This window comes from Capricornis sumatraensis, chromosome 15, assembly GCF_032405125.1.
Source record: "Capricornis sumatraensis isolate serow.1 chromosome 15, serow.2, whole genome shotgun sequence".
Taxonomy (NCBI): Eukaryota; Metazoa; Chordata; class Mammalia; order Artiodactyla; family Bovidae; genus Capricornis; species Capricornis sumatraensis.
The window spans coordinates 57,608,972-57,728,985 of NC_091083.1; the positions used below are offsets into that span (position 1 = coordinate 57,608,972).

Here is a 120,014-nt window from a genome sequence, read left to right on the forward strand (position 1 = left end):
GCAGCGTGCCCCCCAACGGGACAGAGTTGCCCGCAGAGCATCGCTGCTGGACTGCATTTTCCGGGTGGGTGGCAGGTGTTTTCTCAAAAATACACGATGTGAGTCTTGAAGAAAGCAACCGACAGTATTTGTTACTGATGAAAAAACGCCAGCTTAAGTGAAAATTAGAATTTTGAAAAGATTTTATCTGTCACCATGAGCTTGATTTCCTAGTAAGGAGAAATATTTCAAGAGATGGACGCTGGCATTAGCAGATGTGTCTCATACTGGCTAATGAGATACGCCAGTCTGTGGACTCTGCATGTGTGCACATGGGCACAAGATGCACTCTGAGTGCGTTACAGTTGCATATAGCTAGGCTGTAAGCCTAGGAAGGTGTGCAGAGTTCACGGATGTGGCTTCAGGTTCCTGTCACAACTGCTTTTTGGGGAAGTGCAGTTTGTCAAGGTTTACTGTGGTATGAGGGAATGTCCGCAATTCTGAAAGTCTTTCTCAGGTTTAATTTTGGAAATACACATCCCACATGAGCAAATGCTCTTTGGGGTCCTCAAGTTTTAGGGATATCACCAGGCCTTGACAACAAAAAGTCCGAGTGGAGAGCTGCCTGGGAGGTGGGCTTCCGCCTGTCTTCGAGTGCTGGTGGCTGCCTTCAGCACCCCCAGGGGGGTCTGGAGAACCCATGGTTTCTTGCTGGTATTTGCACATCTACTTAGTAGGAAGTGGAGCCGTTTTCAGTTGAGAGGACGTTTGCAGTTAGAAACTTTCAGGCTGTGCATTCCAGTGTATCCCGTGCTGGCCTGTGGGTCTCTCTCCCCCAGTCTAGGAGTGCCTGCCGTGCTTGGGGATCTGCTGCTGTATGTGGGTCTACTTTAAGCTGTGTTAGGAGCGTAACAATTTTTTTTTAACTTGCCTGGATCTTAGAGGTTTTGTTTTTCTTTTATCTTGATAGACTTTTTTGTTTCATGACCTGAAATTTTATGTTTGAATTTGTGAAGAAATCATGAAATTGATTTTGCAAGTATAAAATCAAGAAAAATGAATCAAATTGTCTAAAATTATAATATGTTTTCTGAGTTAAGTATTTCACTCCACTTAACAGAAATAACTGGATTTCCCTTTTTCGATTTTTCAGAACTCAAATCCAAAGGCATGATTTTTTTAGATTAGCATAAACTTTAAAAACATTTTTTCCTAAGAACATCCTAATTTCTTTACTTTTTTCATTGATGTGAAATATAAAAGTAAGAATTATTTCCAGTATCTTCTGAGAAGCTTCTTATTTTGAAATGGGTTTCCCACTTGGAAGAGTTGCAGTGGCCATGGTGCTGGGGGTGGGGGTGGCCAGAGTGCAATGGACTCTGTCCCTTTAAGAGGAGGCGGGATGGAATGTTTGTCCTGAGGTCACTAAGGAGACCACAGTTAACAGGGGAGGCAGTTGGAGTGAGGCGAGGAAGAGGTGAGGTGAGGCGCAGGCAGGGGTCTTGGGTATAGAATGTGAAATGTGTTAAAATGTTAATACTGAGAATTTACCTAGAATCAGAAACATGTTTGTGGACCATTTAGGTATGATGATTGAATGAGGAGACAGGAGGAGAAATGTTCTTTAAATGCATAAATACACAAGGATAAGCTGTACCACAGGGATGTCCAGTAATTATTAATCTTCTGAAATCTTTATTAGGTTTTTTAACTAAAATGACGACATAGCTACAGTGTTAAGAATTTCTAAATAATTGCTTTCATGTATAATTTTCTTGTTCATCTTTTCATGTTTTGTTCCTGATTCTCCCTCTGGTTTTTATTGGCCTGGGTCCATCAGAAGTAGGGTTGTAATTAGGAAGCAGCTGATGCCAAAGACTGATTTTGGAATCCTCCCACCCACTGAGCCCTCTGCACTCGACCACCAGCTCCCTCTCCACCAGGGTACCAACCATGGCCTGTCCCAGCCCCTGGTTTCATCCTGTAGTCAAAAGTATACATCTTCCCTTTTTAAAAAAAAGTCCTTGTGGGGGGGCCGTATTTGTGGACTGGGCGAATGTTTCTGTAGGTCGCATAATGTAGACTTAAGAGATTGCTTGGAAAGTTTTGTGCCTTTTTTTCCCTTAAATGTGATTTTCGTTCTGGTTGCTTTAGATCTTTAAACTGTTTTTTTTGTTTGTTTGTTTGTTTGTTTTAGGAGTTAACTCCGTGGACACAGTCTCAAGATAATTTACCTTGTGATCTGTGAACAGTGGCTGACGACAGCAGCACTGGGGGCCTGGCGCTTTCCTTGTGCCGTGAGGTTGTAACGGTCCTGTTTGTGCTGGGTTTAGGAAGTCGGGAGAAGTGCCCATGCTTCTGTGTGGGGCAGGTAACAATGGCAGTAGTGTTGACATCTTACTGACCAGAGATGTACTGATGCATCTTTTGTTATCCAAATGTTATTTACCAGAGACATTTCAGTATTCACTTACATAACAAATTATTAGCCACAGTTTTGTTTTTGCAAAACTCCTACAGTTGATAATATGTTAAATGCCAACAACACAATTTTAAGTTTTGATGTCATGTTTTTATTTCAAAAGTGGCATAATATATATATAAAAACTGGTGTACCATTAATATTTGTTTGAGATATTCTAAACTTTAGCTCAAGAGTGTCTAATCAATCATTAAATTGCGTGTTCCTTTAATTTACAATGACGTGTATTCTTGCTGGTGAAGGCTGTATCTTGTAGAGGAGAGTCCTTCCTGCAGAAAGCCTTGGGTGACCAGGACAGTAGTGTGGCCCTTGAGAGCACGATGTCACAGAGTGGGTGCTGATGTCACAGAGCGTGGGCCAAGGGCCAGAGTGGGGAGCTGCTGGTCCGGATGGTGGTTGGGAGGTGACACCACTTGGTGGGGACCTAACAGAGAGTTCCATGGTGTGTGACTTTGAATTTTGTGTATTTTCTGTTTGAAGGTTTTCATTTTGTACGAGTCCTTCCCCTGGGATGGAACGTGGCATAAAATCTGAGTTATCATTAGCATTTAAATGTAATTGAAGCCTGTACAGCTTGGGGAAAAAATTCTTAAGGTATATACTGTATTTTTTCAGGCTTTTTTCATTTGAAATAAGGACAAAGTTTTCACATACCGGAGCCTTTAATAATCTCTTAGAAGAGAGAAGAAATAGACACACGAGGTGCCATCTGGCTCAGTTGACACAGTCTCGGCTCTAGGATCCGGGTGGGTTCAGTGGGGCTGGGTGTTCAGGGTGCAAACGAGCCCGTCTCCACCCTTCCCCTGCTGGGTGGTGGACATCTCACACTGCCTGGGGCTCCAGAGTTCTGGGCCTAGAGCAAGCCAGGTGGGAGGTGGGCCCATGTCTCCCTGTGGGGAGCCAGAAAGCCCCTGCTGCCCTATCCTGCCCTGGCCTGGCAGCACCACTGCCCAATTCCTCATTCTCCTTGACTTCCGGTATACATGCTTGTCCTCAGCAGTCAGGGGACATGTTCATAGAGGTAGTTTGCTTGCTGGGTTTTCCTCCTGAGCATGGGGTTCATAACTGAATCCTCCCGCACTGTAGAAGCATTTTTGCTTTCTGTAGGTCGGGTTCTCCCGTGTGTGAGGGAGTGCCCCCTTTGCTTGCTCGTAGCTGATGAGTGTCAGGCCCGGACCGTAGCCCTGGCTGATGACTGACATGGCCTGCTTGTGTTTCCTTGTCAGGTATGGACGGCAAGGGTGACCCGAGCAGTGAGGAGGCACCCAAAGCCATCAAGCCCACCAGCAAGGAGTTCCGGAAGACATGGGGCTTCCGGAGGACCACCATTGCTAAGCGTGAGGGTGCCGGGGATGCGGAGGCGGACACCTTGGAGCCGTCGCCCCGGCAGCAGCAGAGCCCATCCCTGCGGCGCAGTGGGCGGCAGCCGAAGCGCACTGAGCGGGTGGAGGAGTTTCTGACCACCGTGCGGCGCCGTGGCCGTCGGAGTGCCCCCGTGTCCCTGGAGGACTCTGGGGAGCCAGCATCCTGTCCAGCGACAGACGCGGAGACCGCCTCTGAAGGTAGTGTGGAGAGCGCCTCGGACGGAAAGAGTGGGCCCAGGTCCAGCTCCACGGGTGCTAAGCAGCGGCCGGCCTCCTCGGCAAAGGCTGGAGAGGGCGAAGACGAGGACGACACGTCCGACAGCGATAGCGATGGACTGACCTTGAAGGAACTCCAGAACCGCCTGCGGAAGAAGCGTGAGCAGGAGCCCGCGGACCGGCCCGCAAGGGGCATCCAGAACCGCCTGCGGAGGAAGCGGCGGGAGGAGGACCCGGCTGAGACCGTGGACGTCCAGGCGGGTGATGCGATGGAGGGCTCGCTGCCCACCTCACGGGAGCCTGAGGGCGACCTGGGGGCTGCTGCCCAGGCAGTGAAAGAGGACAGAGAGGGCCGGCCGGATGGGAGAGTGGCCCTGGGAGGGAGAGCCGAGGAAGCCGCAGACTTGGTCCGGCACAAGCCGGAGTGTGAGGTGTACGACCCCAGCGCCCTGTACTGCCTGTGCCGCCAGCCTCACAACAACAGGTGGGTCATGGGGGAGGGGTGGGGGCAGAGCCAGGGAAACTGCCAGAGACTTCACTGTTCTCTTAAGAGAGTCTTAAGCTGGCTTGAATGAGTGACTTGTTCGTTGGGAAAGACAAGCAAGTCATTGTCAGAAAGAAACCAGTGGAGTGAGCGGGCACTACCCAGAACCATGCCCTTGCCAGGTGGTGGCTGGTGTGGAATGTTGGCTGCCTGGCCACACCAGCCATGGCAGTGAATGGGTGCGATGGCTTGCACCAGAGTGGGTCTGCTGCCCAAGAGAGCCCTCGGGACGCTGCTCGGACTGGCTGTGACTGGAGCAAAGTGTGGATATTGGGTAGTTGCAGGGGTAAAGGCGTGGCTGCCATTCTGTGGACAGGCATTTGCGGTCCAGGGCAGGATGCCCTCGAAGAAAAGGATGATGTACATTTTGTAATGTACAATGGTAATAGAGCTGAGAGAAGGGCACACTGACATTCTTATGCTCTATGTATCTGTAATTTTTTTAAAAAACAGAGTGTTGGAATATGACTTATTGATATTTTTTAAATTGAGTTTGTCTCTCCCTTTTCATTCCTGATACCATTGGCTTCCCTGGTGGCTCAGGCAGTAAAGAATTAGCCTGCAATGTGGGAAACCTGGGTTCAATCCCTGGGTTGGGAAGATCCCATGGAGGAGAGAATGGCAACTCACTCCAGTATCCTTGCCTAGGCAATCCCTTGGACAGAGGAGCTTGGCAGAGTACAGTCCATGGGGTCGCAAAGAGTTGGACACAGCTGAGTGACTAACACTTTGACCGTTGTTTTATTTCAGGTTTATGATTTGCTGTGACCGATGTGAAGAATGGTTTCATGGTGACTGTGTGGGCATTTCTGAGGCTCGAGGGCGGCTCTTGGAGAGGAATGGGGAAGACTACATCTGCCCCAACTGCACGATCCTGCAGGTGCAAGATGAGGCCAGCTCAGAAGCCACAGACATGCAGGACACGAGGTCAGGACCCCTGGGTGCCGACAGCACGGACTTCACCAGTATAGGAACCGTGGAGCAGAAGTCAAGTGAAGACCAGGGAATTAAGGGTAGAATTGAAAAAGCTGCAAACCCAAGTGGCAAGAAGAAACTCAAGATATTCCAGCCCGTAAGTACTTAATTCCTAAGGCCGACGGTAGAGGTGACTTTAAGCCCTCAGCTGCCTTTGGCAGAAACATCAAGATCGGAAGAGTCTGTCTTCTGAGATAAGTTAGGTTTTCCCTGTAGTGATTGGCGTAGGGCTGGGCTCTGCGGGCTCTTGGGTCCATGCACCTGTTCAGGGCCAGCATGGCCTGTCCTGTTTTTTTGATGTTGTTGTTAACTGTGTCTGTCTCCTGTGCTGTCATTACTGATTTAATGTGTTTCATAATTTTTTAAAAAAGTCTTTAGTATTCTCACGGCCAGCATCCTGAGCTTAAAGTTTAAGTGCATGTATTAAGAAAACTACTTTCGAGTCACAGAAGCACATGTGCACCTGTATCGCCTTCCCTGTCTTAAGAAAACCAGTAGTCTTAACTCCACCTCAAGGCAAGATGCCGAGCCAGCCATGGTGGCTGCACAGCTCCTCAAAGTGACAAGATGACTGTGCCTGATACACCCTCTGTGATGGTGTTCCCCAGTCAACAGTGTTTGTGCATTTCTTTTTTTCTCCTTTCCCAGCTCTTTTCACACGTGTCTCGTCCAGGGGTCGTGGTTTTGTGCATCTTGAGAACTGTCTTAGGTGCTCACAAGTGTACTCAGAGTGTGTTTTCACCCCAAGCCTTCCTTGAGTTGGGGGCCCACCCCACCACCATGGCCCATCTCTTGTAGGTGTTGTACACGCAGGGGTCCTGTGGTGGCCGTGTCAGCACCCTTGCCATCACCCCCTTGCAGTGAGTTAGCTTTGAGGGCTGGCCCTGTCCTGGGGGTGTGAGGAGGCACTGAGTGGAAATATGAGAATAACTGGTAATTAAGGAAAACATAACAGAAATGGAAATCAGCAGGAAGCATCATCTTACTGCTATGTTTAAGACTGCACATAAGCTTAAGTGTTTTTTCTGGGTAAAACTTGGATTCTATGGAGGAAAGTCAGTTAAGTACATTCTTAGAGGAAAAAGATTTTGCTCAAGTACATTTCATGTATATGTCACATACATTATTAGTCTCCACCATTCAAATGTGCTTTAGTAATCATGGCCACAAGCAGCTGTGTTCAGCCCTTGTCGTATTCCAGATTCCTGCTGCATAACAGATGACCAAAACTTAGTGACTTAGACAATACACGTCTGTTAACCCAGAAACCCAGGCCCAACTGAGCCGGGTCCTTGGTTCCAGGTCTCACAAGACTGCTCTCCATGTGTCAATGGGGCTGGGGTCTCATCAGTCTCGGCTGGGGTAAAACCCACTTCCGAAAGCTTTCACATAACTTAGCATATGAAGTATGTTCCAATTTCTGTGGCAAGCTTATACTGGACCTGTTGTTTCTGAGATCCATGTGTAATTGGGTGTTCTGGCTATTGCCTGAGGTCCTTGACTGCAGAGCCCAGGCCTGGGCACCCTCCCAGCAGAGCCAGCAATGGAGTGTTCACTCTTTTGGAGGCTCAGTTCCTCTTTAGAGGGTTTTTACCTGATAAGTCAAACCTTTGGACTAACTCAGAAGCCTCTTACCTGGTATCTTAATTAAATTTCAAAATTTCCATGCCCATTCGCTCAATGACAGAACCTAATTCTGGTGTGAAATCCCGCTGTGTTGAGAAGTCCTGTCAGAGTTCTGCCCACTGTGCGGGGCATGAAAGGTACTTGAAAACATGATGCCTTACTCAGGGGAGGTGGGTTTATGTGTTTTGAATAAACATACATTTTTATGCGTAATTATTAATAAATGATTAAAGGTGTTAATCTCGGTACCATAAATAGTGACCTTACAGAGCATGGTGCCTGCCTCAGCGGGTGAGTACATTGAACCCATGTCTGGTCTTGCAGGTCGTGGAAGCACCTGGTGCTGCCAAGTGCATCGGCCCTGGGTGCTCGAGCGTGGCACAGCCCGACTCGGTCTACTGCAGCAATGACTGCATCCTGAAGCACGCCGCAGCCACCATGCGCTTCCTGAGTGCAGGGAAGGAGCAGAAACCCAAAGCAAAAGAAAAGCTCAAGACAAAGCCAGAAAAAATCGTTCTTCAAAAATGTAGCGTTCAAGTAAGTTGACCAAGACCAGCCATTTGCATAGTTGAAGCCAAAAGCGCCTGGAGGTGCCAGGCTTGGTGGGTTGATTCAGAGAGAGGAAGGTACACAGGTCCAGAGGTGCCCAGATGCCTGCACACTGCCCTCTGCCTTCCTCACCAGTGTTCTGGTCAGAATTACGAAGAGGCACATGTTCTCATGTTTTCTTCTCCTGCCTCTAGCTGAGGGACTAACAGAAACACGGAAGCCAGTGGCTGCATGGAGTAGCTCCCCCTGCAGATCAGCCCTCCTGGGAGCGAGTGGTCCCTGTTGGAGTCTGTAGGCAGTGGGGTTGGGAAGCGGGCCCTGAGGGTGCCCACATTTTGAGTGTCTGGGGTGGGGTGCAGGGGTACGCCTGTCTTCTCCACGTGCTGCTGTGTCCACAGCCCCTGTCTGGGCAGTGTTGCTTGGGTGCATTTTCACACGGGGGCGCTGCCTGCTGTGCTTGCACTTCGTTTCACTGCTTCACTCCAAAGCCCCTCGTTATCCTGTCAGCCTGGCCCCTCAGCAGGATGCTAGGGCGGTGACCGATGCAGCTCATGGGCTGGGGTGACCCAGGAGCTGAGTGTGTCCTGACCCACACCGCCGAGTAAAATGAGCACAGGCTAACTTCTGATCTCCCTAGTGATTGGGGCTTTACTGATTATCCAGGCAGGCATTAAAATCTCTTCTGTGCACAAGAGACTGGCTTCAGACAAGAAGGAAAACGCGGTGAAGAAGGCAGCAGTGGCCCCTCCCAGGAATGAGGTCCTCAGTAAGGAGCCAGTCTGTGAGAGCAGCACGCCGTCCTGGGCCAGCGACCACAATTACAATGCAGTAAAGCCAGAACAGACTGCTGCCCCCTGGCCGCCACTGTTGTATAAATGTATGTATCACCCAGGGGGAGCTCTGGACCCTTCCTGGTTTTTCTGGACGGCCGTGCACTCGGGCCTGTTCAGAGCTAGGAGTTCTAGCCATGTGTGGTGCTGCACCTGCAGAGATCGGAGCCCTTGCCCGAGGCCAGGAGGCCTCCTGAGCCTGGCGCACCCTTCCTTAGTCTGTCGGGACTTCCTGTCAGTGTTTCCAAAAAGCTGTACCAGCTCATGGCTGAATGTTCACCTCTGACCATTGATGTCTTTAATTGCTTTCTTTATTATTAGGCTCTGGTAAGTATGTGTAGTGTCTTCAGCAGAACCTGATGGTGGGGCACTCAGCCCACCCCCAAGGTCCGCCGGAGTCTGCCATGGTGCCACCACCGCTGGGAGCTCTCCACATGGGGCTGTGCCATACAGCCTGCTCCCCACACACATGACCCTCTCTTCTCTGTATGTTGTGGGAAAATCTTACTGCACAGTAGTGTTGTAGCTGATTTTCAGCTGAAGTATGATTTTTGGGAGTTAAATTATTTTTGACCAAACTGGGATTTTTTTCACATCCAATTCACATACTACACACGACATAAATACACATGCCAGTCCTGAAGGCCGTTGGCCCGCTTCCTGTGCTGGAAGGTAAGTGAGCACGACGTCTCTGCGCTGAGCAGCACCCAGACCAGGAATCCCACCCTGCCCTCCTCCCCTGCTTCCTGGGAACGGGGTTGGATGGGTCAGACAGACTCATGCAGTCCCAGAGGAGACTCTGCAGCTTGACTCTCCTCTGTTCTTATTTCTCAGCTTCATTCTCCAAAATTAAATTTTGGACGCTTAAATTGCTCCAGGGCACATTGTATTCTGTGATTGAGATTATTTTGTGCTCAGTTTTAATTTATGCTCTTAAACTCTTGCAATTTCTTTGAAAGTACCAAAAGGTTAAATGGTCCTAAGTTTCCAGATTACAGGCTAGTGCTGCCTTCCTTCAACCCAATCTTAAGCCAGTCCCCCAAAGGAGGACCTCCTGGCTATAATGTGGCTGGAAAACTGCATAACTAGATGCATTTTGAGAGTGTAAATAACCCAAGACCTAAGAAATGAAGTTGCAAGTAAACTGCAAAGTGATACTGTGTGTATGTATGTATATTTATATATATATATTTATTTTTGGATATTAGGAGTGAGTGGTTAAATATTAACCAGTTGCTGTATTAAAATGAGTTTCAATACACCTCAGGTTGTTTGAACTAAGAACTTCATGCTAACAACATGTCAAATTTCCATCAAATTTAGCACCTCAACACAGTAGAGGTACACCTCTACACAGTAGCACTTTACCGGGCTTATGATTGGACCTAACCCTAACCATCGCCCAGCTGTGAGCGGGTGGGGAACAGCCTCTCTGGGATCCTGTGCTAACTGCTCTCGGTTGGTTGTAGGCATGTGGCAGAATAAAAGGAAGACCGGGGTGTAGCCACAAACTTGGGTGATTGATTTCTCTCCAGTTTCCTTCTCTGTCAACCACAATCCCCCAGGCTTTGAGCTAGGAGTCAGCTGTAGGGTGCTCCACAATTTAGGAAAGTTGACAGGAGGGGTGGGCACTTGTCCCCCAACTCTTTATCCTGGGTTTTTGGTGGAAGACTGGGGTGGAGGGGTGGGGAGGTGGGGAGACCAGCCCACAAGGAGGCAGTGACTGCCCACAAGCAGGGTTTTCTCTTCCCTCTGCCCTGCCTTTTCTTTCTGCACATCAGCTCCTCACTGACTTTCTCAGCACATTAACGGCTCAGAACCACGTGGACGGATAGCCACGACTTCAAGCCTGCATAAGGCTAGTTTTTGAGCTAGTTGCTTCTGATATTTTTTGTTATCCCAGAAATGTCATCTTCCCAAAAGATGATTGGGAGGAGCGTAAAAGGGCGCTGGTAAACACCCGACTTCGCCTCGGTGAGTAGCAGCTATGCCTCTGCCTCTTCCCCAAACCACCACCTGACAGGGCGGGGGCTGCGGACCTTCCCCAGGGCCCTGCACACACACTCAGCAGGACCCTTACCTGCCACCCAAGCCTCAGGTGTGACTTTTCTCTGGGTGCAGGTGATGCCAGGACAGTCGTCAGGAGGGGCCGTTGTCCACATGGCCCTGGGTCCAGGTCAAGTCTGGGGTAGACGTTGGGTGGTCAGCGTGCTGCCCTGGCGGTGCTCTGGACCTTCCTCTCTCAGGCTGGCACCGGCCTGGGGTTGTGGGTGAGGGGCAGCCCTTGGCATTAGGGCTCTGACCTACTGCCCCCGCAGACGTAGAGCCCTTCACATCCTTGGGGTGATGGGAGTAATACGTACTTGCTCTCTGATTTATTTATATTGTTTTTCAGAATTCCTGTACAGTTTAGCTTAGGGAAACAATTGCTGCTTTATTTCTCCCCCAAATTATGTGTGTTCCTGTTTTCATAATTTTGCAGCTCATTTTTCCTCTCCATTTCCTCCTCTTCACTTCTCAGTACTATCCAGGCAAAAAGAGGGCTGAAGTGTTTTTTCTGAAGTGTCCCTGGTTTGTTAGAGTTTGAAAGTGGGACTCTGACAGACTCAACATTTCCCCATGTTTTAGGCTCCCTCCATGGCTCCGAGGTGATTTGAACAAACATGGGATTTTAACAAAATTTTGAATGAAAAATGAAATTTCTGCAGTTTCCTTTAGCTTTGAGAATTAAAATGGGAACCCCTGGCAGAACCTGTGTGCCAGGTCCAGTGATGCTGAGCAGCCTGCTGGGACACAAGCGTGGCCTCTGTGAGCCACGTGTCCAGTCTCCAAGTTGCGGCTCCAGGACTCAGGGACAATGGTTTCACAGGGGTGACACCTGTCACAGGCTGTGAGAGGAGAAGAGCTTCCCAAAGCAGAGCAGTCAGTAGCGATGGCCCCCTCGGAGAGACATGTTTTATCAGCTGCATGAGGCATTTTTATCCATCTCTTCCAGGATAGTGGCAAAAAAAAAAATTTGGTGACAAACTAGCTTTGCACATCTGCATCTGTCCCCCCACTTGGAGAGTCAGAACCTGTTCTCATACAGGGTTCACCAAGATGGCTGTTTTTTGTTACCCCTACAGCTGGAATGTTTTTGGATGTCATTGACATCTGGTATTTCTAAGTATTCTACTTCTCACAAGTGTTGGATTTTTTAATAGCCAGCTGTTCAGAAAGTTAGTGCAGGGAAGGTTTCGCATGCACAGGTGTTTTTCTGACAGACCCTCAGGTGTGCCCAGGCTGTTCCCCGTAGTTGTGGTGTTTCACCGGGGGGATGGGGTAGAAGCTTCCAGCAGGACTGGTCTTGCTCACCACGCCTGCTCTTCTGTGGCCTGCGTGTGGCCTGTGGGGCTCTGCGTCCCCTGTGACACATGCAGACAAGCCCTGAGGCAGAGTCCAGAGGTGGCATCAAGTCCACAGGCCTCTCTGAAGATGGAGCTGTAAATCCTCCCCTGTGGTACACGAGGCTCAGGTGTACTTGAACAGTTAACATCCTCGATGTTTGTTGCACATCACTGTGCACAGTTATAGTCTTTCTTCTGAAAGTTAAAGAAGTTAACCTAAGAAGATCGATAAGAAAGTTTTCCATTTTAAATTTATGTAAACGAAGCTTGGGGCGTTGCCGTGCGCCGGGAGGCATCAAAGGACAAACACCAAGGTAACTGCCGCTTAACCCTCGGGGTCAGCAGGTGCCTTGGGCCACAGGCTCCACTGAGCGCCACCCTTGGGGACTAGGGGCCTGCGGGGTGGGGGCAGTAAGCGTCCAACCTGCCCCTGGCCCCATAATGATTCTTAGAGTTGTAGATGATTTAGTCACAGATGAGTGAAAACTGAACCTCATTAAAGTGGTAGGAGTGCCTGTTGGCAGGGTCAGAGCTCAGGATATGCATCAGCTCTGCTCCTGGTGGGGTCTTGGGGCGGAGGTCACCCCCACCACTAGCCATGCAGACAGGACACGGGAACACTGCCTCCCATGGCCTCCGTCCCATGTCATCCTAGTGATTCCTGTTGAAGGGGTGACTGACTGTTTTTCATACATTACCAACCTATTGTGAATCATTCAGTATTTTATTTTCAAAATACTGTATGTGAAACTATTAAAACAGGAAGGGTTGTTTGCCTCTGAAAGTGTACTTGGTTTTTTGCAAATTTATTACGGATCGTTCTATGCACCTCTCTAGGTGTAAGTTGCTCAAATACTGGATATCAGTAAGAAAAAAGTCCATCTGGACAAGCTTTGGCCCCAAAGCAGGGCAGTTAAGGCTATGCACGCACATACAGACCCCTGCTGTGAGAGTGCAGGGCCAGAGCTCAGGCCTCCTGAGTTTTCTCTGTACCACCCCCCCCCCCCATGTAAGCATTACTACTACTGCAGGAGAGATTCACTGAAGAATGCTTAATTAAGCAAAGGTACAAAAGCAAAATGGTGTTTTTCACACCAGGAGGAGTCAAAAAGTTAAAATGAGAGGCATCCTGATACATGGCCAGGCTGAGCTGAAAATACAGCTGCTGCTAACTGCGGAGTCCATCCCCCAGATGCACTATGGCCTCTGAGCCCTGGCTGGTCCCCTTACCCGATCCTTGGGCAGTAGCTGCCTTGTCTGGGCAGGTTTGTAGCCACGTGGGAATGGGCAAGGGGGGGAAGGGAGGGGGTCCTCTACTCACACCATGTGGTGAGTCTTACTTGGCGCCTGGTCACACCAGAAGCTCTAATTCCTTTGACATTTACAGCCCGTGCTTCCTGGGAAGTGTCCCCCAGTCAATGCTTCCCCTGTACTCCACTTTCATTGTGACTCTAAGCCTCGTATCTAGGGGCTTTTCCGGGTAAATTGGTACCTCATTTGGGCAGGACGAGAGGCATAAAGCCATGGCCGACTCTCAGGGTTTCTCGCCGGGCCCTGTGGGAGCCACCCTGCAACAGCCTTGACTGGGTGCGAGCAGCGCGGCGCTGCTGCCTCGTCCTGCTGCAGCTGCACAGCACTGTCTGCCCGAGGAGGGCGGCCCTCCGCGCCTCTGTCCTCCCGTCCCCACCGAGGCCCACCAGTGCCACCCAGTGGCCAGCGAAGCTGTAGTGCCACAGCTGCCTCACCGAGTGACAAGGCCTCTGGTTTCATGCTGATTGGGAAATTAGCCAATTAGAATGTTGCTGGTCCCTGAACGCACCGGCCTGCCTGGTTCCTACCGGGCTTCACCACAAACAACTCATTTCCAGTACAAACCAATGGCCGGACCCACCAGAAACGACGTCATCTGGGGCAGTGACCAGGCCACCGGGCAGCTTTTCCTTCTCTAGCTGCTCCCCAAGAAAACACCTAGCCTGGAACTCAGGCCACTCTGCCGCAGGCAGGACCCCAGGATGACCCAGACTGGGCACACACTCCTGCGGGGGGGGGGGGGGGGGTGGGGTGGGGGGGAGCTGTGTTCTTCCAACTTGCAGGCTGGTAGTCTTCCCTGCTTCCTGACAGCACTGGGGGGTCTGCCGTCTCTGGAGCCACGATGCCTTGGGGGTGCTGCTTTCCTTCCCTTCTGTGAAGGCGCACACGGTAACAGGAGTTTGGGTGAAGAGTTGGCTGGTGCAGTTTAAGCTCTACGCAAATGAGTGTGTCACTGTCGCACTCCAGTGCTGTGTGGTGTCCTGCCATCCCAGCAGCAACCAGCCCACCTGTGACAAGGGGAACAGAGACAACTAGCTGTTAAGGTCCACTACTGTCCACATTTTTACCAATTTCTTAATTTATACTAGTTACACCTACTTACATACTCTGAGATACAGGGAAGGCAGGATGAAAGGTGACTTTAAAAAGCCAGAAGCAACTACTTTTCCAAGAGAGCAGAAGGGTGGTTCGGGAAAGCTGTCCCCTAATTCTCAGGTGATGTTCACTTACTGCACCTGCTCCTGGACGGCAGGTTGCTCACTTCAGTCACCTGGACTGGGAATGGCCCAGAAATAAGCTTCTGGCTTCTGTTTCCAAGTGAGAGCACACCGGTGAGACAGCACAAGCGTGGGTCTTAGGGAGTGAAGGATGTGAAGTTAACAGGAATTGTCATCTGAAACAATGCAGATGCCATGTGGCAGGATTTGAGACCCCACCACAGGTGCCTCATTGAGGATTCTGGAAGCACTTTAGGCTACCATTTTGGAGTTAAAAATGCTGTTAAAAATAATCTCAGTGAAGTTTGTAGAAAAGCTGGCTGGGCTGGTTTTAGGTCTGGGTTTTAATGCTGACAGGCTGGTTCCTTCATCCCCTGCTGGTGGTCACATCTGGGACCGCATCCTGCTGCACTCTGCTCCGTCCCTTCCCCCGAGAAGAGGGCCTCCACCAGTCCCATTTAACCTAAACTCTAGCAGTCCGCACATTAGATGCTGCAGACCCTCTTAGCCAAGTCTGAGCTGGTGAAGAAAAGTTTCCGCGTACTGAGGTGTGGCAACTCCCTTAGGGACGTGAACTTGAGCAGACGAAATAATATGCACAGAAATGTTATTTTTCATTTTATTAACTGTGAGGTCCCCAGTTTTACTGTATTAACTGATTTGCTGATGGGATGTGGGTATTGGCCAGCGGGGCAGATGTAGAGCATGAGTGGGCCCTCCACAGGGAGTGGGTGGTCTTGGGAAAGCCTAGACAGCATCACATGGGGATGCCAGCAGACACAGGACTAGTGGTTGGGACACCGTGGATGAGGGGCATGAATCAGGCTCTGTGAGATGAAAATGAGAGACTGGAAGTCAAGATTGTTGCTTGATGACAATGAACTGCCTCTAACCCGATTCTTAATTAAAAGTGTTGGGTGTGCATAGTAGCCCTGTTTCAAACTTGGTTAAAAAGTAATTTCCCTCAAACTATAAAGTGGAAAAAACTGCAGCCCCTGGGCTTTTAGCACCCTGTCTGCCCTGGCATTGCCAGTGTTGGAGGCAGGGCATTTCTGGAGGGCAGTGCTCTGACCCTGTGCCATGATGGCCCTGCGGGATGTTGGCTGTGAATGCCTTGGGGCTGTTGTGGGGTCAAGCCTTAGCTGCAGATAGGGTCTCACTTTCCTCACTGGACTTTCCCTGGGTCTCCCTAGGACAGTTGTAAGAAGCACCAGCAGGTGACAAATTGGTGGCTCTAATCTCTGGGTCAAGTGGGAAGGTTGCTGGAACATCTTGAAGTCTCCCATTTATGTGCTGGGGGCTCACCATGCTGGGGGTGTTTGAGAAGTCTGCACCTGGGCAGGCAGCCTGTCCATCGGTCTCATGTGAGATGACCACCTGGCCCAGGTGGTGTCCCCATGCTGTCCCAGCTCGCACCCTGGACCCGCCTGTCCCCCCATCCTGCCCATTTGGGTCCAACCATTCTGGGCAGTGGACTGGAGTGGGGCTGTCTGGGAGTGGGCCACAGAACCCAGTATCAAGAGACTAAAAAAAAAAGGTCAGTGACGGCTGGTTTTAGGTCTGGACTTTAATCTTGACAGGCTGGTTCTGAGAATGACCTGCCTTGCTTACCTGCAGGTGCAGCTCTCTTGGCCTGATACAGGGTTAGGTATACTCCATGAGCATGAAGTACTGACATAAAGATTTCCGTTTTTGCTTTTGACCACATACCTGTCTGGGTTAAAAGCTCGAACCTACTGTCTTAGCTAACAAGCTGCAGCTGGAGGCATGTGAATGGAAATGTTTTGTGGACCTGCCACCCGGCTCCTGGTATAAAAGTAGCTGGCCTCCCCCATGTTGCGGTCTTCTCCCAGAATCCTATCTTTCATTAATCTTACCATGTCCAATTGACTTTCTGAAAGAATGATGAACACCTGTGAGCCCCTTACCCCTGGGATGGACTTACTAGTACTTCCAGAGCCTTGCGGTGTTGATGGCGGTGGTGGTGGTGGGGGCAATGAATATGCATTTAAAGAGTGTGTCTGCTGCATTCTAGAAAGGTTTTCTAAGTTCATGTTTACCAAAAATTGCACTGGATTTCTCCATGAGAGTGGTCTTCGAAATTATACCTTTTCTTGATAAGGTGAAATTTGCCCTTCAATTTTCAAGTTATGTTAGCAGCTTAAATTTAGCCTTTAACAGCTTACTGGCTTACTGGTTTTTTAATTAATAATAAAGCATTTGTCCTCAAAGTATACAGTCACTATCAGAACTGTTGCTAGTAGTCCTTTTCACACTCCATTTGTGAATTCAACAGTTACTTTAAAAGTTCTCTTTAAAAGTTCTCTTTTAAAAGTCCGTCTCACGGAGTGATGCCTGGTTATCTCTGCTGGTTTCTGGTGCACATGCTACGTGGGCCCCCCACACCCCCACCTCACTAAGTGGGTCTCTCTCCTTTGCAGCCATGAAGGAGGACAGACGCATGGAGGACAAGATGGCTGTGGTGGTGGCGAAGAAGTTGGCTCCTCCAGGCTCCTCGGGGGCTGGCAGACAACCCCCGGGCAGAAATCTCCTTCCAAAGAAGTCCCCTTCTTTTGCAAACACAGCAGTGGCCAAGCCCACTGTCAGAAAGTCGCCCTCAGGCTTCAAGGGCACCATCCCCAAGAGGCCATGGCTCTCGGCCACCACCTCCCCCTCGGGTAGTGCACCTCCTGCCAAGCAGGCAGGGCTGGTGACTGCTGCTGCCGCATCTGCTTCCAGAAAGTTCCCCAGCTCTGCTGCTTCTGTGGGAGCTGTCAGGAAGCCTGGGAGCACCTCGGTTTCCCTGGCCTCTCCAGCGCCAGGACGCCTGGGCCCCGTGAGCCCCGCCTCATCACAGCCAAATTCACAAATTCGGCAGAACATAAGACGCTCTTTGAAGGAGATCTTGTGGAAAAGGTGTGCTGTTTCACTATTTCTTATCTGTTAAAGCGGATGGCTTTCCCCATAAAAGGTGGCAGTTTCATGGTGGCCCCACTGTTCAAAGGAAAAAGTCACATGTGGGATTTACCTGGTTGTCCAGTGCTTAAGACTCCACTTCCTCAGAGGAGTTTGGGTTCAATCCCCGGTCAGTAAACTAGGATCCCGCATGGCACATGGTGCAGCCCAGAAAATAAAGTCACTTGTAAGTGCAGCAGTTAATGTGGGGCTTTTTTAATTACTTCTAGAGTCAATGACAGTGACGACTTAATCATGACAGAAAATGAAGTAGGGAAAATTGCACTGCTCATCGAGAAGGAGATGTTTAACTTGTTCCGAGTCACGGACAATCGGTACAAGAGCAAGTACCGCAGCCTCATGTTCAACCTCAAGGACCCCAAAAACCAGGTGTGTGCCTTACCCTTAAGAGTGGGACAGCCCTGGCCAGGTGCTGCCCAGGCCTGCAGTCAGGGCACTCGGTCTCCACAGTGGCTGTGGGTGAGTGGTGTGCACTGTCCTCATGGGGCCAGGCACTTGCCTGGCCAGGCTCCTGCCTGCCTGCACTACCTCTTAACTCCGTACCTTCTTCAGTCGACTGTTTCCTGTGAGGTGATCTCTAGCAGGGTTGGTGCAGCAGGCCATCAAATCAGCTGCCCACCTCGGGGCCCCTGTTGTCTGGGCCCTCAGCTGGACTTGGGGAAGGAACTCACCTTGCTGTGGTCTCCACATCCTTTCTAGTGTCTTAGAATCAGACCTGCAGAGGTTTTGAAGGCATGAATGAGACCTGTTTGTTTATAGGGACTTTTCCATCGAGTTCTGCGTGAAGAAATCTCATTGGCAAAACTGGTGAGAATGAAGCCAGAAGAACTGGTCTCCAAAGAGCTCTCTGTGTGGAGAGAGCGAACGACAAAGCCCGTGAGTACTGGCAGGAGCGGTGGCTGAAGGCCCAGGAGCCTGCACCCACTTCCACCCTCCCACCCCCCAGAAGTGAACTAATAGCCTGTTGGTGCAGGTGAGTCCTTTTGGGGAAGACGGGCTAAGGCTTTACGTCTTTTTTATTTTAGGTGATGGAGTCCAGAACGAAATTGCACAATGAGACTAAGAAGCCTGCCATTAAACAGGAAGCTGTTCCCGACATGGAAGACTCTCCACCAGTGTCAGACTCTGACGTAAGCACCCGCGCCTTTGGGATTTCCAGATATCGCTGGGTGTTTTGAGTTATTGGGAGGACACTGACCTTAAGCAAGTGTGTGAAGTCCTACAGCTCCTCAAGTTCTTGTGTCCAGTGGTCCTGTTTTTTTTCTTCAGTGATCCTTAGTCATGTGGGGTGCTTTCTTATGGGTGCTGTTCATTTGGGGATGGGTTGGAAAAGAAGTGACCCCTCTGCCACTTGGTGTGTGTTAGGAACAGCAAGAGTCGGTGCGGGCGGCCCCCGAGCGGAGTGCAGCGCCGCTGCCGGGCGTCTTCAGCAGCATGCTGCAGGACACAACCAGCCAGCACCGGGCGCACCTCTTTGACCTGAACTGCAAGATCTGCACGGGTGAGCAGGCCTGGGGACACTGGAGGCCTCTTCCTGACCTTGGGCTCAAGCCAACTCAAATAGGGGGTACAGTGCGCCCTGCCTTCAGAGTGCCACTTCTTAAAGCTGGGGTCGTCCATCTGCTCATGGGCAGGCTTCACCCTCCACCATGTGGGATTTCTCATGCAGGCCTTCCTCTTGTTCTCCAGGTCAGGTTCCATCCTCGGAAGATGAACCAGCTCCGAAAAAACAGAAGTTATCAGCTTCTGTCAAGAAGGAGGAGTCCAAGTCCAAGCGAGACAGCCCCCCACCTGAACCAGTTCTCAGCGAGGCAGATGACGCAGCACCCGAAACCCCACCTGAAAATGCCTCGGAGCCAGACCTGGAAAGTGCAGCTCGCACCCACTTGGAGGGGAAGTACCTCCCAGTGCCTCTGGAGGACAGCCAGCCTGAGCCCCCCGCCCTGGAAGGTCTGCCCTGCCTCACCCCTGGTGGTGGCAGCGTGCTCACCACGGTCACAGTGTCCGGCCGGGACCCCAGGACTGCACTGGGCGGGCTGAGCACGGCCACAGCTCCCGCAGCAACCCACCCGGAGGGCACTGCCCTGGCAGAGCCCCGACAAGATGTGCCGAAGCCAGTGCCACCCTCCGTGACAGTGCCCAAGTCCATCCTGGCCAAGCCTTCTGCATCCCCCGAGCCCAGATACCTCCTGTCCGTGCCGCCGTCCCCAAGCATCAGGTGCGGTCTCTGCGTCCTTCCTTTCCGATGAACAGGGGGAGCAGTGATGAGTGACCCAGAAGTGCAGCTCTCTTCAGTTTTCTGTTTCATAAAAAGGCATTTTTTAAACCTTCGGTTTTAGGGTGACTGGTTATCCTCTTAGACATATAGATCTTAAAAACTAAATTTAGAGCCATCTGCTTTTGTTGCCTATACAGTATATATTTCTTTGACCAGAATGTATTTGGTGTCTCAGATGGTAAAGAGTCTGGCTTCCCTGGTGGCTCAGACAGTAAAGAGTCTGCTGCAGTGTGGGAGACTTGGGTTCGATGCCTGGGTGGGAAGATCCCCTGGAGAAGGAAATGGCAAACCACTCCAGTATTCTTACCTGGAAAATCCCATGGACAGAGGAGCCTGACAGGTTACAGTCCGTGGGGGTTGCAAAGAGTCAGACATGACTTTCACACAATTTAAGTAAATACTGGCAATTCTTTGGGCAGAGAGAGAAGGTTCACTTACTTTCTGTGGTTTTGTTTTGCAGCATCTCAGAGTCCCGGTCCCCTCCTGAAGGAGACACAACCCTCTTCTTGTCTCGACTCAGCACCATTTGGAAAGGATTTATTAACATGCAAAGCGTAGCCAAGTTTGTCACTAAGGCATATCCTGTCTCTGGATGTTTTGATTATCTCAGTGAGGTTAGAACCGAGAGAGAGAAGTGTGAGAGTGTGTGTGTGCATGCGTGCGTGCATGTACACACCTGTTTTCCAGGGAACTCTGATCCTGCATTGGAGTCAGATATGAACCAAGAGAAAAGAGTGTGTGTGTGTGCATGCATGTGTGTGTGCACACGGGCGTGAGCGTAGTTTTCCAAGGAATTCTGATCCTGCACTGGAGTCAGAAGTGTGACCGTCTTCCTCTTGAGTGTCTGGATGCACAAGCTCCTCTAAAGGCAAAATAGGGGTGGTTTGTGCTGGGCTAAGTCTGAGATTATGCAGTTCACACAGTGGTGAGAATTCAGACCCTTCATCTTCCCTGAAATAGCTGAAGCTCCTCTTCTTCCTCCCTCTGCTCCACTAGAGCTTGTGCAGGACCTGGGTGGGTGTATGTGTGCCCAGCCACATGTGTGCAGGGGCACACACACAGCACCGTTGTTTTTCAAAATTAATGAAACAGCACTAGCATTTTAGACTCAGCCAAGAGTGTTCAGGCACTTGTGAATCATACCTGATTGTTACTCTCTGTTTGTTCTTAAAAGAGAATGTTAAAATGCTTTGCTGTCACCCTAGTTAGTAGACGATTGTCCTCGTACCATCCTTGAGGTTGGTCATTCATGATCCTGGATGTTAGTTAACTGAGCAGTGTTTGACTGCGTAATCGCTACTTTGTTTGGAATAGTTGTGGTTTTCTTGTGAATCTGGTGTCTGGGCTCTCTCTGTGACCACCAGGGTTTTACTGGCCACTTACTCAGAGTCTATTCCGTTTAGGACCTGCCCGACACGATTCACATTGGCGGGAGGATTGCTCCAAAGACCGTTTGGGATTACATCGGCAAGCTCAAATCCTCAGTGTCCAAGGTACCTGCCTGCAGCCTGGTCGCTGTGCCCGAGAAAGGAGGGGTTTGTTAGTACTTGAAATATCTCAGTTTGTGAGATGTTTCCAGGTGAATGTTTCAAATCCAGCTGACAGCTGGCCGCCCTGTGAGGGTGTGTTTGGGGAGCATGGTGGTGGAAGCTTTGTGATGTGTGTGCAGCTGAATCGGTCAGAAACACGGGTGCTTTGCTTCCTTACTGCTGAGCTGCTGGAGTAGAGTGGGCAGTGGTAGGGGGCCAGCGGAGATGTGGACTCAGCTATGTATCTGCATGTGTGCTGCTCTTTGGTGGAGGGGCTCTGGTGTTTGTTGAGGTCACAGAGGGTGATGACCCTGGTCCAGTTCAGCCCTTGGGTTTCAGAGCTGCAGAAAGCTCATCACACGCTTCGTGGTTTCTTAGCTCTGTGTGAGATACTGGCCCTACACGCAGATGAACCCTTTGGTTCAAAAACCCCATGAGGTGGGATCTGTGTCGATATCCCCCTGGGACTATAAATAGAAATAATTTTAAAGAGGCTCCTCCGAGACTAAGATGGAACCCAGCAGTCTTGAGTCTCGGGCCTGTGCTCCTTCACTGCCCTGTTTTTCTCACATGTTGGGCAGCAGGACTGGGTGCTGCTTCCCTCGCAGCTGCCCCTGAGGCTCAGCAGCTTTTCCGAGCAGCCACAGACCCATGCTCCCGTCCTGTCTGTCCAGGAGCTCTGTCTGATCCGCTTCCACCCCGCGACCGAGGAGGAGGAGGTGGCCTACATCTCACTCTACTCCTACTTCAGCAGCCGCGACCGCTTCGGCGTTGTGGCCAACAACAGCCGGCATGTCAAGGACCTCTACCTGATCCCACTCAGCGCCGCCGACCCCATCCCCTCCAAACTGCTGCCCTTTGAGGGGCCAGGTAAGCACCAGCCTTCAGACCCCAAACATCCCCTCCCACCGACACTAAGCCTCCCCTAGACCTGCCTTGGCAGAGGAACTTGGAGCAGAGCTGAAGCAGCTTGGGCTGCAGAACTTCCAGGGTACAGGAGGGGGCACTGGAGGTACCCTGTCAAAGCATAAATTGTCTTAAAAGAGTTTTGTGCAGAGGGCCAACCCTGCAGTGTCCACCTAGAGCCTGCCTGGCCCCAGGTAAGCAGGTGTTGACGTGCAGGAGCTGAGGCAGTGCAGGGTGGGCCAAGGTCTGGCCTTTCAGTCCTGCCTCCCTCTGGACATCAGCCGGGCTGTTTCTCCTCGTCTTGGGGATTCATTTCAAGGAGTTGCAGGAAATGGCAGTGAGATAGGAAATGGCTCTAGAAATAGGCGCTTTGAAACCTGCTGCTTGAGTTTTACCTTCAGTGGGCCTCTTTCTGCTTGCTCCTTCCTTATAAAGTTCTGCATGAAAGTGTGACTTACACACTGATCTCTTGTGGAGGGACCAAGGTGGTTCCAAGGGGGACGTGGTCTCTGAGGGCCCTCTAAACCCTGAGAGGTTGATGTGACTTAAATTTCACAGAGAGATAACCCACGTGGGAGCATCCCCTTGGCCATGAAGCCCCCAAGACTGATAGCCCCTCAGAGATGCCGAGTCCACCACATGTTCAGGGCTCTTGAATTACTTTACTTCAGGGGTGGTGGCTGCACCTGGCATCTTTAGGGGCCCCCTGCACCTGGCATCTCCGTGTCCATGGCCATGGTTCTGCCACAGCCACATGCACACATGCGTCCACCTGTGCTGGCTGGACCCCTGCAGGGCCACTTGCCCCTGGTGGGCTCTACAGCTGTGCTGCCAGTCTTGTCAGTCCCCACAACCACAGGTTTGTGCTCCTAGAACCACACACAGACTGTCTCAATGCCAAACACGTGTCAGAAGCCAAGTGCTTCGCGGGGCCGTTGGCCTTGCTCGTGCTAAAGTGGTGCTGCCTGATGGGTGGCAGGAAGGGCTATGGCCAAAGTTCTTGGCAGGCAGCTCCTGAGGCTCTGGCCAGTCCCCAGACACCGTGTTCCTGATGCTGCAGTAACGGTCGTGAAACCAGCTATCCAACAGCGTGAGAAGCCCCTGGTCAGTCCTGAGGGCGGTAGCCTTTATGGGGCCTAGTGCAAGCATAAATGGAGATAGGCACGTGCTGAGTGCTTGTCCAGTGGGGCAGGGAGACCGTTCCAGCCTTGTCGGAGCCCCTCTTATAGCTCTACCTGCAGGCTCCATGACTCCGTTCCAGAGCATCTTGTCACATGAGCCAGGGACTAGCCAGGCTTGGGGCCACGGGACAGTCCCCGGGAGAGCAGAGGTGGATGAGTCAGGCATGGGGATGAAGTAGGGAGGAAGTGGCCAGGGGGCCACCAAGGAGACTTCTCCAGTGAAGCCCAGACAGGAGCTGACACACTGTGCCATGCTGGGTGGGGGCCGCACTGGGCATTCCGGGTGACACGGCCACGAGGAGGGCTGGGTGAGAGTGCTTGCCTCAACCGCCAAGTGACCACGTTGGGTGACTAACAGGGTGGACATCACTCCTACCCCCACATTCCCGAGGCTGAGACTCCTGAAGGGGCGCCCCACAGCTCCTGTGGCAGATTTTCACCCACAGTAGAGAGAAGACGTTTCAAGACTTTTTGATTGAAGGGCTTCTAAGTCTCAGCTTGTTTAACTTGGTATATGTGTTTTTAATTCTCCTGGGATGTTCATCTGACAGTGGTATCTGTGTGTCTTCTGTCCACTTGCACACTGGCCAGACGCCCTGACCCGGGGCCACACTCCTCCCTGGGCCACTTCACGCACTTAAATCATGATGCGGTGCAAGTGCTCGTGGGCAGGTCCCAGGCTCGTGGCGTGTGCAGTGTCTGCCAGGTGGGTAGGGTGCTCTGCTGTCTCTGTACCGTTTTGATGGCACAGGCCTAGCCTGAGGGGCGTCATGTCCCTCAAAGCAGCCAGCCCAGCTGAGCACTCGCACTGCCTGGGGGTGTTGCTGCCTGAGGCCACCAGACCAGGGTGTGTGGAGCCAGGGTCTGCCCCGGCCCTGGCTCCGTCCTGAGGCCTCACTGGGGCACAGGGCTTTGAGCAGCCCGCAGGCCGGCTGCCGGAGCTGGAGGTGGAGAGCGATCCACTCAGCACGACTCAGTGTCTGGAAGAATTACTGGTTACCCTCACCACTGAACTTAGGAGCCAGTGGGTTTCACTGTGTGGCTCACACCCAAGAAGCAGGTGGAGACAAGGCTTTGAACCCGTGTCCAGAGCTGGGGAGGCCTGCACCCTCTGCCTGCTCTCCACCCCGCACTGTGGATGGTGGACCTGGAGGGGTCTTCACACAGAGCCCATAGCCCAGCCCCCTGCGTGGCGTCCAAGCACACCCTGAGCCTGCTCCACCTCCAGGACCTTCTGTCCTGTGTGCTCTCAGACTTGTCCCAGAGAGGCCAGGTCATCGTCATGTCACATGCCACCCTGCATGTTATTTCGGGGTACAGCTGTGAGGCCTGCGTCCCTCTGACCCAGCTGACAGTACTCTTTACGGTGGAACGTAGCCCAGCTCGCTGCCCCTCATGCTGGGACAAGGCTCCACTCCTGGGACGCAGGGTCTCGGCCAGGGCTCCCCAACCACACTGAGCAAAGGACAGGGTCATACCTTCTAAGGTGTGGCAAGGAAAAGGCCATTTTCTTAGCAGATGGGGTCAATCCGTGGTGTCTTCTGTCTTCACTCCTTATTGTCTCCTGAATTAGCTGAAAATGTCCATGACTTACAATGTTGTCAGGTAAGCATGTCTTGAGTGTCTGCGTGTGTGTGTGCATGCGTGCCTAGTTGCGCGCTTCCGTAGCTGTGCAGAGATACTGTTATCAGAATCACAGTCATGCCATGAGGAATGTGTTTCTCTCTCCTTTGAAATCAATAAAAAATATTTCATGGAAACTGGTCATTGTTTGTCTGAGTTTGAACCGTCTGGTAGGTCTTGGTACCTGTCTAGGTGCACCGTGACCGAGGACTATCTGCCTGCTTTGCCTACGCCAACTCCATGAGCTTCTGGCTGTGCGGGCGACACTGCACGGGCCCCCGGTCGTGGACGGACGGCACTCTGCTCACTGGGACCACAGGTCTTAGGGACCCAGTGTGGGAGGTCTGCTGGGGAGTGAGTGTGCAGGGTCAGGCAGGGCTTCTCCACCCAACACTGATGGCGGTACCTGTTAACACCAACACAATTTCTGTTCCCGCAGGTGCGAACATTTTGTCTTGTCAGACTCAGGCCATAAGAAGGTTTTCACTTTACATAATGAATAGTGGAGCATGCCAGGTAGACTTAGGGGTAGCAGCATCATGATGATGGGGCTAAGGAGGCTGCTCTCAGCTAGTTTATTGATTAAAGCTAAACCTCACCTTCCAAGTGGCACATCTGAGGTATCTGGGGGCACCCCCCACCCCGGGGAGGGGGTTGCTACTTCTCATCACTTTCCCTGGTCACCCTGTTGCTGACCCCCAGACACAGGCCCCTGTTTGGACCTTGGCTCAGGAAATAATCACACATCTTTTCAGTGAGTCCACTTCTGTCTATATGAGCAGTCTGGGACTGGCCCTCCCACTGTGAGCCTGGGGCTACGTGCAGCTGAAAGACTTGTTTCACCCCCTTGGAACATTGTGGACCGTTTGCTCTCACAGTTTGGAGAGTTGAGTAGGGGTGCCAACATCCTGGTGCTCAGTCTGGTCAACACCCCTTGTCTGGAATCAGTAGTTCAGTGTCCCCCGCACCTACTTCTCATCTACTTTCTCATAAGCTTCACAACCACCCTCAAAGGAAGGTGGGTACATCAGCACCCTGGCTGGTCACTGCTGCTGGGGCTAGGTGTGCCCCATGCCCTCTCTGAAGCCCCTGTCTCTGCACACTCTTCTCAGGGTGCCTCTCCTCCAGGGCTCACACTCAGCAGTGGTCATGGCCACATTGGCCCCAGTGGACGTCTTTGGGGACAACTGTCTCACCACTCCCCCAGTGGCGGCCTTGCCAGACGCCCACATGTGAGAGTGCAGAGTGGGTGCAGTGGACATGTCCTCATCTCCATGAGGGTCACTGCCAAGGCCCCGTGTAGTGCAGGGAGATGTAGTTCTCCCGTGAGCAAGTCCTTTCCGAGGTGCTGGTGACATTTCAGGTCTTCATGCTCCATAAGCTGATCGTGAGAGTTGGATGAGATCTGACTGCTTCCAGATAGGGGCGTGCATTGTGAGACGACCCAGTGTAGCTGTAAGATCCTGGAGATTAGTAGGGAGGTTCAAAACTAACACTCCTCCAACTCCGGAGCTTGATGAGGCGTGTGCAGATGGGGTAGCTGAGAGCGGAAAGCATTTAACCATAGTCCTGCTCAGGAGATGCCAGGGAGCTTAGTGTTTTCAGAACAAACATAATTGTGAAGCAGTTCCATCATAACCTTATGTGTGATGGCCGTGACCACAAAGGCAGAGTCTGAAGTGTCTTGCTGAGTCTGAGGTACACTTTGTTGGTTAGGAAGCATCTGGAGCTGGTGAGAGCCATGGTGGGAGCAGTGCTGACTGAGGACAGGATGCTGACCCCAGAGCTAACGTGGTGACTACAGTCCACACACGGCCACTCTGGCCCGAGCTTGGTTCACACCCCAGGCAGGCCCTAGTGTTGGCCCTTCAGAGGTCTAGCTCTTCAGAGGTGGCACAGCCTGTCTCCAGTGAAAACCGTCATGGGCCCTGCCCTGAAAGGATGGCCCTGGCCAGGGCTCCTGCCTGCCATCGCCAAGCACGTGAATCTGCTGCTCACAGGGCTGCCGAGGCTCCAGCTTGTGCACAGCACGGGGACCTGTTCTGCCAGCTCTGGGGCCGAGTTGGCGACAGTCAGCCCAGAAGGGCCTTGAGAGCCAGCTGAGCAACTGACTACCCTAGTCTGGGTTTTCGTGAGCTATAAATACTCAGTAGAAGGCTGTTATAGTGAGAGGCATACCAAGTTAAAATAATTCATTTTGATTAGAAAGTGAACTTGATGGGTTACCTTTGACATCTGAGCAGAGCTATTTGGATACGATGCTGGGTGCAGTGGGCCTGGCCCTCCTGTGCCCATGAACCCGTGACCCACTGTGTCCAGCTCCTTCCCCCATTCACAGCTGTGTCAGGTCAGTCAGAAGACATTCTGGAAGCCCCTCCTCTCACTAGTGCGGTTCTTCATGGGCCCTCGGCCACTGAACATCAACCTGTGAACAGGAGGCCCAGAAGCCATGTGGGGAGGAGCTGGAGGCGCTTCATGTGGAGGTTACCCGTGTGGATGCTGGCCTGGCCCAGCTCACTCTGGCGGGCCTGGCCCTCCTCGTCAGCACCTCTCTGCTGGCATTTAGGAAGGGCGACAGAAATGCTTGGAACCACGTGACGGTGTCCAGAGACAACTGATTTGTGAGCAACTTAAAATCACAGAAAGGACAGGAAAAGCAATCCCAATTTGCTTCTTAGTGAATAAATAGGAAATCTGTAGTGTGAATATCTATAAACAGTGGTGATTTATCCATAAGTTGAAATTATACAATTTGATTAATTTTAACTATCTTCTGCTGTGGAAACAGAATTTTTCTCCTGTGTTTATCATTTCTTCCTAAATCACTGATTTGTGACTTGGGTTTTTCTGTTCCCCTGTCAGTATTCTGGATTTATTATGAGTGTTGGGGTGGGGGGGCCTTACTGAAACAGTAGCGTTTCTGATATAGAGTACTACAGTTCGGCCTTATTGAAGAAATAGTCATTGTTAAGAACTGTGCTCTTTATGAAATTCTCAGCATGTTTTCCATGTGAACACCTGTGCACTTTGAGGCCCATGTCCTCTGTTGACAAAGTCCTGAGCATTAGGTAGCTCTTGATAAGTTACTAGTCATTGAGTTGCTTATTAAACCTGAAAGAATGTTTATTTTAGCCCTTATGGTCAGCATCATTTTTCCTGTTAATTGTAATTTTTTTCACAAGTGAGTGATGAACTTAATGGAATGCTGTGTGCTATATTAATCATTGTAATTGAGTTGTAGAATTGGTCCCTAATTGAATCTTTAACATTAGTATAAAATAATTTATATATTGCAGCTCATAAGTTAGAGTCGAAAGAGGGTGCTACTCTCCTGATTTGTAGCAAGAGACAAATGAAAGAACAGAGCTCAGTATTTTAGAAAACATTGTGGGCCATACAGGCTTCATTTCCAATATGTTAACGGTCTGGGGCGGGTGCTTCTGTCTCAGCATTGTGTGTAATCAGACACCTGTAGAATTCCAGCCACTGGGATGAATGTGTCTGTGAATCAGGGGCCCGGTTCATGGGTTGTGGAGCGTCAGGCCGGGCAAGTGTGCAGTGCGGTCCTGGTGCAGTCTGCGTCTGTCACAGTACCTCTCCAAACACTTGATTTTATCTTGGCCACAGAATCTCCTCCCCCTCCCTGCCCATAGTAAAGCTTACCTCTCAAGGACAAAGGCTGATTGCGATTCTCACATTCTCACAACTCTTGTTTTTTAGGTCTCGAGTCACCGCGTCCAAACATAATCCTCGGGTTAGTAATCTGTCAGAAAACAAAACGGCCCTCAGGTGCTGGCGAGCTAGACAAGACGGAGGAGAAGCGGGCTCGCCTGCTGACACAGGATGAGGTGGAGCCTGTCCACCCCAAAGTGCCTGCTGCCCTGCCACCGGAGAAGAGGCCCCCCAAGTACCAGCTCTGCCCAGGGGACACGGCTGTCAGCACCACGCCCCCAGGCTCTCCCCCACCCCCACCCCCTCCTCCAGAAGCAACTGGGGCGCCAGGCTCGTCTTCCGTGTTGAAAATACTGTCGACCCTCAAACCAGGAGCCACAGCACCGTCCGGGACGGCGGCAACAGCTCCAGTGGCTGCTTCCTCTGTCTCTTCTACTTCAAAGACCGCCTCGCCCCTGGAACACATCCTGCAGACTCTCTTTGGGAAGAAGAAGTCCTTTGACCCCCTCTCCAAAGAGCCTGTGGAGTCGGCCCCAGCCCCCCACCAGGACTCCAAAGCCAAGACCGATGGGGGGCTGACGGCAGCACCCTTGCTGGACCCCATCGTCCAGCAGTTCGGTCAGCTCTCCAAAGACAGAGCCCTGGAGGAGGAGGAGGACGATAGGCCGTATGACCCCGAGGAAGAGTACGGTCCTGAGAGAGCCCTGGACACTCCGCCCAGTGACCAGGCCAGGCACCAGGACGCGGAAGAGGCCCCTGAGGCAGCTGAGCGGGAGGAGGTGGCCTATGACCCCGAGGATGAGACGATCTTAGAGGAAGCCAAAGTGACCATCGATGACCTGCCCAACAGAATGTGTGTAGACACACGTGGCGGGCCTGGCCTCTCTGCCCCCTCCTTGGTGGAGCAGCAGAAGATGATTGAGGAGCTCAACAAGCAGATCGAGGAGCAGAAGCGGCAGGTGGAGGAGCAGGAAGAGGCGCTCAGGCAGCAGCGGGCCGCCGTTGGGGCCTCCATGGCCCACTTCTCCGTGTCGGACGCACTCATGTCACCGCCTCCAAAGGCCACACTGCCCAAGGCCGAGCTATTCTCACAGGAACCGCAGGCTGCGGTCAAGCCGGCTCCGGGGCCCACCACCAGCCAGGCCCCCGGCCCAAGCGCCGAGGCGCGGCTGAGCCGGGACCCCCGGCAAGCCCGGCGGTTGGCCGTGGAGAGCAATGAGAGCGAGGCTGCCCTGAGGGCCCCGCCAGCCAGAGAAGCACCCGGAGGGGCCTCCGCCGGTCCGGGGCTGCTGCCGGCCCAGGAGGAACCTGAGTCGGCCCCTCCGCCGTGGACTCCGGGTGAAGAGGCCCCACCGCCGGCCAAACAGGATGGTCCCCCACGTGAGCCCTCAGAATGCCTCGGGCCAGAGAGCATGGCCGGCCTGGATGCCGTGGCCAGACCTGCCCGGAAGGTACTACTGCCCACACCGCCGGGCGCCTCCTTCCAGCCTCTCTACGCTCCACAGAGCGAGGGCCAGGCCTTCCCCCCTCCTGGCTTCTCAGGGCCCATGTATGCGCCTCAGGAGAACCCGATGGGCTCCTCCCAGTACGATGACCCGAGAAATGCTCAGTTTGCCGAGAAAAGTGACACCCTGGCCACTGACACTGAAGGAGACAGAGAGCCCCAGGCCAGGCCAGGAGAGGGGGCTGGTGTGTTCCCCTCCTTGGCACAGAAAGGGGGACCTCCACCCCAGTTTCAGGGCCAGAGGGAGCCTACGCCGCGTGCTTTCGGGATGTCGGGCCTTCACGGCCCCAGTTTCCCAGCTCCTCGGGGGCCAGTCCCTCCATTTTCAGAAGAGAACACTAATAACGATGGGCCAAGAGGAGGGCCTCCACCGGCCAGATTCGGGCCTCAGAAGGGGCCCATCCCTTCCCTGTTCTCAGGGCCACATGGGCCACCTCCCTATGGGGACGGCAGGGGCCCCGCCCCGTCCCACCTGGGCGGACCCAGGGGAGCAGGGCCGCCTCCGTTGGAAGAGCGCAAGGACGCACACGGGGAGAAGAGAGAGTACCCGGACGCCCTGTACGGCGAGGCCTCGGGTGGCCCTGCCCAGTGCGAGGGACCTGAGCAGGCCCCATTCCCAGGAGGCCGGGGTGCCACGCCGTTCCAGTTTGGGGGCCAGAGGAGGCCTCTGCTGTCGCAGTTTAAGGGACCCCGAGGCGGCCCTCCTCCCTCTCAGTTCGGAGGTCAGCGAGGACCCCCACCAGGCCATTTCGTGGGCCCAAGGGGGCCGCACCCTGGGCAGTTTGAGGGCCCCAGAGGCCAAGCGCCTGGCTTCGTGCCTGGACCCAGGGGGATGCAGCCTCAGCAGTTTGAAGAGCAGCGGGTCCACTCACCGCCCCGGTTCTCCGGCCAGAGGGCACCTGCACCCTTGCCCTTTGGGGGGCCCCGGGGGGGTGCCCCATTCCCAGAGAAGAGTGAGCCTGTGCCTCCTCGCTTCCACTTCCAGGGCCCAGCTCCTCCCGGCCCCAAGCCAACACCCAGGCCACTGCTGGAGCTGCCCAGCCACCCTCCTGCACCGTCTGCTGCGCCGGCCCAGGGCCCAGAGACCGACTTCCGCGAGGGGGGCCGGGGCCACGAGTACAGAGGCCCAACCTTCGAGGGGCGGCCCCGTGACAAGGCCTCAGAGGAGCCCGAGGCCCCGCCACCTGACAGCCGCTCAGGCCGGGCCCTGGATGACCGGCGGCGTGAGAGGGAGCGTGGGAAGCCCTGGGAGCGGGAGCGCGGCCGGACCTGGAGCCGCGAGCGGGACTGGGACCGCGGCCGAGACTGGGACCGCCACCGTGACAAGGACGCTGGCCGCGACTGGGACAGGAGCCGCGAGCGGAACGGGGGCAGGGACAAGGGACGTGAGTGGGACCGGGGCCGAGAGCGGAGCCGCAACCGGGACCGGGACCGCAGGCGCGACCGGGAGAGGTCCCGCAGCAGGGACCGCGACCGTGACAAGGCCCGTGAGCGGGAACGCCGGAGGGACCGCAGCCGGAGCCCGGAGCGGCCCCGGGACCCCAAGACCGAGACCCCTCGGGCTGCTGCCCCCACTGCCCAGACCTAGGGCCCTGCAGGAGCTGCATTCCCTGCTGAGCAGATGGTCTTGCAAAGAACTGGGGGCTCATGCGCAAATAGAACTTTATGGACTTGAAATGTTACTGTAATTTTGTGTATAATGGTTTCTTACAAAATTTCACACCTTTACAATTCTGATGCTTTTTTTAGAAATAAAAAACTAAGAACTCTTAACATTTCCATTTAAATGTCCTGAAATGGGAACGTACCTACAAAAGCATATTGCTTTTTCAGATTATAAAGTTATCTTTTCTAATAACTTGACTGTTGTAAATTCTGAGGGAGTTTAGTGGCTGTTAGAGCCATACCTTTCCTGACATCTCACCTGTGTGTCTGTTTCCAGAGTCTGTTTTCACAGGGTTCGGACCTGGTGGCCATGGGTTTCTGTGCATGGCTGTCAGCTAACCTCTGGATGGTTGAGAAATGCCAAACTTAACAGATGCATCTTTCTCTTGTCACAAAGAAATTTGAATTACAAATTTCAACCAGGAAACAAAACATTTCTTAGTTTTGCTCAGTTTTTATGTATTGCCTTACATTTTTTCTTTCCCAAAAAACATGATTAAAAGCAACATCTGAATAGAAACTGTTGAATTTTAAATAACATTTAGTTTAAAAGATTTAAATTTTACCAGTCTAAAGAAAGGAAATAAATCAATTAAGTGTAATTTAAAAGGTGAGGGTGGGGTGGGGGGGCGTTCTTTGACTTGAATAATCAGGAACAGAGTTTGGTTGGACTTTACTGCCTGAGCAGCTCTTTCTTGTCCCAGGAAAAGTGCACTAGCTCCACACTGCTGTCCTTGTCAGGTGATAAATCTCAGCATTTGTCGTTGAAATGGAACAATATTTGTATAAAGCCTGAGGTGAAAATAGCGCAATTAGCTCAAAAACTGCAAATTAGAATGTTTTTCACTGTGAAGCACAGTAAGCTGCTTCTCGTCGTGTTTCCAAGTATTTCTGAAGTGGAAAGTAGAGGAAAACTTGCTAATTTATTTGACTGTATAAATATACTTTGATAAATTTTTTATATTTTCATAAACTTAATTTTGCAAATGTAAAGTTAGAGAATTTCCTTTGTTCTTTGGAGTCTATTCCATTGTACATCACTACAGATTCTTCCCTTTCTAGCACAAATGTTTAAGCTGCGAGAACGTTAAGAACTTAGCAGTTTGGGTGATTTGTGGGTGTTACAGACCCTGTCAGTAGGTTAAGTTACATTAAGGTGGTGACGAGTTCCAACATCTAATGTGATGTGAAGGTTTTTTTTTTTTTACATGTAGAACAAAAATTTTCTAATTTAAATACAACCAAATGTAAAAAATCAAGTGTGTTTCTTTAGGTTTACTTGATAGAAATTTCTGTAAATTGTATTTTATATTGCAAAGTATTATATCACTGTACATTTAAACATGGAACTTCATAGCTTTGTTACATGAAGTAGAATAAACATCTACAGAAAGTTTTTCTGTCTTGTGTGGCATTGCATTGGAAAGTCGGGTCTGAACAGGACATCTTGGCTCCCTACTTCCTGTGGGTCAGCATGTTGTGGGCAGGGGTTGCCCTTGGCCTGAAGACCCCTCCCAGATGCACCCCCTTTAGGGGACAGTTCCAATGTGGGTCCCCACATCCAGCAGGAAGTCCGAGGCCACAAAGAGAAAAGCACAATCAGGGATGACAGGGACGTGGGGTCTGGGGACAGGCAGTCGACGCAGGTCCCTTGCAGGATTGGCAGGCACCCAGAGTCCCAGTTGCTGACTCGGGGCTTAAAGGTGCATCGGGCTAGCTGGCAGGTTGGTAGGGAGCATGTGGTGAGGCAGAGCAGGTGGGCCATGTGCCATGCAGGGTGGAGTAAATGGCCGGGGGTGATGGAGTGGGAGGAGGGGGCCCATGCGGTGCTTTCAGGTCAGGAGAACAGCCTCCACTGGGAGGAGAGGACGAAGCTGTGGGTCTTGCCCTTGAACTTGAGCTGCATGACTGGCTCCAACCTGGTGACCCTGGCACCAGCATTTGGCTTCTTAACAAAGCTTGTGCAGCCATCATCCTGCCGTGAGCCAAGACACCCAGAAAACGTCCCTTGGGCAGGACAGACTCCACCCTGCGGGCTGAAGAGTCAGTAACTGACCATCTAACCAGCTGAACACACGGGAAACCAGGGGTGAGTGCAGGGACCCCAGCCTGGGGCCACTGCCACCACTGCCATCTTGGAAACACATCAGGCCTGCTGACCCACAATGGCCCAGGAAGGAGGCTGCTCATCTGTGGAGAACCCATGGTGCTAGCCTGACCTTGGCGAGTCCTGCCAGAGAGAAGAGCCCAAGTGCTGCAGGACAGACGCTGGGCAGGGCTGGGGGAAGCAGATGCCCTGGGGTACGAGCCCCAGCCGCAACCCAGGTCCCTTGAGGTGAGGCTCGAGCTCCAGGTTTTGAATGATTGTGAAGCCTGCTTCCCATCAGACACTTAAGAAAGGGGAGACCCACTGAGACCACCCACACCTTCCTACCCAACAGGTCATCGGCTGTGTGCCTTTTCCCTTAATCTCTTTTCCCTCCATTTTCCTTTTACACAATTGGGATTCTGTACATTCTTGTATCTTTTTTCACTTATAACCTGGGTGATTCCCAAAGACATCAAGTATTCATCGAAAGCCTCATTTTCATTTTTTCACATTGTTCAAAAGACTTCAAGCTTCTCCTTCCCAGAGAATGTGTGCTCCCTGGAGATATGTGGGGTCCCACATGTTCACAAAATGGGAGCAATGAGAGGTGTCCCAGGGCAACCAAGATTCCCCAGGTGCCACCGTCCAGAGGTACGTGTTCCTTGCAGTGTTTCTGGCCTCCTTTTCCTGTACCCGTGTTGCTGGTGTTCAGGCAGGGATCACCAAGGAGGTACAGAGATTTTTGCATCTTTGAGCAACACATGAAGGTGGGGGACAGGCAGCCCCGGCAGGTTGACTGACTTATGATGTCACTGAGGGTCCCCCACGCTGCCATCCACTGCTCATGACTCTTGTCCTCCTGTTTGCAAGAAGGCTGCCTTTGGAACCATCACATCATCCCTTCACTATTGTAGGAGGAAGCCAGCGTCACCCCTTTAAAATGTCTGGTTTGATCTCATTGGCTAGGTGGGCACACAGCCACCCCTGGCTGCAACAGAGCAATCAGGGTATCAGTAAAAAGAAGAGGAATTCAGCTGCCATGGACACCGCCCCAGGAAAGTTACACAGCGTGAGCCAGAAAGCTGATAGTGGCAAGTGCTGGCGAGGATGCAGGACAGTGTAGAGGGAAGGCAGCACCCCCAGAGAAGAGCTGCCAGTTTCCAATCAGTGACTTGTCACCGAAGTCCATGCAAACCAGCCATGCCCCTCTACAGTCACCCCAAAGCATGTGCTCCCAGGGGCGCAATGTCACCCCAAGGGTGCGAGAACCTGAATATTTTTAGTGCTACATATTCATGGTCGCCCAAACCAGAAAACCACCCAGGTGCCCTTTAGCCAACGTAAGGGTGGATTGAGGCCCAACTGCCAGGGGGAGCCATGTGCATCCAGTGAGAGAGTGGCCCCAGGCCAAGGCCATCAGCTGCAGGACTCTGCTCAGGACACGCCAGAGGGGACAGGAGGCAGACAGGGCAGGGTGGTGGGCATGACAGCAGGGCGGAGGCATTCAGGGGACAAGGGGTCCTGTCCCATGGCAGCTCTGGAGGCTGTTTGCTCTCATGACCTTGACTGTGAGTGACACCCAGACACACAGGGAGACTGTGCTGGGCTGGCAACTGCTGGGTGAGACCCAGCTCCTGCCTGTACACACATGCACATGGACACACACACACACACACACATTGCATGTCAGGCACAAAAAGAAAGCAGCTCAAGCCTGAAAGGCAGCTCAGCCGAGGTCATACCTCTCCCCTGGACCATGTGCATCCTTTCATCTGTGATGATGGACTGGCTACCCATAGACATCTGTCATCATGTAAGTAGTAAAGGAACACTTTCCTTTTGTTTAAAGAACACAGAGTGGGAAGGAGGAGGGGGTGGGAGCGAGGGAGAGAAGGCTTGGGTCCCTTTGCGGCTTCCTTCTCTTCACCACGAGGTCAACCGGGTCAGGACACCCCAGCATGGCCACGGCTCTGGCATCCTGCTCCACTGAACCTTTTCCAGACCATTCTGAAATCTCTCCACCGAGCCCTGGACATCCAGGGCCAATTCTCTCCAGCGCGGGTCCACCTCAGGCTGCTTTTAATGTGTTGTGATTTGGCAGTTTTTAACTATAGCCTCCCTGGTGGCTTCCCTCTTGACTTTGCTGGTGGCTCAGACAGTAAAGCGTCTACCTGCAATGCAGGAGACCTGGGTTCAATCCCTGGGTTGGGACGATCCCCTGGAGAAGGAAATGGCAACCCACTCCAGTGCTCTTGCCTGGAAAATCCCATGGACAGAGGAACCTGGTAGGCTACAGTCCATGGGGTCACAGAGTCAGACATGACTGAGTGACTTCACTTTACTTTTTAACTATAGCCTCAGCCCTCTCCCTGCCTCTGCTGGTCTGACTCCTGCAGGCTACCTGCCCATTGTCATGGAACTGTTGGTCTCTTGACCTGGCAGGCTGACACTTTCATTTCCTTCGAAGTCCAAGTTAGTGGCTTTAAATTTTCCTTTGGTTTGTCTTTCCTTGTGTGTGTAATTTATTGATACTTTAACAGATGAGGAACCTTTGAGAAAGCAGAGGGCAACTTGTATTTTGTTCTGTGTCCTATTTCTTACTCCTATCAATCTATTAAACAGTATTTTTAGAAATATTTAAAGATAGTATCAAACACTTAAACACAAAATTAAATACTTAACAATTAATTTTTGCAAATATTTAGTAATTGGTCACAAAAATAATCAATTTCTCCCAAGTTGCTTCAAGGAACACACATCACAGGGCCAGGTCATGTGACAACAAATATTACTCAGGGCTCTGTACTGTGCTAGTTGCTCAGTCCTGTCAGACTCTGCAAATTCTCCTAAGCAGCTGATTAAAATCACGTCTCTAACAAAGATTTCTCCGATCATCTTACTCCTCAAGGAGTAAATGAAACCCACAAGTCACAGCAACAAGACGCACAGCACACATCATGCAGACTTGGAGCTGTGGATTTCACTGTCGCTTCGTTATCTGGGTCAGGGGGAGACAGGGAGGGAGAGAGGGAAAGACAGACAAGACAGGGACAGGGCGACACATCTGGGCTTGGTCTGCAGGCTTAGCTTGGCTGTGGGAGCTGGATAGATGACCGGCTGAGGGAAGGGTGTGGAGAACGAGTGAGGACAGGTCAGGTTCCCTGAGGAAGGACAGGCCCCTCTCCTACGTTTCTCTGCACACCCAGCCTTGATGGTCCGTCCTGAGAAGCTGGGCACTGTGTTGTAAGCCTTAGAGGCACACTGGGCTCGAGAGAGGCTGCGTGGGCCCCTAGGAGGTGGAACAGAGGGTAGAGCTGCTGTCCCCAAGAGGGATCGCCACACGTGTGGTCCCTCTGAGTAGAAAAATCTGAGGCTGTAGCTCCTCTTCCAGCCTCCAGATCTCGTGCAGAACTGTCTCTGCTGATCCCCTGACCATGAGCACACAGGAGAGGGGCTGCTAGGAACATGGCCCAGCTGGCCGCGCAGGTCTCCCCTATAGGACAGCCTGGCCACAGGGCGGCCTCTCCTGGCCTCAAAAGGCAGCCTTTTGCACCGCTCCATGATGCTGTTTACTTTTTTTTTTTTTTGGCATGTTTGGGACAGGGGCCTACTTTTGGCTCAAGGGAGCCAAGTGTTGAGGGTGGGCTTTGTCCTACCCTGACCTGCTTCCCCAGGCTCCTGCCTGACTCCTTAGCTAAGGAGGGATGCCCCGGAGAAGGGCTAGACCAGAACTGTTGGGAGCCACATTTAGAGTCTGAAGAAAGCATGTTTGATATTTTCTTCACATTTGATTTATAAAATAAGCTTCACTAAAGCCAGATCATTCTCATGTTTCATATCTAAATAAAAGGAGGCTCAGAAACTATTTGCAAGGAATCCATGCAAATCAAGAAACACAAAAAACACTGTAGGTGCCAGTGATCTTTATTTCTGGTAAATGAAAAGCCAAGTTGAATATAATCTTTATTTTCTCTTTTAAACACTGTAAATTTCCGTGTACTCTGTGATTCTGCTACTCAGAGTGGGGTCCACTGATCAGAAGCACACACATCAGCTGGGGGCTCCCCAGAAAGGGGGCATTCTGGGACCTACCCAGGCCTGCTGAATTAGAATCTGCTTTTAAACAAGATCGCCAGGGCAAGTCTGTGCACATTATGGTCTGTGTTGGTGTCATGCTTAGAATAGTCTCAAATATTTTATTGATATCATCCTGTATACTTATTGGTTATATAATTATGTATTTCAATGATCTGAAACTAATTATTATGCTGGTGTGGGGGAAAGCACTCTTAATTTTTTTCTCTATATGATTAATCAGATGTCCTGATATCTTTTATTGAGCAAGTGGTTCATCATTTCCCTACTGGGGACATACTAAGTGGGGGGAAAAAAAGGCAAACTATCAAAGCACATGCATAGGACAATCTTATATTGTCGGAAGAAGAGATACTACAGAAGAAATGAATGGCACTCCAAAGAGAGCCATCTGAGCTCTGATGGAATGAGCACAACATTGACAGCCTGGTGGAAGAAAACTGCCTTCAGGCACAGGCTGGGTGAGGTGGCGGCATGGCTGAGAGGTGGACACAGTACCTACACCTTAGAGGACAGCCCCAGGGTTAGCAAACCCACAAGGACAGAAAGGAGGTTAGTGGGTAGGGAGTGCTAATGGGTATGGGGTTCTTTGGGGTGAAAATGTTCTGAACCTGACTGTGGTGATGGGATGTGAATACACTCCCCCCGAAGGGCACACTTTAAAAGGATGAACCTATGTGGCATGTGCACCACACTTACACTGGCCAGTATTTGCGGCGTGCATTGATTACAGGAGCGCTGCCTGTTCTAGGACGAAACCGGGCACCGCGTGTATTTATCTACCTGACTGAGTTTTCACCTAGGCACAGACTGCCTCGTCACATCTGTACTTTGGGTTGCTGTCTCACCTGTTTGCTGTTCGGTCGCACGGAACCCTCGTGTCCCGAGAAGGGGCTACCCGCACAGCACCCCGTGGATCCGTGAACTCGAGGAGGTGCGTTGCTTGGAGAGGGACCTGCGCCCCGATACCCGGCAACGCCCCGGGTAGTCTGCTCCTGCGACACTGGACTACAGTGGTCTCGACTCGCGGACTCGCGGACGCGCGGACCCCGGCGGCTCCGCCCCGCCCCCTTCGCGCCCTCTACCTGCGCGCGCAGCCCAGGAGGTGGAGCCGTGGCAGGGGCGGGGCGGGGCGGGCGGTTGGCCCGGCCGGGCAGCGGGGTGGGGCCGCGGGGCCGGGGCGGGGCCGCGCCCGGGAGGGGCTGCCGTTGCTGGCGGGCGGCGCAGGCGCGCTGCGGCCGGCGGTTTCCGTGCCCCCGCCCGCCCGGCCTGGCCCCGCCGGCCCGCCCGCGCGCCCCCCGCCGTTGGCGCCGGCATGTCGGGCCCCGGGCCGCGGGAGCCGCCGCAGGCGGGCGGGCCGGCGGGCCCCGAGGGCGCGGACGCGGCTCTGGGCGAGGCGGGGCTGAGCTTCACGACCACCGACCTGAGCCTGGTGGAGATGACGGAGATCGAGTACACGCAACTTCAGCACATCCTCTACTCGCACATGGAGGCGGCGGCGGCTGACGGCGAGCTCGAGACGCGCCTCAACTCGGCCTTTCTGGCGGCGGCAGCGCCCGGCGCGGCGGCGGGAAGCTTCGCAGCGGCGGGGGGCGCGGCAGCGGCGGGGAGCGCGGCAGCCGCGGCGGCGGGGGGCGCGCCGCCTGTGTACCCGGTGCTGTGCCCGCCCACGCTGACCGACGGCGGCTTCGCAGGCGCCAACCAGTGCCTGGGCCACATCGACTTCCAGGAGCTGCGCATGATGCTGCTGAGCGAGGCGGGCGCGGCTCCCGCCGCCGAGAAGACTCCGGGCGCCGACGGCCCGGGCCCGGGCGCACCCCGGCCCAAGGCGCCCGACGGCGCCGGCAAGGAGAACGCGGAGGGCGCGCCGGAGGCGCGGGCCAAGTCGGCGGTGCGCGTCCGCCTGGAGGACCGCTTCAACAGCATCCCTGCCGAAACCCCGCCCGCCGCGCGCGGCGCGGAGGCCGCGGAGCCCGGCGTGGCGCTCAACAAGTGGGTGCATCCCCCGGGGAGCGGGCCCTGCCGGGTGCGGGTGTAGACCAGGGCCCGGTGCAGAGAAGCACCAGCCTCGGTCTGGGTGTAGACCAGGGTCACATGCAGAGGCCAGCGGCCTCCGTGCAGCTTGCATCATAACAGGGAGCAGGCCACAGAGGGCCTGGGCCCGACCTGAGACATTGTGTGCTCTGTGCAGGCAGAGTGAGCAGGTCTTGCGTACACACCCCATAGCATTTCCTTTATGGTGTGCACTCTGCGTCTGCACGTGGAAGAGAGATGAGTTAAGTGCACAGATGCTCCTGAGGATCAAGGCTTTTTCCCCAGATCGCCTACCTAAATGTCAGGAGAGGCCTCCGCTTCCTCTTGCATTGACTCAGGCTTAGGCTGACCTCACGCTGTGCCGGTGGAAGGAGAGAGGTCATGTTGTGAGGCTTTGCGTGAAAAGCAGCTTCCTCCTGCAGCCAGACTGCCAGCTCACAGGCACTCTCCCAGCCACTACTGGAGGGGAGTAGCCTGTCTGCTGGGGTGTCTCCTCAGTTTTCTGACTGTCCCCACCCTGTAGTTTTCCCCCTATTTTGCCCATAGTCGTCAGATTTTGGAGGATGGCAAAAACAAACAAACAAACAAAAACCCACCAGAGATTGGTGTCAGAAGTGGGATGGGAAGGGAGTTGTAACTGAAAGATGACACACAGCTTCACCTTGCATTGTGAAGAAGATAGTTTGAACTTGTCCCCTACAACACTAGTGGATAATTGTTTTATAGAGATTTCCATGATGAGGGGCCTTTCATGGTAACAGAATCTGTTATCTAGAAAATCTAATGTTAACCACGGGAGTGTGATAGTAAGTGATTGTGGTGTTTCAGGAAACTTACCTGCCACACACACTTCACGTGTTTCTGGGTTTCTTTTGTCTTGGCAGTTTGGTTACTCTTATTCGCCATCCATCCGAACTAATGAATGTTCCTCTTCATCAACAACAAAACAAATGTACAACATTAGTGAAAAATAAAACTACTGCTGCAACTACTGCTTTGCAATTTACATACCCTCTGTTTACTACAAATGCTTGCTCTACTAGTGGAAATTCTAATATTTCACAAACACAGGTAGGGAAAATAATTTGTAAAGCTTTGCTCTTTTGTATTAAAAGGATAAGTTGTATTTTAGTTAGGTCCCAAGGATTTTTTTTTCCCTTTCATTAAGCTCAATAACATTTTAAAATTGAGAGTATTTATGTGGTTCAGGGATACTTAAAAATGCTTAAAAGTTCTTCAAGTTCATATGAATCGTTTTGGTGTTATTTCTGTTAAAGTGCATTTTATTTGTGCATAGAGAGGAGATTGTCGCATGTTGATAAAGTTCTTATTGCTTCATTTTCTCCAGACTTCTAGTAACTCATGTTCTATACTCGAAACTGCCAAGCATCAGGATATTGGATTGCCAAGAGCATTTTCTTTCTGTTATCAGCAAGAAATTGAATCCACTAAGCAGACTTTGGGTAGTAGAAACAAAGCTTTGCCTGAGCAGGTTTGGATTAAAGTAGGAGGTAAGTGATAAGGCAGAAGCTGGCAGATGCTTTCTCTTCCTGCCTGAGTTTTGCCCTTGATGTTGGGCGGGTTTGTTTGGCCATGGGTGGGAGAAGGGGGAGGTGGTTTATAAATGAAATAATCTTGGAAGTCTGCTTGCATTTTAGGAACCCTTTCCTCCCTCTGCTTTAGTCACCTCACTTTGAACATTCATACCAATTTTGAACATTGAGTTTATACTTGGCCTGGAAATATTCAGTTTAGAGGCTGGTTTTTCTTAACAGTAACCTCTTTAAACAGAAAAATGATAGACTTATGTACATTTTTCGTTACCTTCAAGTTGCTGACAGATGTAAAGTTTTTTTTTTTTTAATTTCATACTTCATGAATGAGGCATGAGTCTGAAATCTGCTCAGATTTTAGGGGAAGAGGAACTAAAAAGCTTCTTGATGAAAGTGAAAGAGGAGAGTGAAAAAGTTGGCTTAAAGCTCAACATTCAGAAAATTAAGATCATGGGATCCAGTCCCATCACTTCATGGGAAATAGATGGGGAAACAGTGGAAACAGTGTCAGACTTTATTTTTGGGGGGCTCCAAAATCACCAAAGTTGGTGATTGCAGCCATGAAATTAAAAGATGCTTACTCTTTGGAAGGAAACTTATGACCAACCTAGATAGCATATTAAAAAGCAGAGATATTACTTTGCCAACAAGGTCTGTCTAGTCAAGGCTATGGTTTTTCCAGTAGACATGTATGGATGTGAGAGTTGGACTGTGAAGAAAGCTGAGTGCTGAAGAATTGATGCTATTGAACTGTGGTGTTGGAGAAGACTCGTGAGAGTCCCTTGGACTGCAAGGAGATCCAACCAGTCCATTCTAAATGAGATCAGTCCTGGGTGTTCTTTGGAGGGAATGATGCTAAAGCTGAAACTCCAATACTTTGGCCACCTCACGCGAAGAGTTGACTCATTGGAAAAGACTGATGCTGGGAGGGATTGAGGGCAGGAGGAAAAGGGGACAACAGAGGATGAGATGGCTGGATGGCATCACCGACTCGATGGACGTGAGTTTGAGTGAACTCCGGGAGTTGGTGAAGGACAGGGAGGCCTGGCGTGCTGCAATTCATGGGGTTGCGAAGAGCCGGAGTGACTAAGCAACTGAACTGAGTGGTGGTGGTTTAGTCGCTCAGTCGTGTCCGACTCTTTGCGACTCCATGGACTGTAGTCCATCAGGCTCCTCTGTCCATGGGATTTCCCAGACAAGAATACTGGAGCAGGTTGCCATTTCCTTCTCTAGGGTATCTTCCTGACCCAGGGATTGAACCCACGTCTCCTGCATTGCAGGCGGATACTTTACCAGTAGCACCACCTGGGAAGCCCTGGTGGGGACAGTCTGCAGATGGGCAAAGGATTGAGTTGGGAGCAAGAGGCCATAAGGTGATTCAGAAAATTTTAGACATAAAGAAACTGCTGAAGACAAACTTTGCTTACCTCTGATGTTAACTCTCAATCCATTTTTCCTGGGAAGCATTCTTTTTCAAGTTATCCAAAAATAACACAGCTCACACAGTGTGCTTTCTGAGAGCTGATGGAGACAGGATAGTGACTGAGTGCTCCTGCTTTCTCCCACACCAGTGATTAATTTTTCCTGGTCATTGTGACGTTGTATGTGAAAGTATACGTTATTTGTAAGGTACAAAGGTTAATATTAAAATAGTTCCTGTACTGACTATTCAGCTTAAGAAATAAAGCATCACCAATACTTGTGAATTCCCCTGTATGTCTTTTTAAAAGTTATCCCCATTCTGAAATTTGTGTTCAGCAATTCTGTCACTGTAGAAGATTTGGCTTTGTATGGCACCTTGGGAATGCTCATCACCACTTATATTAGTTAGACCCCTGTTTGATGGGAAATTGACAGGTTTCTGTAGCACAAGTCACAGCTGTGATGTGATTACTGGTTTTGTAGGGAGAAGGAATCTCATTTGTAAGGTAAGGGCATGTTTAACCCTAAACCACTTAGGTTTTGTCCTCTTCTGAACATTGCAGCTATAGTATCAGTTGTCATTTTAGAATAATTGCATATCAAGAAAATCTTCTGGAGAAAATATTTCTGGGTTAAAAAGAAACCCCAGATTCCATCCTGAATATCAGGAAAATCAAACAGCTTCTTGGTTTCTTTATTCAGAGATGACAGTTAAAATGCCTCTTGATTTAAAGGAGAGACCTTTAACAAGCTCTGTTGATCACATAATACTCAGTGTATTTTAATTTGGTTTATGTTCAGTTTTATAGTTTGAAACCTGGAGCTCTGTGCCAGCTGCCCCTGTGGAATTTCTGAGGCTTCCTGTTCGGTTCTGTGTGCTCCTTACCCATTCATGTTTACATCTTGGATTGAAAATACTGAAAAATATATTCAGCATTTACGAGGGTAAGTTAAGAAGAACTGAAAAATTAAAATACCACTTTTTCCTTCTTTTGCAAAGAAGAAGCGCTATGTAAACAAGCCATAAATAAGAGGAATCGGAGTAGGATACGTCAGTTGGACACAAATGTAGAACGAAGAGCCCTTGGAGAGATTCAGAACGTGGGCGAAGGCCCCACGGTGGCACAGGGGGCTTGGCAGTCAGCAGAGCCATCGCAGGCCGCCCTTGGTGAGCAGACCCAGAGCGGGCCGCAGGGGGGCCGGTCCCAACGCAGGGAGAGACACAACCGCATGGAAAGAGACCGGAGGTAAGGCCCGAGCGCCGGTAACATAGGGCTGTCCCGGATGCCAAGCAGGTGGCGGACAGTGCTGGTGGCAGGCAGCCTGTTGTAGAGAATGGGGGTGTAGCCATTTCTGTGTTCAAAGGGAGAGAGAGCCGGCAGGAGTCAGCGGCCACTGTGTTTTGTGAGGTGGGAGTACTGACGACGACCCCCAGGCTTGATGATTCACTGGGAACACTCGTGGCTCTGGTCTATTTTGGACAAAGAACCCAGCAGAGCCAGCACAGGTGTGTGGGGAGACGGCCAGGGGACCAGGCACCAGCTCCCAGGAACCCCTCCCAGTGGAGCCATTCAGGATGCCTGTCAGCCCCAAGCCATGGGAGTGTGTCCCCAGCCAGGAGAGTGGTTGAGAGACTCGGGGCCCTGGGATCCTACTGTAGGGAGCTGACTGTGGGGGCCTTCCTTATCGGCCGCAGCCAGATCCCAGACCGCCGGAAGGAAAGCTGGTATTTGACATAAGCCGTGTTGTTTGCACCCACGGCTTAGTCACGGGGTGGTGACTGGTGGTGGTGGGATCCCCCAAATCTGAGTTTCAAGGTGCCGGCCAGGGTCACTGGTCACTGAGTCACTCAGTTTTGTTGGGTTCTTCTAAGAATGTTGGAGAAGGAGGAGGTTACAGCTTATGTGAGTTGTTTTTATCTGTTGATTTTATTTGTGCTGTTTTGCATAGATCCAAAGGTGATTACATTTTCCATTGCAGCTGGGGTTTTACGTGATGATTCCCTCACATATAATTACCTTAGTCATTTGTTGAGTTCTATACCAGTTTCTGTTTTAGGCTCAAGAACTAGAGCACTGAGCAAGACATATATTCATCTCTGTACCTACAGTGTTGGACTAAGGCAATTTATTTCTTTTTAAAGGGAAATATTAAAGCTAGGCAGCTAGACACCTTCCCTAAATATGCGTCCACACATAACTGAACTCACCGTGAATTATAATGGGCATTGTTCCCACTCTGACATGTATTTAATAAACATATACTGAGTACCTACCATCTGACAAAAAGCCTTTTACTTACTACTACCTGTTGACAGTGAAGGTTTGAATTCTTCCTCTGCCATTTCCTAGTTTAACAACCTTCTTCTTGTTCTTCTCATCTCCTCCTAAGTTCCTCGTGTATGAAATAGGTGTTTGAAATGGGACGCCAGCATCAAACAAGCTGAGATGTTGGGCCTGGTGCCTGCGGTTACAGAGCATCTAGTGAATTCCCACTGTTACTACCTTACAAAGTTTCTCTTACATTCTGAGTGTACACATGGGAAGATGAGCAGTAAGGGCCATATTGTATAAGGTGTTCCACGTCAGCTCGTGTAGCACTGAATGTAATTCATGAAAGTTAAAAATAGTCTAAGAGTGAGGCTCCAGTAATGTAAATCATCTCTAAAAAGACCAGGTTTGGGGACATTAACAGGCTGGTAGTCTGTGTCCTAAATGAACTGGGACCCCTTGAAGAATGAGTGCTGTGAAACCTAGCTTGTGTGAGCTCCTTGGCACCTAGCGGGCAGGTGAAGGCGTGTTGAGTGAAAGAACATTCTGCCCAGAAGAAGCACATACACAGTTTTGCTTCTGGTTTTGGGGCTTTGGGTCCATCCTTGCTCTAGAGGCTTGGAGCTGGCCCTTGGCATGTACCCCAGGAGAAGTAAAGAGGAGAGACTCTCCAGGGAGCATGACAAGGCTGAGTTGGCCCCCAAGGGGGCCTGGTGCTGCAGAGGGGATCCTAGTGGGGGAGGAGCTGCTCGTAGTTCTCAGTGGCTGAGCTGGGAGCTAATTCCTTGAGGAAGTTAGGTATTCATTTTATTCCCTTGTTCTGCGTCAGCTTTTCGATGTTATTAATTTGGGTTTTGACCATAGGCGCAGAATCCGCATTTGCTGTGACGAGTTGAACCTTTTAGTCCCGTTCTGCAATGCTGAGACCGATAAGGCCACGACTCTGCAATGGACCACAGCATTCCTGAAATATATTCAGGAAAGGCATGGAGATTCTCTTAAAAAGGTTAGTATCTAGGCCAGGAGACTTTCAATCCTGTAAATGGATCAGTATTGCTATTTATCCTTTTCCTCGAAGATGTCCCAAACTGTCCTTTGTTTCCTGGACTGTAACATCAGATACTGAGCCCAGTGTGAGTAACGCCCTGCTTGTTAATGATGGAATTATCTATTATCAAAGTACAAAGCACAGCCTGGGTTTGTCCACTAACCGCAGAGCGTAAGCCTGCATTGTCAGTTGTCAGCTAGCAAGGAGACACCCGCTCTGTACAGTGAATTGTTTGAGGGCTCAATGGGGTTTCAGAGACAGGCCTGTAGGGTGTGAATTTTTGCCCTCAGAAATTGTTGTGAAAGAGATAAAGCACAAATAGAAACAAAAAGAGGCAATTCAGTGTCAAAAATAATCAAACAGTCTGGTTATCAAACGTGTTGAGAAGGCAGAGCAGAGAGACCCTTGGGCCTGGGTGATGGAGGACTATGCGGGGGCCTGCGGCAAGCATCTCAGTTTCTTGGTACAGCGAGTGCCTCAACCTTGACCCTGTCTGTTGGGGCTGAGGAGCCATTGATACCTTGCGAGCCAGCGTGGCTCCTGGTGGGACCTAATGCTGGATGTTAGTGAGGGTCCCACCCACCCCCTTCCTTGGGGTTTCAAATGAGAGAATGTGCCTGGCAGTGGCTCCTGTGCTCTGCCTCAGGGGACCTTGGGTCCAGGTGCCTGCCTCAGAACTTGAGGTAGGGGCAAGTGGTTAGTGGAGAGCACCCTGGTTTTGCTGCTGGTCCCAGCTGTCGTGCTGCTGTTGACCAAGCATAAGTCTAATAAGAGAACTGAGCTGACATTGGTGTAATAAACGGGGAACCATTTCTAGATCATGGGGCCTGAGCATGCCCCCCCCACAGCCAGCCTTTCAGGCTGAGTGCTGAGAGTTTGTCTTCTCCATTTCCTCTCCTGCGCCCATGTGCATTTCCATCTTGTGAGTTTTGTAATTTCATCAAGTTCCTTATTTTCATTGTATATTTCTAATTGCCTTTTAGATTTGTGCTAATTGGATTATTTATGGTTATTTATAATGTGGTTATTCTGGTTATTTTTTTAACATTATTTTTTAGCAATATACTTGGTTTATTGTAATAAAATAAAGCTTTTATGTTTAAAAAATGAATTTAATGGTTGGCTCTGTGTACCTTGTAAATGGTGAATTATTATTCATATGATTGATTCAGATATGATGATAGTGTTTACAACAACCAAAAGAACTTAACTGTCTCTATATTCAAAGATTAAATAGTTTAAAGCATATTAATGTTTGTGTGTATTAGGTTTCCTGAACATTTCTGAAATTTAATTACATTGAGTTTGTAAATTATTTCTGTGTCGGATTACAGGACCCATCAAAAAACAGGCTGAAGTAATATCAGTAGCAATTTTGGGGAGAATTAGACTGGAAAATCCTAAACCTTTGTGTCGTTACTGTTTCCTTAGTGACATCCCCCCTCACACTTACATGAACATTTTTGTTCTTTAAGGTAAAATACATAAAAGTCTTAAGTAATTTGCCAAGATTATTTCAGTATACATCTCATCCTACAGCCCTTTCTGGATCACCAGGGAAGTCCAAGACTCTGCTTTTTAAGAATAGTATTTTGTCTGTTTTATCTATCCTATTTCTCACATTCTGATCTGTAAAGATGGCAGTTTTTAACAGCTTGCAGAGACTTCCATTGTGACCGCTTATGTAGTCAAATTTTTAAAAATTCTGTGTTTATTTGGAAAGTACATGCATTCTCTGTTTGGTGAATTCCGTATGTTTATTAGGTCAAGGTTACGAAATATGGTTCAGGTCTTTCTTAAACTATTTAAGGTCCTCTCTTGTCTGTCACACCTGTTGTTCCGAGAGCCCTCGTGGCATTTCCCACTGTGATTCACCTGTCCTGTCTCCTTGGGTCTCTCACGCAGCTGAGTGTTGGGGCACCTCCTCCCACTTGGGCCCTGAGGTTTGTCACCCCTCTTGATTTCATTAACCTTTTGCCTTTAATTCTCTCCTCTCTGTCTATGGATGACACCAGTTTTCTTCCTCTTCCTAACTTCCTGATATAATTTCTTGACATGTAACTGTAACAATCTTTCTTTTTCTTACTAAAAATACAGAATTTATCATTGGCATTCTCCTACTTACAAATGTAATGTGAATATCAAGTTTGACTAGGTGTCATTTCAAGGTGTCTGATGAGTTGTAAAAATCCCTTAGAACTCAATTGTTTCAATCAGGTTTTGTTGAAATAGATGCTAGCTGAGCCAGCCAGAGTGCTGGTTTACCTTTGGTGCACTCGAGGGCAGAAGAGGTCCACTTGTCTCCTCTCTCACTGTCCCTCCAAGTCCCCATGAGTCAAGACCCAGGGGCTGTGTGAGAGTCTGGATTGAGCTATACCCGAACTCTGCTTCCGGCAGAACTATTGAGAATAAAGATGGCTACCCAGAGGTAGTCTGCTCATTGTGTGAAGGTTGTTTAGAAAATCTCTTGAAGAACTTTCTTACATCTGAGAAATGATGACTTCTGGTTAGTTATTCTCAAAGGTAAACTCTACCTTCTCAAATATAGACAAATATTTTATATTTCGGCTTGGGGTGTCAGAATACAGAAAATGATTAAACCATGGTTCATTTTATATTAAGATCCACTGAAAATATTTTAAATATTGGGGGGAAAGTTAGAGTATATTTATGTACAGCTATAGCCTCTGAGCGTAGGTGGTTGTTGCAAATGGCAGGTGGCCTTGGTCAGGCTGGCCACCTTGGTCACCGCTTGGTCAGGTGGAGTACTCCAGCAGCTCCAGATGACTCGGAAGGTAGAGCAGTGGCAGCAGACCCAGTGCTTACACTTCCCTTCGTGGTCATGAATTAAGTGTAAATCTACTATAGTCCAGCAGCAAAAAGACGACACGATTCAAAAATGGGCAGAGGACTTGAATAGACATTTCTCCAAGGAAGATGAGCAAATGGCCAATAAATACATGAAAAGATGCTCAACATCACTAATGATCAGGGAAATGCAGATCAAAAACACTTTAATGGATATGAGATACTAGTTCACACCCATTAAGTGGTGGTGGTGGTGTTCAGCCTCTCAGTCGTGTCCAACTCTTTGCAACCCTGTGGACTTCAGCACACCAGGCTTCCCTGTCCATCACCACCTCCCAGAGCTTACTCAAACTCATGTCCATTGAGTCGGTGATGCCATCCAACCGTCTTGTCCTCTGTCGTCCCCTTCTCCTCCTGCCCTCAATCTTTCCCAGCATCTGGGTCTTTGCCACCCATAGGTGTGGCTATTACAAAACAAAATAACAAGTGTTTGTGAGGATGTGGAGAAATAGAAAACTTTGGGATTGCTGGTGAGAATGTAAAATGGTACAGCTGGTGGTTCTTCAAAAAGTTAAACATAGAATTACCATATAATCCAGCAATACCACTTCTGGGTATTGTAAATACCCATGAGAGTAGAAAATCAGGGACTTGAACAGGTACTTGTATACCAGTGTTCATAACCACATTATTCACGGTCACCAGAAGATGGAAACAATCCGAGTGGTGGAGATAATCCAATCAACAGGAGAATGGATAAGCAGAATGTTTCTACAGCCAATAGAATACTATTCAGCCACAAAAAGGATGAAGTTCTGACACATGCCTCACAACATGAATGGACCTCAGAAATAGGATGCTGAATGAGAAAAGATGGACAAAAATACAAATACTGTATGAGTCCACTTATATGAAGTCATCTGATTCATATAGTCAAAAAGTAGAATGGTACTAGAGGCTGGGGTAGGTGGATGGGGAGTTAGTATTTAATGGGGACAGAGTTTCAGTTTGGAAAGATGAGAAAGTTCTGGAAATGATGATGATTACATAACTTTGTGAGTGTACTTAAGCCACTGGATTTTACACTTATGAATGGTAAAAATGGCAAGTTTTATGTTATATATATTTTACCACAATAAAAATATATAAACCTAGACTTAATTGTGTAAGAATACTGTTCTTTAAAAAACAAAAACAAAAAATGGAAATGCATACACGCACAAAAATGGAGAGACTGGAATAACGAACTTCTGTGTCCCATAGCTCAGCCTCAGGCATAACTTCATCCCCATCCTCCCACCCTCACCAAATTATTTTAAAGTGTTTCCAGATGTCACAGCACTTCATTAGCAAATGTGTCTCTAAAAAAGGAAAGTGCTGGTTAAAAGCACGACTGCATCATCATCATCTTCCTTAATCTCAATCCCTGTCCAGATTTTTCTGGCTCACAACTGTTGTTTTACAGTTGACTTATTTGAGTCAGTATCCAAACATTGTATTTGGTTCATAGCTGTTAAATATCTTTTAATATGCAATGGCTCCCTTTCCTATTTTCCTTACTGTGTTTTAATTGATGAGGTTGAAAGTCACTGAATGAAATTTGGGTCCACTCGCCCACACGCAGTGAAGCCAGTCTACTGACACCAGGCTGTGGTGAAAGAAAGGGGCAACATTTATTGCAGGTGCCAAACAAGGAGTCTGAGTGGCTTATGCTCAAATGACCCGAACTTGTTTTGGTGCCTGCAATAAATGCTGCACTTTCGTTCACCGCAGCCCGGTGTCAGTAGATTGGCTTTACTGTGTGCAGGGGAGGGGACCCAAATTCTGTTCAGTAACAGATTTTGGCACCCAGATGCAATGGAAATCCCATCTGGGTCACCAAAAATTGTTAAACCAAACTTGGGTCTGCTCACCCATGCGCAGTACTACATGTCATGATTAGTTACACTCTGTGACAACATCAGAGAATTTTTTTCCGTATAATGTTTTTCATGTAATTTAACATACTAAATAATGTCAATAAGTTTAATATTTCCTCCCTGAGATACCTCAGGAGTCTTCTGGAAAACTCAGAGTCAGCTAGGGAAGGAAACTTATTACAACCTGTTCTCAAAAGCAGCTCAATATTCCAGGAAAACTTTGCTCCCTTAACAGAGAGGGAAAATCACATTGAGTCTTGCACCAGCTTACTTTTAATAGCAAACTTCATTTACTTAATTCATTTCAGTCTAATCTGAGCCCATCTTGACCACATGCAAAACTCTTTCCTTAAGATTCTTTTTCCACAAACCTTCCATCACTTTCTGTATCCATGTTAGTTTGTCCTTTATTTTTTTCCCATCCAGAGACCAGAAGCTCTGGGACAAAACTGTTCTCCCTTTACCCCCTGAACAAAGATATTTCCATTTTTTTATATCTTCTCTCACCGACAGTGTATATCCTACTTGCTTTACGCATTGAAATCCTTCCCTTACTACTTTTAGAAGCTTAATTACATATGTATTACAATTTTAACCCTTAAAAACTTTAATCTCTAGTGAAAACCAAGAAGCAAGTAATCGAACTGTTTCTTTACATCAGCATGGGCTTCCCTGATAGCTCAGTTGGTAAAGAATCTGCCTGCAACACAGGAGACCCCAGTTCAATTCCTGGGTTGGGGAGATCTGCTGGAGAAGGGATAGGCTACCCATTTCAGGATTCCTGGGCTTCCCTCGTGGCTCAGCTGGTAAAGAATCCGCCTGCAATGCAGGAGACCTGGGTTTGATCCCTGGGTTGGGAAAATCCCCTGGAAAAGGGAAAGGCTACCCACTCCAGTATTCTGGCCTGGAGAATTCCATGGACAGTATAGTTCATGAGGATCACAAAGAGTCAGACATGACTGAGCGACTTGCACTTCACTTACAGCAGCCTGTTTTGATTGGCCAACATACAAACATTCTGTAACCTCTAAAAGCATACGTTTTCCTACAACTTTTCAATTTAATGTGGTACAGGACGTGTGTCTAATAAGCCCGAGCATCTTTAGTTTTTTTTCTCAAAGAAGATGAAAGAAGGTGAACTTAGGCTTGTCCAGTGATCAGTGTTAATGCTCAGAAGATCTGAACTGCTTGTCTGGTACCTGCAACAAACACTGTACTCTCCTTCACCACACCCTGGTGTCAGTAAATTGGCTTTACTGTGCGTGGGCAAGTGGGCCCAGATTTGGTTCAGTGACAGTTTCAGTGACCCAGGTGGATCCTGTCCAGCAGATGCCTGAGCACCTTTTCTCAGGGGCAGGCCCTTGCCACCGACTGGGCGTCCTTGGCCCATGGCACTTCTGGGAAAGGAAAACAAGGTGCTCACATTGGCGGGTTGAGTCGTCTTTGGTAAGTAATGGAACTGATATGTGGTGACACCAGAATATTCTTCCCTATCACGTTGACTTCAGCTGCAGAGGAGCATTCATTAGGATTTTCCCTTTTGGACTAAGTAAGGCTTGGTCATGTGACTTTGTCTCTGATGGCCATTAGTTAGGAACTCCCTCTTTTGAGACTAGGGAATGAGCCTTGAGAGTCAGGTTTGCTTTGACTTGTTGATTTGCTTGGTATTTGACAACACTAGCCATGAATAATTAAGTGTGAGTGATCAGTGCTCTGTTCTATCTTGTAGTCTAAGGTGTATTTTACAAAACTGGTAAATGTTCAACTATGCGTCTATAAAAGAAAAGTGTTTTTTTTTTTAAACACCACATGGCCACAACATTCTTCATTCAAACTCTAAGGAAAATTGGTTAAGATGAAACTGCTGAAATTCTGAAACTGGTTCTTTTTTGCCTATCAGAGAAAACTGGCTTAGATATTTTCTCAATATCATGACCCTCAGAGATCAAAATATTCCTAGGAGAAACCCTGAAGTTATACCTCTTAGCATGTTCTTGAAATGCAGACACAACTCACATTGCCTGTGACTTTAGTTGTGGGTTAATTAGTAGAACTACAAATCAGAGGGGGAAGAGAGAAAGAGCCTTTTTAAAATCAAGTAAATTCAGCTTATCCCAACTGTTATGAAGTTTTATGTTTGCTGGGTGAGTTACCATGACACTGGTGGTCACGATTTCCTATCTTTTCATTTGCATTTTGTTTGTTGTTAAAACAGGAAGCCTTTGGGACCTTTAGGGAATTCTCGGACTTCACCTTTTGTTTTTGTCCTGCAGGAATCTTGTTCTATGTGTATGTGTGTTTGCATTTGTCTTGTGTGTGTACCAGCCATGGGAACTAAAGCTCATTTCTCAAATGCAGCCTTTTGTGGTACGTTCTCCAGAATTGGACTGCTTTCAGTCACAAACCAATAAAATGTACAAAAAATGATTTTCCTTTTAATATGGCCTGGCCATAATACTCTAGATTTAGGGAAAAGATGGCTTGCTAATGGATACCTAAGTTTTGCTACTATTATACAGCTTAGGGTGGTTTTATAATAGAGATAGAAAATGGGATAATAGTTATAAACTGATAAGTTTTGTATTGAAATACAAGCTATGTGATCTTTGGATGGGTAATATCTGTATAATATTATCATAAATAATAAAATAGAGATAAATGGGATAAAAGCTTTCAGATGAACTCCTTAGGAATAATTATAGTTTTTCCAGATTTTTGGTAACTTGAAACTAGTTTTGCTAAACTAAGCTGTGTGACAGAAATTCATTTAAGGTCTAAGTCATTAAGATGACTATTTCATTAAATGTCTATTTCATTAAGATGAAATAATGGAACATTGATTGCTGGACAAGTCTAAGTTCACCTTTTGTCTTCTGAGAGGGAAAAAAAAATCTTAAGCTATTTGGGCTTATTAGACACATGTCCTGTACCACATTAAACTGAAAAATTATATCATAGGAAAATATATGCTTTCAGAGGTTACAGAATGTGTTCTTAAGTTTGCCAATCAAAACATGCCGATGTAAAGAACAGTTCAGTTACTTGCTTCTTGGTTTTCACTAGAGATTAAAGTTTTTAAGGGTTAAAATTGTAATACATATGTAATTAAGCTACTAAAAGTAATAAGGGAAGCATTTCAGTATGTAAAGAAAGTAGGATATTCACCCTCAGTGAGAGGAAGATATAAAGAATGGAAATATCTTTGTTCAGGGGGTAAAGGGAGAATAGTTTTGTCCCAGAGCTTATTGTTTCTGAATGGGCAAAAATAAAGGACAGATTATTATGGATACAGAAAGTGATGGAAGGTTTGTGGAAAAGGAACCTTAAGGAAAGAGTTTTGCATGTGGTCAAGATGGGCTCAGATTAGACTGAAATGAATTAAGTAAATGAAGTTTGCTATTAAAAGTAAGGAGGTGCAAGCCTCGATGTGGTTTTCCCTCTCTGTTAAGGGAGCAAAGTTTTCCTGGAATATTGAACTGCTTTTGAGAACAGGTTGTAATAAGTTTCCTTCCCTAGCTGACTCTGAGTTTTCCAGAAGACTCCTGAGGTATCTCAGGGAGAAATATTAAACCAATTAAGATTATTCAGTATTGTATATTACATGAAAAATTCTCTGCTGAAGTTGTCATAGAGTGTTAAGTTCTCACAACATGCAAAGCTTCATGTTGGTGAGCAGGCTCAAGCTGTGGCCTGTGGGACTTCCCGCCTTCTGCATCTCATGGACCTGTAGCTTTTGTTTCCTGGAGGCCTATGAGCCTCAGGTTGTCTGCTTGTACTCGCCTTCTCCTTTTGTAAGCTTGAGACTGATACAGCCATTAAAACTGAGGCCTTTTCTAAAGCATTTAGAGGTAGAGTGGCATTAACTTGACCCACAGCCAGTAGGATACTGGGGAGTCACCTCAGTCTGGCTATCGCCATACCCAGTACTGAGCACTTAGCAGCAGGGGGGTGGAGACTGTAAATGCCCCTGGCAGGAGGGGTGCATAATGGTACACAGAGTCTGTGTGGGGTGGTGGAAAGTTCTGGAAATGCAGAGTGGTGATGGTTTGCACAAGAGTGTGAACATACTTAATGCTACTGAATTGCACACTTACAAATGGTTAAAATGGTAGAGTTTATGTCTGTGTTACCACAATGAAAATAAAAAATACGGGTGCTTTTTTGAATATCAGAAGGGTTTATAATATGGACTGGCATTTTGAGAATCTATTGGAAAATGAAATAAAAATACATGTAAAGGTAACCAAGGAAAGTGTTTGAATCCCCATCTTCATCCCCTTACAAGATGTGACATGTATTTGTGACACCGTAACTATATGTTTTGATGTAGTTTAGCTCTTAATGTCAAACTTTTGTGTTTTTGAAAATAGCAGTTTTCATGTCTGTGCATACAGTACATTGATGGTCATGTCTTGATTTTAGGAATTTGAGAGTGTATTTTGTGGTAAAACTGGCAGAAGGCTAAAGTTGACCAGACCAGACTCCCTGGTGACGTGTCCTGCTCAGGAGAGTCTACAGAGCAGCCCAGCTATGGAGATCAAGTGACTGGATGTGAACACTGGTTCCTGGGCAGTAGACAGCAGCTCCTTTGTGACACGCAAACATTACCTTGGACCCTGGACTTCCGCTCTGATAGTCTTAACTTGAGAGGGACGTGTCTCAGCTCATGGGACTCTAATGTGGACTTTGAAAGCCCATTTTGTAGAAATATTTATCTAGAACAAAATACTTACCCATTAATGTCCTCTTAGACCTTTTGGGGATGAAGACATCTCGACAATTAGTAAGTAATTATTCAATTATCTGTCTGATTCCATCATGTTTTCTTAACATGATAACTTAAAAATTAACATCCTTTGTAATTTCTTTAGTCTTAAAAGGTACATTGCTTTTTACTTATTTTATTTACATTTTAGATATGCCCCGTTAGCAACTAGAACGAGTTAAATTGTTCTTAACTGTAAGTAGTTTGGGAATTTTATTTCTTTCGTTTATCACTTCCCCTTGTAATGATTTCCAGCTGGACTGAACTATATTGCAAAATGCAGTCCTCTTTCATGCCTTTTTGCTGGAAATTTTCCAGAGACCTCCTTTAAAGGTACTTTTGTCCATAAATGAAATATTGTCACAGTAGTATTGCTTCAGTGCCCTCATTTTCATAGAGTCATTACTTTCTGTGTAATAAACTGTAATGTTTGGAACTGAGTTTTTCAAATGAATGGCTTTATTTGTTACAACAGATAATCCCAATAGGCTTTAGTGCAATACAGTCACTTTCAATAAATACTGTCAACAGAGATAGTTAAAAGTTTGTGCACAAAAGAAGCAGGTAAATCAGACGAGACCTTTGTATGGAAGGGATACGGTACATTAAATTCTTTATTTTTTTTTTGTAATACTGTGGCCAGTCATTAATCTGAAGATTTCATGTGTCATTTTATTGAAGTGTTATCTTAGTCTTTACACAAATGCCATGTAAACAAGTTGCTGACTGTTCTTTCTCGGAATTGTACGGAACCTCCTGTGTGTACACCCTCAATCCCTTTGAAATGTTGGTCTGTGTCTGAGGTATGACATTACAGCTGAAGGGACCGTTGTAAATTCATGTAGAGATGGAACACTTCTGACAGCAGCTTGATGAAGCATGGTCTCAGGGACCAAGTGTCCAGTCGTCACTGCTGAGGATGAGGAGGGGCGACCTTGCTGGATGGCTTGCTAGGCAGCGTTCCCCATTGATACCAGAATGCCACTGGTCCCCGCGATCCTTCCAGAGCCCGCTGCTCAGTTGGCACCGCTTTCTTACTCTTCCTGAAGTTGTGTTTTAGGAGCTCCGGGGACCTGACTTCTCCCCAACAGCTGCCATCACGGCTCCTTGGCAGGCGGAGGTGTCGCAGATGCCAGGAGGTCCCTGAGCGCCGATGGCACCAGGAAGGCCAGGATCGCCGGGGAGCCCAGGCTCACCGTGAGCCCCATCTCGGCCGTCTTTGCTGATGCCAGGCACGCCTTGCGGTCCTTGAGAGCCACCAGGAAGGTGAGTGGAGACATAGAAAGGGGACAGCAGTGGAGTGTCCGTTAAGCCAACCCAACACTTGTGTTTCTCTAGCTCATTTCTTAACTCTGGGAGGGGCCCAAGGGAGGTGCACTCAGGCTGGAGAACAGCAAGGGCAGAGGCCTCGCGTGGGGAGGATGGGCCCAGGGTGCGGGAGTCGGGGTTCTGTCCTAAGCAGGGCAGCGTGGAGTGAGTCAGTCGGTGCTGTGTGAGGAATGGGTCTTGGGTGAGGGATGGGGTGCTGTCGATGAGGGTGGTAGTCATGGGGGTGGACTGTGTGGGGGCACCTGAGCAGGTGGACAGCAGGTGGAAGCAGAGGAGGTCAGCAGAGGAGAAAGCAGGAGCCGGGGGTGCTGATGGGTGTGTGTTGAGGTGGCCCCATGTACCCTCCCCCACCAGAAGGTGCAGAAGGGAACACAGCTGGGGCTGCCCTCCTCCCTCTTGGCAGAGCATTTATATTTGACATGAAAAATGCCAACACCCAGGGTACACGTGGGTCAATTAAGAGAAAATTCTGTTGGAACTGAACTGAAATACCTGACGGCTTTACTTGAATAGAATCTAACTGAATCTACTTCAACACAGGGTGATCAATTCATTGATTCAGCTTTTCCATATAAAAGTGGTTACTGAAACAGCTTCTGACCCCGCCTCTAAGAATGCTTTGCCAAGAGAAAGAAGTTGTTCCATTAGAAGGCGATGAAGTGTGCTCATCCCCCAGATGTGCCCGTGTGACGTTAGTGACAGTGGTCTCATACCTTGCAGCCCTTGGTCTCCGTCAGGCCCATCCAGGCCCTCGCCAGCTGAGCCTTTGTCTCCTCTGTCGCCCTGGTTTCCTGTTAAGAGCAAGTGACATAATCATATGCTTAGAAGCTCTGATTCAAGTTCAAAGACAGACTGGCTGTGGTGAGTGGTGATCTGCCTTCTTACAAGCAGGGTGCCTGCTTTCTAAGCTTTTTACTGAATCAAAACACATTTGGAAAAGGACACGCAGCAAAATGTCGGGCTCAATGTCACCCACTTGTGTGATTCCCCAGTATCAGAGCATCACTCTCAGACTTTTAGCTTGTTCAGTCTGAGCGTTTACCCTGTATTCCTATGTTCAACATGAGTTTTGACAGTTATTCAAGGTGTTTTCAAACACCCCCTGAACTGTGTTCTCTGCTCCCTCGCTCCTGGCTGCTTTTGGTCTCTGTGGGCCTAGTGTCTGGAAGGTGCGCTAAGGCCCGCTGCGAGCACCCGCTGGCTGCCTGTGCCTTGTGTGATGCTGGCTGTAAGACCTGGGGATGTTCTGGGGGAAACTGAGCCTCTTGTCCACATAGTGATGCTGCTTGAGGCAGACAGCTGGGCTAGGGGCATCTGTCCTGCCTGATGCTAAAAGCAGTGACACCAGTTTCTTTTCAACTGGTGTTTGTCATTTTTCCCATCACAGAAGGTAGCACACCTTCTGCAAAGGACTAGGAGCCCCAGGGCCGGGCAGTCAGGGCCTCCCATGGGTCCTGGGCTTTCCCGGCCCCTACAGCTCCCTGACTCATTTTGTCCTGGGGGGATGGACGCCCAGCAGTGACAGTGGCATCTGCCTGAGGACCTACAGAATATGTTCTCTTTTAACTCAAACAATAACCCTCAGGCGTCCCCAGCCCGAGGCAGGCACCCCAGGGAGCACAATGACCCTGCAGCCGAATGGCTGCCTCCACTGAGTCCTGTCACACTGTTTTTCTGAAAATCCATAAAAGTGATGAATGCTGTTTGAATTTTATTTTCAACAGTCTTAAAGGCACTCAGATCCCTATTTGGATAAAACCTTGTTGGGGGGAACCATCCCCCACTGCAGACGGTGACATCTCCAAGACAACAGGAAGCTGTCTGACAGTGGACTTCAGCCTGCCGGGGAAGAGAAGGGCATCTGAAAGCATTTGCCCTCCAGTGCTGAAAATATTCTCAATGTCTTTACGGTAACGAAAGGATACCACTAATTACAGAAGCGATTTCATCTCCTGAAGTATTTAAACTTAACCTCACAGATGAAGAAAGGAACTCACAGAAGTAAGTTTTGTTTTTCTTAAGCTGTTTTTCAGAAATAGAAAATTATTTGGTTAATAAGTTTGGAATGACCTAGCAGCAATGAGAGGTCTAAATCCTGAGGCTAGGATTTAGAGGCTAGCTGACCTGAGACAGTCAGACTGGTGGCAGAGGATGTATAATGAACCAAGTATTCAAGGCCTTTTTTAGAAGAGGTTAATGGCCAAGCAGTTCCCACAGCCGTGTTACTGTGTGGGCACTGAGCTTCCCTCGACGGCACCACGGCAGGGGGTCAAGGTTTCTGCCTCTTTCTAAATTACCTCTCCTAGTTCTTAAGATGCATTTCTCAATTTCATTAACTTTTGCCTTTTGCCACAGAAAATGTTCGCACATGCCAGTTTTCATTACAGGATCTGTTCTTTCGTATAAATGAGGCTCCTGTTGGTTCATTCCTCACATTCTTCTCAGCCCGTCCTCCCCCAAATGTTGTTCTAATGAAACTTGAGGAGAACATCACATTTTGGAAAATGTTGTCATACCCTTGGGTTTAATAAGGAGCTGGGCCCCAAAGCATGAAGGGCTGTACCCAAGGCATTTCTAGCAATGGCTTAACCTCTGGGGCTTTTTTAGAGGAGCCCATGGGGAGGGGATGGGAGGAGAGGGGAGGGGAAGGGTGGGGTCCCTGAGGATTCGTGTCAGTTTCCCCTGTGGGCCTCTTCCCTGCCCTCTCCCCATAAGGGAGCATCTCAACGTGGAGACTCTGCGCGGAGATACCGGTGGGGGGCTCCGGTGTGTGGCTGCGTGGTGGGGTGGGCTGCACTCACCTCTGGGTCCAGGGTCTCCAAGCTCTCCTGTGGGACCTCGGTATCCAGGGGGCCCTCGAGCCCCGGGGTGACCAATGGAGCCTGGGGGGCCTGGGGGGCCCGGGGGGCCAGCAGGACCCGGGCGCCCGATGGAGCCTGGTGCTAGGGGCTTCCTCAGGTGCGCGGCCAGCTGCGCAATTTGCTCTTTTGGAAAACAAAGATCAGGCATGTATTCATCAGAAGTGTGTTACATGAAGTGTGAACATACTGCCCTTCAAAGAAAGCTTGTTCGTTGACTGCAAAGGGCTATAACTGCTTTAGGTCTGTGAGAAATGGTGTCAGTATGCTGTCTGTGAGAAATGCCGAAGAGCAAATCACAGCCCTAAGAAATGCTGAGGGGAAGGAGCCCACCCAGTGCAGACCCCAGGGACACCAGCAGTGGGCTTGGCTGGAAAGTGATGGAGGGTGGGGGTGAGGGTGGGGTGAGGGTGAGGCTGGGGTGGCAGGGGTGGCGGTGGGGTGAGGGTGAGGCTGGGGGGGTGGGGTGAGGGTGAGGCTGGGGGTGAGGGGGTGGTGGCAGGGATGGGGATGGGGTGAGGGTGAGGCTGGGGGTGAGGATGGGACCTGGCTGAGGGTGGGTGAGGCTACAGGCACTGTGGACCAGGCAGGGTGGGGTGGGATGGAGGACACTCACCACTGACCAGCCCCCCGCACAGCTCCCTGATGTGTTGCTCGCTGGCTTCTTTCCCCTGAAATTCACCCCCAAATCCATTATCATATTGGGGGGCCCACTGGCTTCTCTTTGGGGCACGACCACTAACACCAGGAACCCTGATTGTCTGGAAAGGACTTGATCCAGATCCAGGAAGAGCCCGACACAGTGGAGCACTGGCTCCCGGGGGACACGTACCGGGACCCCAGGTTTTCCAGTGATGCCGGGCACGCCTCGCACACCCTGGAGGCCCACGGGGCCAGGGGGGCCAGGAACGCCATCTACACCGCTGGTGCCGTTGGGGCCCTGGATGCCCTTAGGGCCCAGCTCCCCGCGACTGCCGGACTGGAGGGAAACAGGAGCAGGGAGGGGGTCATGACCGAGCCACCTGCAGGGGCTTCTCCCTTGGAGCTGGCAGTTTCCCCACTTCTGACCCACACGGCCATCAGTGCCCCAGAGCCAGCCTGGGGCCCCAAGGGGGCCAGGGAGCCAGTGTCTGCCAGGCACTCACCTCTCCTTTGGGGCCAACAGGGCCGCTGGGACCCTGGAAAAGAGCAGAAAGGAAGCTGTGCATTTCAGTTACTCACATGTTGTTGGCTGTGGGAACTAGTTCCCCAGGAGCCAGCTTTGCCCGTTACTAGCAAGTCACCCATGAAGCTGCTGTCTTGAGTACATGACAACATCCACAGGGGTTTCTCCTTCTTACTCTAGGTATATTTCTTTTATGTTCATAAATATTGTATATTCTTTTTATGTTTTTATATTGCTAAGATTGTATTGTAGCTACTGATGTTTTTAAACTTATTTTCCCTGAAGTGAAGTTGCTCAGTTGTGTCCAACTCTTTGCAACTCCGTGAACTGTAACCTACCAGGCTCCTCCATCCTTGGGATTTTCCAGGCAAGAATGCTGGAGTGGGTTGCCATTTCATTCTCTGGGGGATCTTCCCGACCCAGGGATCGAAGCCGGGTCTCCTGCATTGCAGCCAGACGCTTTACCGTCCGAATCATCAGGGAAGCCACCTTATTTTCCCTAAGCAGTGTTATTAGCAGCAGTGTGCTTCTCACCCATGTTTGCTTTGTTCTCACTCTTGTTTTACAAGGTAGAGCTGAGGGTCTCCGTGGCTGAGGCCCCCCTTCTCCAGTTGTGAACCTGGGAATCTGCCTGGCAGGCTGTGGACAGGGAGTGGGCAGCAGCCGGCGGCCAGATGGCCCAGGACCCCTCCTCCCCCAAGGCTGCTGTCCGGTGAGAGCCCGACGCCAACTCTGCTCCAGCCACAGCTGGTGCCCAGCACCCCAGCCGGAAAGGTTGGCTCTGGGCTACAAGGTTCTGCTGGAGACGAGGATCCTGTACTGAGCCGTTTCCAGACTTAAAGAAAGGCTTGGTCACAGAGCCAGAGACCCTTGCCACGTGGGGCCACGAAGGTCCCTGTCCCCAGACACCCTGCCTGTTCCCTTTCAGTCACCTCCCGAAGTGTGACTGACTGTCACTTCTATCAGCCTTTCGTTTTATCAGCTCGGTGGAAGCAGCATTTTCTGTAGCTCAGTCTCAGCTCTGGCTAATTCATACTGAAAAGTCACAGAGGGAGTGTGGAGAGGGGGTGGGGGATAGAAGACCCACCACAGGGACAGCACAGGTCCCACCCTATGCCTCGGGCCTCGACTCGGCCCCACCCCCACCCCACAGACCTGCAGATGCCGCCCTCCCCGCACCCTTCCCCGCCACCCCAACATGGCGAGAGGCCGCCTGTCACACTCACCAGTTCTCCTTTATCCCCAGGAAGGCCGTCAGCACCCGCGATGCCCTGAAACAACACAATGCTGAGCTGCTGACCCCCATTCGTGGCGGGAGCTGTGCCCGAGACCCAGGCCTGGGTGCCAGGCAGACTGAGCAGAGCCTCAGGTGGGTTTGGACCATTTTAGGTGCTCTTGGTGCTCCAGAAGCGGGGGTGGTCAGCAGCAGAGCTGTGGGCCCCTCTCCCACCCTGGGCCCTCCAGAGAGAAGGTGCTGCTCCTGGGACCCAGACAGCCAGCGGGGAGCATGCCTACTCTGAGGGTCTCTGAGAAGCCCCTCAGGCCACAGGCAGCCTCTGTTGTACCCAGGAGCCAACTGACCCCGGTCTGGATGGATGCTCTGAGTTGTCAGCCTGGGGGGCCAGGAGTGGGGGAAGCGACAAAGCTGGAAGGAGGGAGGGAGAGAAGGAGGTGCCCCCAGCCCTGAAGACAGTGGCAGCCCTCCAGCTGACCTGACCACCAATGTCTCACCTGGTCGCCCTTGGGGCCGGCAGCTCCTCCCGGGCCCTGGTCAGAAAGGGGTGATGAGCGTTAGAGGATCACAGTGGGGCGGGGGAGGGGGCTGGTACCCTTCCCCGACTGGGGCACCAGGACCAGCTTGACACACAAGGGCCCCTCCTGGACACTTGGCATCCTGGCCCCTGAGCGTGACAGGAGCTTGCCCCAGCCTCCTCCCTGATGCCCTGAGCCCCCAAGTTTCAGGGACAACGGGGACCCCCCAGTGCTGACTACTGGGCACCAACACTGCCTTTGAGTGTGCTATGGAACTGTGGGAGGTGGGATGAGGGGCATGGGGGTGCAGGGATTCCTGCTGGGACAGCACTTACCCGGTCGCCCATGCCACCTCGGAGGCCTTGGGGGCCCGGCAGGCCGGGGTCTCCTATGCTGCCCTTCCGGCCCTACAGACAAGGACCCAGCTCATCAGCTCCATAAAGGAGCCCAGTGTTGACTCTCCCCAAGCCTGGCTGGCCCACCTGGGCTCCCTGGCCCCAAACCTCACCCACCTGGAAGCCACGGATGCCAGGGGCCCCGGGTGGGCCTTGCGGGCCCAGTGCCCCCTGAAAGACAGAGGGAGAGTGTTAGTCCAGCTTCACCTCCCCTTGGGGGCTGGGCAGGCACAAGGACTGGACCCCAAGCCATCTGGCCCAGTTGCTGGGGAGGAGGCATCCTAGGGGCAGCTGGGGTAGCAGAGGTCAGGTCCTGGGACCCTGTGCATCAGCCGGACTTGGCACCAGGTACCAATTCTCCCGCTGCCCTGGGCACTGAGGCTGGTGGCGTCATTGCTGGGTCCGTGGAGGAGCCTGAGGCGGGGCTGCTCCCTCGGCCTGGTGCTGGGTGCTGGGCCTCTGCACCCTCAGCACAGTCTCAAGGACAGGATCGCTGGGCCCCAGCCACCACCATGTCCCAACTTTCACAGACTCAGCCCTTTCATACTGCCAAAATGTCACCCCAGCCCGCAGAGAAACAGGCCCCGAGCCCATTGCCCCCTGAGACTTCATTTTCCCAACTCACCGCTGAGCCCCTGTGTCCAGCCTCTCCACGCTCGCCGGGCATGCCAACATCTCCCTGCACTCAAGACGGGACAGAGGGTGTCAGCAGGCTCCACACACATGTGAGTAGGGGGAAAGGGCTGCAAATACTCACAGGGACACCAGGCTCTCCCGAGGGGCCAGCCTCACCCAGCTCTCCAGGTCTGCCCTGCGGAGGAGGGGTGAACCCTGAGTGCCTGCCTGTGGGGGAGGGCCCCTTCTGCCCCCAGGACCCAGACTGCCGGCTGCGCCTTCCTCTCCCCATCCCCTGGAGAAAGCAACCACATACCAGTTCTCCTTTCTCACCCTTGGACCCTGCTCGTCCGGGGAGACCCTGTAGGTCAGAGGTCAGCACACAAGGTCAGAGGCAGAGTACCCTGAGAGTGAGGGGCTCCCGCAGCCTCCCTGGCCTTGATGCAGAGACCCCACATACACCCCTGCTCGGGGTAGATGGCCACCCAGTAGCGGCACACACTCACCGGTAGCCCGTTGGGCCCCTTCTCTCCCGGGGCGCCGTGGCGACCAGCTTCTCCCTGTGGGGTTTGTGGGACACGTACTGGGGTCCTACAGGCTGAATGCCCTGCACACCCTCCTCCTCCCTGCAGACCCCCAGGCAGGACCAACCTTCTCGCCATCGAGTCCTGGCACGCCATCCCGGCCGTCCTTGCCTGGCATGCCCTGGGGATGGGACGGTGTGAGGCGGTGGGCCCCCTCCAGGCCACGCCCTCCAGGCCCTGCCCTTCCCCACTGCCCTGTCGTGGGTCTACGCTCCTGGGCTCAGGCAGGTGGTGACCTGTGCTGCCCTCCAATCGTGCAGGTGAGGGCAGGGAGGATGCACCCAGACTCTTCACAGCACCCCAGGGAAAGTCTGCTGTGCCCACTTTACAGACCAGGAGACTGAGGCCTGGGAGCCAGGATCTGGCCTTCCTAGTCCCACAGGCTTGACCAATTTTGGAACCACAGACAGAGCCACGTGCTGGGAGGGCGGCAGGACGGCAGCCAGGGTCTCTCCCTCCCCTCCCCTCCTTTAGCTCTGCCTCCCACCACCGGCCGTGCCACCCTGTCCTCTCAGGCTGGGGTGGGGGAGGAGCCAGGGCACCAGGGGGAAGTGTGGGTCCGGGCTGAACGTGGGCACGGGGCTAGGAGAGCCTCACAGGTCACCCACCCCGCCCCACCATGCACTGGCAGCTGCGGACACTCACCGGCTCTCCACCGGGCCCAGACATGCCGGGGATGCCTTTAGGACCAGTCCTGCCCTAGGGGACACGGAGGGACCACAGTCAGGCCTCGGGGACTGCTCTCGCAGGTGTGTCACTGGGTCCTGGGAGGTGGGCAGGAGCCTTGCCCACCACATCCTAGACTCAGGATTGGCTGGGGACAGCTGTGGGGGCCAGGCCCAACCCTTAGCAGAAAAGGCCCATCAAGCAGGAGCTATCTTAGGGTCTTGGGGAAGCAGCTGGGGGAAGATATGGGTGTGGAGACAGTCACTTCAACGACCTGATTATCAGATGCCTGATTATCTCAGTGTCACTTAACCCGAGAGTCGTGTTTTCTGTTGCTCCATCTCTCAGCTGGGCAGTCCTGGCACAAGGTCAGGCCTCACAGCCCAGGGCCTCTTGATGGACGTCAGTGGTCCTCTGGCCCCTGCCCAGCCACTCCCAAGAGGAGCTTGTTAGGTGACAGTAGCTTCAAGGAGCCACAGGGGAAACAAGGCCGGGGGCTCCTGGGGAAGCTACCTGGGCTAGAGGGGAAGGCTTTTCTCCCCAGGCCGGCCCTGGCACTACCCAGGGGCTCCCCCTACCTCCACAGGAGGGCAGCCGCCCCAGGCCTCCCTGGACTTGCTGTCTGTGTGCCTCCCCCACCCCCATGGACCAGGTTCTGCCCAGGAAGGACCCAGAGAACCCAGGTTCTCTCACTTACAAGGTCGCCCTTGGGGCCACGGAACCCCTCTGGGCCCCTCTCTCCTCTGTCGCCCTGCAGTAACAAGGGGGGACAGGGAAAGAGTTAACAACGTGGGGGGCAGGTGACACTGCTGAGGGTCACAGAGGCCAGAGGGACCCCGACCACACTTCCACCTCACTTCATGCCTGGAAACAGGGCGCAGATCTCCCACGCGGGCCAGGCTGACTCCTCTGGGAAACTCACCCCCCCGCCAGGTGTGCCCAGTCATTCCCCTCAGGCATGCACATAGGTGCCTGCCTAGGTGTGACACATGTGTCCCCCAGGTGAGCCCACGGGACCGTGAAGCCCCGGAAAGGTCTGGGGCAGCCCAGTGGGTCTGGGGAAGGTGACTGGGTGAGGAAGAGAGCAGAGAACAGAGCTGGGCCTGCAGGGGCCACCCCACCCACCCCCAGACACACACATACCGCTTTCCCAGGGGCTCCTGGGATCCCGGGGGGCCCTCGGAACCCAATGGGACCCTGTGGAGGAGAAAGACCCTGAGCCTCTCATCAGAAGCCTGAGGGCATCCCTAAAGCACCCAGGTCCATCTGGAGAGACCCTCCTAGGAGCTCCCCAGCATCGGCCCCATCAGCACCCCACTAGGGTCCCCAGGCCTCTTCCCCTCCCCACATTTGCCAAGCCCCCCCCAATGACCCCCATCTGCCCCTCCCACCCCCCTGGACCCACAAAAGCCTTCACAGGCTCCGGTTTGGGGAACCATCCAGTGAGTGGAGTCCAGAGAGCCTTGCCATGGTCACGGGTGAGGACCCACACTCACGGGGCCCACCTGACCTTTGGAGGTGGCCCCCAATGCCTCTTCACCTCGGGCTGGCCCATAGCCCCTCAAGGGCCAGATGAGCGGGGGGGGGGGGGCTTGTAGACTTACCCGGTCCCCGGGGGGTCCAAGTGGCCCTGGAAGTCCTCGTAGGCCCCGTGGACCCTGCAGGGAGACAGCTGGAGCTGTAGGGCCCGGGCCAGCAGTCCCCCAGGAGTGCACACCCCCAGGAACCACGGAGACCCTGGTCTCAGGACCCCCACCCAGTCCCGTCCTGGGGGTTGGTGGACCACTCCTCATAGCCCTGAGCTGTCCACCCCACATCCTCACCTGTCCAACCCCTCTCCCTGCTCACCTGCATCCCCACGGTGCCCGGGATACCAGGGGGTCCAGGGGGGCCGGGGTCACCCTGCAAGAGAGGTGCAGAAAGTGGTGATGGGTGGCGCCAGCCCCAGCTCTCCTTCTTGCCCTCTCCTCCTACTTACTGCCCAAGCCCTAGCAGTGGGGGGTGCTGCCCTGACCTCACAGCTGCGCCTCCGAGGCCGAGGGGGCACTGGCCGTCTTCCAGAGAGGTCGCACCCTGTTCTCCCTCCCAGCAAGGACCCCAGCCCTCCCTGGACACCTCGTGGTGGGGGTCAGCCGCTCACGTGGCAGTCTGGCCACTCCCACCATGGTAGAGGGGCCCTGGTCTGCGGGTAAGGACAGACACATGTTCTCCAGGGCAGTGGCCACGAGGGAGGGGGGCAGCGGGTCTGCCCAGGCTCAAGGAACCTCTGTGTGAGGCCAGGTGGTGGTGGTCTATGCAGAGACCCTGCCCCAAACCATTGGGCTCTGGCAGGCAGGCCCAGAATGGGGGGATGGGGGGTTCACAGAAGCCGCTCAGTCAGGTTGCCCCCACCTGCCCTCCTGGGAAGCAGCCAGCACCTCTCAGTCACCCCAACCGCTCACCCCAACCCCAACCCAGCGCCCGTTCCTCCCCACCCCCCTGCCAGGTTCCACCCCACGGCCAGCCTCCACCTTTTCACCATCCTTGCCGACTTCTCCGGGTTCCCCTTTGTAGCCAGTGGGTCCCTGGAAGACAGCGGTGGGCAGACAGTCACGGCCCCAACCCCAAGCAGCCCAAACCAATTAGGCCCTTCAGCTAGCTGGGGAAACCAAGGCCCTGGTGGGAGGAGCGGTGCTGGGCCAGGATGGGGTGGGGGTTTGAGACCAGCTCTCCCCATGCTGTCTCTCGATCCCCCCATCCCGGCCGGTCACCAGTGTTGAGGGGACAGGGACACAGCAAGGACCCCCAGCAGGGGCAGGGTGGGACCCCAGCCCCCATTGCTTCTTGCAACAGCCTTGTGACCCCACCACCCCCTGACCTCTGCCCATGTCGGGGCCCGGCCACCTCCTAGGGAGTGTAGGGGTGGGCTGGGGTCTGTGTCAACCCTCAGTGGCTGCTCACCTTGAACCCTGGCATTCCTGGGGGCCCTGGGGGGCCTGGCGGGCAGATGGCCGGGCACTGTTGGGAAACAGAGTGGTCAGACCCCTCCCGGTCAAACAGAATAGGAGCAGGAACTGAGGTCAGAACATGGAGGCCCTGGGATGGGCCATTTGGCATGGGTGAAGGGGACCTCGGGCCACACGGGGGCCTCCTGGGGGCCGAGACAGAGCCTCATTCAGGGCCGCCGCGGGGTGCAGCGAGGCACTGCAGAGCCAGGCTGCAGCCACCAGCCCCTCGAGGCTGCCTCCACACACCCAGCTCCTATGTCTCGGCCCAGCACAGGTTCAAAGTAGCTATTCAGCAAAGTGGCTGCTGGCTTCACAAAGGGGCCTTCATTACACAGCTCGGCAGCCAGCCCTGCTCAGGGTCCCCATGGTGCATGGAGGTGCCAGAGGGAGGCGTATATGACCCTTGGGCATCCCCAGGGTCTCGGCAAGCCCAGGGCTGGTGTGGGGGCTTCTGGATCATTCCACAGCTCATCTGGTAGAGCCAGTGATGTCACTCCCCAGTTGCTCCCAGTCATTCTCCTCTTTCCAGAAGAGCCCCTGAAGCCTCCCCAGGGACACCAACATCAAGCCCTCAGGACACAGGTCGGGGCGAGAAGGGCCAGCAGGGGCACCAGTGGGCTAGCCGGGCCAGGCCAGGCCCTCTGTTTAATAACTTACAACCGCTCCAGAGTCACTGTTCTTATGTGAGAGACAAAGCTCAACTACAAGACTGTAGCCTGAAAGTTTTTGTCTTCCCCATCAAGGCGGTCAAGCTTGCCCTGCGTGGCTAAAACCTGGCCTTCACATGCAAAGCCTGGCTGTGCCAAGGAGGAGTGGAATTGGTCAACATGTGATTTTGCTTAAATTAACTTCCATTTGCACTACTGTGCATGCCAGGGAGATGCGATGGTGCAAGGCTAGACTGTGGGGGTGGGGAGAGGGCAGCGTGGGGGGGATGCTACACCCAGAACTGGTGCCGCCTGCACTGACCCTGTTCCTAGGGAGCCCCCATCCCTGCCTTCCTGTGCTCTCCAGATGGGGGCCCCTCCCACCAAGACAGGCACCCCCACAAAAGGCTTTGAAAAGGCTGCACGAGCCCACCTGAAGATCAGTAGCACCTTCGGGAAGCACCCCTGGGTGACCCTGGAAAACAGAAATGCCAGCTTCAACACAGCCCTCCACCCTCTCCCTACAACCCGCCATGCGAGACCATCAGGGCGCTCGGGCCCCTCATCCCCCAGTACCCAGTGCCAGTTACTGCTGGCCCCTCTGCAGAGTGCGTGACAGTGACAAAAATCGTCTGCCCTTGGGGTGGGGTGGCCCCAGGCCTGAGCCCCACTAGCCCGGGTCAGCTGATGCACTGCTCCAGCCTGGCCCTAGCCCCTGTCTGGGGTATGGCCAGGACTCTCCATGCAGACATGGGTCCTGGGGCTGGCAGCCTGGGGGGCCTGAGGATGGGCACCCTGGGGACAAGGGAGTCCCACCCACCAAGCAGTCACCCATGCCTGAGACTCGCCCGAGAGCTTGAGAGCCTCTGCCTAGTACTCACAGGGGGGCCAGGAGGTCCTGGGGGGCCAGGGAGGCCTGGGAGTCCTGAGGGTCCCTGTGGGAGGGGTTATGACTTAGAAAGAGCAGGAGCAGCCCCCACCAGGGGTGAGGCGACTAGCCTGCTCCAGAGATGAGCCCCCCCACCCCCCACCCCACCCCCATCCAGGACAATGCACTTATGGTGCCCCCCACTTGCTCGCCCCTCCCCCACCTTCTGCATCTCGAGATCCACTCTGTCCTTGGACTTCAGCCACTGAAGCCCACCAAGGAAGAGGGGAGGAAGAGGAGGGGTGCAGGGAGGAGGTGAAGGGGGCAGGGAAAGGGGAGGGAAAGCCCCCCCCCACAGTTGCCTTTGGGGAGTCCTGACAGTCACTCACCGGGGGGCCCCGGAGGCCAATTCCACCTGGGAGGCCGCTCACCCCTGCCTCTCCCTGGGAAGGTAAGAAGTGAGAGAGGGGGTTCTGCACCCAAGGAGCTCTGAGGACCCAGAGCAGTTCAGACTCTATCCTGTATCCCCTCGAGGGCTGGCCAGCTCTCTTTAGGTACAGGGACTCTGTCTCCCCCCACCAAGCCCCACCCTCACCCTGCCTTGGGACCTGGTGACCATGTTGGCTCTGAGTGTGGTGGGCATGCTTTGGGGGGGTGGGCACGAGGGTTGTAAGTACTCACAGGAGGTCCAGGGAGGCCTTTGCCCTGCAATGCCAAGAATGGGGTCAGGGCTTGCTGGGGATGGGAGGGGGTTGCCCACCACCCACCCCATCACCCTGAGCTGGTAGGGCAGTCATTGGGGATGAGAGGATACAGCCCGGATGGCACCCAGGACCGCAGAAGAAGCTGCAGAGGGGCCGCATTTGGGGAGCTTTGGGGCCCTCAAACTCCCACCAGGAGGAGACGCCAGTACTCACCCCCAGCCCAGGTGGCCCTGGGGGTCCCAGGCTTCCCTGCAGGAGGAAATGAAATGTCAGAGGGGCTGGCAGAGGCACCATGCCAGTGTGTGCAAACCCATTCCCCTCCCTCCCAAGTCCATCTCCCCTGAGGAGGGGTTCCTATTTCACAGAAGACTAACAGCAGGCGGTGGGGGGACCTCTGATGTCTCAGGGGTCTGGGTCCAGCCCTTTACCAACAATCCTGCAGAGGAAAAGCCAGAACCGGTCCCACCTTCCTGGGAGCACTGCTGCAGGCAGGATGAACCACCAGGTGTGACCCACGCCACACAGAGGAGCTCCATAGCCGGTTCCTCCAGGAAGCCCTCCCAACTTGGCCCACAGTAGAGAGTCCCAAAGCTCCAGCAGCCACCTGCCTGTCAGCAGCACCCTCCTGGCCCTTCTGCCTGCCTGCATCCCCACTTCAAGGTCCTTGTACTGGAGGCCCCTCCCCTCCTGTGTCCCAGGCTCCCAGCAGAAAAACCTGGAGCTAGCCCACTTTCTCCCACCCTCCTCCATCTCCCACACCCTCCTTGGCATCACCAAAGCACCTGCCCTCCTGAAGGCGGCCACTCTCTTCCTTGTTTCTACTTAGAAAGCTCCGTAGCCCAGTTCCCAAAGGCAGTGCTGTGTCCTGGGTCCCCCCACACCCAGCCCCTGTCCTCTGCATTCCAGGGCTGGGAAACGGTCATTTCTTAAAGCGGGGAAGGAGAGGGAGTGTTGGGTTCAGCTTTGCTCTCAGTACCACAAGAGAAGTTAGTCAACCAGAAAGAGGCTTTGGTGGACACTGGTCAGACTCAGGGGACAAGCTGGGCCATGACCATGGCCCCTCAGAGAGAGGGGCAGTGGTTCACCACGGGAAGAGGAAGGCCAGCCATGTCCCCCCCCACGCCAGCCCTCAACATGGTCTGAGGGCTGGGGCAGCTCTGACCAGATGGGGTGGGGACAGGGAACGCACCACCCTGTGTCCACCTGCCCTCCCGCCCCCTCCACCCATCAGGGGCGGGGCCCAGCCAGTCCAGTCACGGCAGCTGCCCTCAGAACCCCCACCCCATGGACAGGCGGTGCTCAGCCAGACTGCCCCTGGCCAGGACCTCAACTCCAAGCTGAAGCCACTGGATGTGGTGCCTGCCTTACCCGTTCTCCGGGAGCGCCCTTGGGTCCAGGAGGTCCATCCTGCCCGGTCAGCCCCTGGGGAGCAGATGGAAGGAGGGCTGGAGGGGTCACACAGGGAGGATGTGCCCCGCCAGGGGAAAGAGCCAGCCGTGGGCCCTTCTCTAACTAAAGCCAGTCCAGAGAGGTCACAAAGACTAGACTGGTACCTCCTCTCACTAGCCACACCCACCGTCCACCTGATGTGCTGTGCTGGGGCCCGGGGCGGGGGGGGGGGGGGGGGGCGGGGAGTGGGGGCGGGCGGGGGAGGGGAGTGGGGGCGGGCGGGGGTGGGGGGCAGCCGGTGGGAAGCCAGTAGCTAGAGCTCCTGCTGAAGTGGACAAGCCCAGGGAGCAGGAGAGTTCCCCTCCTGGACCCCCTCCAGTGCTCACAAAGCCCCCATCCTGGGGCCCCGCCTTAAGCTCCTGAGGACCCCTGATGCAGCTGCCAGGGGCTCGGAGGGGACTGGATAATGGGTCTTTGTTCCCAGAGAAGCGAGAGCTGGCAGGACTTTCGCCCCTCCTGTGTGCTGGCGCTGTCGTCTGGCGGACAGGGCCAGACACTGACAGGTCTGGGATGGAGGCCAAGGGACCCCGCTGGGGGACCTGCGGAGATCCTCTTGGGCCAGGCTCTCCTATTTGAGCTGGCCCAGCTGGAGAGAAGCAATTAAACCTGACTCCTGGGTGCTGAGATGTAGCCCCTCCAGGCGGGAGGGGGTGAGGGCTCGCATGAGGAGAGGAGAGGAGGGGGAAGGGAAGGGAGGGGAGGAGTGGGCACACTCACATCCACGCCAGGCAGTCCAGGCAGCCCGGCCTCTCCTGGTTTCCCTGGCTTCCCTGGGGCCCCTTTCGGTCCCTGTGGGGGGAAAGGGCAGAGGCATGACAGAAGCTGAGCCAGAGAGTGGCCTTCACCAAGAAGAGAGACGTCCTCCAGTGGGGCCCGAGGAGGGCCTCTCCACCAGAGTCCTGCCCCCATGCTGCCCGCAGACCCTGGCCCGGCTGCCCGCCTTCACTGGCGCCTCCTCCAGCGGCCCCCTACCCGTCTTTGGCCACATCTGTGTGATACTCACCTGGACCTTTCAGCCTTCCCAGTGAAGGGCTGAGGTACCCTCTGTGAGCCTAGAGCCCTTAATTCCTGGCCTGAACAGCTCCAGGAGGGTCACTTGTGGGACCTCTGACAAGCTGGAAGTGCAGGGTTGTGTTGACCCCTCCCCTGGCCGGAACAAGCTCCAAAATCCAGACCCTGCCCTGAGAGGCACCAAGTCCCACCTACTCCCCTCCCACCCCTTTCTGCTCTGCCCCTTCTCCCAGGCCTCCCCTTTGGTGACCCAGGGCCCAGCGTGATGGGAAGGGATGTCAATGAGCCCTCTGTTATAGGCCCACCCCTCCCCTCCAGACTAGGAGGCCATCCCCACACCCCCCACCCCCGACACACACACAGCCCACACCGCAGCCAGGACACTCACCACGGGCCCAGGAAGACCAGGAGGACCAACTTCTCCCTGCAGAGGGGACATGCCCACGTGACCAAGCATCCCTAGGGAGCAGAGCTGGGACAGAGGAGGCTCCAGAAGACAAGATGGAGCCCCTCATCCTGTTGTCCACACCGGTGGGCCCTTCCCTTCCAGGGGCAGGCACAGCAGTGGGTGGTGGGGAGAGGGCAGGTGGTGGGGAGAGGGGTTAGCTGGACAGATTGGGGCTTTTGAGCCTACTTTGAGGGCACAGGAACACCCCAGAAATGATGGGAAGCATCAAGAAGCCCACCCCTCCACCTGCCTGAAACCTAGTCAGAGGTGACAGCCCCCACACTCACAGAGGAAGGCACCCCAGCACCCCTCCCCTCTGATGACCACCCAAAGCTTCCAGGCCAGGTATTACGTGGAAACATCTCTAGAGGGAGCAATGGGGCCTGGCTCCTATCGGCTGCAGAGCCTTGGGGTGCAAGGGGCCCAGCCCCACCAGGAGGAGAGGCTGCCTGGGTCCAGGGCCCAACACTGCTGCACTAGGCAATGGCCCTTCGGAGGGGGTGGAAGGAGGGAGACTTGGGCCATCAAGAGTCGGGCAGGCCCCTGGGACTCAAGGAGCTGAGAACTGGTCAAGGCGGCTCCACCGGGGAACAGCACTGGTGAGGAGAGGCCTGGAGGGCCCTAACTTTCATGGCCTGGCTGGGTCTCTCTGGGTCCAGGGCTCTCACCCCACCTGGATCTGGGGGCAGGCTGTGGGGTCTCATCTGCTTCCACACGGCCAGGGCTACACTTAGGCTGGGGCACCTTGAAGATGACAGGCCCCCAGCCCCTTCAAGGCTGGCTCCAACCTCTAGTAGCCACGGAGACCCTGCTAGGGGCATAGGCCCCATGCCTGGGCCTTTACCTCCAGAAAAGAGGAGTGTGGGCCCTCTAGGGACCCAGAGACACATGCCTCAGGGCCCACACTTCCAACCCAAAGAGCACTTCACAGCCACCCCCTCCTGTTCTGGGGAGACAACCCCTGAGGGGTCCACTCCAAGAAGGAACAAGGATCATTTGTCCCATTTCACATCCCACAGGGGTGCTCATCACCCCCAACATCACCCCAGCTCTGGGAGGTGGACTTTGTTTTCTCTCCATCAGGCCTGGGGCTCAGGGAGTTTGGGACCAGAGTGAGAACCCCACAGAAGTTCCCCCATCATCCCCCCCAAACTCACATCAATGCCATCCTTGCCTGGCTTCCCGGGTGGCCCTTGGGGACCAGGGGGGCCTCGAGGTCCCACTTTCTGAAATGGAGAAACGTCATCAGGTGGTGGCACCCCATGCTCTCCTACTGCGGGTCCCCCTGGTTGGCCCTGGGGTTAGCCTGACAGAGCACCCCCTCCTCCCAGTCCGGAGAAGAGCTTGGGCCTGTGCAGGGGCCCGCACTGCCCCTTCCCTCATTCCCCTTCAGACCCCTGGGCTGTTGCAGTGTCCCCTGCCACCTTGCTGGGCCAAGAGGGGCCACGTCCGAGGCCCATGAGGAACAAAGGCCACATTGTGTGTCTCTGGTGGAGATGCAGCTCTGGCACCACACCCGCTGGGTGAGGACGGGGCAGTCCCTGAACTCATCCCCAGGGTGTCCCCCTGCCCGTGGGGGCTCAGCCGGGCAATGGTGAGCCTGTGCTCAGGTGGTGCAGAAACTTTGCAGTGACAAGACTGTGCCCACCTTCCCCAAGTGCCCCGGAATTCCTGGCTCCTTCCCTGACTCAGGGAGACTGGCTACAGGGGGCAAGTGGGGAGCTTATTCCCTGGCTGCGCTGCTCAACAGGTGACCACAAAGCCACAGACCCCCACCCTAGCTGCATTCAAAGGCAAGCCCCATATGCCCCGGGTCCCATGCTCACCTGTGCCTCGGTCAAGGTTACGGTGGCGGCCAGCAGCTGCCCCAGCAGCAGCAGGGCCAGGGTGGGGGCTCCGGCCATGGCTGCAGTTGCACTCTGAGAGGAGCTGGCGGCGGAGGCAGGGGCCTCGAGCTGGGCTCGGCGGGCGGGGCTGGTGGTGGGCCGGCCAGACACCAGTTCCCGCCCCGCCGGCCCTCGCACAAGCCCCCCATTCAGCCACCCCACCTGGGTGGGCGGGGGCTTCTGCGTCGCCCCACTCCCTGCCGAGCCAGCCAGGGAAAAAAGAAACCCAGTGGCATTTTTGGGGCCAGCCTCTGAGTTAAAATTATCCTGGGACCGGTGAGTTACACACACACACCTTTCAGCAAAAGAGAAAGAGGCTCTTTTCTCACTTGGTCCTGCACCAGGGTGTGGAGGGAGAGCCTCAAACTGAAGGCTCCTTTGAAGAAGGGGCAGTCCTGGTCCTGTCAAGGGGCTGACCAAGTCACATTCTCCTCCCTGGGGTCCTGAGAGGGACCCCGCTGCCCAAGGCCCAGGAAGTCCTTCAGAGAGAGTGAACACATCTGTGCTAGGGACCAGACAGGGCCCACCAAGGACCCCAGTCCCTGCCATGAGCAGAGGTCCAGGGCCATGCCTGCCAGGCTGGAACCCCCCTCACTGGGGCCCTCACCCCAAACTTTAACTGTGCTGAGTAGTCCATGCACCTGAACCAGCACTGGCAAAGGCCAGACTGTCACCCGGCACTGCCACCCCAAGAGGAAAGCGGGGGACCCAGAGAGAAAGGAAGTGCCCCCGTGACCCCAGGCTCGAGAGAAACACAGTGGACAGGGGCTGGCTGCTCCTTTCTCACAAGCTGGGTGAGCTGTGCTTCACCTGGAAACGCATGGGGACAGCAGGGTGAGGGGCAGCACCTGAGGCCAGGGGCAGTCAATGTCCCCCAGGGGGATACTCAAACATCCAGGTCATCTCAGAGCCCCGATTTCTCAGAATCCCCAGCTCCCCCCTGCCTGGTGTCAGAATCTTTAGAATTTCCTGGGAAATAAGGCTTCAGAATTCCTGCAGGAGGCAACTCAGAGCTTCTGAGTTGATGGAGGAGGTGCGTGGAGGCAGACCACACAGTTAAGAACCTCCCTTCCCTTCCCTATTGGGTTTATCTGTGAGCCCCTCATCAGGCTTGGCCACACCCTCCAATCTTTGTTCAGTTGCTAAGTTATGTGCGACCCTTTGTGACCCCATAGACTATAGCACTCCAGGCTCCTCTGTCCTCCACTATCTCCTGGAGTTTGCTCAAATTCATGTCCATTGAGTTGGTGATGCTATCTAACCATCTCATCCTCTGCTGCCCCCTTCTCTTTTTGCCTCTAAAGGGAGGGATAATTATATCAGGAAGGGACAAGAGAATCTCCAAAATTCCTGCCTTCTAGGAATCATCCTAGTTTCCCTGGTGGCTCAGAGGTTAAAACATCTGCCTCCAATGCGGGAGACCTGGGTTCGATCCCTGGGTCGGGAAGATCCCCTGGAGAAGGAAATGGCAATCCACTCCAGTATTCTTGCCTGGAGAATCCCATGGACGGAGAAGCCTAGTAGGTTACAGTCCACGGGGTCGCTAAGAGTCGGACACGACTGAGCGACTTCACCTTAGGAGTCATCCTAGGACATCCTCACAGAGGCAGGGTGGGGCTGTGGGACTGGGGGCGGGGCAAGCCACTCTATCCCACCCCTACTGACAGGGCCTCTCGCCCGACCCCCCCTTCCTCCTGTACTTCCATGCCTGACACGCAGGGGCACCAGAGCGCTCCTGCTGGACCAGACTTGGGGAAGCCTTGTGTGAAGTCAAGGAGAGACAGGGTGCCTGGAATCCCGTTCCCCCATCCTAGCCCCACGCAGACCCTCCCACCTGCTGCCAGGAAACACCCTCCCTTGGAGAGCAGCCCCTGTCTTGAAGCCCCAATAGCCACAGTGGCCTGGGGAGAGGCCAGGGGGCCGGCTTCACATCTACCAGCCGGTGTCCAGGGTTACTGCCCACCTGTCTTGGGCCATCACTCTCCCTGAAGCTTGCAGGTCAGGTGGGTCTGAGCGGCCTGCCAGCCTATCACCATGTCCCGCTGTTGGGCACAGATACTCCCCTCCCCCAGGGTTGCTCCAACGGGGTCTTCTTCCAGGCTCCAAGCTTTTCCATCTGAACCTGAGCCCGATAATGGTCTGGATAAGGACCCTGACCCCTGGGGTCACTGTATGGCCCGCACTAGCCCCAACAAGTGACTTTAAGTTTGTCCATCTCCCCCCGCCCCCACACACAGGACAGGAGCTGTCGGGGAAGCATGTTAGCAGGACACAGGTCCCAGCTCCCAACTCACAGAATGAACTAGGCTCCTTCCCCCTGCCCCCAACCCACAGGAGTGACCTCCATCACTTCCACGTGTCAGGATGGAAGAGGTCAGTCCTGGCCAGGGGACAAAGCCAGGCTGAGGGCAGCATGCCCTGTGGGTTGGGGGTTGCTGAAGGAGGGGTGCACTCTGTTCCCATGCCAGTTTGGAGGGCCCAGGGTGCCAGTTTGGAGGGCCCGGGGTCCCTGTGTGGAGGACCCATGGGCTGAGGAGCGGCTGTGGCTGCCAGGGTGGGGACAGAGGGGCAGGGCCATGGAACCACCATAGAGGTTGTGCTCCGAGGTGCATCACAGAACCCCAGATCAGGGCACACCCGACACTGCTCCACACCATTGAATCGCTGACAAAAGGCAGCCTAGGGACCCAATGCAGCCCCAGAGGCTCTGGGTGGCCATGGGGTCAGGGTGCATTTTGAGGGGTGTACACTGAGGGGCACACATGTTCAGGAGGGCTGTACCAGGGTCGCACCCCAGGCACTTCCACAGCAAAGTGATGACACAGTTTGGCCATGTGCACCCAGGAGTCCAGCCAGAGTTACTCATGAAACCAGCCCCTCCCCTGCCCTGGCCATCCACGGGCTGCCGTCCATACCGAAACACTCAAAGTCAAATGAGTTTATTCAGAAAAGGCCTCTGTACCAGAGTAAGAAAATGAGTGCCCCCTCCCACCCCTCCAGACCCTGAAGGGTCAAGTTACAAAGGTTGGGGGGGTGGGGGGTGGGTGACGGCACAGAGGGGAGAGGAGGTGGGAAGTGAGGTGGAAGGAAGAAGGCTGAAGCCTCAGCCTTTCCAAGGGCTGGGTCTGGCTTCCTTGCAGCTGCAGTGACCACCAGGGACAGGCCAACAGAGCTGGACACTGAGAACAGCTGACAACGTGGCTCCCAGGCCTGTGGCAGGGCAGGGCCAGGAGGCCCACGGGCATCCCCTTCCCTAAGGCTCTCCGGGATGAAAACAAGGGCCCCCCTCTGTGGGCTCTGCCCTCTCCACTTCCGGTCCTTCAGTGGCTGGGCTCCCAGGGGCACTCTGCTCCAGCCCTGCCTGGCCTTCTGCTTCCTCTTTGACCCCATTTGCACCCTCTTCAGCCTCTGAGCACTCAGATAGGGCAGGGGGCTTAGTGGTGGCCAGTGTCAGGGTGCCACCATCGGCTGCTGCCTCTGGGTGATCACTGGTACCTTGGTCCATCTTCCTTCGCTTCCTTACCTCATCGGCCACCTTGGCCCCCGGGGGCTGGGGGCAGGGCTGCTTGGCCTCCTCTGGGGCCTGGCTGACCACTTCCTGGGTCTCTGCCCTGAGGCTGCCCTGGCTGAGGGCGCAGCCCTCCAGGTTCAGGGCGATCTTCTCCACCTCAGAGGCGCTGGCACCTGGCTCCCCCAGGGCCCGCTCCCGCAGATTCGCCTCTAGCTTCCTCTTCTTGCTCTCCTTGGGGTTTGGTGACTCTGGTCCCTGCTCCTCGCTGGTCTCATCTCCCTGGTCCCTCTCCAGGGCTCTGACCTCCTGGGACTCTGTGCCAGGTAGCTGGGGACCCTCGGCCAGCGGGCCTACCTCCTCGTCCTTCCCCAGCCCGCAGGTGTGCCTCTGGGTGCCGGCTTCGATGGGGGGTTCCCCAGGGCTCTCCTCCTCCTTCGCCTGTCTGGGGCAGGCCAGCCGGGGTGAGCAGGGCGGTGAGCATGGCTTGAACTTCTGCAGTTTGTCCTGGGGCCCCCAGACGAACCTGCAGCGGGGCCGGAAGTGCTCCCAGGCGAAGTGCAGCAGCTCGCGGCGCTGGTGCCGGCAGCGCACAGTGAACACAAAGTAGTCCAGGGCGCTGTGCCGCAAGCCTGGCAGCTGCCTCCGCACCAGCGTCTCCTCCAGGAAGAAGCGGGCCAGGGGTGCCTGGTAGTGCGCCAGCCCCAGCTCCCCCAGAGACTTGAGGATGCGGGTGATGCGGAGGTTGTTGTGGCTGTGCCTGGTGGGGACAGGAGGTGCTGGTGGGGCTGCACATGCATGGGCAGTGCTCAGCCAAAGACTGCCCTTCTCCAGCCCCCCTCACACTCCCCCAAGAGGCTGGTGTCCACCAGCAGAGACACTCCAGCCCACAGGTCAGTCCCCATTCCTACCCTGTCCTCAGGTCCCTGAGAAGATGGTCTATGGGCCTGGATCGTGTAGGTGAAGGACTGTGATGTGTTCCCTAGAAGGGTGACTGTCTCCTTGGTCCCATGGAACACCCACCCCCAGCACAGCTTGAGAAGAACCAGACGGAGACCCTCTAGAGGCAGGGTCTGTTGCCCATGTGCCCTGAGCTGGCCCCCTCCACCCAGTGCATCCCAGGGGGGAGAGGGGAACATGTCTGCCACAACCCCCAGGTGGGATGCTCAGTGATGTAGTAAAAGTGATGGAGCCCCTGGCAACCCAACCCATGCCCACATGGGTGGCAGGCCAGTCAAGAAGCCCACAGCTGAATCAGGTGGCACTCACCCCTACTCCCCCTGCTCCCTCTCCTGTCCTGTCCGACCTGGTCCCATCCTTACCCCTCTCTGTCTTGCCCCCACCCTGCCGTTGCCCCACCTCCACAAGCTCAGAGGATGCTGGGAGTCTCAGGCTCTGCCTTGCAGTCCCCCTCCCCAGAGATGATCCTCCACAATCAGAGACCAGCTGTGCAGACCCCCAAGCTCCTGGCCTGCTCACCAGTTGAGGTTCTGGAAACGCTTCTGGTAGTTGTGTGCTCGGCACACCTGGCCGGTATCTCGGTCCTCGAGCTGGATCCCGAAGAAGCCCAGCATGAGCTCGTAGGCCTGGACCAGCCGCTTCCTGACCTCCGCAGACTTCTTAAATGCCTGGAAAAGCCCCCAAGGGTGGCAGAGAGCTCAGTGTCAGTGCAGCACAGCCAAGAGCTGGACACCTTCCTCAGGCCCAAATTCATTTGGGGCCTTGGCTCAGACTGTCAGGGTGAAGGGCCAGGGCGCAGGAGCCCAGGGCTGCTCACTTGACTTTGAACTGGCACCAGATCTCCCCAGCCTGAGGCATGTGCTATAGCCTTGAGAGGAACTCCCTGGCCTGCGGGAAGATCTCAGGGACCCCAGGGCTGGACACGGGACTGTAAGCACCCATCCTGTCTCCTGGGCACACCTGCTCGGCCTCCCCAGCTCCTAGAGCTCCCTCCCCACTCTCCAGGCCTCATCAATCCACCCCAAACCAGGGCTGACCAAGGCAAAGCCTGGTCACTCTAACTCTGCTTGTTAGAGCAACCCTCTCAGCCAGATTTCTCTGGAAGCCTGCAAGGAGCTCTGAGGGCCAGAGGAAAGGACCACTTATGAGGGAAGATAATAAAACTGTGGGCAGGGGAGTCCTTCAGCTCCTGTTCCCCAAGGGACCCGTGAACACCTGTGGCTAGCCGTGACCTGTACCTTAACCTCCAGAGCTCACCTCGATCTCCCGGAGCGTGAGGGGCTTGGCGTGCCAGTTCACCCCTGGCTCCCGCAGTGGAAACAGCCTGTGAGGGAAGGGATGGCACAGGCCTGGTAAGCGGCACACGCGGCCCCCAGGGCTCTCTGCTCAACTCCAGCAGGGCTGGCTGGACCTCGCATGCCACACATGCTGTGATCTCTCCCCAGTCAATAAAGTCAAAGGGTGAGGATGGGAGAGCTCCAGGGGGAGTGCCCAGGATAAGGACCCAGGACAGCCCACCCACGTCCCAGCCCACCCAGAGCCCAGCCTGCCCGTGCAGCAGGAGGGCACCTGCCAGACAGCGACCTGCCTCCCTACCATTCTTTCATTCTCACGTTCTTGTTTGCCACCCACCATTAATGCTGCGGAATTATTTTCAGGGATATCCTGTGCCCTGGGTCGGTCGCCTGCAAGCCATCCTTAAAGGACACTGCATTTGCAGGCCAGCGTCCGGAGGGCACTTTAAGGCACCATTAGAACCCGCCCTTGCGGCAGAGGGACTCTGCGGACAGATTTAGGACAGCCTTATGGGGCCTCCAGCGAGCCAGCTAGTCGACTGCTCTTGCTATCCCCCAAAGCCAGCGTCAACCCCCAGCAGCTGAGGCTGTTTCCAGCTGGAGAACCCAGACCCAGTCTCCCCTTAGCTGGCCCCCGCCCGCAGAGCCAGGCATGGGGCACAGAGGGCAGTGCGCCTGCTCAGTAAGCGCGATGCCTGGAAGAGGCGGAGCCAGAATCCAGTATGGGCGGGGCCTCAAGCCGGTCCTCATAAGCCCCGCCCACTCACCACTGGATGTAGGAGTGATTGTCCTCCAGGAGTTCATAGTCTTCCTTCCAGTTCTGAAGAATGTCCTCAATGAAACAGCCTGGGAGCCCCACAGAGACAAGTCAGGGGGACTGCTGAAAGCCCCTCCCCTCGCCCCTTTCATGAGGACCTTGGGGCTCAGGTTGTGCACACTTCCTGTGATGTTAATCCAATGTAGGCTGACCACCACTGTGCAATCTGGAAGGTGAACCATTATGGCTGATAGAGGACAGAATGGAGTGGGCAGGCCATGCTGGCACTCTGGGAGAACCTGGGAGGCCCCATCAGGTAAGAGCAAATGGTCCCAGACCTGCACCTGTCTTTGCAGAAGGGCGGCCTTGCTGTACCCCACAAACCACAGGCTGCTAGCTGGAGTTCTGCCTTCACACAGGGCCTGCTACCAAGCCCACGCTGCAGCCTGGTCTCTGCAGGGCACCCCCCCACTTTCTGCAAAGGGCCTGGAGGGGAATATTTGAGGCTGTGCAGCCCCTGGCGCGTGTAGCAAAGGAGCCATAGACAACACGTATGTGGATGGGTTCTGATAAAACCTCACCATGGACACTGAAATTTGAATCTCATATGATTTTCACATGTCATAAATGTTATTGTGCCATAAAATTTCCCCAACTGTTTAAAAAGGTAAAAACCATTCCTTCCTGTTAGTTTATGTATGCAGCTTCCTCACGATGGAGGCAGAGTCAAGTAGTCATGACAGAGATTGTGAGCCTGCAAAGCCACCAGCATTCATCGCCTGGCCCTTCGGAGCATGGTGGCCACTGTGTCCAGGCCAAGGGTTGGGGCCCTGGGAGTCCCTCAACAACTTAGGGGTGGGTAGGGGGGCGGTGCTGTGGGGGTATATCTGAAAGCCACGGGTCCAAACCATGTCCCAGCAGACCAGACAGGCAGAGGAGAGAGGAATACCCCCAGAATGGAGCTGCCGGCAGCTGGGCAGGTACACACCGTTGGGCAGGAACCGAATCTCATTTTTGTAGAAACTCAGGTTGAGCATGTCACCATTGTCATCTCCTTCTACCAGATCCTACGGAGCCAGAGAAAGGTGACAAGGTGTCATCCAAACAGGCTGCCTCCAAGGACCCCTCATACTGAAGCATTCCTGGGGTGGGTGGGAGGGAGGAGGTGTTGGCTTTTGGCCCGTGAACCTCCAGATATCCTGAGGGCTGGTGAAGACCCCAAGTGCCAAACCTGGGTCCCTCATGCCACAGGGGAGGACTAGCCTTCACACTTGGGAGATAGCAGCCACCTCTGAATACCAGTGACGACCACCCTCTCCTCAGCAGTGTAGGCCAGGGCTGGGAGGTCCCCTTCATCTGCACCCCAGAGACAGCCCAAGGACTCCCTGAGACACTTGGGTGCAGAGGGCAGGGGCTGAGGGCAACAGAAGCCATGAGATGGGCTAGTGGGGCCTCCTGTGGATGAGCTGGCGGCTGGCGCTGTCATGGTGTGAAAGGTGAGGGTGCTGTGGTGGGAGTTAGGGTGTGGTGCTGTCACCCCGTGATTACAGGAAGGATTCAGTCCTGGTGGGCTGCAGGGGTGGGTGTTGGGGGTAGGGCTGTGCACAGACACCTACCGGGTAGTGGTGCCGGTACCGGCGTGTGTCCAGTGCAGCTCGCCAATTTCGGGACACTGTCACCTTGAGCTGGGGAGAGAGAATGGATCAGATCCCAGCGGGGAGAGCCTCCCCATTCCTCAAGGAAGCCAGCAAGCAGGACCCACCCCAGGGAGGCCCCACCCTGATGAGGGCAGCAAGGACTGCGCCTAGCTGCCAGCAATATCAGAGGGGCCAGAGTAACTGGAGTGAGCCCTCAGGATTCCAGACCAATGTGCATTCTTGGGGTGCCCCACGACTCCAGCATCATTTTCTCCTCCCTTGTTTGCTGGCATCACAGTTCAGGACCTCCTCTGGGAACCCCACCTCCCCCAACACTTCCTCCTTGCCCTGCACTCTAAGCTGACACCTAAGGGGCTGTATACCCAAGGGCAGTGGCCTTGCCACCTAGAGCCCCAGATGCTTCTGAAGGGGGTTTCTTAGCCAGAGGCTGGTTAGGTCAATGGACAGTGGGTGAAAATGAAACTCAGCAGAAGCTGCCCCACCCCTCATCAGTATCCATTTCTCAGCCTCCCTGGGTCAGTCCAGAGGGTGGGTCCTGACCAATGTTGGTCACGTGCACAGCTCAGAGCAGGGCCAGCGCCATAGGTGCACAGATGACAGCGTCCAGGAGGAAGCACCAAAAAGCCACACCAGAACCCAGTGTGCGGCAGCCAGGAAGGACCATGGGGGAATGGAGAGGAGATTGGGACTCTGTAGAAGGAGAGAAGCCATAGCAGAGGGACAGGGAAGAGGTCAGAGGACCATGGGCATCTCACAGGAAGGTCCATGCGCCAAACCACTGCTTTACGAGTGTGGCCCATGGAGCTACAGTGAGGATGGCGTCTTCCCACCTAAGCTGCACCATGTCCAGTGGGCATCCGCCTGGGGGAAGAGGTGGATTCCTGCCCTGTGACCTGTGACCCTGAACCCTGCCCAGCCTACCTACCCTAGGAACTCGTGCATGCCTGAAGCACTGGAAATGTGCCGAGGTCGCCGGCCTTCTCGACAGGCCCAGGAGCCCCTTGGGGTTCCTCTCGCTGACTGACCGCTCCAAGACCCAGAAAGAAATTTGAACACCAGAGTGCTTATCTGCAGCACTGACGATCCATCACTGAGACCACTAAGGCTGGAACTCAAGCTTCCCCAGATACGGTGCCAGGATACCCTCGTCCCAGAGGGAGGGGGACACGTCGTGACAACTATCACTTGGAGCCCTCGCTCTCACCTGGAACCCCAGCTGGAGCAATGGCACCCACTCAGGGGTTGTGACACCCAGTGAGTACCAGCAAGTAACTGCCAGTGATGCTGAATGACCATGGTTATGACAAGTAACCAGTGGTGACATCGAGGAGCCGGTGGGCACACCAGCTGCCCCGGCTCCGGCAAGCCACACACATGTAGCCTCCAAGGCCACCTCCAGACGACATGAGGTCAGCCCCAGTCAGAGCGGGTAGGTGCTGCTCCTAGTGAGGGTCAACCGGGTGGGGCAGGCTGGGGGCTCTGGGGCCTGGGGAAGGGTGGAGTCTTGGGCAGGGGAACCCGGAGGCAGCAGCTCCAGGAGAGAGGCGGCGAAGGAGGCCAGAGCTGAGGGCTGGGTCTGTCTAGAGGACGGAGCCAAGGGCCTGAGGCTAGAATGTGACAGGGGAGTCAAGGATGTGCTGGGGCCATCCTCTGGAGGAAGTGTCACCGCGCCGATCTGGCCCTGGGGACAAGGGTCTGAGGTGGCCCCGGATTCCCTGCAAGGTGCCCTGGGGGAGGAGCGCGCGGGGGAGCGGGTCGGGGCGGACCTCAGCGTGTCCTGGGGACCAGGACGCGAGTATCAGGAGGACAGGGCGGGAAGCGGGCAACCGCTGGAGATGGGGAGCCGGACCCCAAGCCGGGTCTCTAGGAGGTGCCTGCACACCTGGCCCCGTGGCGGGGCGGGGAACGGCCTGCCAGCAGCCGGGCTTTGCCCCCTTTGCCGCCGCGGCCTCCCCAGGGGCTTCGGGTTCCCAGAGCGCGGGGGCGGCACCTGGAGCGCGCTGGGCCGCGCGTCTTCCTCGGCTTCCGCGTTCCCCGGAGCGCCGGTCTCGCCATCCTCGCCGGCTTCCGCCCGCGGGCCCTCGCCTTCCTCCTCCTCATCCTCGTCCCAGGTCGAGTCGCAGTCCGGGTCCTCCATGCTCCGGTGGCGGTGGGACCCGCTCCGGCGGAAGCGAAAGTGAAACAGGGAGGAAGCGCGGGGGCGGGCCGGGGGGCGGGTCGGAGGCGGGCCCGGGGCTGCCGTCTCGGTCCGCCCAGCCCGGAGGAGGACCGTCCCCAGGATGTACTCTCCAAGAATGTACCTCTGGAGGAGGCCTGTCCTCCCACATCGAGAATATCCCTCCCCCCGAGAAAGCCCCTCCGGAGGACGCTCCCCTCTCCCCCGAGGCTGTCCCCCTCCATGCCCACCTAGGTATGGATTTCTCCCTGGAGAGGACCCTTGGGGGGTGCTCTCCAGGATACCCTCTCAGGACCCTCCCAGATCCCTTTTCCCCTGGAGAATGGCCTCCTCCACCTTGGAGGACGCCTACCCGCAAGATGTCCAGAACCACTGCCCCACCCCCATGTTCTCCTCAGAAGAATGTAGACAGGAAGCCCGCCCCCTGAGGAGGTCCCCCAGAGCATCCCCAGAACCTCCGTTCCCCTCCGAACACCCTCCCCTGCAGGGCACCTCTCTGCACCATGATCCCCCCAAGGATGACCTCAGGGAGGGTGTCCCCCGGGGTTGTCTGTAGCAGATGTCCCCCAGAAGTGTGCCCCTAGGAGGATACCCCCAAGTCGTCTGAGAGTCCCATAGTGCAGTGTCCTCGTGGGCCTGACCTGCTGTCCCCTTTGCTGCAGGTAATGGTTGTAAGACAGCACGGGTGCTGCCGTCACTGACTTGGAGGCAGCAGGTAAAGACCCAGACACCCAGAGACAGGAATGACCCGGGGTCACCCTCAGGGCTGGTCAACAGAGACTGAGGCCCTGCCCAATCCTGCAGGCTGCCAGGCCTCAGGTTGGTATGCCCAAGGATGTGACAGTCCTTGAGCTGGGGACCGCTCAGAGCTGGACAGAACCTGCCAGTCTTGTCCATAAGCATGGCTGAAGACCCTTCTTCATGCTGGTACCAACTCTTTGCAGGCTTACCAACCTCCGTTACCTCTCTGGGTACCATCTCGCCTGGACAACCTTCAAGGACAGTGGTGACTCCCCCAAAGGTGTGGAGTTCTGGGCATTTCTGCAAATCTTCTGCCACTGATGGCCAGGGTAGGTGTCCCAAAGAGCAGGCAAGAGAGGCAAGCTGCCAGGCATTGTGTGGGGCTGGCCTATTGCAGACTGTGGCCAAAGGCCTGGACTTCTTAGCTGACTTGCAGCTGGCTGACTAGACCCTGGCTGTGACTTCTGGAGGGATGGGGCCCTCTGATGAGGCACAGATGGGTGCTGGGGTGCTCTGAGAGCACTTGGGTAGGTGGGCAGGACCCCTCACCTCTACCAGAAAACAGACAAGCATGTACTGGAGGACACAGGGCTGTAGCCCCAGGCTGCAGCACTCAGAGCACAGCCTCCCATACTGCCTGCTGCCACACACATTATTTGTTCTCAGATGGCGCCCAGCTTCTGCTTTACAAGTGCCAGTCACACTTGACTGCACCACGGTGCCATCTAGATGCCACTCCCTGTGGTAGGAGGCCCCTCTGAAAGTGTGATCTCCTGAAATCTCACCCCATGGGGCCCTTAGGCACCAGGTCTGACTGGGGTGTAAGCTTCTGCCTCAGCATCCTGCACAGGGTAGTCAGGACGGAAGGCCAGGGCTGCTCAGGATCAGTAGACCTGATACGAGACACTCCGTGCCAGGCACTGCGGGCCCTACCGGGGCAGCAGGTGCTGGCCTCCGAGCCCCACCGGGCCACCTCTCAGCCCACGGAGCCCCATGGGCTCAGAGATTTCCAACCGCCTGTGGCTGATGTTGGGGGGAGGGGTGGCACCAGTGTCCTCCTGGTTTGTCAGGATGAGGGTGAGTGCCTCCTCTCTCACGTGGGAGGCCTGAGCTCCACCCTAGTTCTCATGCTGGGGGGAAGCAAGCACTACCCCCACCAGGCACCACTCCGGACAGGGTGCCTCTCTTCACAGTTTTTATTTGAAGGGATGCTCACATGCAACAAAGTAGCCACTCTAGACCTGTTACTAGTTTGTATATTCATTGTATCAAGTGATCCAAGTACATCAAAGCCTAGCTTCAGCTATAAATCTTGGAAAAAGACAACCTCCTACTATAAGAAAAGTTAACCACCACACAACTCCAGTTGCTTTTTTGTGCTTTAATGTCCCTCAGTCAAAACCAAGTGTGTCTCGGTCAGCCTGGTGCCCAGGCTGCATCCGCCCTCGGCCTGCCTCCCTCTGCTCATTCATTTGGTCTGTTTGCGAGTGGAGTGACTCGAGAATACAAAAATAACCGCTACAAATTCTCTGTATCTGGCATATAAAAACTGAGTGAAAAGTATCTCAGTAGTCTGTTACCTTAAAACAAAACATCTCAGCAAAAAATACAACACAGGTTCAACTTCTGCAGTACTTTTTTCATATAAAACCCTAGTAAAATAGGCTTCTTAAAAGTTAAATAGTGAAATACCAACCAAATTATATACATCATTACAGTACAGGTGAATGAGGCAAAGTACCCAGTTCTCAGTCTCCCTGGTGGTGGAAGGGCCGGCGCCTGCGGCCTGACGCTCCCTTGAGGCTGCAGTCAGTTGAGAACGAGCCTTTGACCGGTGGATAGACAGAGAAACGGGAAGACCCGGGCCCCTCAGAGCAGAGAGGCAGTCCATGATTTATTGCTTGCTGTGCCTGCTCTCTGCCCACGCAGCCTGGTCCTCAGGCCCATGCCAACGCTTGGCCCCAGGTGCAGCTGAGCCAATGCAATGGAACCCGTGAGTGTCCAGAGAGGACGCGGCCTGGGCTCTCATGTCCCGGGTCTCAGCATCTGAGTGGGACCCGTCCTGGGCGTTGGGGGCCATCCGAGCTCAGATGGTCTGAGTGGCACCTCAGGAGCCTCTGGCCCCTGAGGGCAGGCAGCAGGGTCAGTGGCATTTGACCCTCCCATTGCCTGGAGACCACAGCACCCGCCTGCTGCGAGTATCTACGTCCGGCGCCGCTTGGCCGCACTGGGGCTGGAGGGGTTGCTGTTGGCGGTCAGGACTTTGTCGGTGACCCGGCTGCGCTTCCGCTTGTCTGGCCCCTCTTTGGACCCCAAGTCCGAGTTGTTCTTTTCTTTGTCTTTGCTGGACTTTTCTGTTGCTTTCCCCAAGCTTCCTGAAGATGAAAAAACTGGGAGACAAAATCATTTGGCTGAAAACAGAATATCCAAAATTTTATTTCATCTTCCTGTTCAGTTACAAAAATCTATACCTATGTACATGACATTGACCCCAAAAGGCTCCTCCCTAGCTGGGGGTGCCTGCATGGCTGTGCCCATCTTTGCTTCTCGGGGTTCGCCCTGCACTGAGAAGGCTGCCACCCATTCTACTTTAGTCGGGGAGCCTCCTGCACCCCCACCACCCAGGTTGGCTCCGAGAGTGACTCCCCTGTGTGAGAGGCTCTCTCCGAGCAGACAGAAGCTGCCTTCTCAGCTGCTGAGACAGACGAATGACCCCATTGCTAGTGATGGGGAGGCCTCGCCGGGCTAGAGTCCATGCCCCTGGGGCCCCTGGGTGGGAGGGCAAGCTCCACACTTACCATCATCAGCCCCGTTGTGGGGGTCCACATCTTCCTTCATTTCCTCTTTCATTTCCTCCTCGATGATTACTTTTCCTGTGGGGAGATGACCAATGATGACCTGGAGCCCGCAGTGCTGAGTGCCGTGGCCCCGTCTGACCACAGTGGCTCAGGCCAAGGGCTGCTGACGACTTGGGAGGTGTCTGCCCCTGTCCTGGAGGCCCCCAGACCGCCCCATCCTGGAGGGTGAGCACCACCCAACCAGTGACCCTCACTCTCTGAGGCTCGTGACCTTCACCCTGACACCTTTTCCCATTCCCAAATCTGCCCTTGCCCGAGTCATACCTTCTCGGACTTCTTGAATGATTTCTTCTGGAAGGATGAAGTTCCTCTCTGGATTTGGGAACGGAAGAATCTCAGACTCGTGCTGATGACAAACAAGGGTTTTTTTTTTTTAGAAGCAAAGAAGAAAATATGATTTTAAATATCACATTTAAAAGAAAATGTGACTAGAGATGTAAGAGCCAACTCAGGAGTGACCAATGAGCACAGATGGCTGTCCCGAGGGGCTGCAGTGGGCAGGCGTGGGGCCTGAGGCCTTTGTTCTCTCTCGTGGAAACCAGGCAAACAAAGCAAAATGGAGGAGCCACCAGGAATGCTCGCCAGGCTCCACTTGTTCCCCAGATCACGTAGGCCTGGAGGGACAGAGAGCCAGAAACACCACCACCAGACAAAGGGAAAGGTGAGCTGGTGGGAAGGGTCTCTGGGTTGGGAGGGGATTCAGGAGACAGGGCTTCTAGTCCCCAACTTGGGAGCTGAGCTGCAAGCCAGGTGGTCAGTGAGTAAGTGTGCCAACTGCCAGCTGGGAGCTTCACAAACCCCGAGAGCTCCCGGGCCCATGGTCATCCCGTGGGGTGAGATCCACAGACCCATATTTACAAGGTCCCAGGTGACCATGGCATCAGCTCTATAGCGGTGCTGGGGTCCAAGGAACTGAGGAAGGAAGGGCCACCTGTCCTGGACTGAGAGCCTCCCTGGTGGCCCCCACAGCAGAGTATCACCGTACCCTGTACGGGGCATCACTGCCTCAGCACCCTCTGAGCCAGCGTCTGCACTTGAGAGCCATCTGTCCTGTCTACCGCACCAAAGGCCCCCCAGGACAGGGGCCCTGCCATACTTGTCTCTGTGTCCAGCTTTGGGCCCCAGCCTGGAGTGGAGATGCAGGAAGCGTCTGGGGGCCAGGTGACACCCCAACATGACAAGCATGGGGGTCCTGCCAAGCTGCTGAACACTGGAATTCTGGGGGAGTGGTGCCCCAACGTGTGGGTACAGCCCTTCAGGCGGCCTGCTTCAGTTCAACAGCTTGACCTCGAGTTCCTGGGTGCTAACTGCAGGCTGGGGGTCAGAGCAGTACTGTCATTTCTCTCCCTTCTCTGCCTTGGGACAAGGAGATGCAAACGACTTGCCCAAGGCCAACAGGGAACTTGTCGTGGTGAGGGTTAAGGACACAAGAGGGTCTGAGCTTCACTTAGAAGCTCAGGGTGGGAGGGAGGGAGGAGGGAGGGGCACAGGGTGGGGTGCGGGTGCAGCCCCGAGTCCTGACGCCTGCTGCCACAGGGCCCTGACTCCTGCTGTTCCTCTGCAGGGAACACCCACCTGTCTTTTCTGCTGTCCTGGTTACCAAGTTGACCTGCTCTCCCTCAGACCCAGCATCTGGGGGTTCCCTGAGGGTGGCCTTCCGGTTGGCCTGGTTCTCACAGAAGCCACCATGTTCATCTCAATGTGACTCAGACCCGGTCACCTCCCTGCTTATAGCACTCGAGAGTTTTCCACAGGACTGACAACCTAAAAGCCCCCTCCCACACAGGCCTCAGCTCCCTAGTTATCTCCTGGAAAGATCTTAACTGAACCTCGACTCCCCCCACAAATCTAAGGTAGATTCAGTGCATTAACTAGCTACTGTCACCAAGCTTGTGTTTTCATAAAACTACCCAGAGCTATCTTGTTTAACAACTGGTCACCTGTGGGACATCCTGGATGTCAAGGTCCCTGAGGCCAGGACCTGGTTGGGGCGGGGGGGGGACAAAGGCAGGGTAGGCAGTGTGGAGGGGGCTCCCTGCCAGCAGCTCTGTCTGCGGGGGTCCAGCTCACCAGTGCCTGCATGTCATACATGGTGCTCAGGTGGTCCCAGATGACCTTGGATGGGACCTGCCGACCAATGTTCTGGCTGAACTTGTCTCGGATACAGATCATGTGGAAGTGCCGGTTCACCCCTGCAGAAAGAAGGGGTCGGCTTGTGGGGGAGGGGTAGGCCAGCTGGTAGGGTAGAGAAAAGAGGTAGGGGGCAAGGGGGAGAGAGCGGGCAGTGGTTGCAAGGGTGTAGGGAGGCAAAGGTGGAGGGTGGAGGAGGTAGGAGGTGCAGCGGAGAGAGGTGGGAGAGGAAAAGGCAGGGGTGTGCAGCGGAGGTGTAACGAGAGCACAGGGGTGGGGGTGCACGTGAGGGCTGGAGTCAGCCGGGATGGGTGGCTGGGCACAGGAAGGGGGCAGAGTCGGGTGGGGGTAGGGTATAGAAGGGGGCAGAGTGGGCAGGAGTGGGGGACTGCTGGAGGAAGCATGGATGGGGTGCGCAGGTGGGGGCAGGGTGCACAGGTGTAGGCACGGTCGGCGGGGTGCAAGCGCAGGAGGCCCCGCCCAGCGCGCGTCCCCGACCGTTGCCGGCCGCCCCGCCCCCACGCGGGTGGGCCGCCCCGGCGCGGCGCTCTGCTCACCGACGGGCTTGTGGCCCAGCATGGCGTGGAAGAGGCACACCTCCACCTCGGGGCTCCACACCACCGTCTCCTCGGCCGGGCTGGTGGCAGCCTCCCCAGGGCCCTTGTCGCCGGCCGCGCCGCCGCCGCCCACCTCGGCCTCCCCCATGGCCCCGCCGCCCAGCGACGAGCCGCGGGCGGGAGCGGGCACGGCCACGAGCTCCGCGCAGGCGCACTCGCGGCGTGGGCGCGCGCTCGACGGGCTCGCTCTCGGACTCTCCCGCGGCGCAGGCGCAGGCGCAGCTGAGCGCTGGGTCGCCGCGCCCCCAGGCGGCACGGTCCCGCGGCGCAGCGCCGGCAGAGCAGGCGGATCAGGCGAAGGAGTGGGTTTGCGTAGATGGATGGAAATGCCCTAAATTAGATTGTGCCCGTGGCTGCACAGCTCGGGGTAAACCCCGCTGAACTCTGAGCTTACGATGGCGGGATTGCAAGCTGCACCTCAGTAAGAAGCAAAGAAGAAAAAGAACAGGCAACCTACAGTTCCTGCGAGTGGGGGCTCCAAGGGCTTTCACTGCCTCCAGCTGACCCTTGGCCTGAGCGCTGCACAGAGAGGCTCCTGCACACCGGGGCAGGGACGTCGGGGTACAGCCTTCCCGCCCGGGGCCTCCAGGGTGACCCGCATTGGGCCCTGGGGGTTAACCCTGGTCGGGAGGGGCGGGGCCAATGGGGCGGCCGGCCTGGGCAGTCAGGTGACAAGCTCAAAGCTGCGCCCAATCAAGACCGCCGGCTCCTCCCCGCCCCGCCCCGCCCCATCCCCGCCCCCGAGGGCTTCTCCCCGGCCCTTCTCCGTCAGGCCACGCCCACGCGGTGCCCGGGGCGGTTACCCAAGGCGAGGAGCGCTCTTGCTCTTCGTATCCCCCTGGGTGTAGACATAGTGTCGGCCTTCTGGGTCCCTTTCTGGCTCTGCGGCTTGCCAGCCGTGTGAGCCAGGCAAAACGCTGAGCCTCTCCAGGCCGCAGGTGTCCTCCGTGCAGTGCAACTAACGGCGGCGCCTTATCCTGGGGTGCCCTGGGCACACGCTCGCGCTTCTTAGCGGGCATTCGGAACTGCTCTGGCCAGCCTCACCCCCGGAACAGTGGGGACTCAGTCTTATCCTCCCTTGTGTGAAGAGCGCTGCTGGTGATGCCAGTCCCCACAGAGTGGGGACATGTGGCCCAGGGAGGATTTCAGTGACCCAGTGCCACCGGCTGTCCTGGAGCCACGATGTGGAGGGACATTGTGACTTTGCTGGGCCTGTGCTTCTTTCCTCTCTCTGACCCACAAGTGGGGCTCCCCTCAGGGCTTGCTGTGAGGTGGAATGGAGCACAGCCCAAAGCCACTTCACTCGGGCTCTGTCACACAGAAAGTGCTAACAGACAGTGGCCCTCATCATTAATCTCCCTACACTTCCCAGACACTTCGGGGTCCCTGCTCCTCCACCAGGTCCACCTTCTGCTCATTCTATCCCCACCCAATTCCTGCCTTCTTCAATATGGAGAGCCTCCTCCTCTAGGAAGCTACCCCTGATGCCCACAAGACAGCCTCAGCCCATCTGTGCCTCTCATGCAATCTCTTCCTCCTGCCTGGGGTCACCTGGGTGCTTGGCTGTGTTTTGGTCCTCTCTGGTGGCCACTGTAGCTGAGCTGTGTTCAGCCAGCAGCTGTGGTCCACAGACACCTGGTTCCTTTCATTCCAGGCAGATCCTAGAATGTGTATCTGCAATCAGACTCGATGCAGAAAGACAGGTTGGATGATCTGGGCAAAAGGAAACTGCCTTCTCCACATCTTTGTTACATGAAGCCTCCTGGGTACTGCCCATTTGTCTGCTTCACCAGGTTTGTGTGGGACCATCTCTACCCATGAGTATCGAGCCCACCTCTGTGCCCAGTGTCAGGGTGGAGCTAAATGCCATGCTCAGCTGCCAGGACTTTGCCTAATCCCAGTGATTTGGCTCATTTCTTTGTGTCCCACAGACATGAGTACAACTGGAGCCAGACTGAGGCAGAATTCAGGAATCTGAACACTGCCTGCACCTTCAGCCTCTGGGTTGTGATGAATCAGATGTCGGGCTTCAGATTACTGCATTGGTGATCCAGTGTGGGACACTGGGCCACCTGGAACTTATTTAGAATGTGTTGCTGCTGCTAAGTCACTTCAGTTGTGTCCGACTCTGTGCGACCCCATAGACAGCAGCCCACCAGGCTCCCCCGTCCCTGGGATTCTCCAGGCAAGAACACTGGAGTGGGTTGCCATTTCCTTCTCCACTGCATGAAAATGAAACGTGAAAGTGAAGTCGCTCAGTCGTGTCCAACCCTTAGCCACCCCATGGACTGCAGCCTACCAGGCTTCTCTGTCCATAGGATTTTCCAGGCAAGAGTACTGGAGTGGGGTGCCATTGCCTTCTCCGAGTGCCACTTGGGAAGCCCTATTTAGGATGAGCCTCCTCAGAATAACATACAGAAGAAAAAGTGTTCCAAAGAAGTGTAACTGGGTAGAGAGATGTGTGTGGGCCACTTGTGTATCCTTCTGGGGTGATCATGAGAGTTGGAGCTGAAGAAAGCCCGTTTAATCCGTGAGTAGAGAGCTGCTGTGAAAATTCCTCTGTTAAGGTCAGTTTCTTCCCACCTGGTTACAAAAGCAAGGGGTAGGTGTTGTGAGGGATGAAACAGCTGTTGGGGAAGGAGGCGGTCACCAGGTGATCATTGATCAATAACTGCCTCCTGAGAGCTTGGCACAGGGGTGTGGGGAGGGTTTGGGTGGGGGCCCTGTCTGCTGGGAGCCCATAGTTGGAGGAGCACACTGAAGAAGATGTAAGATCTTATGTGAAGGAGCAGAAGAGAAGGGAGCTTCCCTGGGGATGAGGACATGGCAGAACTTCAGAAAGAGGCCACAGGTGCAATGGGAACCTGACTGTGAGCCCCTCACTCCTGATCTCAGTGCACAAGGGTCCCTGATCCTGACATGGCTCAGACACCTCTCCTGGACCTACTCTGGACACATACTGCAGGGATCAGCTAAGACCAAGGGCTTGCACCAAAAGTTCTGGGCACCTAGACCTCCAGAGCCCTGGGAGGGGTGGAAGATGGGCAGCTCTTCCCCCAGCAAAGAAGACATTGGATCAAAATACCAACTGTTACTTTTCACAGAATTAATTTAAAATTTTGTGCAGAAACATGAAGAACCCAAATAGCCAAAATAATCCTGAGAAAGAAGAACGAATCTGGAGGAATCATATGTCCTGACACTAGACTATACTGTGAAGCTACAGTCATCAAAACAATATGGTACTGCCACAAAACAGACACATGGATCAACAGAACTGGATAGAAAGTGCAGACATAAACCTGCACAATTATGATCAATTAATTTATAACAATAGAGGCAAGAATATACAGTGGAGGACAGGTCTCTTCAATAAGTGGTGCTAGGAAAATGGACAGCTATGGGTAAATAGAATGTGTTTATAAAGTTTTCTCACACCACATTAAAAAATTAACTCAAAATGGGTTAAAGACCTAAATATAAGACCAGAAATCATAAAAATCCTAGAGGAAAACATAAGAAGAAATCTTTTTGGCATAAATCATAGTGATTTGGGGGGCATCAGTCTCCTAAAGAAAAGGAAACAAAGGCAAAAATAAACAAGTCAGGCTTAATTAAACTTAACAGCTTTTGCACAGCAAAGAGAACCATTGACCGAACAAAAAGACAATCTACCGAATGGGAGAAAGTATTTGCAAATGACATGACTGATAAGGAGTTAATATCCAACATACATAAATAGCTCACACAATTTAGCATCAGAAACAAATAACTTGATTTTAAAAAGACAAGAAGAACTGAATAGACATTTTTCTAAAGAAAAAATGCAGATAGCCAACAGACACATGGAAAGATGCTCATGTCACCAATCATCAGGGAAATGTAAGTCAAAACCACAATATTACCCATACCTGTCAGAATGGCTGTCATCAGAAAGAACACAAATAACAACAGAATGATCTCTGTTCATTTCCAAGGCAAACCATTCAATATCACAGTAATCCAAGTCTATGCCCCAACCAGTAATGCTGAAGAAGCTGAACGGTTCTATAAAGACCTACAAGACCTTCTAGAACTAACACCCAAAAAAGATGTCCTTTTCATTATAGCGGACTGGAATGCAAAAGTAGGAAGTCAAGAAACACCTGGAGTAACAGACAAATTTGGCCTTGGAGTACAGAATGAAGCAGGGCAAAGGCTAATAGAGTTTTGCCAAGAGAACACACTGGTCATAGCAAACACCCTCTTCCAACAACACAAGAGAAGACTCTACACATGGACATCACCAAATGGTCAATACCAAAATCAGATTGATTATAGTCTTTGCAGCCAAAGATGGAGAAGCTCTATACAGTCAGCAAAAACAAGACTGAGCTGACTGTGGCTCAGGTCATGAACTCCTTATTGCCAAATTCAGACTTAAATTGAAGAAAGTGGGGAAAACCACTAGACCATTCAGGTATGACCTAAATCAAATCCCATACAATTATACAGTGTAAGTGGGAAATAGATTCAAGGGATTAGATCTGACAGAATGCCTGAGGATCTATGGATGGAGGTTCATGACATTGTATAGGAGGCAGGGATCAAGACCAACCCCGAGAAAAGAAATACAAAAAAGCAAAGTAGCTGTCTGAGGAGGCCTTGAAAATACCTGTGAAAAGAAGAGAAGCAAAAGGCAAAGGAGAAAAGGAAAAATATACCCATTTGAATGCAGAGTTCCAAAGAATAGAAAGGAGAGCTAAGAAAGCCTTCCTCGGTGATCAATGCAAAGAAACAGGAAAACAATAGGATGGGAAAGACTAGAGATCTCTTCAAGAAAATTAGAGATACCAAGGGAACATTTCATGCAAAGATGGGCAACAGTAAAGGACAGAAATAGTATGGACCTAACAGAAGCAGAAGCTATTAAGAAGAGGTGGCAAGAATACACAGAAGAACTATACAAAAAAGATCTTCATGACCTAGATAATCACGATGGTATAATCACTCAGCTAGAGCCAGACATCCTGGAATGTGAAGTCAAGTGGGCCTTAGGAAGCATCACTACGAACAAAGCTAGTGGAGGTGATGGAATGCCAGCTGAGCTATTTCAAATCCTAAAAGATGGTGCTGTGAAAGTGCTGCACTCAATATGCCAGCAAACTTGGAAAACTCAGCAGTGGCCACAGGACTGGAAAAGATCAGTCTTCATTCCAGTCTCAAAGAAAGGCAATGCCAAAGAATGCTCAAACTACCGCACAATTGCATCCATCTCACATGCTAGCAAAGTAATGCTCAAAATTCTCCAAGCAAGGCTTCAACAGTACGTGAATCATGAACTTCCAGATGTTCAAGCTGGATTTAGAAAAGGCAGAGAAACCAGAGATCAAATTGCCAATATCCGCTGGATCATGGAAAAAGCGAGAGAGTTCCAGAAAAACATCTACTTCTGCTTTATTGGCTACACCAAGGCCTTTGACTGTGTGGATCACAACAAACTGTGGAAAATTCTGAAAGAGATGGGAATGCTAGACCACCTGACCTGCCTCTTGAGAAATCTGTATGTAGGTCAGGAAGCAACAGTTAGAACTGGACATGGAACAACAGACTGGCTCCAAATTGGGAAAGGAATATGTCAAGGCTGTATATTGTCACCCTGCTTATTTAACTTATATGTAGAGTACATCACGAGAAACACTGGGCTGGATGAAGCACAAGCTGGAATCAAGATAGCTGGAAGAAATATCAATAACCTCACATATGGAAATGACACCACCCTAATGGCAGAAAGCAAAGAAAAACTAAAGAGCCTCTTGATGAAAGTGAAAGAGCAGAGTGAAAAAGTTGGCTTAAAACTCAACATTCAGAAAACTAAGATCATGGCATCTGGTTCCATCACTTCATGGCATATAGATGGGGAAACAATGGAAACAGTGACAAACTTTATTTGTAGGGGGCTCCAAAATCACTGCCGATGGTGACTGCAGCCATGAAATTAAAAAGCACTTGCTCCTTGGAAGAAAAGTTATGACCAACCTAGACAGCATATTAAAAAGCAGAAACATTACTTTGCCAACAAAGGTCCGTCTAGTCAAGGCTAAGGTTTTTCCTGTGGTCATGTATGGATGTGAGTTGGACTATAAAGAAAGCTGTGTGTCGAAGTATTGAAGCTTTTGAACTGTGGTGTTGGAGAAGGCTCTTGAGAGTCCCTGGGAGGGCAAGGAGATCCAACCAGTCCATCCTAAAGGAGATCAGTTCTGAATATTCGTTGGAAGGACTGATGCTGAAGCTGAAACTCCAAAACTTTGGCCACCTGAGGTGAAGAGTCAACTAACTGGAAAAGACGCTGATGCTGGGAATGATTGAAGGCAGGAGGAGAAGGGGACAGTAGAGGATGAGGTGGTTGGATGGCATCACCGACTCAATGGACATGAGTTTGAGTGGACTCTGGGAGGTGATGGACAGGGAGGCCTGGCATGCTGCAGTCCATGGGATCGCAAAGAGTTAGACACAACTGAGTGACTGAACTGAACTGAACCAAGCAACTGTTGTCAAGGATGTGGGGCAATGGGAACCCTTGTACACTGTTGGTGGGAATTAAACTAGTGCAGCCATTGTGGACAACAGTATGGAGGTTTCTCAAAAAACTAAAAACAGAACTACCATATGACCCAGCAATCCCACTCCTGGGTATATATCCAAAGCAAAACAAAACAAAAACACTAATTTGAAAAGGTACATGCACGCTGATAACAGCATCATTTACAATTGTCAAGACATGAAAGCAACCCAAGTCTTCAACAATAGATGAATGTATAAAGAAGATGTGGTGTATATGTATAGAGAGAACTAAAGAGCCTCTTGATGAAAGTGAAAGAGGAGAGTGAAAAGTTTGGCTTAAAGCTCAACATTCAAAAGACTAAGATCACGGCATCTGGTCTCATCACTTCATGGCAAATAGACAGGGAAGCAATGGAAACAGTGACAGACTTTATTTTGGGGGCTCCAAAATTATTGCAGATGGTGACTGCAGCCATGAAATTAAAAGATGCTTGCTCCTTGGAAGAAAAACTATGACCAATCTTGACAGCAGATTAAAAAGCAGAGACATTACTTTGCTGACAAAGGTCCATCTAGTCAAAGCTATGGTTTTTCCAGTAGTCATGTATGGATGTGAGAGTTGGACTATAAAGAAAGCTGAGCACTGAAGAATTGATGCTTTTGAACTGTGGTGTTGGAGAAGACTCTTGAGAGTCCCTTGGACTGCAAAGAGATCCAGCCAGTCCATCCTAAAGGAAATCAGTCCTGAATATTCATTGGAAGGACTGATGCTGAAGCTGAAACTCCAATACTTTGGCTGCCTGATGGAAAAAACTGACTCATTGAAAAAGACCCTGATGCTGGGAAAGATTGAAGACAGGAGGAGAAGGGGATAAGCTAAAAGGATAAGGTGGTTGAATGGCATCAGCAACTTGATGGACATGAGTTTGAGCAAGCTCTGGGAGTTGGTGATGGACAGGGAAGCCTGGCGTGTTGCAGTCCATGGGGTCGCAAAGAGTCAGACATGACTGAGTGACTGAACTGAACTGACTGAACTAGTATATGTATGTGTATGTGTATAGGTATATAATGGTATACTACTTAGCCATAAAAATTAATGATATTTTGCCATTTGCAGCCACATGGATGGACTTGGAGGATATTATGCTAAGTGAAAGAAACTAAGTCAGACAAAGAAGGATACACTATATGTTATCAATTATATGTGGAATCTAAGAAATGAGACAAACTAGTGACTGTAACAAAAAGAAGCAGATGCAGATATAGAGAATAAACTAGCAGTTACCAGTGGGGAGAGGGAAGTGGGGAGAGGAAATACAGGGGCAGGGGATTAAGAGGGACCGACCACTATGTATAAAATACATTACACAAACACATTTTTCAACACAGGGAATTAGCCAATATTTTATAAAAACTGTAAATGGAGTATAAACTTTAAAAATTATAAACAACTATATTGTACACCTTGAAGAAGGAAATGGCAACCCAGTCCAGTATTCTTGCCTGGAGAATCCCATGAAGAGAGGAGCCTGGTGGGCTACTGTTCATGGGGTCACAATGAGTCAGACATGACTGGGTGATTAAGCACATATTGTACACCTATAACATATAATATTGTACATCAATTATACTTCAATAAAAGTTAATTAAGGGAAAATGACGTTGAGCTTCCTCCCCATCTGACAGTGAGAGAGCAGGTAGAGTCACGTGACAGCCGTGAGGCCAAAGTCGTTGCACCCTGTGTGTGTAAGGAGCTATGTGGCTTCCCTGCCCTTCCTGTGTAAGGTGGGAGGTATGTGGGCACACCCTTGGGGGCTGCAGATGGGCTGAGGGAGGAAGCTCTGGGAGAGGCTTGTGGGGAGAGGGGAAGCTGACATGAAGTGCGTGGTGGGGGTGTGAGTGAGTGTGTGTGCGCACATGTGTGTGGTGAGGAGGAAGCCTTGTGGAAGTAAGCCCCAAGATAAGGGAACAGAATCCACAGAGAATGGATAAAGAGGAAAAGGTACTTTGTAGTAAAAACAAACTTTGAAAAGAAATAAAGCTACAACCTACCTACCTTTCCATCTATCCACCATCAGCAACCTTGCCACAGTTCCCTAGTCAAAGACAGGACCTGGGCTCCAGAAGCCACCCTCCTGTGACCCCTTCCTCTTAGCTTCCTCTTAGCCAGTCAGGCCTGTTCTGGTCCTCCTGTGCCCCAGGGGCCACTAATGCCCCCCTCCTTTGCCTGTCTCTCCTGCCCGGACTTCAACTGTCAGGTCCCAGGTTGCCACCCCAGGGGCCTCCCTCTGGTCCCCAGGCCGAGACCTGGGAGGAGGAGCTGGGGGGTTGCTGGGGGTCCTGCTTGCCCAGATCAATCTGCTCAACCACGGCGGTTGTCCGGCCTCATCCTGAAATCTGGACCTGGAGGACAGCTGTCACCCTAGTTCCTGGGCTGAGGAGCCTGCAAGGGCAGGCTCCTGCATCCCCACATTATGCCTCTAGAGGGCGCTTCCCACCCACTATTTAGACTCAAACCTAGGCTCCTGCAGGCAGGGACTGAGAGAAGGCGTTTCCTGTTCTCTGGGACCTGGCCCACCCAAGGGAGCCAGTTAGGGTGATTTGAAAAGGAAGTCCAATTCCTCAGACCAGGGACACAAGGAATCACTGTAATGACCCTGGGGATGGCTGTCCTGCCCGCTGAGCCAGCCTCCGTGGTTAGCACCCTTCCCTCATACAGTTCCCACCAGGCCACCCGGAGGGCCCAAGGCTCAGTTGCTGGTCTCTCCTGACTGGGAGGTTGGCTTCTTTTGGGGAGGTTGCCAGATTCAACCTGTAAGAACAGAGGATGCTCAGTCAAATCTGAATTTCAGATAAACAATGAATAACTTGGCAGTATACATATGCCCCAAACATTGCACAGGATAGACTTATACCCCAAATTACCCACAGTTTATGCAAAGTTCAAGGTTAACCAGGCATCCCATATCTTATCTGATGACCCGGCTGCCTTTGACTGAATCATCTTCTGGTCTGCAACTGCCAGGTCCATGGTATTCCATTGGCCTCCCACTGAAGTGACGCAGAGTGAGAGACAGGCTGGGCCTGGCTCTATGGGGGGCTCATTAGGATGTGTAGAGGAAACTGAGGACAGCCAGGGGGAGCCAGGTCCTGGCTGCCAGGCCCTGGTACTGTAGGGGCCCAGGGCCCCAGGAAGGGTGCAAGCCATCCTTCTTGAGGGACGGATTCTCAGCTTGTTTGTGCCAGGTAAAGCCACCTGGAAGCCTACCCATGTGTGCTCCTCGAGTCCCTGGGCCTGTGGGAGGGTGTGCAAGTTCTGATGGACCTGGGCCGCTCGATTGGCCTCTCGCCAGCAGTCTTGGCCTCACCTGGGACTTGTCAGCAGTGCAGGCTCTGCCTCCACGTGCATATGCACGCACACATGTGCACACACACATGTGCGTACACACACATGCATGTACACACAGCCCCCCCCCCCAGAGGTCTCGGAGGGGACCTTGGTGGGAGATGCCCCCCGACTGCCTCCCTCGCTCCTTCCAGCGAAGTGGGGAATGAACTGAGCTGCTTCTTACCATCTTTATTTTCTGGTCTCTTGGGGGAAGTGACTGCACACTTTGCCTGTCATGGGATGTGTACCTGTCACAGCCCTGGGTCACAGCTGGCTGTCATCGGAGCCGGTCCTGCTGGAATGGTCTTTGTCTGGCTGGTGTGTTGCAGCTGTGAGAACTGGTCGCCTCACACTGTGACAGCAGGGACTGAGCAGACAGGAAGTGGAGGGAGGGTTTCCCGGCCAGGGGCTATCACCATCCCCTTTGTGGTGGGGAAGTGAGATGGGCTGGGTATTCCAGGTGAGGGGCCGGGCTGTGTGCTCTGATCCTGTGACACCAGAGCACCCCCCCCCACTTCTTACCTCTCTAAGGGTGGGGCCCCTGGGACAGCACTCATTTTCCCTTCCCTTCCCCCTTCCTCCTGTGGTCCCAGGGACCCCTTGGCAGGAGTGTCTTCTGGAGAGAGGATCGTGGCTGAGGGCTGGGGGGTTTGAGGTGTGGGGAGGGGGCTCCCAGGTGCAGAAGTGAAAACAGAGCTGGGTGTGACTGCTGACAACAGGCTTCATTCTCAGCTTTTCCCGTTATGTAGTCCCACCCCGGGAGGGTGGGCAAGGAGCAGACCTTGATCTCCGGAGGCTGGCACTTCACTGAAGTCAGGTGTGAAGACCCCTGTCCCCAAGATGACTCAGAGCCACTTCAGCACTGCGTCTGCCCCCCCAGAGGCCCTCCTGATCCCCTCACACTCTGTTCTCTTCTTTTAAATGAAGGTTTCCCACTGCTGATGGTGAGTCAAGCATCATTTTCCACAGTTATTCTCATCTGCTTGGATCTGCTGGAGCCCAGGGACAATTACGACTTCAGACTTGCCGCAGGATGGTGATGTGATGATCGCGAGAGGCTGCTAAGGCTGTGCCGGGGTGACCAGTTATTTTGGCTCTCAAGTCAGTTTCAGTGGCACTGGCCAGGCCGGAATGTATTCAGAATGATGAAATCTTTCCCAGTAATTCAGTTTCCAGAAGCCAGCTCTGCTTCCTTGCACACAAACAGCAGAAGGAAGTGATTCTTTGGGTCAACGTGAAGAAGGGCGAATGTTGTCTTTGTAAAGGAGCGATTCTTTCAACAGCAAGAAAAGTCACTATGCATTAAGATCCCTTCTGCTCCACACTTTTTATGGACCTGGGTGCCACAGCATCTGGGCCTCGGCCTGGTTTCTGTCCACTTTGAGAAGGGAGGACATGGGCTTCGAGGGTCGGGTCGTGAGCATGGGCCCTGGTTGGGTATGAACTGCAGGTCAAATACGGACACAATGCAGGGCAGCAAAGAGGTGCCCACTGGGCTCAGGGATGCCAGGCAGGACTGACGCAAAAGGCCTCTCCTGGTGACCTCTCAAGACCCAGGGACAAGAACAAAAGACAGGGGTTTAAGAAGAGGAATAGGCCTGGCCCCTAGAGACTCAGAGCCAGAGTGATGGCTACCTCTGACCGCTGATGTTCACAGGGATACTGATGCTAAACTGGAGCCAGCCAGCCTGTGTGTTCTTCAAGCTTAGGGACCAGGTGCTGCCAGGCTCATGGCCTCCCTGGGCACAACAGCTTCCGGAAAGAGGCCATGTGGGGTACGCAGGCCAGATGTGACCCCTGAGGGGAGAACAGGCACAGGTGCTTGGTGGGGGGTAGCGATGGACCTACATCCCTATCCCGGGCCTAACACAACACCAGACTTCTCAGAAAATAATATCTTCATCATCATAAACTTTAGGTGCTGTGGATCAGCATTACCTGGTTAGAATCTCTGTTGACCAAAGAGGAAGTCTTGACTGTGTCGTGGAGCAGAAGGCAAAAGTCCTGGATCAGATATGTGATGGGATGTGGTGGCTGGCAGCAGGGGTGGGTGGACAGTCTCCAGGCTCCACTGTGCTCTTGAAAGTTCAAAGGCATCCCGTACAAGATGGAAAGTGACACTCTGACCAAGGGAAATGAGGGGGGGTGGTGTCAGGAAGGAGCATCTGCCGCAAATCTACCATTGTTGAGAACATGTGCAACATTGAAAAATCACACAATAAAGATGACAGCAGATTTAAGGTTCTCACAGTCACCTTGTGTCTTAGCTTGGGCCGTGGCAATGCGCCCTACACTCTTGGGGTCTTATCCACAACTGATGTTTATTTCTCACAACCCTGGAGCCTGGGGGCCTGAGATCAGGGGGCTGGCACAGGTGGGTCCTGGTGAGGCCTCTTCCCAGCTGAACAGAAGAATCTTCTCCTGGCGTCCTTGAGAGGTGGAGGGGGTAAGGGAGCACTCTGGGGTCCATTTTACAAAGGCACTAATGCCATCGTGGGGCTCCATCCTCATGACCTCATCACCCTCAAAGGCCCCACCTTCTAACATGTCACCTTGCTGGTTAGGGTTTCAACACATGAAGTTTTGGGGGACACTAACAGACCACTAAGCGCAGGCGGCTGCGATCGGTGCACTAAGCACGGCTGAGAGGAGCTACCCCGTGTCCGAAGTCAGGGGCGGCAGCCAGGAGGAGCTACCTCGCGTCCGAGGCCAGGGCCGATGGCAGAGAGGAGCCACCCTGCACCCGAGGAGCCGTGGCTGTGCGGGCACAGGGGGGCCTAGAGGGGCTATCCCATATTGAAGGTCAGGAAGGGCGGCGGTGAGGAGATACCCCTCGTCCAAGGTAAGGAGGAGCGGCTGCACTTTGCTGGAGCAGCTGTGAAAAGATATCCCACGCCCAAGGTAAGAGAAACCCAAGTAAGATGGTAGGTGTTGCAAGAGGACATCAGAGGGCAGACACACTGAAACCATACTCACAGAAAACTAGTCAATCTAATCATACTAGGACCACAGCCTTGTCTAACTCAGTGAAACTAAGCCATGCCCGCGGGGCAACCCAAGATGAGTGGGTCATGGTGGAGAGGTCTGACAGAATGTGGTCCACTGGAGAAGGGAGTGGCAAACCACTTCAGTATTCTTGCCTTAAAACCCCATGAACAGTATGAAAAGGCGAAATGATAGGATACCGAAAGAAGAACTCTCCAGGTCAGTAGGTGGCCAATATGCTACTGGAGATCAGTGGAGAAATAACTCCAGAAAGAATGAAGGGATGGAGCCAAAGCAAAAACAATACCCAGATGTGGATGTGACTGGTGATAGAAGCAAGGTCCAATGCTGTAAAGAGCAATATTGCATAGGAACCTGGAATGTCAGGTCCATGGATCAAAGCAAATTGGAAGTGGTCAAACAAGAGATGGCAAGAGTGAACGGCTACACTCTAGGAATCAGCGAACTAAAATGGACTGGAATAGGTGAATTTAACTCAGATGCCATTATATCTACTGCTGCGGGCAGGAATCCCTCAGAAGAAATGTAGTAGCCATCATGGTCAACAAAAGAGTCCAAAATGCAGTACTTGGATGCAATCTCAAAAACGACAGAATGATCTCTGTTCGTTTCCAAGGCAAACCATTCAATATCACAGTAATCCAAGTCTATGCCCCAACCAGTAACGCTGAAGAAGCTGAAGTTGAACAGTTCTATGAAGACCTACAAGACCTTTTAGAACTAACACCCCAAAAAAGATGTCCTTTTCATTATAGGGGACTGGAATGCAAAAGTAGGAAGTCAAGAAACACCTGGAGTAACAGGCAAATTTGGCCTTAGAATGCGGAATGAAGCAGGGCAAAGACTAATAGAGTTTTGCCAAGAAAATGCACTGGTCATAGCAAACACCCTCTTCCAACAACACAAGAGAAGACTCTACTCATGGACATCACCAGATGGTCAACACCGAAATCAGATTGATTGCATTCTATGCAGCCAAAGATGGAGAAGCTCTATATAGTCAACAAAAACAAGACCAGGAGCTGACTGTGGCTCAGATCATGAACTCCTTATTGCCAAATTCAGACTTAAATTGAAGAAAGCAGGGAAAACCACTAGACCATTCAGGTATAACCTAAATCAAATCCCTTATGATTATACAGTGGAAATAAGAAATAGATTTAAGGGCCTAGATCTGACAAATAGAGTGCCTGATGAACTATGGAATGAAGTTCGTGACATTGTACAGGAGACAGGGATCAAGAACATCCCCATGGAAAAGAAATGCAAAAAAGCAAAATGGCTGTCTGGGGAGGCCTTACAAATAGCTCTGAAAAGAAGAGAGGTAAAAAACAAAGGAGAAAAGGAAAGATATAAGCATCTGAATGCAGAGTTCCAAAGAATAGAAAGGAGAGATAAGAAAGCCGTCTTCAGTGATCAATGCAAAGAAATAGAGGAAAAGAACAGAATGGGAAAGATTAGAGATCTCTTCAAGAAAATTAGAGATACCAAGGGAACATTTCATGCAAAGATGGGCTTGATAAAGGACAGAAATGGTATGGACCTAACAGAAGAAGAAGATATTAAGAAGAGGTGGCAAGAATACACAGAAGAACTGCACAAAAAAGATCTTCACAACCCAGATAATCACGATGGTGTGATCACTCATCTAGAGCCAGATATCCTGGAGTGTGAAGTCAAGTGGGCCTTAGGAAGCATTTCTACAAACAAAGCTAGTGGAGGTGATGGAATTCCAGTTGAGCTATTTCAAATCCTGAAAGATGATGCTGTGAAAGTGCTGCACTCAATATGCCAGCAAATTTGGAAAACTCAGCAGTGGCCACAGGACTGGAAAAGATCAGTCTTCATTCCAGTCTCAAAGAAAGGCAATGCCAAAGAATGCTCAAACTACCTCACAATTGCACTCATCTCACATGCTAGTAAAGTAATGCTCAAAATTCTCCAAGCCAGGCTTCAGCAATACATGAACCGTGAACTTCCTGATGTTCAAGCTGGATTTAGAAAAGGCAGAGAAACCAGAGATCAAATTGCCAATATCCGCTGGATCATGGAAAAAGCAAGAGAATTCCAGAAAAACATCTATTTCTGCTTTATTGACTATACCAAAGCCTTTGACTGTGTGGATCACAATAAACTGTGGAAAATTCTGAAAGAGATGGGAATACTAGACCACCTGACCTGCCTCTTGAGAAATCTGTATGCAGGTCAGGAAGCAACAGTTAGAACTGGACATGGAACAACAGACTGGTTCCAAATAGGAAAAGGAGTACGTCAAGGCTGTATATTGTCACCCTGCTTATTTAACTTCTATGCAGAGTACATCATGAGAAATGCTGGACTGGAAGAAACACAAGCTGGAATCAAGATTGCTGGGAGAAATATCAATAACCTCAGATATGCAGATGACACCACCCTTATGGCAGAAAGTGAAGAGGAACTAAAAAGCCTCTTGATGAAAGTGAAAGTGGAGAGTGAAAAAGTTGGCTTAAAGCTCAACATTCAGAAAACTAAGATCATGGCATCTGGTCCCATCACTTCATGGGAAATAGATGGGGAAACAGTGGAAACAGTGGCTGACTTTATTCTTTTGGGCTCCAAAATCACTACAGATGGTGACTGCAGCCATGAAATTAAAAGACGTTTACTCCTTGGAAGAAAAGTTATGACCAACCTAGATAGCATATTCAAAAGCAGAGACGTTAATTACTTTGCCAACTAAGGTCCATCTAGTCAAGGCTATGGTTTTTCCTGTGGCCATGTATGGATGTGAGAGTTGGACTGTGAAGAAGGCTGAGTGCTGAAGAATTGATGCTTTTGAAGTGTGGTGTTGGAGAAGACTCTTGAGAGTCCCTTGGACTGAAAGGAGATCCAACCAGTCCATTCTGAAGGAGATCAGTCCTGGGATTTCTTTAGAAGGAATGATGCTAAAGCTAAAACTCCAATACTTTGGCCACCTCATGTGAAGAGTTGACTCATTGGAAAAGACTGATGCTGGGAGGGATTAGGGGCAAGAGGAGAAGGGGACGACAGAGGATGAGATGGCTGGATGGCATCACCGACTCGATGGACGTGAGTCTGAGTGAATTCTGGGAGTTGGTGATGGACAGGGAGGCCTGGCGTGCTGCGATTCGTGGGGTCGCAAAGAGTCAGACACGACTGAGTGGCTGAACTGAACTGAACTGAACAGAACAGACCACAGGGCTTCCCAGGTGGGGAGAGTGGTAAAGAACCCACTTGCCAACATAGGAGACGTAAGAGATGCAGGTTCGATCCCTGGGTCGGGAAGATCTCCTGGAGGAGGGCATGGCATCCCACGCCAGTATTCTTGCCTGGAGAATCCCAGGGAGAGAGGAGCCTGGTGGGCTACAGTCCATGGGGTTGCACAGAGTCAGACACGACTGAAGTGACTTAGCAGGCACATGCACACTACCAGGCCACAGGGACCTGGAAAACCTAGGAGGAAACCCTGAGACAGAGCCCTCAGGGAGTACGGAGGGTAATAGGAGGAATCTGAGGTGGACCTGGCCCAGCAGGGTCCCAGACAGCTGTGAGAATGCAGTGCTCAGCCAGATGCCGCCGGGAGAGGCTGTCACCCTGTGATCCTCCCCTCTGGACCAGCTGTGCCGTCTGAACTTGCTTTTTACTTTTATTGAATAATTCAAGTCCACGAAGGCAGTGATCTCAGACAGTCCAGGAGAGGCTCCTTAGAGAGACAGAAGCTGAAGAGCAAATGTGGACAGACAGCAACCTCGTGTGTCTGGAGGTGGGGGTGGGGTTGGGCAAAACACTCTTATAGGAGTCACACAACTCAAGTTTGAAATTATTTGAAATTTAAAAATACAGAGAGATGGAAGGGGGGAGAAGATATGTGAAGGAAACCTACCAGCAGTAGGCTTTGTTTCATTTAAAAAAACAGCATTGTGTAATTTCATACATGATCGATTCCCAAATCCTGGCCTTTCTAGTACTTCAGAGCAAGCCTTTCTGATTAAACTAATTCCCCAAACCTGCATTGTGAAAGCAAATGATTTCCATTTCACAGATGGAGGTGGTCAGCATGTGGTGAGGGGAAGGCAGAGGGGAAATGAGAGGACTATCGGGGCTGACCCCTCGGAGGATCTCATGGGGTCACCGGGGGTCTCCTGGGAGCACTGGGGGAATATCTGAAAGGGCCACATAGCCCCAGCGATGGGGTGGGGAGCCTGTTGGGATGGGGGCCACTCTGGGATTCTGAGAACTCATATAGAGATAGGTCCTGGTGCTTCTGGAAGCTTCCAACATTGTTTGGAGAAACGAGGTCATGAAGACCCACCTGTCCCTCCATCTTATACAGGAAGGGGAGGACCCCGAGCCTCAGCCTGGGCTCCCCAGGGCTCCTGGCAGCAGCAGAACCCACTCTGTGATCCTGGGCAGCTCCCGCCCGCCTGGAGCCAGGACAGTGCAGGCTGTGAGTGTGGTCGGTCCCGGGATGGAGCGTAAGGTGGGGGCTGTCCTCAAACAGCCGCATGTTACCCACCTCATCTGGGGTCCTGGTTAGGACTCCTGCCCGCCTCTGGGCACTCAGCTCCTGCCGGCATTAGCCAGGGCAGCTCCTGGCACATCCGAGGAGGCACAATGCAGGATGGCTGGGACGGCCCCAGCAGGCAGGTTTCCACATACATTCTCAAGGACAGCACTGAGGCTTTGAAAACTCTCCGTGAGAGAGCTCACGCCCATCCTGGCTGGAGGCCTTTCTTCCGTCCTGTGTCTTCTGCTTTGTGTGTTGGGAGGCAGCAGAAGGGATCCTAGCTGGCTCAGGGGTCAGGGCTCCCCAAACTGACAGGGAGCAGGGGTGCTGGGGCAGGTGGGCTCCCCTGCTCTCCACCTCTGTCCCTCCAGTCCAGGCCCCGTGCTGGGAAGGGGGGTCACACTGATTGTCACCAGCTGGATCAGCCTCAGCAGGTGGGAAGGCCGCCCCGTGGGGGATGGATGGGTGGGAGGGCTGAGGTACTTCCAGGAAGGGTCCCTATGCAGCTCTCTTCTGAGAACCCCCCATCGCCAGGGCTCCAGTTCTGTAACTGGGTCCCAGGGCCCCTGCCCTTCCTTGTCAAGGGCACCCACACACACCCTCCTTGCTCTCAGGTTTGTGTGAGGCTGGGGCAGGGCGGCCGTTCGTACAGAGCTGGTTAAGTCAGAACAGATGGCAGTGTCAGGACTTCCTGGGATCGAGGCGAATGACGGGCTCAGAGCCCAGCAGCTCCTGGCGTCAGTCTGTCCAAGACAGGCTGTGCCCCATTACAGACCCTTCAGTTCCTCCATCTGAGGCTCGGGGTCTAAGAAGTGGACAGCAGTCCCCCTGGTCCCAGGCAGGGTGGAGGGCTGTGAGCCTGTCCCCTCCATGGTAACATGGGCTGCTTCCTGTCTGTTGGGCACTGGAGCCCCTCTGGCCCAGCCCTACTCGCTGTGATGACTGTCCTCACCAGGGATGCGGGAAGTTGGGCTTTGCCTTTGTCTGAAATTTCCAAGTAATTAAGGAGAATCTACTTTCTGGTCATGGAGCTGGAGGAGAAATGTGGGTGTTGCTGTCTTCTGAGGCCTCAGGGAAGCTGCTGGACGTGTCATCCTGGGGGTCTGGGGGAAGGTGGGGTCCCCGTGGTCTGAGCCTGGACACAGAAGCCCAATTCCATGGGTGTACCAGGCGGAGGGGGGCTCAAGGAAGAAGCCCATCCCTGGCCAGCTGCCCCCATGGCCTTGGTGCTCCGCTGCACTGTGGGTCCTCCCAGTTCCTGAAATCCGTGGCGCATAAGGCTGCCCAGCCTGAGACAGTGAGCAACGATACTGTGACTCCTCTGGGGGAGATTTCAGCACTTGTCATCTCTTCCCAAGAACCTGACACATCACAACTGACTTACAAAGTCCTCAAAAGATGCAACGTGCCCTGAGGCCCCACTGGGGGCTGTGGGGGAGGTGCCTCTGTTTCCTGGTCAGGAGCTCCCCCAGAGAAGCAGCCACGAGGGGGAGCCCCCAGACCTGGGGGTGGCTGCAGTGGATGTGGAGCTGCCCCTCTCTCCTGCCTTGTCACCTGGTCCTCAGGCCGGGATGCTGGGGGCTTTCAGTCACCCTGTCCCACCCCCATTCCCCCCCATTCCCCTCCCGCTGCACCAGCACCTCCTGTCCCCCTTCCTCTCCTAGCACTTATGTACCCCCCAGGCCCAGCTTTCCCTCCTGCTGTGTCCTGATCTCTGACCTCCCAGCAGACTTAAAAGAAAATGCAGAATTTTTAATTCACGATTGTTGAATCCAGCTGGTGTGCATCCAGGTGCCCACTGTACACTCTCTCAGCCTTTCAATAGGTTTGACATTTTTCATCATAAAGAACTGGAGAATATAAATAGCATTTCTATGCTAATGAGGATGATTATTATAAAAACAACTAATCATGACATGGTAAAGAACATTCTGGCTAAAAAGTCTGTGTGGAGAAGCCATCCATGCCCTCTTCCCTGAAGGTTGGTTTTCCATTTGTAATTCCCCTTGTTTAAAAAAAAAAGCCCAAATGGAAGCCCACTCTGTCTGCTGCTGGTTCTTCACTTTATTTTTAACCAACCATTGATTGCAAATATGTTCCATTTCAGCCCATATAGATTTGCCTCATTTGGCAAATACTTGACGAGTGCCGCTGGTGGGCCAGGCCTGCTCCTACCTGGAGAGGCCAGGGGTGGACTGGGTCCCTCTGCTTGGGTGTCTGAGTGAGGAATGCCCCAGATGTGCAGCTGCCTTGCCCCAGGCTTGCCCTGTACACCCGTGGATGCTAACAGCTAGAGCAGATTTTGCTGCTGCTTGGGGCCTTGGTGCAAGCCCCTGCTCCCTCTAGATGGAGCCTATCAGCATTCCAGCACCACCTCCGAGGGGTCCTTGGTGGAGCCCCCAGGACCCACAGATGTTCTCACTGCCCCCTGACCTGCTCCGGATCACCCCCAAAGACAGCTGGCACCTTTTTCTCCAGCTGCATCCTGGAACTAGCAGGAGTGTGTGTGGATGGCCATGTCTTCCCCTGCTGCCCCCTCACTGCTGACTGTGCTGACCCAGGCCTGCCCTGCCCTCCAGCCATCATCCCTGGGAGTGCTGTGGAGAGCAGGGCCTTGCTGGTCTGGGAGCTCAGAGGTGTCCCCTCCCTGCAGACAGGGAGCCAGAGACACTGTCCTATCTCCCTTGTGGCCCCCAACAGATTCAGAATGCCACCAGCTCAGGACAAAGCAGGTGGCAGCAGCGCAGCACCCAGAATCAGGCAGCGGTCCCTGTGGGGGGAGACCTGGGGCGGCTGAGTCAGCTCCCCTTCAGTGGCAGACTCTTGTGTAGACTCAGCCTCTGCAGGCTCACAGGAGAGGGTTAACTCAGGGCTCACGAGTGGGTTGACCTGCACAGCAGGCTCACCACACAGGGTGCAGGGACACATTGCAAAAGTTTCTATAACAGCAAAGAAAGGGGAGAAGGCAATGGCACCCCACTCCAGTACTCTTGCCTGGAAAATCCATGGACGGAGGAGCCTGGTAGGCTGCAGTCCATGAGGTCGCTAAGAGTCGGACACGACTGAGTGACTTCACTTTCACTTTTTAATTTCATGCATTGGAGAAGGAAATGGCAACCCACTCCAGTATTCTTGCCTAGAGAATCCCAGGGACGGGGAAGCCTGGTGGGCTGCCATCTATGTGGTTGCACAGAGTCGGACACGACTGAAGCGACTTAGCAGCAGTAACAGCATCAGCAGCAAAGAAATGGAAGAGAACGTGGGTTTGCAGGAGCTGTGGCGAAGCACACAGCAGTCTGTGTATCAATTTCCTGATTCCCCAGCAGCCACAACAAGTGACCATGACATGGCAGCACCAAACAGCATCATTTACCACCTCGTGTTTTGCAGAGCAGATGGTCCCTCTGCTTGGTCCTACAGGCTAAGATCACAGGGTTGCCCGCTGGGCTCCACGTGGGAGGCTCTGGGAAGAAGCCAATGTCCATTCGTCCAGGCTGGGCTCCTGCGGCCATGCTGGACCCACTTGGGAGTCCAGGAGCCTCTCCCCACCTTAACCTCGCCTGCCAAGTGCCTCCACCTGGGACCTGGCTCCAGGGAGCAAACCTGTCGTGGAGGGACCTGAGCTGTAGAGAGAGGTGGAGGGCTGGGTGCTCACAGAAGGGCCAGCTGGTCACTCATGTCCCTGTGGGGGCTGCCTCCAGGGAGAACCAGAGGGGAAGAAGGGAAGGACCATGACATGGTGTCTTTTCATCAGCTTTGCACCTCTTTCCTGCTGCACAGTGTGCATGAATCACCTATTAGAAAAATTGTTCATATATGTATGAAAAAGGTGTGTTTTAAAAATTCATGTCTGACTCTTTTGCAACCCCATGGACTGTAGTCTGTTAGACTCCTCTGTTCATGGGATTTCCCAGGCAAGAATACTGGAATGGGATGCCATTTCCTTCTCCAGGGCATCTTCCTCATCAAGGGATCAAACTCACTTCTCCTGCGTCTCCTGCATCGGATTCTTTACCACTGTGCCACGTGGGAAGCCCTTGTCACATACAGTTCATCCTAAACCTACTTGGTAATGGGGGTGACCGTCTGTGTTAACTAATTGGCTTTTTCCAAAGGAAAAAGACACCTCTAGTGTCTCTAAGGCAGGAGGTAGTTTGGGGCCAGGCTCTTGCCTCTGCAGGGGCTGGGAGAGGGGCGCCATTGTACTTCATGACTGCATCTGAGACGGAGATGGCTCTAAGCCCCCGAGGAACACAGACTGGGCTGGGAGCTGGCAACAGGCTTATTCTGCTTTTATTTTATTTTTTATTTTTATTTATTTTTTAAATTTTTATTTATTTATTTATTCTGCTTTTAAAGAGAGGCTTGTTCCTCTCAAAGGGAAGCACAATACCAAGCTTTCTAAAATAAACACTTGAAGCGGAGTGGGGACACTTTTTCCCTGTTTGGAGCAGGGAATTTCTGTTTTCTTTTTCAGTGGCTATTCACCCACATAGGGGCCGGAAAGGAGGTATCCGGCTGGCCCTCTGCAGAACCCATGGGCCACGCTGAGACCACAGGGGTGCTCAAGGCACCAGAGGTCCTGACTCTGGCCCCAGCCTGCCGCTTCTCCAGCCAGACCATGCCCACCCTCCCCCACCCCTCACCCTCACCCCCACCCCCTCCCTCTCCGCTCAGCCACTCTGCAGACTCAGCCCCTGTGAAACGGCTGTGCTGACAGTTCTTTCCTCGGAGGTGCAGCTGGGGTGAACCCACAGGGCACACGGGAGATTCTGTGGTCATGAATGGGCCTAGGATGCACTTGAGGGGAAGTGGGGCACGTGGGGGCAGCAGACAGTCTGCTGCTCAGAAGGGGAGTGGTTGGGGTGGGGGGGTGCCGGCAAGTTTTAGCAGCAAGTGAGCAGTAGGAACGGGGCATCCTAGGCCAGGCTGGGACCCCTAAATGTGTGTGGGAGATAGTCAGGATCCTTTGCTTTCATCCTCTTGATCACAGATGCCACCTTGCCATGGAAGAATCTGCCTCTCTGGCTTCATGGGGCCCCGAAGGCTAAAGCCAGGGTACTCTGGCTAGGGTTGAGGTGGGGGAAGGGGACTCACAATCCTGGGAACCCCAGGGTTGAAAGCGGGCCTTAAAATTCACCCCCTTATACACTGAGACTGGATTCCCATACCTGATGGTGTCTGGGGGACCCCAGGCCCCTCCCCCACCAGCAAACTAAGGCCAGTGAGGGTGCATCTCCTGGCCCTACTGGGACATTCAGCAAGTGGCTAGTCCATGCCAGGCAGGCCCCAGAAATGCTGGGTAAGTGCTCCATCCCAGGCCCCCTCCTGGAGCCCTAATGCAGGGGGTTGGAGGACCAGAGAGACAGCTTGTTGGTGGTGTTGGGGCTGCAGAGGTGGGGCCTGGGCTGAGGATAAGCCGGCCTCCACCCTGAACCCCTGACCAGAAGCTCCCTCCAGCCTGGGTGCACACAATAGGTGCTTATTAAATGTGTTGCATAATGGAAACAGGTGCAGACTGGCATCTGGGCCATGGGGACCATTGTCAGCTGTGGGGGGGAGGTCTGTGTGGGTGGCACTGGGCCTCTTCTGCCCTAGAGTCACCTAGGGTCAGGGGTCTAGGCCATCAGGCAGGAGTCATGGCGCTGCCCCCCAGCCCTGCAGGAGCACCCCTTTCTAATGTAGACAGATGGCCAGGCTGCTCAGAGGAGTCTGGCTGCCGGGAGGAGGGATCAGTGATGAAGGGTAATGGGGGCCGAGAGAAGTGACTGATGAGGATGGACAGCCTGCAGTGCTTGCCACCTTGCTGGCACAGCTCTCTGCTGGCCTCCCATGCCAGCCCCGCAGGACACCCCTGAAGGGCCGTCCCATCTCCGGGCTCCCAAGGGGTCAGTTGAAGTCTGTTGAGATACAGCATGTCCTCTGCTTGGACTCTTGGGGACTTTTTACCTGCACAGGAGAGTTGCTTTTGAAAACATCTGAATGTCAGAAATTTATTTTAACTTTGTGTCTGAAAAACCTAGAGGTAACAACCTAGAGGGGTGGGATGGAGAGGGAGGCGAGAGGGATGTTCAAGTAGGAGGGGACATGGGTGAACCTATGACTGATTCATAGTGATGATTGGTAGAAACCAAGGTAATACTGTAAAGCAATTATCCTTCAATTAGAAATAAATAAATTTAATAAAAAAGAAAAGAACATTGATAACCAGCAAGGACCTGCTATATAGCACAGGAAACCCTGCTCAATGTTATGTGGCAGCTTGAATGGGAGGGGAGTCTGGGGGAGAATGGATACATGTGTATGTATGGCAGAGTCCTTTTGCTATGCACCTGAAATATTACAACACTGTTAACTAGCTATACTCCAATATATAATAAAAAGTTAAAAAGAATTTTTAATAGATTAAATAGAAAAGAAAGAGGGAGTGCTGTGTGCACTGACATGGCTGCAGTCATGTGTATATGTATGTGCATGTGTATGTACAATGCACATGTATATGCACATGTGTGTATGAGCATGCACATGCATACGTGTTTGCATGCATGCACATATGCATGTGTGTACATGTGTATTTATGTGCAAGTGTGCACGTGTGAGGATGTGTGCACATATGTGTATCTGTGTGTATGAGGGTGTGCATGAGTGTACACTTGCATACATATATGTATGCACATGTATATATGTATGTGAGCATGCACATGTGTGCATGCATGTGCAACTATGTGTGCATGAGTACCTCCATGTGTGCACAGCATGTATATGCATGTCTATGTATGTGTACATATGTGTATATGAGAGTGTGTGCATGCTTATATGCTGGCATGAGTGTATATATGCACATGTGTATATATGTGTGAGTGTACACACATGTATGTGTGGTGTGCAGGTATGTGTGTATATGAGCATATGCATATGAGCATACATGCACACACAGCGTGTATGCACATGTGTGTATGTATGTGTATATGTGAGGGCATGAGTATGTTTGCATGCATGTATGTGCATGTATGTCTGTATATGTGTGTTATGTGAGGGTGTGTATGTGAATATGTTCACAAGTGTATGTGTATATGCATGCATGTGCATGCATGTGCCTGTATGTATATATGTGTGTATGTGAGGGCGTGCATGTGCATATGTTTGCATGTGTGTATGTAAGTGCATATGTGTGTGTCTTGTGAGTGGTGGTGTGTGTTCTCTTCAAGCACCAGGGTGTTTGTGTGGTAGCACATGGTGGTGCCCTGGGTGGTGTTCTCACCCGTCTGCCAGCCACGGTCACCTCCAGGTGGGACAAAGCTGAGACTTCACCCTATACTTTGTATTTTTTCATATTATTTCACTTTTTCATGAAAGAGTGAATTGCTTTTATAATAAAAGATAAAGGTTTTGCATCTTGAAAGTAAATGTGTACACAGCAAGCTAGATGGAATGGGGAGGGCACCGGGTTCAGACGCCCTCTGCAGCCATCCTACTCCATCCAGGGTCCACTTCTCTCCCTAGAGAGCTGAGCTCACGTTCCTTGAGGACTGAAGGGGGTTAGGGTGGGGGACATCTAGAGTCATGGCCCAGCTGGACCCCGCGCAGCTGCCCGCACACTCCCACCCTCACCCCCATCCCCACCCCCACCCTGGGCATCCTTGGCTGTGGCAGGCAACTCCCTTTAAGTTTCTTTGTAGCATTGCTGGGGATCCCTGAGGGTGCTGAGAGCAGAACGAGGGCCCCCGTGTCTCTCTTCACTCCAAAGATGGGAGGGGAGGTGGGACTGAGGGGCCCAGGTGGTCAGGAAGACAGTGTCCAGGTGCTGGCCCCCACCCCTGGCCAAAGCCAGACCGCAGGCTGAGAACTGGCAACCTCAGCCGATGAATGAGGCCTGGGAGGTGGAGGGTGCTGCTGGCTGGGCACATGTGCAAGCACATGCATGTGCATGGTGGGGGTGCATATGTGTGGTGGGGGGCCCTCCCAGCTGGAGTGCATTCCCTTCTCAGCCCCTCACTCTGCCACTCCTCCTTCCCTGACCAGCCCCCCGCCTTCCCCTTCTCCCATTCTCTCCTTCATCAATTCAGCCTGGACATGGTTTCCATGGTGTTCTGATAGAAATTGGAATTCAAATCATAATTGTGGGAAGCGGTGGGGGGCATGTGGGAGGAGGGACGGGATGGGAGGAAGGAGAGGGTGGGAGGAGGAAGAGGGTGGGGAGGAGTCAGGGGGAAGGAGAAGAGCTTCCCCTGTGCTCCAGCAGCCAGCCACCGGATGCTTTTTTCTTTCTTCAAGTGTATTTCAAAATGTATGGAATTCTCTCCCAGGCCCTCCTCCTGTTGCCTAGCGACAGCGATGGGGCCAGAGGTGCCTTCCTGTAGGAGAGTGGATTCCTCCCCCTTCCCTGTGCTGGAACAGGGACCGTAGCTCAGAAAACCTGCAAGAGGCAGGGAGTGGCTTGACCAGAGCTCTGGCCCTGTGGGACAGTGGTATCAAGGGTTTGGGACTGCTACCACTGACCCCAAATTTCTCTCCTCATGACTGGCCTGAAATTCCACTGTTAGAGTTTTATTCCTTTGGCTATTCTTGTAAAGTGTCAGCATACCTATTGGAGCTTGCCAGTGAGAGTGGGCATCCTGAGACTTCCCTGCTGATGGGGCGGATGGCTTATAAGCACAGAGGACTTGAAGCTAACACTCAGCCCCGTGTCCATTTGGATGGGGAGGTTTTGAGGAAACCAGGCTCATGGGGGCAGCTGGCAAGTGAATGAACGAATGAAGGGGAGTGTGGGGAAGACTGCTGGCCGAGGAGACAGAAGGGAAAGACAGAGGCTGGCAATCTGGAAAGATGCTTTCCATGTTGCCCCTCCCCTGCCCGTGTTGGGGTCCCCAGGGACTCTGCTGCTGCTATGAGATGAAGGCAGAGCAGGGGAAGAGGAGAGGGCAGGAGGGGACACCCTGATTCAGGAGCCCTTCTGTTGGAGAATGGCTCTGGCTGTGTCCAAGGACAGGTGAGTGCCCCTCCCTGACCCGGCCCCTGCCTGCTGGCCCCCAGGGAGGAGCCAGGCTGGTTAGAGGGGCCATGGAGACCGAGGTCAAAGAGTAACAGGGCCCCGCACCCCCTTGGGTGGGCCTCACCTGTGCCCAGACCCCAGATCAGGACACTGGGTGGCAGGTGTCGCTGCATAGCCAACGTGGACCCAGGTCTCCATGTTCAGGCCCCATGGGACCTTGTGCTCAGGAGAGGCCCCTCACAGGCTGCTGCTGAAAGCTCTGGGGGCAGGTGGGACCTGAGCTGGGGGTCCTGCCCCCCAGCCCCCCAGCTCTGGGAAACGGGACCAAAGCATGTTTTTTTTTGGTGAAAGGGCCAGCAGAGGCTGTCGCTGACACAGTCACTGTCTGATGAGTGAGTGAATGGCTGCTGGCAGGTCCGTGGGGCCCCTCTTCCATATGGGGGTGCATCACGGGCCCACAGGCTCCTTTACTTCTTTATTGAGGGGCTGTGGGACATTAGGGTGGTTGGGCAGTGCACACTGTGGGGTTTCGCCATCACTGGTTACCAGGCTCATGGACACTGGACCCTGAGAAGGGACATGGACAGCACACAGAGCTGGCCTCTGGCATTCCACGGTGACCTGACCAGGAGCTGGGGTGGTTCAGGAGGGTGTCTGACAGGGCATGGACTTGGGTTCCCACTAACGTGAAGTGGGCAGACAGTAAGGTGGGCTCAGAGCTCAGTGGCAGGCCCTGCCTGTGTGCCCCCAGGAGGGTCTGGGTGGCGGGCATCTCATCTCATTCCACATCCTCTCCACCCTTACCTCAGGGAACCATGCTTCCATCGTCCAAGCTTGGTCCTCCAGAGCCATCACGCTCAGCTCTGGCCGAGTGGGTGGAGTCACCACGCCCACTACTCAGACGGGGAAACCAGGGCTTGGGGAATTGCAGTGTGTGCATGGTCCAGGGAGGCCAGAAGGGTCTAAGGGTCTGTCAGAAAGAGTCCAGGTCCTCTGCCTGAAGCCAGCACCTGGGACCAGACTGTCTTTGCTGAATTCCAATGCCCACTCGCTGAGCAGGGCAGGGGCTCCCCTACCCCTGTCCAGAAGCGACACCCACGTGGGAGCTCTGGGCTGGCCTTGTCCTCTGCGCTGATGGCCACTGTGTCATGGCAGGGCTGCCTGGCATGGGGACCAGCTATGGGCTGACTCTCCTGGCCTGGTTCTTGCTGAACAGCTTGAGGGAGGATTTGGGAGGGTCAAGTGACCCCCGATCAATAGCAGAGCCCAGATTTGACATGCCTGTGGACACTGCAGCATCTGACGTGCCGTTTCTGTGGATGGAGGCTGAGACCAGACCAGGAGCAGCTCTCAGACCCTGAATCAGTGCCACCCATGTGGTTGTCTGCCCGTCTGACCATCTGTATGACTGTCTCCCTTCTGGGCCAATGTGTTCCAGGCTCAGGGAGGACTTGCTTTAAAAGGTCTATGTTTCACCTCCGGTCTCTTGGCCACTCCTAGTCCGGCTGGTCCAGAGCAGCTCCCCCGGGGCCACCTTCCTCTGGCTCAGGGCACCTTCCTCGGGCCGGGCTGTCCTGTCTGGGACCAGCTCCCAGAGACCAAAGAGGCGCCTGCTGTCCTGGGCATCTGAGCTGGGGCCAGGCATGACGGACGAGTCTCGGTCTCTGCCTGGCTGCCGGCCAGCAGGCAGCCTGTACC

General features: G+C 53.1%; 5 protein-coding genes across 6 annotated transcripts; 2 read left to right on the forward strand and 3 right to left on the reverse strand.

Annotated features, from left to right (window-relative positions):
• The first annotated feature begins 2,293 nt into the window (after window positions 1–2,293).
• DIDO1 (death inducer-obliterator 1) lies at window positions 2,294–32,387 on the forward strand. The gene is made up of 16 exons (XM_068987197.1): window positions 2,294–2,350; window positions 2,942–3,055; window positions 3,688–4,525; window positions 5,336–5,657; window positions 7,511–7,723; window positions 8,399–8,612; window positions 16,921–17,395; window positions 17,665–17,824; window positions 18,215–18,331; window positions 18,481–18,585; window positions 18,821–18,956; window positions 19,145–19,673; window positions 20,194–20,347; window positions 21,137–21,226; window positions 21,937–22,132; window positions 28,693–32,387. Exons 3-16 carry the CDS (start codon window positions 3,690–3,692, stop codon window positions 31,734–31,736), a joined length of 6,591 nt encoding a protein of 2,196 aa, XP_068843298.1. The 5' UTR covers window positions 2,294–2,350; window positions 2,942–3,055; window positions 3,688–3,689; the 3' UTR covers window positions 31,737–32,387.
• A 6,925-nt stretch (window positions 32,388–39,312) lies between these two features.
• TCFL5 (transcription factor like 5) lies at window positions 39,313–56,142 on the forward strand. 2 transcript variants are annotated; one of them, XM_068987571.1, is made up of 6 exons: window positions 39,313–39,989; window positions 40,916–41,102; window positions 41,380–41,542; window positions 44,007–44,253; window positions 46,141–46,282; window positions 55,474–56,142. In XM_068987571.1, the coding sequence occupies exons 1-6, from the start codon at window positions 39,313–39,315 to the stop codon at window positions 55,594–55,596; spliced, it is 1,539 nt and encodes a 512-aa protein (XP_068843672.1). In that variant the 3' UTR covers window positions 55,597–56,142. The 2 variants fall into 2 exon arrangements, with proteins under 2 accessions (XP_068843672.1, XP_068843673.1); XM_068987572.1 differs by having other exon boundaries at window positions 44,010–44,253.
• A 730-nt stretch (window positions 56,143–56,872) lies between these two features.
• Window positions 56,873–75,198, reverse strand: COL9A3 (collagen type IX alpha 3 chain). The gene is made up of 32 exons (XM_068987476.1): window positions 75,121–75,198; window positions 74,452–74,520; window positions 73,235–73,270; window positions 72,553–72,624; window positions 71,755–71,808; window positions 70,600–70,635; window positions 70,364–70,387; window positions 70,072–70,125; window positions 69,696–69,749; window positions 69,248–69,289; window positions 68,121–68,177; window positions 67,691–67,744; window positions 67,029–67,082; window positions 66,785–66,838; window positions 66,324–66,377; window positions 65,878–65,931; window positions 65,160–65,213; window positions 64,582–64,635; window positions 64,437–64,490; window positions 64,247–64,291; window positions 64,073–64,126; window positions 63,941–63,994; window positions 63,433–63,486; window positions 63,256–63,327; window positions 62,900–62,935; window positions 62,395–62,439; window positions 61,149–61,181; window positions 60,836–60,982; window positions 60,620–60,674; window positions 59,947–60,129; window positions 57,859–57,936; window positions 56,873–57,063 (listed from the first exon to the last, which is right to left on the reverse strand). Exons 1-32 carry the CDS (start codon window positions 75,196–75,198, stop codon window positions 56,873–56,875), a joined length of 2,055 nt encoding a protein of 684 aa, XP_068843577.1.
• Window positions 75,199–78,202: 3,004 nt separating this feature from the next.
• Window positions 78,203–85,504, reverse strand: OGFR (opioid growth factor receptor). Its single transcript, XM_068987492.1, has 7 exons — window positions 85,349–85,504; window positions 83,317–83,385; window positions 82,689–82,767; window positions 81,711–81,789; window positions 80,906–80,972; window positions 80,168–80,316; window positions 78,203–79,448 (listed from the first exon to the last, which is right to left on the reverse strand). The coding sequence occupies exons 1-7, from the start codon at window positions 85,493–85,495 to the stop codon at window positions 78,434–78,436; spliced, it is 1,605 nt and encodes a 534-aa protein (XP_068843593.1). The 5' UTR covers window positions 85,496–85,504; the 3' UTR covers window positions 78,203–78,433.
• Window positions 85,505–88,369: 2,865 nt separating this feature from the next.
• On the reverse strand, window positions 88,370–91,968 carry MRGBP (MRG domain binding protein). Its single transcript, XM_068987781.1, has 5 exons — window positions 91,821–91,968; window positions 91,204–91,325; window positions 89,398–89,479; window positions 89,074–89,148; window positions 88,370–88,665 (listed from the first exon to the last, which is right to left on the reverse strand). The coding sequence occupies exons 1-5, from the start codon at window positions 91,966–91,968 to the stop codon at window positions 88,478–88,480; spliced, it is 615 nt and encodes a 204-aa protein (XP_068843882.1). The 3' UTR covers window positions 88,370–88,477.
• Window positions 91,969–120,014: the final 28,046 nt, after the last annotated feature.

Excerpts from the sequence above, each read along its gene's own strand:
- COL9A3 (XM_068987476.1), bottom strand. The coding sequence starts at position 75,198 with ATGGCCGGAGCCCCCACCCTGGCCCTGCTGCTGCTGGGGCAGCTGCTG. Across the intron at positions 69,290-69,695 it reads CAGGACCTCCTGGCCCCCCT|GGTCACCCAGGGGTGCTTCC; the intron begins GTGAGTACTAGG and ends TCTGTTTTCCAG. Across the intron at positions 66,839-67,028 it reads CGGGCACCGTGGGGATGCAG|GGTCCACGGGGCCTACGAGG; the intron begins GTGAGCAGGGAG and ends GTCTCCCTGCAG.
- TCFL5 (XM_068987571.1), top strand. The coding sequence starts at position 39,313 with ATGTCGGGCCCCGGGCCGCGGGAGCCGCCGCAGGCGGGCGGGCCGGCG. Across the intron at positions 41,103-41,379 it reads CTAATATTTCACAAACACAG|ACTTCTAGTAACTCATGTTC; the intron begins GTAGGGAAAATA and ends CATTTTCTCCAG. Across the intron at positions 41,543-44,006 it reads GGTTTGGATTAAAGTAGGAG|AAGAAGCGCTATGTAAACAA; the intron begins GTAAGTGATAAG and ends TCTTTTGCAAAG.
- OGFR (XM_068987492.1), bottom strand. The coding sequence starts at position 85,495 with ATGGAGGACCCGGACTGCGACTCGACCTGGGACGAGGATGAGGAGGAG. Across the intron at positions 81,790-82,688 it reads GATTCGGTTCCTGCCCAACG|GCTGTTTCATTGAGGACATT; the intron begins GTGTGTACCTGC and ends TGGGGCTCCCAG. Across the intron at positions 80,317-80,905 it reads TCACGCTCCGGGAGATCGAG|GCATTTAAGAAGTCTGCGGA; the intron begins GTGAGCTCTGGA and ends GGGCTTTTCCAG.
- MRGBP (XM_068987781.1), bottom strand. The coding sequence starts at position 91,968 with ATGGGGGAGGCCGAGGTGGGCGGCGGCGGCGCGGCCGGCGACAAGGGC. Across the intron at positions 89,149-89,397 it reads CATTCAAGAAGTCCGAGAAG|GAAAAGTAATCATCGAGGAG; the intron begins GTATGACTCGGG and ends ATCTCCCCACAG. Across the intron at positions 88,666-89,073 it reads CCACAACGGGGCTGATGATG|TTTTTTCATCTTCAGGAAGC; the intron begins GTAAGTGTGGAG and ends TTTGTCTCCCAG.
- DIDO1 (XM_068987197.1), top strand. The coding sequence starts at position 3,690 with ATGGACGGCAAGGGTGACCCGAGCAGTGAGGAGGCACCCAAAGCCATC. Across the intron at positions 8,613-16,920 it reads GCCGCCACTGTTGTATAAAT|CCATGAAGGAGGACAGACGC; the intron begins GTATGTATCACC and ends TCTCCTTTGCAG. Across the intron at positions 18,957-19,144 it reads GAACTGCAAGATCTGCACGG|GTCAGGTTCCATCCTCGGAA; the intron begins GTGAGCAGGCCT and ends CTTGTTCTCCAG.